Source organism: Eutrigla gurnardus, assembly GCF_963514095.1.
Source record: "Eutrigla gurnardus genome assembly, chromosome: 20".
In the NCBI taxonomy this organism is placed as follows: domain Eukaryota; kingdom Metazoa; phylum Chordata; class Actinopteri; order Perciformes; family Triglidae; genus Eutrigla; species Eutrigla gurnardus.
In genome coordinates, this window is record NC_139931.1 from 13,019,350 (window position 1) to 13,137,342 (window position 117,993).

Here is a 117,993-nt window from a genome sequence, read left to right on the forward strand (position 1 = left end):
TGCACTCACAAATCTTTGATAGACTGTTGGAGCTAACGGGACACTGCATGCAGAGTGAAGTCTATGTTTGCATGCTTACACATGTCGGAGGTGAATGTATCCATGAATAATCTGTGTCAACTGATTGGTGTGGAAAGAGCAGCAGCTCTGATCCTGTGACTGCTCCATGACGACCACTGACACGGCTGGGATCTGTCTCCCGCCGCATGGGACTCATTCGTTCCTCTCATCCTCCTATCGCTTCCCCCGTTTCTAAATCACAGAGAGATCAATGTGTTCCCTTTCCGGCTTTAATGCTCATTTTTAGCAGCAGTGTTCCAGCACCTGGGTTATCACATGGAGGATGAAAGGGTGGCTCAGAGGGAGACATTTAAATGTATGTGTGTGTGTCGGTGTGTGTGTGTGTGTCTCCTTGGGCAATTCTCTCAAATGTTCTGCATTTAAAACACAGACGGATCAGATCACAGCTCGCTACACACTGCCCCGCCAAGACATTGTGTTTCGATTTATTTTTGACAGCAAAGCCACAGCCACACACCAGACTTTTGACTTGGCTTTTGTTTGGTATTGTTTTTTTTTTGTAGTGTGTTCTTTTCAGCAGTCACTCTGCTGTCTGCTGTGGCTCTGAGAGAAGCAATAATTAATGGGATAACAGAGGCCCTCTCCTTTTGTCTTCATTCTGTCTCTTTTCTCCAGCACACCCACGCGCAAGGACGCTCTGATAAACTTTGATGTCAGGCTTAAGTAAAAATAATGCTCATGTGCAGATAGACAAAATCACTTCCACCATATTTAGAAGTCTTTTCCCTCCTGTCTCCTGTGAATCATGTAGGCTTGGAATTCACTTTAAAATACGACCTATTACACTAACTCTCCCTGTCATTTACCTTCATCAGGTTAATACAGAAATCAGTAGCTGTGACCACAATCCTATTGCTTCATTCTCTCTCATCTGATGTGTCCTCAAGTGGGCGACGGATAGGAATGCAACCCAGGAAATGATGTTGTGGAATCACAGGCGCCATTCCTCTGGCCTTATTATAGAGTGGCTTTGAACAAATCATGCCAACTGTGATGTGGCTTTGACTCTGCAGAGCATCACCTACACGGCAGCTTCTGTGCTTCCTAAGGCAGGTGGGAAATGACAGGAAATTCATGATAACAGAGTACAAGTGTGGCTGACTCACAGCTTCATAGGCTGCAGGAAGTTCTGCTAAAAATCATCCATTTCCGTCATTTTAACAATCCTCTGACAGTGATTCATAGTAATGACATACTTCATGTTGTTTTTCCGTGTGTGTGTGTGTGTGTGTGTGTGTGTGTGTGTGTGTGTGTGTGTGTGTGTGTGTGTGTGTGTGTGTACATGTGAGTTTTAAAGAAAATCCATTAATTGACCTGTTGGAACTACTTGCAATTGTGTAGTTTCACTTCCTTTTCATTAGGATTTTAAGGACACAAAGTAGAATCAATAAGAACACTTTACCGGAATCAAGGGAGAGGATAAAGGAGGAACATCGTTTCTTACGTTCATCATAAAGAGAAAATGACAATTTTGAGGTAGTCTATATTTGGGCTTAAAGTAAGCCCCCGCCCACCACCGTGAGCACTGATTCCGTCGACATGAATCCTGGCAGAGTTGTAAAAACGGACCCAATCACGCTCCTCGGACGCACGGGAAGGCGTGCCTCACATTGCGCTTAAATTTAAGTGTGTGTCCTGGTGAAGGGCACAGTTGGCTTTGGATTTACACCTATCCAGCGCCTTCCAGAGCACAAGCCGTGTTTGGATATACTAAGATATTTCCACATCGATGTGTTGCTGACTCGAACCGTTTTTTTCTTCTCTAAACTACGGGACGGAATTGTGCCACATTGGAGTTTTGCGATGCGCTTCAAGCAGCGCTACAATTTGACTAACCGTGCGCGAGCCTCAACCCGAATGCTTGTCCTCGCCCGGCACGAGCGAAATCTAAACAGCTGGCGTGTGTATGTTTAGAAACAGTTTAATCAACCTGCAGTTGGTGTGTGGCGCGCAAATGGCCATTAGGCGTCCACCTCGCAGCGCGCACGGATCCCTGTGATGTGGATCTGTCACACTTTACCAAGCGTGTGTATGAAAGCCCGATATTTCCTACGGACTAACAGTTTGTGAAGGTTTTTTCTTTTATTATTATTGTTTGTCTCTTGAACGACTCTTTCCATCACGGTGTCCATGATGACCGAGAACAATGAGATGGAGAGCGACTCTCAGCTCCAGCGCTCTCCAAACATGTCCATCCAACCGATGTCATCCAAGGCAAGTACCGAGAGCTTTGAGCTTTGTTGTGTAAATCAACTACACTCTTATGTCCAACAGTTGACACTATAATCTCCACAACTTGGCCGAACAGTTTCCTTCACACAATGAAGACCAACTGATTCCCGGCGGAATAAGATTATTATTTTACCTCTTGTCATGTGGAAGTTTTGTATTCCTCCTCATTATTATTCCACCGGTTTGTGTAATATTAATGTCAATTCTTCACAATTGCTGCTGCATCCATCACTCCTGCGTCACTGGGTGTAAGCATACACGTAGGGCGTGATGTCACTCTGTCTATGTCTGCCCTTTTCTCACTGCCTCTCTCCCCTTCCTGCACACACACACACACGCACGTGATGATGGTATATGCTTCGTATTAATTAATGATAAGACAATATTTATTACTGTGTATGATTTACGTAGAAGAATGAATGCATTTCAGATGTATTATTGTTAGATTTGCTTTTTGGTGATTTTGAGTGAGTCATGTTACTTTTCCTACACACACACACACACACGCTCACTATATGTCAAGTAACTTTTTCTTCTATGCTGCAAGAAAAGCTTATATTTCAATAAACATAAATGGCCACATTTATAAATATGTGCATTTTGTACCTAATATGCAGAACTAGATCTCTGTTACCGTACAGGGTGGGCCTGCGTGAACCTCAAGTGTCCTTCCAACGTGTCCTTATGATTCCATTCAATTTGTTGACTTCACTGTATAAACAAAGATTTCAAGGGCTGGCATCCAAGTACAGGAGCTGTGAAAGCTTTCTCAATGCCTGCTTCTTAATGGAAGGCTTTTAGGACACTTGATTCATTAGGCCCGAAGACTTGATTCAACTTTGTCTCTACCTTGTGCCTCCCCTCCTCGCCCACGCACAAGCACACAAACACGCACACATGCTGTGGACAAGCAAAGCGACATTCAGATGCTTCATCTAAATATTTGATGTCCTCTCTGAGAAGCATGAAAGGGCATTGTAGCGAGCTCCGCTCCAGTTCCCTCCTCACCAGCTGCTACAAAGGAATTTAGGTGAGATTCTGTGCCAAGTCGGACTGATTAGTATCCACATGATTCATTGGCCAACTACCACCACATCACAACCAGTTAATCAGGCTGCCATTCAATCACCATCTCCTTTCCTCATCCGTTCCTCTGGTCTCCCACGCGATCGAGGCTGCGCTGGTTGGATTCTAGGGAATAGATTTCACTTGAACCTTCAGCCCTCCTGCTCCTGGCACAGCTCATATATGTTTGAAGTGCAGGTGGAAGGTTAATTGTGACATTTTGTGAACTTCCTTCAAATGCTCAGCATTCAATAGCTCCCCGCCACTGGAGGATCAATGAGAATTTCCAACCATATAGGAGTCGATTAAGGAATCTCGTTGGAGCATATTGAAGTTAATGTCAGCTTGGCTCCCATGTGCAGGTGTGATCCCAGGAGATGGGAAATCCTTCACACCAATATTCCACTCAGATTTAAACACTTAAGTCAAGATAATTCACAAAATATTAATGATAATAAAATAAATGCCACAGGGTTTAATTTGTGAAGGAATGTAATCAGACACTTAGCCATGTGTCCATGATGTTTTTAATTAGATACGTATGATAGGGAGCTTGCTCTGATAACAGATGCTCCCTGAAATCCAACCATCCCACAAAGATGGATATCAGCATCGGGAACAGAGAAATACTGTGCCAGAGGATTAAGAGGAAAGGGAGCATGGACATTCTCCCTGGCTCCCAACAATGTCCTCCTGGTCTAATGCCAAGGCTGGCAGAAATGTGATTGGTGGAGCAGATGAGATGCCTTAACAGCAATCAGCAGCTTATAGCGACGCTCTCGAGAGAGAGCTGTTGGATCTCTCAGGGCTGTTGATGCTTTGGGAGCATTTTCTGTGATGGGAGTACACAGGTGAAGCGCTTTCTTTAAGATGAGCGCTCAGGATAAGTGATGTAAAGACTTGAGAGAATACCCTAGTGCTTTTGGAAGATTGGTCCATTTGTCTGCTTTCCCACTGTGCGACGAGAACATCACAATTCATCCACGTGTCCCTCTTAGGATTCAGCTTCTTCACTCAATGTGAGCACATAAGCACACAGACAGTTGAGTGATACATGGTGACTGGAATTGCCTACAGTGATGAAATGAGAACCTGACAAGTATAGCTTAGTCGTGAACTATACAGTTTGTGGCCATGTCTAGTTGTTTTCAATCATAAAAAAACATTTTTCATCAAATATCAAAGAGTTGACAGTGTAAGGGGAGGCATGGCGGAGATAGAGAGGGGAAGTTGCAATTATATGCTATTAGGGGCAATAATTCAACATCATCATTTACTGTCCAATTTCATAATTCAAAGCAAATTGTATGTTTTTATCAGTCTGAACAGTTTTGTCTGATATCATTTGTAGATGTCCATTGCAGAACAAGATCAAATGTTTGGGCCAATCCATCCATTAGATGTTCATATAGCTCAAATAAGTGAAACGTTTGACCTGCTGGTGGCGCTAGAGGCATAGACAGGAGATTACCAAAGTCAGTAGGATGCATTATGGCAATCTCATAATTGTTTTCAATATTTTGGATGGACAGATGCACATGCATTTCTATGCTGGTAGCTTGGCTAAAATTACAAAATAGAAGGGAAGAAAACTCATAGGTGCGTTTAATATGGATTTCTAGTGATCTCTAGGAAGTTAATGTCCTAAACTCTCATTGAAACCACTCACACTTTAAAAATTCACCTCACATTCTATTAATTATCAGTGACGCTGATCTAGAGTGACGCGAGCAAGGGAGTACGTCGCAAAGGGAGACTGGAGTGGGCCAAGGTCTCCATTGATTAATGTAACACCTTCACTGCTCTGATGTTTATTAATGTGACACTACAGGCAGAGCTGTTATACACTAGGGTTCCAGGTAGAGCTACAAAATACCGGCTGTATTTCCATTTGTGTGTCGCTGAGGAGGGGAAGGAGAGTATCTGTTGGGGAGATTTCTTTGTCGCCACCGGTGCTCGCTCAGAAATACCATCCTCCTCCCCTCGTTAGACACTGACAGCCTTTGTGTTGTGTTTTTGATGTTGTGTGTGAACTGAAAAATGGGTGGATGATGAATTACCAGGGCAAAGCTGCATGGCGGGGTTAGGAAAGAAGTTATAATCCGCGCTACTATTTCACACACAGTTTCGCCTTCATTAAACAGTCCTAGAGAGGGGGAGAAGTGTCGGTGTGAGCAAGCACGTGATTGGCTGACTGTGTCGTGTGTGCTTGTGTGTGTACATGCATGAGTGAGAGGCAGCCTGTGATTATACATCTCTCGTATCTCGTATTCAAAGCGAGAATCTGCCAGGATGCCGTGCTAAATGACAAACTTCAGTCAAGAAGTGAAACCTTGGGACGTGAAACTGGTCCACAATCCTTCCTTTAATAATGAAGCACGCTGTGCCCAAAGATTTTCTGATATGTGTAATTTTTTTGGTCTCTCCCTGTGATTTTTTTGCTATTGTTATAAATCCTTGAGGTTGTCATTAGCAAGGTATTCCTTTTTGAGACTGAATAGCACTTAAAACAAGGTCGGACACACATTTCTGTGTGACTAGCCTTAAAGGTGGACCATGGGTCTGGGGACGGTAGGAATATGAACTATGTTGAACACTAGCTTTGATAATGTGATTTTGAACTGCAGGGTGGAGGTGTATCTATTGCAGTGGTCGTTTTTTTAAACCCCTATTACTGCTGCACTTTGCTGCTGACTACACAGAGGTGATACCATTTTAATTTTGAAATGTTCTCTCCTGGGTGAATCATTTAGTCCACACTAAAACATGTTATGGCCACATGCTGTATTTACTGTCACATTCCCAGTGGGACTAAGCCTTTGTTGCTCTTTTTGACCTCTGGACAGGCTGGTGCATCCCAAATATATCTCAGCCTGGGCCCTGGCCCAATTCAGTTATGATTGAGAGAGGATATCGGATGATATTAAAGTTGTATCAGTGAATTATGTCCACTCAACCTGCCCTCTATGGAGCATTGATTTTGGACATTTATGTCGCATACATGCGATTGGGGCTGGGGATATGGATCGAAGATGTGAGAATTATGAGCGTCCGCTAAGACAGCTCATCAAAAATAGTCTGTAGCAGTGAGATGGTTGCAAGTGCTTTTTAATAACATTTTGTTTTTTGCATGCCATTGTGAGTCATTTATTTCACGTTTTTAACGTTTTATCACACTGGTTTTAACTTGGAAATATGACGCTCTCAGCTAATGTTGAAATAGAAGCTAACGAGGATGATTTTTAAGGCTTGCACACTGACAGATGATTAGATTAGCTGTAATTGAGACATGTGCTCTTGCCAGAGCTGTTATGCCAGCACTCATCTGCTGTGATTCGGAGAGCTCCGCTCAAGACTGTGACGCTGCACAAAATACATGGAGACGTGCGTCAAAACACTCCAACATAAACTAACATTGTCATTTTTTAATGTATATCACCTTCTACAGTAATACGTCATTATCCATAAAGAGTTTATAGGTTGTAATGGTTGTAATAATGGCAACTTTTGGGTCGCCAGGTTGTGAAATATCCTTTTGGCTAATGTATATCTTCCTCCAGCCCAACTTGCTCTTCAATTAATCTTGATTATTTCCTAGAGTGCAAAATCTCTGACTCTCCATTAAAGACTTACTAAAACCTCAAAATTGATGATGATGAGATTGAAGAACGGTCATGCGATCCATAGAGGATTATAACCACCCTATAAAGTAATTCATGTTCACAAAACAGATGTCACCACGCTGTCTATTTGTAGATTTCTGTAGCTTAACACAACCTTCATCCCCCACCCCGATTTTTTTTATAGCACCTTAAAAGGAAGGCGAGCTTATTTTACACATCAAAGTCTGTTTACAGGCCTTGGAGGGGGTAAACGAGTGTATAAAGCCTTTTGCTGCTGTGTGAAGTCTGATTAATCCCCACCAGTGATGTCACTTGAGTCAGCGTCAGTTTCTATCTGAGCAGGTAACAACACTATTGGGTATAAACGAATGCTGCTGGGTGTTTTTGGATGAGGAAATAATAACTGGAACACTCAAGGACATGAGTCAGACTGTCTCTGTTTGTATCATTAATGAAGCAAATAACAAATTATGAACCCTTCATCAGGCAAAATTGACAAAGAATATCACCATTCTGTGCCCTTACCACAGCTACAATAGCAAACTAATGTATCCCGCCAGTTACTCAGTCTTATCTTCATCAGTGTAATCTGATGGACGGACATTTCTAATAGAGATTTAATGAGGAATCATGTGCACTCAGTTACAGAGACCTTTGAGTCTCTTGCACTATGTCCATTTACCTCACAAACACACACACACACTCAAATAGACAAAGTGTTTTCATATCTTATTCCCAGACGCGCGGAGCTGTAAACAGCATGTCCCTGTAAAGTGATTATGTTTGGCGCTGAGCAGAGAGCACGCGCAGACAGGCAGAGCGTGTGCACACGGAGTGTCTGTGGCCTACTGATTATCTGTCTGTGTTGATCCATTCATCCCCTGCGACACGGCCACGCCCTCACACTGCTCCCCCGCTGCTCTCCTCGCTGCATGTCAAGGTAACAAATGGCTGCCTATTCCTCGGGAAAATAGCCTCATCATCTGTACACAGAGCTGGAGGGAAACATCAGGAAGCATGCGTTTATCTCCGGCCAATCAATGCCAGACGGCTGCAGAGAGCAGAGCTTACAGACTGTCGCTGCTAAACAAGATACAAGGTTGATTATGTCAATGCACATGAGAGAGGTTACATGCAATTTGATATTGTTTGGATGCTGTGGGCATGTGAGGAGGGATCCATCAGCCCTGCATGCATGCTTAGTGCAAGCCGGTGGCACAATCAATGGGTCCAATGAGCAGATTCTAAGAGATTAAGAGCCCCGAGGATAGGCTGCAGGTAGGTGATAACACTGTGTAAACTGTCTTGTTTCATTTCATCACAATAGCCCGCCTGCCGCCACCAAGGAAATGCCAATTACACGCAGCAGTCCTCAATGTATGGCCGTGGGTGTTCTCAATGAGACCTTGTTTAACAGTGGCAAAGCTGCTATGTTAAATGTTACTGTTGGAAGGATGTGCTTGGTCTACTACTAAAGGGAATAAACAGGTGTCTTAGCTAATGTGTCGTATCCATATGAGGTGATATCGCATTTCATGAGTCATCCTCTCTCCGCATAGTGTACAGAGTGTTGTGTTTATGGATGGCGCGATATTGCCTGTGCTGCCTTGAGGCTGCATTGGACATTTGTTATTGCTCCCAAATGTGGCGCTGCATTCCCGCTTATCTTGTGTTTATTCACAGTGAACCTTCTTTCTCTCCGTCTCTGTCAATGTGTGTGTGTGTGCAGCTCCAGCGACTAAAACGCTCGCTGTCCTTCAAGACCCTCATGCGCAGCAAAAGCGTGGAGAACTTCTTCCAAAGGTCCTACAGTGATGCTCGCCTGCCCCCAGATTTCATCACAGACCCACCGCCTCCTTCTCCCCCACTGATGCCCGGCTCTCCTCTCGTCGGCAACCGCTCGCCGTCCATTTCACCATCTCTCAGCCCCAACCCCTCCATCTGCTCCCACTCGCCCTCTCTCAGCCTTTCCCCGTCACTGCCCATCAAGCCTGCTCAACCTCAGATCACGCACTGTTTCCAGGACCATGTCTTTCGCAAGCCCACCAACTGCCAGCACTGCAAGCACATGATAGTGGGTAAGGTCCTCCTTCTTCTCCCTGGACTCTTTGCTGTTTTCAAGTCAATGCTTAGCTGCAGTCTTCACAGGATTTCTAGACACGCTGTTTTGATGTGGCATCTCAAGACTTAAATAAACTTGTTAGATACGGACAATGATTTCTCACCACAGTAGAATTTAGGAGACTACAACTCCTAAAAGCAAATCTATTTTTCTATGTTAGCAGTTATTTGCTTTCTGGCAGAGAGTTAGATGAGAAGGGCAGGAAGCAAATTTCCCAAAATGTCAAACTATTCCTTCAGGGTATGGAAGAAATTAAGATAATAGGGGCACTTGTTTCAAAATAAAATCCCCTGATACAGATGACTTTTTAAATCACCTCACTGGCTGAATTTAGTTTTTTAGCCAACAATATCCACCCAGGTGTAAATGGCATGGCAGAGACAGGCACCCAGGTATCTGTAGTCAACAACACTATTTGCCCCCGACCTGGGCACACCTTAGTTACTATGTTGTGTAGGCTGTTTATATATTTTTCTAAACCTAAACAATTAGTTTTTTTGCCGTAACCGAATCAAAATGTGACTGAAAACTGAAAATAATAATAATTAGAGATGTGTGTCGGGTGTGTCTGTATTGTGTGATTGAATGAATACCAGCTGGGGTCAGTTTAAGGAGTCGGCAGGCTGTGGTGGTATAAAACAGACAATAAAAGCTGTTTTAAAAGTGTGAATCAACGCAACCATGGTGTCCTTGAGCACGCAGTCATAATTGGGAACCTACAATATTATGACAGTTTGTTTCAGCAGAATGTAACATTGGTCATGGACAGACGTCCACAGTCAGTCACTCATTCACTGTTACTAATACTACAACTACTACTACTAATAATAATAATAATAATAATTATAACAACAACAACAATAATAATAATAACAATAATAACAATGATAATAACAATGATAATAATAATAATACTGATAGAAAATTAGCTTCAGACTTGGACTGTATATCTACAATGCAGCTCTTTGTGTTCATCTGTGAAGAAACCATTTCATCATTAAAAGGGATTTCTGTGGTTAAGATGAGTTTGTGCTTTCATCCCCAATTTGATGCTTGTCCTCTTTCTGCTAAATCTAGTTCCTGTCACTATGATTAATTACAGACTGCAACCTGCTTATGCACCTGTGTTTTTTTCTTCTTCTTGTTTTTGCATGCCTGCATTGTGGGTTTATTTATGTGATGCATCACTTCACTCTAGCTTTACTCCTCTGCAGCCCCCCAAAACAGTCTCTTTATCCTTGTTAGGCTGATTAAGTAAAATCCATGTTTTCTCCTTAAATTACAAGCAAATGTTTTTATCGAGCCATCCAATTTGTTTTATTGTTGTTTCTGCTCCATAATAGACCTCCCTTTGTCCAACATCCAGACATCTATTCATCTTTGGTTTGTAGACTCAAAAGTGACTCAACCACATCAACACATTTAACAACAGCAGATTTCTCATTGCCCAACAACATGAGGGGGAACCATCTCAATGCTCAGAGGCTCTTCTCACTGATGCACTCGTCAGATGAAAAAGCAAGATGACTCATGCCAAATCGATGATTGAAATATCTCCAGCTGGTTTCCAGTGTGTCCAGGTTGTTTTGGAAGAGGAGCTGTTGATTATGAAGCCGTTGGTGTCAGTGCCAGCTTGATAACATGAGAAATCTAAATTACACTCTCTACCTGAGCAGAGGGAAGCCTGCTCATGATCTAAAGGCTCTGCAGTTCTGCAGTCTGTGGCTGCTTCCATGTCTGTGTGTCATCTTGTCTCACTCTCTCGTCTCTATCCCTCTCTGTAGGAAACTCCAAACAGGCTCTGCGGTGTAAAACCTGCAAGATGGCTGCTCACCTGTGGTGCACCTCCGAACTATCGCAGCAGCTGTGTCATGGGAAGGTGCGAATGCATTTTTGATGATTTGATTTGATGACTTCAAATATAACACTGTTTTTTTTCTCAACCTAATCACCAGATGACTTGCTCAACGATTTATGTCTAAGCTGTTTTTTTTTAATTTGGCAACATCTTTGGTGCTAAGTTATCACTGCTGTGGTGTTCTTGTGACATAGGCCTCCCTCACTTCAGACAGTGTGGGTGATGATGTGATGGGTTTTTACTGTTTGTGTATGTGTATTACTGTCTCTGTCTGTGCAGGCATAGTGGCTAACCACTTCTTCCTCTGTTAATTTCCAAATAATATGGAAAAAAAACCCAATTATGATTAAAACATTATGATCTGAAATAAGTATCCAGCCTAACGCATCTCAGGCAAATATTCAGTTGTTCTCTATTTTACTAAAAAAGAAAGAAGAAATATCTTTAAAGGAATCATCCAGCAGCTGGTTAGTTTAGCACAAAGACTGGAAACAGAAGGAAACAGCTGGCTCCATGCAAAGGTAATAACACCTGCTCACTAATTACTAGGTCATTTTTTTGTTTGCCGTGACCCTGAATACAGGATAAAGCGGTAGAAAATGGATGGATGGATGGATTTTTTTGTTTGTTCAATCCATACAGGAAACCAAATATAAAATTCCCAATTTTAAGGGGATTATTTCTTGGCTAGGTCTTCACTGGTTGCCTGGCAACTGCTCCCTAGCCAAGAAATTGTGCAGCACATCCCAATAAAATGATACAATATTAAAATTATTCAGAGGACCAGCTATCAATGCATAATAACAGCAGCATAACTGTGTGTGTGTGTGTGTGTGTGTGTGTGTGTGTGTGTGTGTGTGTGTGTGTGTGTGTGTGTGTGTGTGTGTGTGTGTGTGTGTGTGTGTGTGTGTGTGTGCGCGCGCGCGCGCGCGCGCGTTTCCAGTGTTTTGTGCTAGGCTACGCTAACCTGCTGCAGGCAGTTTAGGAGTTGTCCATAATTTAGTTTTATAACTTTCATTCTTCCACAGCATGTTTTGAGTTCGTTTTCGATTGAAGTGTAACACTTTGGTCACCATAAATGTCTTATTTAGCATTCAATACCTTACCTCCACCATCTGTGTCACTTTTGGTTGCAAAAATTGAGGTGGCAATGGACAAAATGCTAAATTCGAGGCTTCAAAATCGCAGTCCACAAATGGGTGACATCACAGGGACTATGTCCACTTCTTCTATGCTGTATATGTCTGCAGGATATGTCCTTGATTAGCATGTTTATCTAACAACACAAGTTTCCCCATCTCGGTCCAGTCGAACCAGTTACAATAACCATTTCAATGGCAATACTTTTTTGTAATCAATTGTTTTTATTTCAAAAGTAAAACAATAGTCATAAAAAAACACGGACTAGAGAGTAACTACCCCCTCTTGGACCAAAATGGTCATCCACAACAGGTAAAATCTCATCAGACCAGAACCTGGGGATCTTTACAGGAACAAAGGTGTCACGGAGTGTTTCTCTCATCAGCATAATAACAAACAAACTGATATAACCTAAAACACTTACTGTGCTTGATTCCATTTGAAATTGCACCCATGCAGACACACACACACACACACACACACACAAACAGAATCACATCTATGCCGTGCACACTAGTAAGTGGCTGAGTGAATTTATTGTCCATAGCACCAAATAAAACTAACCACTGCTTCAGTTTGAATAATAACTTAATAGCAGAAATTGGCAGAAATGAACCAACATGTTTGTGCAGCATGTTCCCCAAGTGGTGCATCTTGATGTGTTTCTGACATTTCCAAATAACTCCATTAACGTCTTTAAGTCATCACATGAGCCAGTTTCCCACCAGCTCAGCCTATAAACAGGGAGTAAACTGAAAAAAAATCTATTATTTCTGTTCTCCTCCATTAGTCTGGAGCATTCAAGCGAAACTTCAGCTCACCATTGCTCGTCAATGACCAATTGTCTGTCGTCAAGGAAGTTCTGCCAAGCCAAGGTGAGCATACCCGAGTGTCTGTGTGGGTGAGTTTTCTGAGTGAGTGCACATGTGCATTGTTATGTATGCGTCCCATGTGCTTTTGTTTTGTGATGTTGCTGTTGTCTAGCCTTTTGGTTTATTTGTAGATTTTTGTGTGCTTTTGCATGCACTGTAATAAAACCAGAAGTGTCTTCATCTCACCTGACGGCCGAGGAGCGTGAAGTGGGAAAATATAAAGAGGAAGAACAAATTCAGCTTCTCTTGGAGGCTGATGGACGGTCTGCACCCTGAAAGTATGTGAATAAATACTATATATACTATAAGTTCTGATGTTCATGTTTTTATATTTCTGTTTCTGCGTTGTACTGTATATCCTTGGACTGATGAAGGGTATTACTGTACTGTCTGGCACTTCAGTTTGCACGTCTAAAGCTTCACCAACATTGAAATGCTGCTTATTTTCTGATTGATCCAACTAGCTCTCTGCAACACATACCTCTATTTCACCAAAGATTACATTTTGAATACATAGCACATTTCCACTTCATGGTGTACATTCATGGACGTGAACAAATCTGCCATTTCCTTGTTGTCTCTTTGTCGAGTCGACCTGCTGAATGCTAAAAGGCAACGCCACAGGAACACACAGTCGTGTGCTAAAAGTACCTGGATTTGTTCTTCCTTTCATCATCGTCTCTGGCTTGTTATTATTCTTTGTCATACCTTTGGATGAACATCTGTGTTGGTGATACAGTCCTTCATCTCACATACTGTACGCCTTGCTGAGTCAGGGTTAGCACCTCGTGCTGCCACTTCCTTGCACTATCCATGAATCAGGGAACAGTTGACCTACAGCTCTGTCATCACCTCGAGCTGAGCGCCATGATGCCGTCAGAGCCAACTGAGACCGCAACCTGCCAAACTCACAATCGCACATTGCAACGTGTCCTCGTAATTATGCTAACGAAAGGCTATGTGAGCTCATATTTACACACATATAATATTAGATGGCATTTTTTTATGAAAGGATTTACTTACAGACCCTGTAATTTCACAGTAACTGCCTTTTGGCAAAGAAGTTTATTGTATCACATTAAACCTCATTTATGAGGGTGAGAGTCTTATAGCTGCAGGAGTGAAGTACCTAACGGTTAACTCTCTAAGTTGAAATCTCTCCAGGACAATTAAAATCTGATTAGCTTCCAATTGAAATATAGACAAGGATTTATTTCTTTATTTAAACAAGGCCAACAGCGACGTTGGGTGCAAGTTAAGGTTAAGGATGGAGCTAACTGTGGTTATTGAATGTTTCAGCCTATAGTTTGGAAGAGCCTGAGGTTTACAAAGGTACATAATAAGATGCATAGCCATATCATATATATAGCTCTCCTTTCTCTACATATGAATACGCATATGAAGCCATATCATATATACAGCTCTCCTTTCTGCAATGAAAAGAAAGCTGAAGGTCAGACACTCTGTAAAAATAATTATTTGCAAAGGGAAGTATAGAGTCCCTTAGCACGACTTTATAATGTTTACTCTCCTCCCATACAATTAATTGCTCTTTGGAGAAATGCCTCCTTCAAAGAAGGATGCTACAATCAATTTAAAGCACCCCTGAATACTACTAATACATTTATATACGCTCTAAATATTATTACTGCAGAATTTCTGTTAGTGTTCTTTTTAATTTATCCCCTGACGAGAGCCTGGAGGCACTGATTCGATATGAAGTTGAAAACCATTATGACTTCATCCTGCAGGATATACACACACACACACACACACTTGCTGCACTTCTGGCCCTGTAAAGAAAAAAATATCCTGCCCTCCATTCCACTCATGATGAGCAGGATGGAAAAAGGAGGAAATTTAATCCCTTCCTTCAGAAATGCTGTGATAGCACCGAGCACTTCCTTCTTCATGACGTGTAGCAATGAAGTCTTTCTGAGGATTTCCATATTTTAGATTTCATCATTTATTCCTTTACTTCTCAACTACAGCTCCAGATATATTAGGTCTAGTAAAACTAAGACACATCTCCTGCCATTAAGTAAATGTATAATAAATCAAGTCGTGCAGAATTCTTGGAATAAATTGACGTCCCCTTAACTTTTGGCTGCTGTCCTCTGTCGACTCTAAAGTGGGTCACATTGGTCCAGGACTGTCTGTGTTACTACAGTTATATTTAGACCCTATGGTTCCTCTAGATTCACACAATAGTAATCATGTGCTGTGCGTGCGTAAAGCTGTGTCTTTGCATGAATAATGTATGTGTGTGTTTATAAATAAAGTGAAATTAAGTGTGTGCATGCATGAGTTTTATGAGTGTGTGTGTGTGTGTGTGTTGTGTGGGGTTTCAGAGGCTGCAAGGATGCGTGTGGATCCTGTGTATGCCGCCTTGCGCTACGGCACGTCCCTGGCACAGATGAGCCGCTCCAGTTTTGGCAGTTTGTCAGAGTCTCCAACACGCAGCCTGGTATGACATCATCGGCCTGTGTTTGGGGGTAGAGGGCCGTTGGATGAGTGTGATTAAGTCATGACCTTTTCGTGACATTGGTCCAGCGGTCAATTCGCTGGTGAAATATCAAGAACATAAATACAGCATGCAGTGATTTGTAGCTCCATAGTTTCTAGTTCTGCTATGTTTTCTTAAAGCTTTAAAAATTATCTATAATCTATCTATAATATCTATATATAGAAATTAAATATTAGCAAGGATTAAGTTGAAGGAAATAAATAGTTTAACATTTTGTGAGCAATTAGATGAGAAGATTCATACCATGGAAATCAATGTTATCATCGGTCGAATGAGAGTAATAAGTGAGCGAATGAGATAAAAACTATCAAAGTTTTGCTTGAAAATGTATTTCAAAGGTTTCTTCTCTTTTGAGGTCATGCTAGTCCCCCACTTCCTGTAAATCCAACCTGGCATATGGAAAGTGTTATAATTAAGCATTAGAGAATCATCTATATGGGGAGCTTAATGGATGACCCTGGACTCTATGTTCTTATTAAAAATGGAGTTGAACCCGTGTGCTCCTGGTGCTTACATCACATTTTTTCCTCTCTATTTCCTTCCTGGATAAGGGGGAGGGAGGTGAGGAGATGCAGCAGAGACAGTGCAGCATGGAGGAGGAGATAACTCAGGAGACAGGGGGTAAACACTGCTGTGTGTCTGTAGGTATATGTGCTGTATGTTCATGCCTATGTGTGTCTATGCATATGTTGTGTTCACCTGTGCACGTCTGTCTATGTGTGAGTGAGAGATTTACTTGCCTGATTGCATATGTGTGGGTGTATGCGTGGCTGGCTCCTTTTTTTTTTTAAGAAAAATTCTCACCCCCCTCAGACATCCCTGTCCCCGACGTCGAGATTGAGGAGGAAGATGAGAGCGTGAGCCGAGCTCAGACTCCTGCAGAAGCTCAGGCACCTTCAGAAGATCAGACTCCCGCAGAAGATCAGACTCCTGCAGAGGAGAGCAGTGTCATGGTACCACTCTGTTTCATCTCCATGTGCAGACTGCCACCGCTGGGGTGTATCTCTGTCTCACCACCTCTCCGTCCCCGTGTCTCTCTTTGTCCAGGTGCCTAAGCGCATTGAAGTTCACTCCATTCACACCTATGTAGCACTCTACAAGTTTCTGCCTCAGGAACAGAATGACCTGGAACTTCAGTGAGTAAAAAAGCCAACCAGACATTTCCATGCGTGTGCACGTGCAGGAGTGCTTATGGGGTATTGTCTTTTAGCTATTGTGTGTGTGTGTGTGTGTGTGTGTGTGTGTGTGTGTGTAGGTGCATTTGCTTTGTCTGTATTTTTGCCCCTGCTGTTTTTCCATGCAGGATTAAAATGTCCTCACCATCTGCAGAGGACAGTACCGGGGTGCCCTTAAGGACGACTAATTATAAACTCGAAGCCCATCACTGTCCCTTTACTGAGCTAGCGACTGAGCTGTGTTCCCGGCAGGGGAGAGGATAAAGACACTGAGCAACTGAGAGATGAAAGGGCGGACAGACATCAGGGAAGAAGGCATGAAGCTGAAGATTATCATAGGCATAGATTGAGAGAGGATGGGAGAGATTGGCAAAGCAATTTAAGTGAAAGCTTTACAAGACGAAGAAGAATGAGGGAAGAGAAGAAAGAAAGGGCAGGGTGGTAAAATGAGGGCAGGGTGTGTGTATGGATGGTTAGGGGACAACAAAGGCAGATTCATGGCACTGTTAACAGCCATCTGTGCTGCGGCTCTGTGTGACTGCACAATACATGTAAACTACTGAAAGCATAATGTGTCTCTGTGCTGTCAGGGTTTGATGGATTACAGGAGACAAAATATATACAACATTTTGGACAGAATCAAAAACAAAAGTTACATTATTTTCTTGCTAAAAAGTAAAAATGATCATTTTTAAAACAGGGCCTTGCTTATGATTAAGCCTGCAGTCTGAAGGTGAATTAAGATTGAAGGTGATAGGATCAAGTAGCAGCTTCTCAAAAGTAGGTTTAATACAGTACTCTTTCTTTTTAGTAAGCAGTTTTCATTTTCACTCAAAGAAAACCCAAACTGTCACTGGGTGCTTCTCGTTTCTGTCTCCCTAATTGTGGGTGCAACAGAAACAGGAAATAAAAATGCAACATTTTATATGTGTAAATGTTAACATTGTGACATCAAATATATGTAAGTTACAAAATGTTGGACCCTTCATCTATTATTGAAGGATTATTAAAGGTGCCCTTTTTCTGACACTGAGCTTCTCTTCCCAAAGACATCAGCTAAACTCTAACCAAACCCCCCTCTTCAACATAAAGGCCCTACCTTCACACTGCTCTCAAAAGAGGCTGCCCTAAAAACAGACCTCAAATGTTAACCAAATTTCAACTCTTTGTTTGTGGAAATGTGTTAGTTTGTTTGATGAATATAAAAACTAAACTATACATTTAGGTCCTAAGTAGCCTATCTGTGCACCTGGGAGCAGAATAATTGTTTCATTCTTAGTAAATGAGCAGTCTACGTTGAGATATATAGGTCTTACCCTAGTTGGTAAGTTTATGTAACAGGCAGTGAGAGCAGACACCCAGGAGACGCAACATACAGAAGTGCATTTGGGACAGCAGTTTCTCCCTTTTATCTAGGACAGTGTGTGTGTGTGTGTGTGTGTGTGTGTGTGTGTGTGTGTGTGTGTGTGTGTGTGTGTGTGTGTGTGTGTGTGTGTGTGTGTGTGTATGTGTGTGTATGTGTGTGTATGTGTGTGTATGTGTGTGTGTGTGTGTGTGTGTGTGCGTGTGTGTGTGTGTGTGTGTGTGTGTGTGTGTGTGTGTGTGCGTGTGTGTGTAGAAGTCATCAAAAACTGGTAGCATCATTAGCATGCAGGCCAAGTTGGCTGCAGACCTGGTCTAGCCTTCACCACTGCAGTAGACTATACAGAGGCATATTTCATGCAGACTACGTGACTTTGGTGTCGGCTGCTCTGTAACCTCCACAGAGGGACACAAACACTCATTTTAACCTCCAACGCTTTGTAACCGTGGGTAACCACTTTCTGTTTGCAGTTTCATAATGTCTTTTTTTTTGTCGTCCTCTCACTCAACTCCTTCCTTTGTTCTTTTCTTTTCTTGCTTGCGGCTCTCACACTCTCACCTCCCCTCATCTCCCCATCACGTATCCCACTCTCGTCTCCCTTTCCCTCTCCATCTTTTATTCTCCATCTCCCCTCCTGCCTTATCTCCTCCAGTCCCGGTGATCGTGTGCAGGTCACTGACGACTCTAACGAAGAGTGGTGGAAGGTGGGTAATAAATCATTTGCAACACACCTGCGTGTGTGTTTGTGTTCCTGTCGGAGCGTAACCGTGTTTTTGTGTGTGTGTGTTCATTTATTGTGTGCATGTTTAAAACAAGCATTTAATGCATAACACCTGCTCCAATTTCCCTGTCATAAATATGCAGGCAGCCACAGACAGAAATAGCACATCATTTCCTCCGAAAATGAGTTCAACATAATGAACTTGACTATTGTTGTAACCTCAAAGAGGTCTTTATTGAGTCTGTAATGAGCGTCACCCGCTCCTGATGGGAACAAATGGGCAACGTTGTGTGTCTGGGTTTTTCCGTCACAGAAAAGTGAAGATGCATGCAGAGTCTGTGTCTATCTGCCATCAGCGGACCGGTGTTTACTCGCATTTATGTAGCCTAAAATGACTCAGCAGTCATTAAAGACTTCAAATCAACACTGCATTCCGGGGAACCTCTAAATTATGTATGATTTGTGAATCATCTGCTCATCACTGATGTATGGTTTGTGAATCACTTCAGTGCACATGTCAACACCTGATGCAGAGCGTGATAAACTGTGAAATATTGCTGCATACTGAGGTTCACGCAAACATCATCTGCTTTCACCAGCAAGCAAAGCGTAGCGCCGTAATCTGCTTTTCCTATAAATACACGGAGAGTTAATGAGACATTACGGGGAAGCAATTTCTTGTCTGCCTTTTAAAAATAATGACATCCATTTAATTTATGTAATTTGATTGTTTGATGTTAAATTAATGCTACTCTTGTCTCTGCAGCCACAATAATTTAGCACTGCCCAGACAGAAATGTGCTGCTGTCTGTCTCACTTTGTTTTAATTTCCCATTACTATTCAGAATAGAGATACTCTTTGTTTCTCCTGACTTAACCGATGATGAACGCTCCGAAACATATCAATAAATTCAGAAACATTCAGCCGCTCCGAGCTTCCATGTCAGAGAGAAAAGCCATTCATCTGGATAATCATCAAAACACAGAAATTATTATATATGAATAAAGCTATCTGTAAAAGTAATTCCGACTTTTATTAACAGTATGAAATAGGTATCATGACACTACACAGTTCAAATGTACTGTTCTCTTGTGTTTTTCAGGGCAAGAGTGGCGACAAAGTCGGCTTCTTCCCTGCCAACTTTGTGCAGAGGGTCCGGCCAGGAGAGAGGGTGTGGCGGGTCGTCCAGGGCCTTCCCGGGAACCGAGAGAGAGGACACATGGCTGTTAGGGAATCCCAGGTACCCCCATATTATCAAACTGTTTCATGATTCTGCTGATTTCCTCCTCTCATTCATTTCTATACAACTCAAAGAACTACATTGACAGTTTGGGCCCATGATTAGTCACCTCACGTTTGTGAGGATCTACTTTTGGTACCCACTTTATCCTGTGCTTAGTCTGGGAGGTGGAGCCTATCACAGCACGTTTACCCAGGATTTGTGTTCCATTTAAGTCATTTCAAGTTAAGATATAGCCTACCAAGCATTAATTATGTTGAATAAGAGCAGGCAACTGACAGTAGCCTCCAGCTTGTTTATTCATTATGTTGGTACTGTTGAGTCAAATCCTAAGAAAGAGATACTGTATAATACTTTTGTTAGTATCTGTTACGTTATAGAAAATAGAACACCTGGGTTTCTGTCGATTCCTTTTAGATCTGTGTGGGGAAGCGGGAAGACGGCGACGCGTTTCTGAAGCTGAGCAGCGGGAAGAAGAGAGGTCTGGTCCCAGCTGACTCTATAGAGGAGATCTGAGCCTCTGTTCTCACATCAGCGTCCTTCCACTTCCACTTCCCCCTGGGAGGCACCCAAACCTTCAGACGATACGTCCATCATCGGCAAAACGACGGCCGCAGCCTCTCTAAAGTCTGACTTAAACCACAGACAAACTGGACGACACACTTCTGCAAAGAGCTGGAACCACAGCCCCCAATGAACACATGGTTTCCAGTTGAATTGATTTACTGGCTTTAACAGCGTGTACAGTTATGCAGTAGTCCTGCTTTTAGAAAGGACTGTTTCTCAGCAGTCTGGTTTTATCTTTATGATACAAAAATCAATGTTTCGTCAAAAACGCTTTAAATACGCTTGCCAGATGGCAGTCCACATAAGGTTTTTCCCCATCAAAAAGACGTCTATCAACGTGGGAGGAGGCTGAGTCCTGTTATGGGAACATGATGCCTCTGTCAGTGTCCTTTTCTTGTTTCTGCCCACTCCGTGTGTCTCATCCCTATCTGCTCATGTTAAGGTTTCTGGCCTGGGGACTGATATCACCTTCGTAATACCAACATGAGGCACTTGCCAAGGACAACTACTTCCAGCCAGACAAAGCTGCTGCCATTCAGAGAGAGGAGAATCAGATGACAAGTCTGCAGGATACGAAAATGATATCTGCACATGCCAACTTGAGAGTGGAGAAGTTTAGGAAATCCAAAGGCTCTGATGATCTTTTTCACAGGAAACTCAAAAAATATGGTACAAAAATGTGTCAGCATATTTTTAATTTCTGGTAAGAGTCAGCCAGAACCCATGCTCCATAGCATGATCAAATCAACACATTTTGCAAAACAAACATTCCCTTTTCAACTGTCGACGAGACAGGAACCGTTCTCTTTTTGATTAATGACATATCCATACAGGACTACATTTTGTTGAATATATCTTGTACTCAGAAACGACGATGAAGATGATGCAGGAGAAATCAAATGGAAAGGAGCTGAAAACGGGGAGGCTTGCCCTCCCACGTTTGGCTGATTGTTGTGGGCATTGAGCAAGACCTTCTAAGCATAACAGTGTCAGTTGCCGTTCCCCTGTTTTCACATAAAGGAGCTTGATGGGCATAAAACCCCGCCAGAGAGCTGCAGAGGGTGTTGCAAATGTTGCACAGCATTATTACATGACTTCACTCGAGCTGGAGCTGTGGGAAATAAACTGTCGCTGGTCTGCCAGAAAAACAACGCAGTGGGGATCTTCTGTCTGGTTTCACTGACAGGTTTGAGGATGACAACAGAGGGGGAGGAGGTGCAGTAAGACATCAGTCATGAACCATTGTGAGTCAGCGTGTGCATTCAGGTACTGTTGTACCCATGAGTGCACCGGTCATCATTGATTAAAATGTCAGCAATGTCATCTTTTGCTCTATTGATGCGACCGTTCAGTTATGGCACAAAAAAGTGAAGGCATTTTTTCCCCGTAATATATGGAGGTACACTTCTGATGGTTTAGATTCCTATTCACTCATTCGTCGGAAAGAAATTGAGATTTATTGAAAAGGACACCTTGAAGAAAATGTAGCTCTGAAGCACAGAATGCAACAGTAGAATGAAGAAATAATTTAACTGGTATGTCTTCTTTCAGAGAACAAAGATCTATCTAATATGATCCTTCTTTAGTCTACATATATGTGAAAGCCTTTAGAGACTGAGAAATAAATAAGTTTCTCTCATAATAACAAGACTAGCACTTTATTTTGTGTCATAAGTTTTCCTCTTTGTTGAGGTAGTGATTCACTTCACGTCACCATGGAGCTCTTTTCTTGAAGTGCTTATGGTTTGTCTTTGTGCGTCAGATGTTTCTAAAGTCACAAAATATCAGAGATGGAAAAGCAAAGAGAAATATACAGTTTAGCAGCATAATCCATTGGAGCAGAACTCGATTTTTGACTTTTACCCCGTAAGCACTTGTTGTTTTGCATTGTGTCTAGTTTTCTGTAGCATCACATGTTCACCTTTGAGAATTTAAGATGTTTAAGTATGTGTTTGGATGTATCCAGAGTCATTGGTTGGCCACATACCTCAATAAAATATCTTTACAAAACAGTCTCTGCTCTTTCCATGACATGATTTGCACACCGGCACGTTTGAGATCACATGTGAATGTTGTTGATCTCGCAGGTCTGCATGACAGCTTTTGGTGTTTTTCTGAATCTGTAATCATATTCAAGCCTAAAAGATAACAGGGATAACTAAGGCCCATTTATTGACATGTTATAGAGTCATCCATGCATAATGCAACATTTTCTATCCACAAACACACACTGCTGTGCACAGAGGAAGGCTAAAGTGCTGTTTTCAGCACCGCTGCTGGGGGGGGGGAGTAATTCAGACCCTTTTATTCCATCACCCGCAGCTACATAAACCAGAGGAAAAGTGATGTCATTTTTAGCAAACAACAAAAAGTCAAATGAAGGAAACCATCCGTGCTTCTTTTACTGATTCGGTTTTATTTGGACCAATGGAAATGGAGTCAATTCACTTAGTCAATGATGAAATTTGCTTATCAGCACAGCAACTGAGGTGGAGCTGTGTGTGTGTGTTAGCTGAGCTGCTGAACTGTCCATTATCAAGCGTGGATGCACCTCAAAGCCACACAATTTCCCTTGAGTTTAGAAATAATCATATTCCCAAGAGGAAATTATATATATGAATCAAATTCAAACAGGCCTGCATTAGCAGTGGTAATGTGAATGTGTGTTTTCAAGTGTTAGCTTCAGAGTATTCTGCTGAACAGATGTTGAGATCAGTGCTCTTTTTCTGGTCCTTTTTTGGAGTTCTGAAGAGATAGTCCACATTTTGACATGTAGCTAATGTTTGACATTACAGTGAATAAACATTGCAACATTTTAATTTTTGGCTGATATTTTTACTTGTTAGGCCAACTCTACTGGCGCATTACTTTTGATTTTGAGCTATAAATTTGGCGTTGTTTGACACCAGCTAAAACAATAGCGGTGCTGGTGTGAAGCGGCTCAGTTTCACCATTAACAGTGCTATACCTCTATTAACACTTGATGGCTCTTCCCATCTGCTGTGACTCAGAGCGCGCTGACTCGTCTGAAGCTTGATGAAACTTTGCCGGTGTGGAGGCGTGTTGGCGAACAGTTCCATCTTTCTCTCCCTCTCATTTTTCTGGTTCGATCTGCCCTCACTCAATCACTTCCTGCCTTCTTCTCTCTCTTCACAGCGAGGTTGATGCAGATCCTCAGACTCTCCTTGTCTTTCCCTATCTTACTTACCCTAATCGCATGGCTCTGTCTCTCTTTCTGTCACTCTGCTATCAGTTTCTGTCAGTCCCTTCATGCCATTGTCTCTCTTTCTTGCATCAGTGTGGCTCTGACTTACTCTTGAGAGAAGATAACAAAGGGAACACAGTCCTTTGTGCTTTTTTCCAGCCTTTGTTTTGACATTATTTATGATTAGAGTTATTGTCTCTCTGGTCCCGCCTCACCTGATTTCATTATGGAAAAATATCTGAGCAGAGGGCAAAGCTAGAGAAAGTGAAATTGCCTATTAATAATGCCTAATTTCTGCTGGCTGCTCCTGCTCAGCTTGGCCATAATGTCAACTTTCTCAATTAGTAAAGCGACAGGAGGGGGGACAATTAAGGTCTGGTGTAAATGTGGTTATTTCTGAAATCTGGCCCAGTGTCATATCTAGTCAACCGTGCTAAGAGCCCTGCAGGGATTTGCTTGTGCTGCCGTAAAATGAATGTCCAAAAACATTATTCAGAATGTCCCCTGCTGTTATTGTTACGTCTCATGACCTTTCACTGTGCCTCCAAGCAAGCGTCAGGACTAACAGCCTCTGTGCCGTCTGTCCCGGTCCAGGTGAAAAGAGAGCCATTACACCAATAGAGACCGACAGAAAGAGAGAGAGAGAAACCGAGAGAGCATCAGCTGTGGTTCTGAACATTGTGTTCCTCTTTTTATGTCTCATCCACGTGCTTCGCTTGAGTTCACATCGACGTGTTTGTGTCATATCTCCAGTTTGCTTTAGGTTTGGACCTGAATCCCAATGTGGGGAACAAGAGTTGTGCTTGACAGCTGTGAGTTAGTAGCTGACGGCTGAACATCTTCATCACCGATATCAGCACATTTTTATATTTCATCCTCCGTTACCTGTTTACAAAAAGGAATATCTTGCAATTTTCACACTTTCTGTTTGTTCAGGGACAAAGCGAGCTATTCTAGAAGCAAAGCAATCATGACAAAAGGAGCTGTCATGGGAATCCAACTGCAAAAATGGAGGTGATTAAATGAATAGTCCTTCTTAAAATAGAGGTAATCACAGGGTGCTTAAACACACACACACACACACACACACACGTAGACCTGTCATTGATACTGGTGGACAGAAACACAAATAATTATTTCTTCAGCTGCGAGTACAACATACCATTACCCTTTCCCCTTCCTACTTCCCCCACACAGGAAGAAATGTGTTCCAATAAGCTGTCTCTTGACATAAAGTTACCACACAGTCATAAATAAAAATAGATCATGGGCAGGCAAGGACAAAAGATACAAAAGCCATTTGTAATGCTGTCACATATATGCGGTTTACAGATGCCACAGGGGCGGGGTAGTTCCTTCTTGCTTTACAATGCTTTACACTGTTGACTGACTGCTGCTAACGATCTCAAAAAAAATTATAATATAAATTATATTTGTAATTTAGCAGGAACGTTAAAGGAGAGCATATTCCAGGTCTGTTACAGTATTTAATTCTCAGACAGTTCGGACTTGATGCTTGCATCATACATACATGACGGTATAAAACTAGGATTCATCATCTGAGAACCATGAATGTTTACATTTTGTGTGGCAACACATCAAGTAACGGTTGATCAATCCATGCCCCTAGCATGGCTAAAATGCTTAGCGCATGCTTTTATATTTGTATGGAGCACTAATATACTGAAAACTTGATTTCATCTTTTAATGAGCCTTGTTGTTTCTGGACAGACAGACAGACAAACAGACAGAGAGGGAGGGCAGTCCGTCCATGAATAGACAGCAGTCAGAGGTTATTATAGATATGATGATTGGAAGTGACTGACAGGCGAGGAGGAAGATAGGCAGGGCAGCTTCACCGTCCCTCTGCGTCAAACGATACCAGGAGACGTTGGTCCGTCTGTGATTCAGCGCTCCGTAATAATAATAATAATGACTGATGCTTGCAACAGGCTACTGACTCATCATTCTCCTTCACTGTCGGGCGTGCTCTGCCCCTGATCAACACTGATTAGAGGTAGACTAACATGGACGCCATGCTCCTCTGAATCAGTGATTGCCCTACATTTGTTTAACACATTCTCCCTCTAATTAAAGTCAACTGTGACCCTACATCCCCCTCGTGCACTCCCCCCCTCCCAACACACACACACACACAGACACACACACACACACACACACGATATGCCCTATTAATGAAACATAAGCTTAACCTGCCCCACTGAGCCCTCTCCCTCTCTCTCATTTTCTGCTCTCTCTCTCTCTCTCTCCCCAAGAGACTGCATCCAGATGCATTGCTAGTGGCACACACACACACACTCATACACACACACAGACACACACGCCATACTTCTCTCTACACGGCTGACCTTTACTTAAGACGACAGATAGAAGAAATGAAAGTGTGAGCACCTGATGATGAAGAGGAAAACGCAGCTCTCACCAGTGTTCTCATTCATTTTCAGTCAGTAAATATCCGTTTTTCTAAAGAAGAATCTCACTGAATGACTACAGAACTATTTCTCTAACATCTGCTAGTCGTGAATTGATTCTAAAGCCTTAACCTTTCCTTTCTCAAACCAATCACCGACTTGGACTCCTTAAAGTTCACCCACAGAGCCAACTGCATTGTGGATGATTCTGTTAACCTCAGCCTCCATCACATCCTTCAGCACTTCAACCTGAGCTCTGTTCGTGGACTTTATAAAAAGGACCGTTTTTTAGCCTTGGATCAGTGCAATGCACCAGAACTACAACAGTACTAAATGAATCGTTTGACTATTTCATTTACAGACATGACACTGGTATCCATCTTCTCAGCTAACCAACTAAGCATGAAAGCAAATGAGTATTTCACACAAAAAGTACAATCTGGGGATACTTTTGAGCAGTTCCTATCTTCTATTTCGTGTTTTCCTGCTAAACTTCCACTTTATTCGATCCCTGCTGAAGTACTGTTGCTACCATGAGTCTCAATTTCCCCAAAGGGATCAATTAAGTTTATTTCATGCAACGCTGCATATAAAGCAGGCTTCTCTCAGACTGCTGGTTAATGTTATTGTAACCCTTTCCTCCTCTCGTGCTGTTGAGTTCATGTAAATAATTATCCAGGATTACATGGCTGGTAATTGAACACTGGCCCACCCTGTGCGCTCTGTTACCATGATTAAACAGCAGTTTAAAATCAATCAGTGACTCTTTGCACGTCGCACACAGTCTCTCAGACACTCAAACTTCAGATAATGAAAAATGAATATAACCATGAGAAAGATATGGCGCTCATCAGGGTCCATTTAATCAGATTCTCACTATTTGGCAGCTTTGAAAAATTATTATAATGGCCAAAATTTTTGGCCAGGCATTTTAAGATGTTGTAGCAGCCACATTTCTTGATTGCTCCCTTGCAGCACTTTTAATTACTGGTGAGGCTTGACTGGAGCACAAGGCACTTATTGGAAGCCAGGCTTTGATTGATGAAGCCACAAACACAGTGAATGAGGAAATAAGGGATGTTGTGATTTCAACAAAAGGAAGTCCAATCAACCCTAAATTATGGTCTCTGGTAATCATGTCTCATCTCAGGCAACACAGATCAAATCTAATCTGATTAAAACGACTCTGATAGGCTGCCAAGGTAAATCATGTCAGTGACTCACTCTCAGAGACTCTTTTTAGCGTGCATGACTGTATTATGCAACGGCTTGTCAGAGAGAGGAACAATGCAGGTTTTCTGTACCATCACTCCTTTGGCAGCCCGTGGACATGGGACTTACTGCAATTCACTTTCACTTTAATCAGGAGCTGCAGAGCTACCTGCAGTACACTATATAATCTGCACCATACCAAGACAGAAAGCAATTTGTAATGCAAAAAAAGATATTCAACCAACGTCATTGTCTCTGCCTGTGACAGAGAAATGTGCTCATGTTATTATGCCCGCAAGGATTACAAATTCCAGATGCAAACAAAGCCGGCACTGTAACAATTGCAATATTATGCCATGAAAAATACCTCAGCAGAAGATAGAGAGACCACGGAGACAAAGAAGCAAAGGAGTGATTTCGTGTGAGAGGATTTAATGAAGAAGAAAAGATGATAAACAACCAACTACTAATGGTAGGTCACTGAGGGGCATTTACACTAATAGGATGAGAGGAAAAATGAGATCTCCCCTATCATGCCAATAAACAAAATGTACCAGACAAAGGAGTCAATTGGTGGTCCAGTTAAGGTTTTTTTTTTTCTGAATTCACAGCTCGTGGCACAATGTCAAAGGCATCTTACAGACGCTATCAATCTAGTCTTTTTGGATGACTTTCAGTGTCGTGGTCACAGCTGCGCCTGCTCCAGTGCTCCAGTTAAAGAACTGGGACCTCCTGCTTGCATATCCAGTTTTGTGAACTAGATACATTTGTGTAGAACAATTTTGCAAGCATAGATAAAGATGCCACTAAAGTTCTAATATTTGTGTCTGTCTGAAATCTCCCTCTGCTGCTTTTTGTTCAATAGCTCATTTGTATGTGTGTCATGAATTTACAGCATCATTAACTTTGACAGAAGGGCAGCATGGTGGAGGCCAAAACTGACCTTTTCAGACTGTTCAAACAATCACATAAAGTAAGAGCATAGTGGGTTAAGAGCCAATGGCATGATTGCTTGAGCACTCTTGGGCATTAAGTTTGCCCAAAGGTCAGTGTTGAAAACTGAGGCAAGAATAGGGTTCATTTGAAAGACTATTAGTCATGTTGGTCTCTTGGCAGACCGGAGCGGGTGACCTTATAAAATAATGCAACAGGTTGTATGTGTCTGGTGTTGATATTCATACAAATACAACTGGACCCCAGGTGTCTAATCTGTGTGTAACTTCAGTTTCAGAGGTTTAGCCGTCCAGCTTGGTCCACCACTTTGGTCCAAACTGAAATATCTCAATACGTGTTGGATAGATTATCATGAAATTTGGTGATCCTCTTCCAATTTGTCCAAATGCATTTGAAAATATGACATTCCCATCAGCCTCAGTTGTACTTTTATGAACAAATGTTACCACGTTAACAAGATAGTGATCATGGTAAACATCAGCATACCGTCATTGTGAGCATGTCAACGTTAGCATGTAGCTTTAAGCACTGCTGTTACAGCCTCACAGCTGCTAGCATAGCTGTCGACCAATAAAAACACAAGCGGTTCATTATTTTTAACCTTCATTTATCTTTTTTTTAAACCCATCATCTACCATTAGTCTTGGCACTAATCACCCGTCAGCTAAGACCAGGCGATTGAAAGCTCCATGATTTGTTTTCCGGTGGCAGCAGCCTTGCTTTGATCCAGGGTCATTAAACTGTTTTCAAGGTAATGACTCAAACCATTACCACATTTTAAAAAATCTATAATTTTTTTTTTTTAACCACCCACAGATAAATAGTCACACATCAGGGGTCCGTTTCACAAAGCAGGTTTAGTGAAAACCTTGAGTTAGTTAACCCTGAGATGAGGGAAACTCTGGATTTTCGGTTTCACAAAGCCAGTTCAGCATAAATCTGAGTCAGTTACCCGGGTAACATGCTCCGTGAAACTAACCTGCTCCCTAGCAGGTTTGCTTCAACAAACCCTGAGTTTCTCCCTACATGTCTCCGCCTTTTTCCGGAATCTGAACCAACTCTGAAAAATTGTGCCGTCCTTTCATCGTCAACCTAATCGATACGGAAATAAAAGTGATTCTAGCAGCTTTGCGTCGGGAGAGGATTTTGATTACCTTTCCTTTCAATCACATTAGATATTATCTAAACAATATTCTCCGACATTTTCAACATTTCATATCGCGGACATAATCCGCAACCAGATTCTTTGCGGAGGTAGTGTTTTTGCGAACGGGAGATTTATGAAATGTTTAAGTACATTCCTGTGTTGAAATACCTGCTTATATTTACTGTTTAATATGTAAAATATGATTAAAATCACATGCCTTAGTCAACGTATTTGCGCAATATTCTTATGCTTAATTTTCAAATGACGCCACTTTCTTTCTGTGCCTGGGGGGATTACACCCAATAAAAATAATAATTTATGTGTTGCGCTACTTTGAGATCTACGGGGATTGAACCACTGTCGCCAGCACTGTGGGCGGTGTTGCTAATCATTACACCACAGTGACGCTGTGCTGATCTGAAAATAAACACTTTTTACCTTTAGATCAATAGATTGTTTCATTCAGTTATACACATTAGATCGGGCAGTAATTGTCTGCCACGCCAACTATCGCTACTTTGCTGCAGTTACGTTGCTCCGCTTTCTAAGGATGAGCTCGTTTTCTACATAAACACTCAGTAATATCTAATGACGCTCTCCCCGTTGCCATGGTGAATCGTAGTATCGGAGCTCCATTGATGATGGCTTTGTAGAGTCGGCAGGCACGCGCGTAACTCAGAGTTTACATACTCAGAGTTGAGTGAACTAATTCAAAACCACTGTTCTGAAACCGAAAACTCAGAGTTTCCCATCTCAGAGTTGTTCAACTCAGAGTTCAGGGTTAGGTTCAGAGTTTGTTGAACCTGCTTTGTGAAACGGGCCCCAGGTCTGAACTTGAGATTTGAAACGTTTTTGGCACAGCAGTTCTTCAGCTTCCTAAAGGCTGCAGTGCCTCACACACTGATGCACGAAGAGGAGCTGAACCCGTTTGCACCTCTGCAGAAGACTACTTATCTTATGCTTATTTTGTTAATCCTGTCAGTTTAGCAGGCATAGTTGTGTTAGCTACAAAAAAAGGGCCATGGGAAAAGGGAGAAAGGGGAGGGGAGAAGAGGTTTAGGTCATCTATTCTGGAGGATGATGGCTAAATCTGGGCATGACGACTGTAAGGTTAACCTACTTTTATTTATCTACTTGTTTCTCAAGCGTTCACATTTTCTGTGATTTTTTTCCACCCAGTAAGTTCCGTGAATGACTCTGAAATGTGGGTTACTACTCAAATTAGAAAATTGTCCCGGGAATAAAGGATAAGACCTTATTAATAAAAAACAATAACACAGCAAACTTATCTGTTATATTAGCACCTAAAGGCTTCACAGATGTATTGATTCACTCCACTATTATATCAATATGTCCTCTAAGGTGTTTGTTTTGGAGGAATGCACTCATTTTATTTTATTTAACTCATGTGCACAAATGCATCGTAATCGATACCATGCCATGTTTTGTTAGTTTGTAGGTGGATCAGAACAATGAACCAGCAATTATAAAGTTTCCTGAGAGATCTAGAGGGAGCACTTGATCCTGCAGGTCAAGGCCATTTTAATTGAGAAGCAGTCGGGATAAAAATGATTCACAATCAAGATGGTTCAGATGTCTTATTTGTGCATTTTTGCCCTTGAGCGGACAAAACAAGCAGGGAAATGTATCTCTGCAATTAAAGCTGGAAATATAGGATTTATGTAAATAGGCTTTAGTTGTTGTTTTTTCAACCTGAGTCACAAAATGTGGATGATGCAGATCAGTGCCACATCTTCACAGAAACACTTTAAATGTCTTATTCAAGGTAGTATAGGGTGATGTGGAAATGACAGTAAAAATGATCACTAATTTATGCACAAATTCGGTCTCCTCATGATTTATATAAGGATTATTGATAAATGGGTCACAGTGGTTTACTTTTCAAAAAGTGGGTCCCCAGAAAAAAAAGGAAACACGTCACATCTGATTAGAAATGTGAAATTATTTTTTTCATCATACATGAGACTTATAAGTTACTTATATCAAGGTATAGTGTAGTATGGAAATAAAAAATACAGTGATTACAGAAGTGTAAAATGATGAACTAACACAATGTTAACCTCTCTCTCTCTCTCTCTCTCTCTCTGCCATGTACATGTATTAGTAAAACTATTAGATGTTTTCTTAGACCCAATCAAGCAATCGTGAATGTGGAATGAGTGTCCCACTCACCCATGCTGTGCTGGTATTGTTGTGACTTTTCCCGTGTGGTGTTCTGTTGCACACGTTAGAAAAATCAAGCTCGGCATGTCACACCAAAGGTCATGCTCACTATGTGGATAATTGGCATGGCCTTTCCAGAGAGTCAGAGGGTGATGGTGGAGTTTGAGGTTCACCGTATGCGACTCAGTTACGAGTCCAGTGCTTGGCCCCGTAGACACCAATCAGCGGCATCTCTCTTATGGGACTTTATGGCATTTTTGGAAAACAACTCTGTAGTCGACATCTAATCTCTTCAGTACTTTCCACACCTGCTGAACACCTGCAAACCCGGTCCTGTCCCATATATTCCAAAAGCCCCACTGACAAGACAAGATACAAAACAGATTTAAGAAAACTTAGTTGTGTTGCATCTCCATAAAAAGTACACTATCCTTTTGAAATTCCTGCTCAGCTTAAGGGTTGACTTTGAAAGCCAAACTGTTAACGAACATGGCTGAAGCTTGAAATTGGTTGGTTGAAAGGATCCATTTAACCAAAATCTTGAAACAAAAGGAACCTTTTACATTTGGAAACCCCTTTTAAACTGGAGGGGATTTTGACATTTTCTGGTTCATTTTTTTAACTGTAAGCAAACACGAGAACACATTATAAAATCAAATCTAATAATACCAAGGCTTCCATTTATATAGGCATATTTTTCATCCCTAATCGGACCTGGAGCAAAATGTGACAAGGTAGCCTTACTGTTACAAACATATTTCATGTTTAGTCCTGCCTGCAAAGCTGCAGGGATGAGTCAATTAACCAGTGGACAGAACATGAATAGAAAAACTATTTCGATAATTATTTAAATAATTTCTAAAGAAAAATCAAATATTAATCTGTACAGTTTGTGTTGCTTGCCTCCTTTGTGTCGCCATTTCGTTCTTGTACATCTTAACCTTGTACAGCTAGGCCTACTTTTTGTGCCCTTAAATTATCTTTTTATTTTACTGGCATTGTAACTGGGATCATTTTACTGCTATCTATTCTCCAATGGATGCCGTTTGACCTCAGCTCCTCTTGGTCCCTGGCTGCCATTAAATCGAAGGACGAAGAAGAGAGGTGTACGTTGCTATCATAGATATGGTTGCTATGGCTTTATATCCATGGTGTCGCTACTATCAAACTTCCTATACTGTAATATTGCCGTTATTCACTAATTTATGGATGTTGTCGCTACGCTAAAAAAGGTACGTAGTCACCTACGACGTTCCATGTTTAGACGTCAGTTAACGTCATCGCTACGTGCTGCAATTAACGGCTAAACGCCGCTGGTGTTTACGCTAGTTTACAAGTTGTAAGCTAATGTAGCTTCGTCTCCTTTGTAGAAGCTGCAGCGGCCAGTTGGATTTAAATTGGGATTATCCTCTACCATCGGTTTTATTTAAATCCCTGTGGAATTCGCCTGTGGGACAGAACCACCTGCCAATGAACCAACTAACGTTATATTTACTCACCCAACTACCGCAAAGCTAAGCCCGTTCGACTAGTTAAGTGGGTAAATGTACTCAAATTACACACAGGCACCATTTATTTCAGTTGAACACATTTGACAGCTGATGCTCTTCTATTGCGTTCAAAAGTCTCATCAACCCCCAACAGTGACATTCTTTCTGTGACTCAGCGCTTAGTCATGTGTAAGCCCTTTTGTCCATACTTAATATTCAGCAAATGTGAAGCCAAAAGTAAGCAAAATCATGATTCAGGACAACAGCTGCCAACAATTGCATGGTCCTCCATTCCCCAGTGACATGGATAGATAGATACCACTCCAGCAGCTACTACTGACCTCCAGCACAGTTTATCGAAACACAAGTGAAGGTGAAACAGATTAAAATGCCACTTGGATCAAAATGTAACTCATTTTATTGGGTCTACAAATGTCCTTTTACAACATAAGCCATTTCAATCAAGACCTGTGGTCTTAAATCTTTTAAATTCTCCCAAGCTTGACATCACCTAATCAATGTGTCAATTCACATTCAAATAATTACTTTGAAATTCAAAAAGGTTCAGTGTTTGTCAGCTACATAAAAATAACCAGAGACCCAATCACTATCAAAAAAACAAACTTTAAAGCCTCCAAATTTGATGGAGTTCAAACTTAATCAAAATGCACTTTTAGTCAAAAAGGGTTTGTATTCAACCTATGAGTGGTGCGACCTCAGGCTTCTCCTCTAAAGGGCGAGGCCGTTTGATACCAAACAGATTACGCAGGTTGACCTCGGGGTCGACATAATGAGGGATCTTCCGTTCATTGAAAAGGCCTGCGAGGTTGGTTTCCACTTTGGCACGTCGTGAGATCCGCATGCGCAGGGAGAAGAGGCCACGCAAGTTTTCCTCCACAAGGGGCAGATGGTGTCCATCCAAACGTTTCTGCCAGGACTTCTTAGGCCGCTGACGTCTCTGTTGGAGAGGTTTCGGAACAGTATTTACATTTTTGCAGTTGAATGCAACACTTAAAATAGAAATGTTGTATGCTTCGACCGAAAATCATGTATGCCAGACTCAAGCTTACAACAGGTTTGAAGAGAAATCCAAAAATCAATAGTCCGCTGGCCAGATAGCCTCAGAGCTTATTGCTGTGTGTGGTATTTTAGCCCACATCACACCGTTTGATACAGATATCAGACTTACCTTAAGGGTGGGGGCGCTGGGGTCATGGCGAAGCAGGTGTCTGGTCATACTCTCCTGTGTTATAGAACAAAGCCATCGTGTGAAACACTGATTCGGGAACATTATACAGATATGTTGCCCATCAATGTAATAAAATTAAGATCGATTTGGTATGTTCTTCACAAACATCATAAATGGCCCATTTTCTTTGCTAAACAGTCAGAATTTGAGTATTAATACAGTTCATAAAAATGTCAGCCCAAGTCTTTGAATGGAAAGAAAAACATTCTGATACATCTACCAAGACCAGTAATAAGACATGTTGCTTACCCGCATAGCAAACGTGCGTGGGCAGTCGGGGAAGGAGCATCTGTATTTGAGGAGTTTGAGGTGCACCTTGCGTATGTGGTGCTGCAGGTTAAAGGTCGTAGAGAAGTAGGCCTTGCAGTCATCTCGAGGGCAAACCAGGACAGGCTTGTGGGAAGCGTGGATCCGTTTGTGCTTCCTCAGAGCGTCCGCTTTCTTAAACACCTTCTTACATGCTTGGCATGTGAATATGGCTACAATGCAAAATGTGTAAACAGGAGTTAAAAAAACAACATTTCAGCTATTTGTACTATGACCACAAGGTGTTTACCTGGATGTTTGGCCATGTGCTTCCGCATCTTCCCCCAGGTGTGTTCCACCACCTGGCAGTCAGCATGAGGGCAGCGGTAACCTGCAGGGACCAAACAACCAGGCCAGTGAGTACCAGGAAATCAAAAGGATCCTCACCACTTGGCTGCCTTTTGAGGCCCTTTGAAGACCCGTATACCAAATATGTAATCTGTCCTGAAAGAAGTTGCATAAAAAGGTTACGTGCAAATGCATCCTTTAAAATCATTTAATAAAAAATGTGAAAGAATTGAATCTGACCAACCTGCATGTTTCTTCTCGTGGGCTTTGCGGGCGATATGGGAGATAAACGTTTCATTGCATCCCTTCTTCGAACACCTAAGTACCCCACCAGAGGTAAAAATACATTCAAGTCAACAGGGACCACACCCACTCAGCCTGTAACCACTCATTTATCTCAGTGAGGGCCATCTCCAGGCATCAAAGACCTGATTAATTAAAATGGCAAGTGCATAATATTAAACAGCTCATGGTTTCGGGCATTTCATCAACTTGGCTACACAGACTGCTTTTACACAAAGATTTCACACTACAGCAGAATATGCTCTTTTCTGAGTTTAAATGACGTACTTTGATCTGACGTGCACATTATGCTCCTTTAAGTGCAGTCTAAACACACTGCGTTTCTTGAAGGTCAGTGAACAGTTTGGCTGGTTACACTGTAGGAGGAAGAAAAGTCAAGTGGTTAGACACAAAAGACCAAACGTGACTTCGCCTTGCTTTTCAGCATCAAGAGCAGTGACTTTCAGAAGAGCCGGTTATAATGTGGCCGTTGGCGCCTCCTCGTGGAACATGCGTGTATCGAGACAAACCTTGAAATTGTTTTTCTCTCCGTGGACGTAGCACACGTGTCTTCTCAGCTTGTCTGCGTGGAAGAAACTCAGCGTGCAGCCTGCGTGTTTACACCTGCAGAAAAGCGGAGTTAAAACGTGGCCTCGTGTTGCGAGCAGCGCGAGCGTGACGCGGAACTTACTGGAACTGCTTGACCCCTCTGTGCTGACGCATGTGGCGGCTCAGGTGGGCTTTCCTGGTAAAGCGACGGTCGCAGCCGGCGATTGTGCAGATACACGGCCGCTGTGGACGTCAGGCAACAGTTAAACACAGTTCTACGACTTAAAAGTAGTTATCTGACGTAATGGCGCCTTTTATTTAAGGAATGTTGAAACGTGTATGCAGTAGCTGCTCTTCACCGCTCCGGTGTGCACCGTCTGGTGCTCCTGCAGCCTCCACTGTCTGGTGAAAGTCGCTCCGCAGTCGGCGTGCGAGCAGTTGAACAGCTGCAGCCGCGGGACACCGGCGGGTTTCTCACTGGGCACGGCGTTCATTTTCCTCGATGGGTGAACACTTCTCCAAAGAAAATACTCAAATGGGAAGGTCGCCGCTTGTGTCAGCCTGTCTTATAGCCTCTTGAAAGAACCTAATTGGTTGATTATGGACCACTGCAGACCTAAAAAAGTAAAGCTGAAACTAATGAGCCTAATTGCTCTGCTCAGCTCAGCCGTGTGCAAACAAACTACCAACTACTGAAGCCACACAGTTGTTGCATGTCAGCGTTAAATGGTAGCTATTTTTGTTTTATTGCAATGATACACTGTAAAGGCCCAGGAGACAAGAAGAAAACTAGTGAAAATGCTTCCAAAGAATGGGATTACACACACGATAGGCCTTTCTAACATATCACACTGGAAATACATAAAATTACAACTTTATGGAAGCCATTTTATCCGGTCTTTATAAATGTATACCAGACCTAAAGACTGTACAATGGGAAATCTATTTCCAAAAGTGATCAGACTTCAGATTTGCCCTTCCTCTGTCTGACTTTATTCTGTTGTATGACCATCGACCATATATGAAACACATTTTTTTGTGTTTTTCTGTGTGAAACAGCTATTCACCCAGCAGGGGGCACCATACTCCTGTCTCACAGGGCTCTGGCATTTAGGTTGACTGTATAAACAATTGTTTTTAATATACAGCAAATTTGTTGTGTTGCCTCTACAATAAAGACGTAACCTTATGTCAAACCTCTGTTATTAAAGGTTTTGTCCGTGGAACAGATTTCTGGGAAGACTTGACAGTAGCAGCCTTAAATTGGGAAAGTTAGTTGATTAAAGTAAACATTCTTATACATTTCTCAAGTTGTGAATTCCTTAGACCTCAGAAGAACCACTCATACTAATATATATTATGTGTCAGGTGAAGCACAGCATGCTACATCTCTCACAGTTGTCTTTGCAGTCTGTTACTCGTACCACTGCTGAATACTTAATTGACATCAGCACTGTGTGACATGGAAACCACTATAAGACAGTGGTGATGCTGATGTTTGAATTCAGATTAACTGTGAAGCCAGTCTCAACTGAAATGAGGCCTTTTTTTTAGTTTAAAAACTAAAACTCCTCATCGGCATTCATATTCCTTGGGAGGAGGGCCAGCACAGGCACATATTTGGCCCGTAGAGCTGCACTGCTCCTGCTGCTCTCCTCTCCATCTTCTCCACTATCTCTTGATTCCTGTAAGTCTCAAAGGGGGGTATGATGAAATATTCAGAAGGGGCTGTCAGTGCACAATGTGCTTCCATTACCAGGGTGTGTTACAGGATGGCTGCTGGAAGGACCCTGCAGGCCACGGGGCTGAAACAAAGATCCTTAAAATCTCTCCAAACGTCATTAAGTCACAGTTGTCATAATTATTACAATGTTGCTGTTATGACTCTCTTAAACAAATATCAACATTAGAATAATTTCGATATTGATTACATTTTGATTTGACAGAGGCAGTAGCTGCATGTCCAAAATCCTTTAATCAATTCCGAACAAACAAGCAGGGGTCACAAAACCAGGCAATGGCAGGTATCAAGACAGGCAGTCTGATTCCTTGCCTGTATGAATGAATGGTAGAAGAATGCTGGATGGAGAGCTGTCTGCCAGCCATTCATTCCTACGTGGAGAACACTTTGTGGCTTCTTTTCGGCCGCGCACCTCAGCATCCGCCGGGCTGTCGCATCCTCTCCCTGGCAACGGGAGGAGGAGGCTGCTCAGAGTGAGGGAGGGTACCACAGCCCCACGTGTCCTCCTCTCCGAAGACCCAACGCGTTTCTCTTCGCGTTATAGCCCTCCGTTTCCGCATACCTCATAGCCAATCTCGTGTCTCTTGACTCGCATCCACCTTTCCCTCACTTGCGTCTCTTCCTCGCGTCTTAGTCCCGCCCAACGGGGATACATGAGACGCAGGGCACGGAGGAAATGGATTTATTAGTATGAATGACTCTACTGTCTCTCTGACTAAAATTCTATACATAGCACATCATGACAAGAGGGGCTCTTTATAATGAAAAATCTATTTGTGGTCGTTTTGTTGTTCAGACCTTCACTTAAGATGTGTAGATTTTATTAAACAGTGATGCTTCAGATCAGTCCGATCAGCTGCAGCGTTCAATCAATAACTGATATTCATGGGGGGGGGGGTCTCTCCTCGATCAGTGCAGAAATAGTAGACCAGAACGACTTCCGGTTCAAGGAAGTTTGACGGACAGAGGGAGGGAGAGAGAGAGGGAGGGAGAGAGAGAGAGAGAGAACGCGCGTCATCAGATGTTTAACAGATTCACTTGAGCTCCTCGCCATCATTTCTGCCGTGCGTCTTTTGGGGGGTCTTTCACCTCCCGTCCGTCGGCCGGGTTCGTGACATTTTGCAGCTCCCGATGTTGTAGCTAATCCGGGGGAATATGTGAAGATCATGCTGGCGGTGTGGTGCTTCATGATCTTTGCTGCAGTGGGCGAGAGGCTTGCGGTCTCAGGTAAGAGAGAGAGAGAGAGAGGAGGAGGGTGGGGGGGTTGGATCGAGCGGGAGCACCCTTTTCGTTTCCTTTGCGTCCACATTTTTCCCCCTTGCACCAGCACTTTTCTAACCCCGGTGTGGACTGATTTTTATTGAAGCGGGAGCTCGGTGGCAGCCTGCCCGCTGGCCTGAAAGCAGTCTCCGACGCGGTAGATTTGCAGCATCAACACATTTTCATCGCAGCCATCCAACGTACCCGTAACCATTTCCAGCGGTGTTCAATCCAGTCAACATCGAAAAGCACTATAAGACTTGTCAATCACCAAGGCAACGCGCTGTACGTGACGATTTGAAGGCATATAGTCCCATATGTACCTATATGTAAATATGGGCGTCAGTCTACTATAGAGCACACATTACTACAGTCATTATTTTTCATCAAAACCTCCTCATGTCTCACTGGACTAAAGCAATAATGGATAAAACGTGATTAACTGGTCAGTGTGATGAATTAGGTCACTAAACTATTAGGTTGCAGGAGGAAAACCCACTGAATGCTCACACAGTGTGACTTATTAAAAATGTATCACTTTCAAATCAACAACTATTTGCTCACTACGCCACAAACAGGTCTAATTTAGACTGTGGCTCAGGTGTGCCCCTACATTGCCAAGCCCTCTGCACACCCATGAGCCCATGGTGAGAGAGTGTCTGTTGTGCTACCTGTAGGTGTGGACAGCAGCCCTGTGCAGGATGGAGGCATCTGGGACTGGTTGACCTCGGCAGGGCCGCCGGGCAGCGAGGACTCTACCACAAAGGTCACCTATCCAAAGCGGCTGGTGCAGCAGATCCAGTCGGAGGAGGAAATGGCTCATGACTACTTGGATACCAGGGTGAAGAACAGCACCAGGAACACCTTGGTATGTTTGTTTTTTTTCTTGTTTGCTGATTTCCCTCTCATATCCCAGGTTTATTTTCACAATGGATCACACTGTTCTCTGTGATTCTCAGCCCAGTGGTCTTAAATTGGGGTCAAAATGCACCCAGGGGTCCTTGACAAGCTTCCAGGAATCACCCAGCAAAATTAGGAATAGAACTATTTCACTGTTATTTGATTTTTAGAAAGTATCCTAATTAAACAATGTATGTTTTAAATCAGATGATTCATAATTAACTCAAATATTACAGGTATCACGTTCGTTCTGCACCAAAATCATGAATCAGGGCTTGCTTGAAACGTAGAAATCTAGTGTTCAGGATGCATTCTTACAAAGGAAGATTCTGTAGGTGTGTGTGGACATGTATTAGTGTGACAGTGGCAACACAGACGAATGTGTTATGAATTGTGATGTTAAAAATATTTGTAGTTGATAATTATCATTATCAGTAGAAACATAACATTTCACAAATGTAGTCACATTTATTGACTAGAGTTTGACATTTTTTATAAAAAATACATATATTCAGTTACTGTACTGTACAATGTTGAAGTACTTGTACTTGAATATTTTAGCATTGTTTACATGTGTACTCCATGGACCTCACGTATAACATTTCTGTAGATCTTCAAGCTTACATTTAAAATCATATTTCGGGGCTACACGTCTGCTTTGCTGCAGTACGTCAGGCCGGGTCCAGCTGGTCCAGCCCAAAGCTCTGTCCTCTCTTTGGCACTACACTGTGCTGGTCATATCTTCACCACACTGGTGTAATGCTGCTGTTGTTACAAATGACAGAAACCCTCTGAATGCAACACCTGTTAGAAAATAGTTGTTTCCATATAAGTTTTGTGGCGAGCTGGAGGCGGCAGGATAATTAAAGGAGGCTGCCGCCTAGTTATTCTCAATGCAGGAAAAACCCTGGAACCTAATTTTTCCTGAATCTGTATCCATGCAGCTCTCTGCTGCTCACGAAGCTCCTGCTACACAGGGATGACAGTACAGGGTGGTGTCTTGCAGCAGTCTCTGCTCTGCGTTATTTTGACCCAGTTAGTCACTGAAAATCCCTTCGAATGTCCACAGTGAAGTAAGGTCAGCTAGGATGAAACCAAGGCAGACAGATTGCTGTTTTGCAGCCATTTATTCTTGTCTAGACTAAAGCGGTGTGGAACAAGTTCTGAAGCTAAAACCTTCTGACCTGCTTTGTGTATGTGCAGGCATTGTGGTAAATGCACAGTGCATCATAGAGCTGTTTAAATGTTTGATAGCGTGTTTGTAGTGGCCCTCATCTCCACATGACAAAGCTTAGCCCGTCCCGAAATATTCAGTCATTATGTCCGATGATCTGGCTGCTGTGCTGAGCCTCCGACTTCCTCATTATTCAGAGATGTGTTGAAGTATGTCCCCATTAATTATAAAGCAGGCCTGTGTGAGAAGTGCTGCATGGCCCAAAAGGCTTAAGCACTCCCCATCCGTGCCCCCCCAAACCACCCCTATTTCTCTCTCTCTGCTGATTTCATTTAACTGTGATGGGAGAGCACATTAGGCTCCTTTCACACTCAGAGTGAAAGCTGTTAGCTTCACTAAAAGCTGTACCAGACCTGCTGTGTGTTGTTTTTTTAAGTATTTAAGATGCTTGGAATGAGGGACAGGATAAATTTAGAAGCAGCAGGGGACGAGTTGAACTTTTTCTTTATTTTCTGTCACATCATGCTGCCTTGAAAAATAGGTGAGGCAGCATGTCTGCCTCCATTTGTTTGTTTTTATCTTTAAAGATGGTGTTACGTTCAGTTGACACTGAAAGACAGATTATAAGATTTTTTTAATGAGTTTGCATAAATACTATATTTCAGGCTGAGGTTGATGTGCTGTACCAGGATATTTATATTATTGTTTGGTAGGTTAATATCTTCTCATGTCATTTTAAGGATGAATCGATAAAGAAAAACACTCATTGTGAGACATGAATGTAGGAGTTTGTTGTTTAATATAAAGAAGTCAGCCAAATCAATACTATGATTATGTAAAAATGCATATTGCTTTTATATTAAATAAGTCACTTGCATTTTAGTATTCATCTTGGCTAAAAAAAACAAAACTTTCTACATCTAGAGTCATTGCAACTAAATGAACCTTGTGGTGTAAATGGTTTGTCAAGTCCCACATAATGATCACAAATGCAATCAATATAAAACCGGACCAACATTACTGCACAGAGACAGAAGCCCTGATGGACAACATGTTTCAGCCTCTCCGCGACAGTAGTAAGAAATCTGTTGTCCATCACTACAGGGAATGATTCCTGGATAGTGATGCATTTTATAGTAAAAGCCCTGTGATTCACTGCAGCCTGGTTCCTCCAGACTGAGATCAAAGCCTCCCTGGCACAGTCAGAGCTGTTTAGTCTGCAGTAAATCTCCCTCCTCACCTCCTCAGCTCTGGCAGCTGTCCATTAGGGGCATTGGCTGAATATAGACAGTACCAGTGTGTTTCACCTCCTCCTCTTCCTCTCCTGCATCCTCCCTCCATCCCTCCCTCTCATCCATCTCTTTCATGAAATCCCTGCTTAGCTCACAAATAACCATAACTCTCTGCAGTCATGCCGGCCTGAATGCTGGCAGCCAGTGTCGATCAATGGAGACTTTATCAATCATAGTGTTTCAGCAGCCGAGTTGCTTTTAGAGCGTACACACTATTGATTCTGTTGAATTATTCATTGGACTATTTGACAATCACTCTGCGGAGCGACACTCTTAACCACAACTGTTTTGTTACACTTTGATTTATCAACTATGAAATCTGTCTTCGTCACTGTGGGTTTTTTTTTTCTTTTTTCTCTTTCAGCCCGTCCACTTGGCCCAAAGCTGTTTCCAAGTGCAAGCCTTTGGACACACCTTCACTCTGGACCTGGAGCTAAACCAGTTAGTACCACTGTTCAAATATCATCAGATCTGCCTTAATTCACTGCAGCTGTTCTCATTAGCATTTCCCAACACTTAGCGCCTCTATTGTGTTACATGACAAGATGGGGAATACTGCTGCGTGTCTATGAGGTTCCACTGATTGTATTAATATCTTAATATTTTCACTTATTCTTCGTGAAATACATTTTAGATGAGAGCAAGAGTTGAAAAATAACCCTGATGAAACCTATTTTGATTACATGGTGATATAGATCATGGTGTTTATGATGTTCATGGTGTCTCTCCTCTCTTTGCAGCCACCTCCTCTCTTCAGAATATGTGGAACGGCACTTTAACCAGTATGGCAGACCCTCACAGTCTGTGGTAAGACCATTTGCGTGGGCTTGGGATGTGTAATGACAAGATTTTAGAGAGTGAACTGTCACTTGGCATAAAAGAAGGCAGTATATTAATGAGATGACCAGAGTGGTAGTGCAGCATTCAGTTCTTTGGCTGCAGAAACTGAGACTTCAACACTGTTGCTGTTGCCAGTGAATCATAGAATTAATTGAAAGTTTTGTTTATCAGATGACATGCCTCACTAGAGCTCTTATACAACACAATTCTTACATCTCATTTATATCTTAAGGTCCTCTAACACTGATCTGTTTGTTTAAAGTCTCATTTTAGAAGATAAAAGACATTATTTGTGTTAGTTTTGAACTGTTTTTTGTGATTTTATGTGATGTTTTATTGAAGCGTTTGCTGTTTGATCTCACCTTCACGGTTTTTCTATTTATGGAAAGTGCATTGTGTGCTCTCTGCTTCAGAAGTAGGCTGCCATGTAACCGTTAACATTATGTATGTTACAGTGCTCTACATACGTGGGTTTTTCCTGTCAGCGATGTGCATGCATGCCTCTCAGCGGTGGCCTTTCTCAGACACAAAGGCAGCTGATGCCTCTGGTGTAAAACCACAAGCTCAGAGAATAGAGATAACAGGAAAATGATGAAAGCCTTGACATCAAATTTGATGTGAGTTTGTCAGGACAGACCACAGGAATGTCACTGCATTTTGCTAGCCAGTAGGGATGGATAACCCCCCCCCCCCCCCCTCAGCAGTCACCCACCCACCCACCAAAGCCATAATTCCATGTCCCCACCCACAATCATTCCAAACTCGCCATCCGTCCTCCTGACCAATCGCAAGCCTGTTTCCATAGCAACGAGTTAGCTCAGCAGTGTCATTAACTTCTTGGCAGCAAAGAGAATGAAAGAAGAGCGAGAGGGAGGGAAGAGCAGAGCCGGCGAGGAGAGGAGAGGAGGGAAAAATGAGGAGTAAAATGCCAGTTAATACAAAGACGGAGCTTTGGAATGGGAAGGAGTCGTTTTGGGGGCGTACGTGTGTTCATAGACAACCGGTTTGTTCCCAGAGTGGCGGGAGTGAGAGGAGGCTTACGGGGTTGGGGATGGAGACCTGTAGTCAGGCCAGATTGTGGCTCAGCTGGACAGAGGCCTCACGTGATGCCTCTGATGCTGCTGGACATGGCAAGCGTGATGCATTCTTGGCAGTATGTCACCTGACTGACCTCTGTCGTCAGAATGCTTTTGTTCCCACTCAAAGCACCAAGGAGTCTTGTTGTGGCAAAGCTGAAACACCCTGCTGAACTCAATTTCATCCAGGTGAACCAGTGTTTCTCACCCTTTTCCCCTTTTTAAGGCGGTTCATCTTTGCCGCTGTGACCTCGTGAAGCATTGCACAGCGGGAGACAAAAACGTGGCCTATCGTTTTAGTCAAGGTTGTTATGATGACAGGAAAAAGCAGAGCACATCACATTTAGTTTTTTTGCTGCACCTTCCCTACTGCACACCCCATGTCACGTTCTCAGATCAAACCGCGTAGGCAACCTTAGTGTTGATTTATTAAAGAGATCCTTGTCAATGGGTTTACCCCCGCCTCTATTGTCAGTGAAGCAGCATAGAATGAAGTAGAGTGCAGGACACAAGTAGGTCACTAACTGTTCCATGAATGCAATAAGAGGGGAAAGAGGGAGAGGCCGGTAGCAAATGCAGAGTTTGTGAGAGGTTTTCCCTCAGAGCTGACCTTTTCTAATACCCAATGAAGGATCAAAGAGAGCCCGTAAAGTGTCAGTAGAGATTGTTCCATGAACCGGTGGTGTGTCCACAGGGAGGGGAGCACTGCTACTACCAGGGAAGGTTAAGAGGTTTACCGGAGTCCTGGGCCGCTCTCTCCACTTGCCACGGCCTGTGGTGAGCCTGACAGTAAACCTTTACTTGAAATCACATTTGTTGTTTGATTGTTTCTGCACACATAATGACTGCATGCTGTTTAATGTTCAAGTGTTCTGTCTCCTGCTTTGCATCCAACTGTCTTTCTCTTGTCGTTGGTCTTCAGCGGCATGTTCTCTGATGGCTTCTACTCTTACGGGATTGAGCCCGTTCACAATGGGAGCAATCAGGTAAACAGGGGACGATATTTGTCGTGTTAATTACTGAATTATTGTGAGTGAATGCTGATTCTTCCGATTTTGTTGTTTTTAAGTTTGGATTTGTTTTATGTAATCTGGTATATTCTGTTACAGGATGATGGCGCTCACTTAATCCACAGGATGCCTGATATTAGACTTCCCCCCCGCTGCCCAGGTACATAAGTGCATTTGAAGCATAAACTGCTGACACTCGTATCAGAACAGAATAATACTGCCTTGAAGTATTTCTTATCTTTATATTTTAATATATCTTCCTTGCCTTCAGTTAGATAAATTACAAAACCTCTTGTCCGCTGCTGCAATCATTTCAAAAATAAATATTACTTAATATTCAAAAAGGTACTGATTATGTTACTAGTTACTAAACCTCCAACACGGCAAATCACTCATGTTCAAAACACTAAACTTCTTTTGTTTTGACACCAGTAAGCGAGGCAAATTTCGCTCAAACAAATGTGATAATTGAATGGGATGTAATTAGTTAATTCAGTCTGGGTGACGATTATAGCCGCAGCTTTTTGGATCGGGGACCCGTAATGTTGCAACTAAAATTGAGATAGGAAAGTTTGCGCTGCACCTTACAGCACAACAACAAATGAATATCACTCTAAGTGGCTGCAGCTCTGTTTCTCTGCGCGTCCAGACTGTACAGCGGCCGGTGAGTGGGATAGCAGAGGAGGTGATGGTGATGACGACAGACCGGACCAAATGAGGGAGCAGCAGGTGTCTGAGGGCCTGAGGAGATCCAAGAGATACGTTCGCAAGCCCTCCGTCCAGACTGAGACCAAATATATTGAGTTGATGGTGGTCAATGACAATGAAATGGTGAGTTAAAAGTACAACTTGCTGCTAATTATGTGGACGTCTGATATATAGAAATATTTCTATCCACTGACATCAGATTATGTCTCGGCATTCCTATAATCAGGATTCTTACAAGGATAGAACTAGAAATGTTTGTGTATCTGTGTGTACTAGAGAGTGAATGTGATCCATCTTAAATACCATCTGTGTATCTCTGTGTCTCCACAGTTTGTACAGCTGCGTCACTCCAGCAGCCAAACCAAGAACTTTGCCAAAGCAGTGGTCAACATGGCAGACGCGGTAAGAGCTTTGTTTGAAGGATTCTATCCTCCTACTCCTAGACTCTGCATACACACACCGCCACCTGGAAGAAAGTGTGCGCTTATTTCCACATTTGCAAATGATTTATCCCAGATAGCACGCCGAGTGCTCACAGCACAGGTGTCATGCTAACAAAGTGGTGAACTGATGGCTGTGTTTGATCACCAGATCTACAAGGAACAGTTGAACACAAGGATCGTGCTGGTTGCCATGGAGACCTGGACCTCTAAAAATATGATGCCAGTAGTTGAAGATCCATTGATAACGCTGCAGAACTTCATGAAATACAGGAAGGACAACATCAAAGATCAGAGTGACGTTGTCCATCTTTTCTCGTAAGAGGAATCTAGTATCTTGAGAATTAAGGCTTATTTGATGTTTGTGTGAATGTTGAATGTGTGTGATGTTTTTAATGATGGTATCTTTCCATTTCACCTCAGAGGGCGTACCTTTCACAGTAGCCGCAGTGGGACGGCCTACACAGGAGGAGTGTGCTCCCTAACAAGGGGAGGAGGCATCAACGAGGTGAGCAAAATCTAAAAAGGTTATATTTTCAGTCGCACCAACAGGGGTTCGTTTAAACTAATGGTTACAATTATGAAACCAGGTTGAAATGTCTTTGTTACACAATTTAAATGAAACTACTGCTTAATAAAATAGTTGAATTAATTGGTTGTAAAAGGACTAAACCAACATATGGAGCAAGGTATTAATCGTCTCATCTTGGCAAGAAAGGTAGCAAGCATATTTCCCAAAATGTAGAAATAAACCTGCTTTTAAGTACATCCTGGTTGGTGGAGCCAAGTTACTTTAAGGATTTTATGTTTATGGTCTCCTCTTCTCGCAAATTAAAGCTCTCCTCTGTGGATTCTGTGTGAATTTGTTGCAGTATGGGAATGTAGGAGCAATGGCCATCACTTTGTGCCAGAGTCTTGGCCAGAACATCGGCATGAGGTGGAACAACGTACGCAACTCTGCAGGTAAAAAATAAGCTGGATAATGCAGGAGGAAGGATGGAGAGATCTATAAACCAGGGGTGGAACTGAATACGAGAGCGAGATCAGTGTGGGAAGGATCGAGGCAGTAATTAGACTTCTCCATTAGGTGATTAGTTACCTGTGTCAAAGAAGGAAGGGTTTGTGGTTAGAGCATTGCTGCCACTGAACAATGGGCTCAGTGATTAATGTTGAATAGCCATCAGGTGATTATTCAATGCCAGGACAAGAACCCAGTGCACACACTTTCATACCTCGTCACTACTACTAAGTATCAGCTCTAACAAAAGCTTTGTGGATCATAAAACTGTTTCTCAAGATTTGCTGCAGCGTGTGAAGTGGTAGGAAATGCTGATCATCACATTGTTGTTGTCTTTTCCATAATAATGATTAAAGTTTCCTCCTCTCATCTGTGCTCGTCTTCCTCCTGGTCTTCTTCACAGGAGACTGCAGGTGCCCAGATGCCTGGCTGGGCTGCATCATGGAAGACACTGGGTAAAGATCCACATCAGCTCACACTGAAGTGAACAACAACAAAACACACAACACACCTCTCTGTTTGTTGACACCATCAAACAGCAGGACTGTTTTCTTGTCGTGCTCCCTCTAGGCTGAGATTTGTTCTGTTCATTTCACTCAATTAGACAATTAAACACCTGTAACAGAGGGATGCTTTGATTTTTTCCCCCCCGTCTTCATTGAATCCAAGCCTGTGATAATTCCAGCTTGAATTTGATGCATTCAGAAAATGTGTTGAAACATCAGTTATTAGTGTGCCAAATGCCTTGTTAGACTTACAAATCAAATTTAAAGTATATTACTATGATTGGGATTTGGATTTGGCTCTCCTTACCGGATGAAACAATACCAATTTAAATGATTAATTTGAGTCATATCCTACTACAGCTGTCACGTTAGATGGCAGATTGCAAAGTGATGGCAGAGACAACCACAGTAGATCTGGCATCCCTTACTGTCAGAAAAGCATTGTGCTATTTTATATATATATATATATATAAATTATTTATTTATTTATTTAAATGTTTTATTGTGTGTGTGTGTGTGTGTGTGTGTGTGTGTGTGTCCAGATACTATCTGCCCAGGAAGTTTTCTCGCTGCAGTATCGATGAGTACGTCCAGTTCCTGCTCCAGGGGGGTGGGAGCTGCCTCTTCAACAAGCCAAACAAGGTGAGGGCATGTGAGGATGTAGAATGAGGCGAGACGAGCATCTCATTTACAGACTAATTCATTATCAGGCATGCAAACATGTCGAAATGTGCCCATTTCAATAGGTTACTTAAGTGATTCCTGCAGATATGATGAGTTTTTAAAATTGGGAGGAGGTGGTTTCAGAAACAATTCACCCCTGATGACTTTGCATGCCCACATTGATCTTAGAGTCTAATTTCCATACTTACAGGGACATATATAATATACATATATATTTTTTTGCATATAAGTATCACTATGTTCCAGCCAACAATCCTCTATATTGCTGTCACATTTCATCTGTCGTCCATCTGTCTCCCATTTATATATATGTGCTCATATATGTCCATCTCTCTCTTCAGCTGTTGGACCCTCCAGAGTGTGGGAATGGCTTTGTGGAGCCGGGGGAAGAGTGTGATTGTGGATCCCAGGTGGTGAGTACCCAGTTGGACATCATGCAAGAGAGCCAGCTCTTAAGCTGTTTTCTGGAACAGAGCTGAAGGTGTGTTTTTATGTCTGTGGCTGCAGGAGTGCGCCCGTAGTGGAGGAGCCTGCTGTAAAAAGTGCACACTTACCCACGATGCCATGTGCAGTAACGGACTCTGCTGCAGCGGCTGCAAGGTGAGTCCACCCGAGAAAGAACTTCAAACAGTACCAGTAATAGTTTTTCTTCGTTTTAATGGCCGAATAACCCATTCGGCATCCAGCTTCTTCAAGAAATCATTAGATAAGAAATAATTTCTAGAAACATGGTGTGGCTTGAGAACAAACCTAGTAACTTCATCTTAGCGTCCAGGGATTCATGGTCTGCAATGGTCCCCATTATATAAGTATATGTATACAATACTTTTTCACAAATGTAGATCTTAAAAAAACATTTAAGAAAAGTTCAAACTGAATGCAATAAAATGCAAAAAAAGTTTCCTATCTGACTAACTATTATCTCTACAGTTTATATGAGTATTTACTGTATATCTGATCCTTTTTATGACCTAGTACGAACGGAGAGGCGTGGTATGTCGAGATGCTGTGAATGACTGTGATATCCCAGAGACCTGCACCGGAGACTCCAGCCAGGTAGACTCGACTGTAATGTAACGCTGGAAAAAAAAAACTACAAGATCAACCAGATCATCCAGAACATTTAAGCACTTTTCTTCTTTTGCAGTGTCCTCATAATGTGCACAAGCTGGATGGCTACATATGTGATTCTAGTCAGGTAAGGGCTGGTTTATGGCATGTTTTCTAGTCTGCGGTTCATGCTTATGGATACTTAATTGTCGTCTCGTTTCTTGTTCAGGGTCGCTGTTACGGTGGACGATGCAGGACTCGTGATGGACAGTGTAGGGGACTCTGGGGCTATAGTATGTATCGTACACGTGCCGCTCGCACCTGATAAGGGTGTGTTGTACATATGGCTTTGTAGTCTCATTCTCCCTCCGACAGTCTAATGAGTGTCTTTGTTTGTCCTCCCAGATTCAGCGGACAGGTTTTGTTATGAGAAACTGAATGCTGAGGGGACGGAGAAAGGCAACTGTGGTCCAAATCCTGAACGCCAGGGCTGGCTGCAGTGCAACAAGCCGTGAGTCACACCATCCTGATTCCTCTAGCTGGTATTCCCATAGAAGAATAAGAGTGTGATCAATATATTCAGCTTCAAAGCTACAAACAATCTCTTTTTCTATGAGTCAGTGCTGTGTAGCTTACTCCTGTGGGCCATAACATCTTCAGTGTACATTTTTATAAAGAAAATAAAAGAAGTGGCCATTCACTTTTTCCTGTTTAGGGATGTCTTATGTGGCTTCCTGTTCTGCGCCAACGTGACAGTGAAGCCGAAGTTTGGAGACCTGCAGGGTGAGGTGACCAGCTTCACCCTCTACCACCAGAACAAGTACCTGGACTGCAGGTAAGCAGGTCACAGCCATCTGATCTGCTCCAGCATATGAAAATTAGAATATCATGTCCCTAAATGTCTAGTTCCACCCCTCCTCTCCCACCATGTTTGGATGCTTCACTTCAGAGGCGGCCATGCTCTGCTGGAGGACGGCTCAGACCTGGGCTATGTGGAGGAGGGCACTCCTTGTGGTCCCAACATGATGTGTTTGGAGCGACGCTGCCTCCCTGTGGCCGCGTTCAACCTCAGCACCTGTTCAGGATCCAACTATGGGCGCATCTGTTCCGACCACGGGGTAAAACATTTCCTGAGCTCACAACATCACAATTCTTTAGACAAAGAAGTTACACGCACTCAGTGGCCACTTTATTAGATACACCTTCAATCTAATGCAAGCCTTGCCATAATATCTGTCTTTATGATGCTCATAATGCTATACAATTATTCTTTTATTACGAAGGTCATAGTTTAAGGTGATTTTATACTGGCCTACATTTATTATGAGTTGTTTCTAATCCATCTGATATTTAATATACATTTTATTCTTTGTTCTTCATAAAATATAGTATCGATAATTGAATTGAATTAAATATGCTCTTCAAGAGACAATATATCATGAGTCACATTTCCAAAAAACAATGCACATCAAATGTCAGTCAGTCTTACATTTATTTCTCTCGGCCTACCGTCTGTTCTACTCGGCCGTAAAAACTAAATCGAAATATATAGATTCCGGGGAGAAATATCGATTTCTACAATTGCGATGAATATGAGAATTTATTTTTTCCCCACCCCTATGAAATACTGTCACTGAAAGGTTGTGGAAACGATGTCTATATGTCAGGAAAATGAAATTCCAACCATCTCTCCCTCTCATGGTAGACCTGCAGTAACGAGGTGAAGTGCATCTGTGAGAGGGACTACACGGGGAAGGACTGCAGTGTCTTTGATCCCATCCCTGAGCCAACAGTCCCGACGGGCCCAGAGAAGAAAGGTCCATATCGTCTCTCAGACCTTCCCATGTCTCTCTCTCTGTCTGCCTCTCATATCCCGCTCATACTCTCTACTCATCACCGCTGTAGTTTCGCTATGAACTGAAGTGGATTACAGTATCTAGTCCTCAAACACAAAGAGTAGCTCACCTGATTATTGTGAGATATTTTAGAGCACACAGTGTTTTCCTTCCTGCTGAGTCTTGGTTTCAATGTCGGATGAGTGGGGTGCATGTACAGTGTGTGTGTGTGTGTGTGTGTGTGTGTGTGTGTGTGTGTGTGTGTGTGTGTGTGTGTGTGTGTGTGTGTGTGTGTGCGTGGTAGTACTGTATGTCTTGCAGTCACTGCCATCTTCAAGTGTCTTCCTTACTTTCTTGCAGTCTGCCAATGACACAGAGCAATTGAGCTGCTGCTCTCATAGGGCCAAAAAAAGCCACCCTGAGCAAGAGGGTGTCCAGCTGAAAGAGCAGGAGAGGGGGAATGAGAAACAAAGTAATAAAACTCTCTCTCCTTTGTTTTTGTTTTTTTGTTACTGTTGTCTCCCTGACCTCCCTCGCTCACCCGCCCGTTCTCCCACCTCCACCCCACGTGCTGGTATTACTTCTCCTACCCTCCATCTCTCTTTCTCTGTCTGCAGGTATCTTACCATCTGCCTATCTCTCTCTGTCTCTCTCTCTCTCTAGTTGTTGTTGTTGATGTACAGTGTCGATGCTGTCCTCTGACGTGTGTTTTTAGTGGTGTTGTTTTGTTTCTGCCCCTCCTCCTCCTCCTCCGCACCCTTCCTCCCCCCTCCTTCCTCTGCGCAGGTCCCAGTGGCACCAATATCATAATAGGGTCCATCGCAGGTGCTATTCTCCTGGCAGCTATAGTCCTAGGGGGAACAGGATGGGGATTTAAGTAAGAGTTCTGGCATGCCTTTGTGTACCTGTCTGCTTCTACCTAAAGGAACCCCCGCTCCTCCCACTTTCACCCCTCTCAATTAGTTTGCAACGCATCAGCCAACCCGGGGGGAGGGGTAATGAGGAGTCAAGTCTTAGCTCAACCGTGCAAATGCTTGCAAATCGGGATGACGCATCACACAGGTTGTTTTCTTTGTTAGAAGCATTCGTCAAACCTGAGCTCCATCCTGCACCTTTCTGTCCCTTTTGATTGAAATGATAGCAGGGCGCGACGGAGATGTTGAACTGCCAGGAAACGCTGCAGCATTTCTCTTATTAGATGTATTAGCGTTTTATGGATAATGTAATAAATACAGCGGATTACCTTAAACAATCCTTTTTAAATATGTTTTCCCTTTGGTGCTCTTTAAGCCTGCGTTATCCAGTTGTTACTGTTAATCCCAAATGCCCTCACTGATGTGCATCTTCTGCACTGTTCCACCTGTGCATGCTGGCTATTGTTCACTCCTTATACTCTGACCTAAAATGACTGCTCCTACTTTATTCACAGTTAGATTCACAAGATAACTGTGGCTGATGAAAAGTTGTTGAATGGAAATCCAAATGTTAGCTAGTAGTCAGTCCTTTCAGGGCCAGAGGTAAGTGTCTGCGCATGTGTGCATGAGCTGTAAGAGGTTTCCTCTCCGAGTCAGACCTCAGGCTTAGAGGTGTCTGGGGTCAGACTCCGGGGCCATGACTGCTGTAGACCTGCTGCATGTGATGTCATCACTATAACCTGGCAACAGACCATTCACAGAGAACTGGTGGATAAATACCGGATTGAATGGCTGACATTATGTGATTTATGTTGTTTTAAAATCTGAGAGTTTTGTGGTTCAATTTCAACCGAGAAAAATCACAAGATTGTATGTCCACATTTTACATTTCTGCTAGGTTTTAAGTAATGATCTTGCTGATTTGTTCAAATGCAACTCTTTAGCTTGTTCCTGTTGTCATTGATATGTTTATGTTATCATCTTTTCTCCTGATGCACTCATGGGATGCAGGAACATTCGGAGAGGAAGGTATAACTAATGACCATGTGACATTCTGTCGATGGAGCAGCATCACAACAAGCATTCATGATGCATCTTCATGTTTATTTTTTCTTTTGGTTAACTAGCTCTGTTTTCACATCTCTTTCAGATCTGGTGGAGGATAACATGTCTGTCTGCCTGTCTGTCTGTCTGTCTTTCCCTCTGTCCTGTCTACTCCTGTATTTGTTTCCACATCAGAGAATAGGGGAAACAAAAACAAAAAAAATGTCTTCCACTCCTGTCCCAAAATGTTTCCAAACTTCTTCAGATTATCTTTTAGTCCACGCCCCCGTCTGCTCCTATCGTCTGTCGTCCTGCCTGGCTCCGCCCTCCTCTGGGCCCGTGGACTTCCTCTCACCACACCAGCCAAATCATACTTGTGTGTCTGCTTCTAGCAGGCCGATGAGGACTGTGTCCGGGCCACGTCTAGAGTGAGCAGGTGGCTCTCCCTGTGGGAGACACCGGGGTCTTCCTCCAGCCCGGTGGCTCTGAGAATGTGATTCAGTGTCTGTGTACCTCCTTTACTCACATCTTGAACAGTCTGGTGAAGAACATATCAACGGTGGACCAATTTAATGTCTTTCCAATGCCTGCCTGCATACAAACTAAACTGGCAACCGAGTCCACAGTTAAATGTTGGACTAGCACACAGACCGGCCATCTAATAGAATGGAATAATCTAACAGGAGCGGAAGAGTTTCCTTTTTTCTTAAAGGAGAAGGCACCCTTTCTTCAAGGCCAGATCCCACGAGGACAATTATCTGATATGATCTACAGAGTCTGGCAACTTGGATGAAAATCACAAGAAACATTGGATTGTTGTTTGGATGCTTTCCAAAGAGAGTCTGAGAAAGGACTGATGATGGTAGAAATGATGAAGAACAGTCAGCCATAATCAGAGCTGATTACAGCATTTATAGTCATTGTTGCCTGTTGTTTTAACGTGAGGCATCCTACCTGCCCTCCCACACACACGTGTTCAGGTACAAGAAGGGAAGCTAGTCATGGTTTTGGGATCATTTTGAATCACTTTGAAGCAGCAGAGACCGTAACTTAGTGTTTTCATATACGGACTGACCGACATACATTCCACAGTATCTGTCTGTGGACGGCGTCCACTTTAAAGTTTGTACGTTTAGGAGGTTTAATCTGTATGTCTGCACACGGGTGAATGTATGGGTGAACAAGGTTTTTAAAGAGAAAAAAAAAAAGAATGTTTGCGTGTTTAGATTAGTGTTAGGGGCATTTGTGTCCATGTACACCTTTAACACAACTCCTATCACAGGTAGATTGGCGGGTTTTTACCTCTAGAGTACATCTCTTTCTACAAACTGTTGGGCACTGCAGCCATAGCACTATAAAGGCAGCACATTAATAAAGAATTCAACAGTTTTTAATTCATGCATCTACAGAAAATCACTAGCCAACCGTACGCACACCCTATTTGTAAATACGTGCAAGTTGTACTGAATGTTAAATACACTGTATGAAGGTTTATTTAAAAGATAGTAATGAGTTTTATCCGTTTCAAGCATTTAGCTGTCGGTCTCTTGACATCTGCAAATTTCTCCTGTAGTCAACGCTGTCCATGCATTTTTAAATGTGGCGTAACAGCGAAGCTAGCTGTCTCCGATCTCTCTCATCATTCCAGCGGTCACTTAAATGTCATGAATCTTTTGTACATTTGTTGATAGCCCTGAGCCCAGATGCTTTGTATTGATCCCCACTGTAAATGAGATTAAAGAGATCTAGTGTGGGCTCCAGGAGGCAGCTTGTCTGAAACTTTATGCGTGTATGAAGTCAGTTTGGTTCAGTTGAGCTTTGCACTATGGCAGATACATTATTGTTATTATTACAATATGTACAGAGTTAGTATCAAATACAATCTGTTTGTTTATGGGGAAAAAAGAGAAATTAAGATGCATCCCATATTTTTAGACACTATCTTTTTGAACTGAGACAAAAAGAGAGAAAAGAACGACGGCTTGTCATTGATTTGAAAATGGAAAATAAAATACAAAAAAATTAAATCACAACTTTTACTCATGCTCCCTTGCCGTTATATTTGTCCTGGTTTTAATAGGTGGTTTGGAGTTTTCTGCTCTGAAAGACTTTTTCAAATATAATCATATTTATTTTAAGTGGGTATAAATCACAATAATTAAATGCAAAACAGTGTTAAAGTCTTTATCAATAATTGTGTGCTTGAATTATGTAGCACAAAGATGTTCTTCAATCTGAGGCTGCAACTGTAGATTGTTTCTAATATCTGTGAATGTATCGGTTATTGTTCTCCTATTAGTGATTAAGTTCATAGAATCAAATGATAGAATTAAGAATCACCATTAGTTTTAAAACCTGGTATTCAATTCATTGTGTAAAGCAGAAACATAAAGCTGAAACCAGTGGCTTCTTGTTTTCCATCATCAATTAGTCTTCGATAATTAATCAACAATTTATCTGCATACTTTTGTTTCTTGTAACTCCTGCATCTTTGATGCTCTTATAGATTATTAAGTGATGACAATGAAAACAAAGTATATTAAAATTAAAACTTTAATCATAAGCAAATTATTACAACAACTACCCAATTGGTGGTTGAAACATGGTGTAGCATGAGAGAAGCTACATGTGACCTTCCTTATTCCTTATTCCATGGCACTGACGCATTCATCTTAAATAAAAACATAATAAAAAATAGTAGAAAAGTCTTTGACAAGTATTTGCTGATGATACAAATGAAAATTGTCCTTATGTTCCTCAGCTGGGTGAAAGTACACCGCTGATTGTGCTTTTTCTGCTAAATACTGTTGGGAGTGTCTTTGTGTGTATGGAGGTCAGCATTCTTTGGTATGTTGCCGTGAGAGGACGAGATGAGGACAGATGTCAGTCTGCGACGTCTCCGGCGTCCCACTTCGTTTTGGGTTCTTGCCACCACTCAGCCAGGAAGGACTCCTCGTAGTCTCCCAACCCCTCAAACTCAGCGTCGGGGTTCTCCGTGTGAGAGGAGGCCGTTTCTTCTGGACCTACCACGTCCTTTAAAGGTGATACAGAACAGCATTTACAGTTACTTCCATTCTATCTGGCAAATCTGTCACTTGTTTACACTGTAATTCAGCCTAAATCCTCTCCAAGTCCTTCCCCCCCCAACATCCAGGCCCAGGCAGTGGGACAGATGGGAGGGGCTGACCTGAGTTAAATAGATGTGGCACAGCCTCAGTGGCCAACACCTCCCAGCCACATACCACACACTGCTGGGGAAACCCAGCCCCCCTTCTACCTTCATCCCCTTTCCACAACCTCAACAGTCTGCTAGTTTACTCCTCCACAGTCAAAGTTCATATCCCCAAACATGTTTAACAATATTTGACACTTGGAGGAAACGGTGGAATTTGGTTCGTGTCGGTAAGTTAAGAGTCTGAGTTCACAAAAAACACATTGTCCTACTTCATTCACCTAGGCTTGTCTATAGTCGTGCAGACAGTTTGGGTTTTATCTGCTGAGATTTTGAGATGTCTCAATGATGGTAGGCAGACTTTTTTGTTCATGCAGTTAAAAAGAATCTCTGGGATTGATATCTGAAAACATCATCAGATAAAGTCAGCATAGCCAGATACCGTTCTACTTTTGGTGATACGGTCTCTTTATCTCTAGAATGTGACTTGTTTTTAACACATTATAGAAACAGTGATACTCTACATGTCTATGACCAGTTGTTTATGGTGGATCATGTTAGCTGAGGTTTGGATAAATATACAATATGTTGTAGCATTTAACATGATGTCATAATTGTGGCTACAGTAGCACAGTTTAGAAAAAGTGACATAGTTTCACAGTTTAATAATACAAAAAATATATGAAACCACTATTATATTCGACAGCAACAGTGCGACAACATACCTCGTCGTCGGTTTGTAGGTAGTTCAGTGCAAACTGCAGCATCTCTTTCTGCTTGGTTGTCTCGTTAAAGTACCTCAGAGCTTCCTGAAACACAAAAGTGACATCAGCTCCTGTGTTGACCCGAGTAGCCGCTGAGAACAAGCCCGTTTTAAAGCTTAGCAACAAATGTGGCCTGCCCTTTTGTTGACTGTTTTTTTTTCTCTCAGTGTGGAACCCTTTGACTATTTAAAGTGCTACCACATGTATTTCAAGCTGGGGCAGCATCAGAAAGCCAAACTGTTTACCAAACAGAGCTGGTACACTGCAGCAGCTGAAAACGCTGTCTTTATGAGAGCACGTGGCTTTCTAATTACCACTCTGAGATTGTGTTAATGATCATGCCAAGACCGCTTTATGTTAGACTTCTCCTGCTTTGGTTTAGTACAGCCAGTGTGAAATTTGCTCACACTCTGCTGCCTCCTGTTAAACCACCAAAGTCCAGTTAGAGAATAGTAACAAGGTCTTTGTTTCACTCACAGGCCGAGGCTGAAAGTCCTTTTCCTCGAGTCCCCACTGCTCCCTGTAGAAGCGATAGTACACTACGTTTTGCTGCATCACCTGGTCTTCCCGGTCAAACAGCATGTAACTGGCTGCACACGGAGCAGCGCTCTTCACGTCGTTCACTGTAGAGGAGCAACAAAATAATACACGTGAGAGCCGTCTCACACATGGTCAAAAGCCTGAATCCAGAGCCTTCGTCACAGTCCTTACGTTTATAATAGGAAAACTGGAGGTAGTGATACATGGTGGCAACAAACTTCTGCACAAAGAAGCCTCCGACGCTGGGTGTCAGATTCTCTTCACATTTGACCTTACATCTCAGCACGTCGGTGTAGAGATCTGAGGGAGCATCAAGCACAGTTTTTAATCTGAAACGCACTTAAACTGAAGCCCTTAAGTTGCTCTCTCCTTACCTGCCAGGGTGGGATAGAAGTCTTTGTACTCCAAGATCTCATATGAGCCCTCGCAGCTGGCCAGGCAGAGACTGTATATTTCAAAGTACTGCGTGATGGCCTGCTCCATGTTTCGGGCACTGCTGCTGAAGTCTCCGCTGTTGTAAAGCGTCACACTCTTCAGGAAAGGACTCTGGATAACAAAAAGATGCGTTTTCTAAACGTCGGAACAGCATGTGTTGGATTTACACACCGGATAAGAAAGGACGACTTTCATCTACGAACTTCATACGGCTGCTCCTCGTGGTCGATGAGATATTCTTCCACATCGAACAGCGTCTTGTAGTAGTTCATGTTCTTGGTCAGATAGGGATCCGCTGGGTTCCTCTTCAGGAAGGTGTGAGCGGCCGACACAGCCTTCTCCAAGTTATTGAGCTGAGGAGGAATGGATACATCATAGGATTTGAGGGGATTTAAAAGAAAATATATGAAACGCCATCTCTATCACTGACACAAAGGGAAACAGAAGCTCCGCTGTTCGTGACCTCTGACCCCTTTACTCCAGGCTACTGACAGATATAGGTCACTGATGTCAGAGTATAGTCAGTGAATAGAAAACTAATGTGGTGGGTAAAAAACATAATGCAATAAACACAGTCAACTATCCACTTCTCTCCCCAGAGAGGAGAGACAACTTTAGATGCTGATAATTATATATATTCATGGTCCAATGTCGGAAAACAAACTCAGTAAGTCAATTAAAAGCTTTAAGCCTGCTTAAAAGAATGGTTGTTTATATTTCTCAAATATCTGGGCAGCTATTTGATGACCACATTTAATTCAGCAGCCTGGTTGGACCAGACAGAACTACAGGCCCGAGTAATGGGATTCTGATGGTGCAGAGTGAATGTCGTCTCTAGGGTCTTTATGAATCCAGGGATGATTCAACATGAGGTCAGTGTGTTTGCCTGTATGTTTGTACAGAGTCCCCATCATGCCCGGCGGAGAAGAATACGCGGATTGTTTCAGGGGAACACTGGGAGAGACGTGGCACACGCTCAACCGCTGCGGTCTGCAGGAGGACGCAGCAACTACACAAATCCCTCAGACTAGGAATTTCCTCTCCGTGACTCAGATCGAGTCGAGAAGTTGCATGGCTGCGCCAGTTACGCACAGTTTACACGCACACAAAGCTAGTTTTAAAGGCCTGCTCTTATTCTCTCCTGTTTCTTTCACGCTTGGGCACACAACACTCGACCTTGCTCTCACCTGGTAGTGTGCATACTGTATGTACCGGTACGGCAGCCTTTTTTCGAACTTTTCCAGTAAGTCCCTGCGCGGATATGAGAGCTTAAACACCGGGAAATCCGCCTTGCACTTCTTAAGGCAAGCCGCTCTCAGTAGGATGTGGCGCACGACGCGGAGGCTGCTGTCGGCGAACAGGGTATCGTTGTCCCGGCTCGTCGAGCTGCAGTTGCGGCCACAGAAAGCCTCGCTGTCCCGCAGCAGCCGGTGGAGCCGCAGGCTGAGCTCCAGGAACTTGATGCTCTCTGTCCATTTCTCCGCCGCGTACTGCTCCAGCGCGTAGTTGTACGAGGAGTCCAGCGGCATGATGTCCTTCTGGGGGAAACTTTTAAAGCTGTACTTCTCATACTGAGCGTCCACCAGGGCCGGGAGGAGAAGGGCCAAACACAAGCTTTTCATGAGCATCGTCACCCCCGCCGGCTCCAAGCAGGACTGTTCTTGTTTTGAAAGGAAACTTCCTATCTCTTTACCAGGGAATGATCATGTCTATCTGCACGTAGGCTCGGAAAGCCGAGTCCAACAAGACGAACCGCTCGTCACAACTTTCAAAATAAAAGCACGCTGATTCCTGCGACGGTTCCTCTGCTAGTTTTTTAAATGTTGAACCCATTTCATTTGCTCCAAGTTTCACAGATTTTTTATTTAACCATCCAGCCAGCCAATTCATTAATGAAAAACCGTTGCATGCAAACATTAAAAACGTTAAACATTATTGCTATCATTTCTTGTTTATTAAAAAAAACATGTGGCAGGAGATAGGACTAATGCAGCTACAGCTTCTGGCAACTTAAAGCATTTTTCAAAAATATATGAGAAGATGAATTAACAAACCGTTCCCCACAGCCCTCCAGCTGATAGATACAACTCGTGGCAATTACTTTGAAGAAAGAAGTCCGTATTTCCGGTAAACGTGGTAACTCCGCCTCGCTTGACACTGGTCAAAGAGTTTGGACTTGAAGAAAGGCAAGAGGGTCCGGTTTGCAAGAGTCATAATACCCAACAGACCCATTAAAGAGGATGCAACATATGAACTGGGTATTTTATATTTTATAAATACATTTAATAATGTTCTATTTATAAAGCATCTTGACTGAATGGCTGTCTGACAAGCTCAGTATTTCCAGCTGGGCTTCCTGCATTCCGAGCAAACTAACAAGCCGAAACTTGGGTTGGTGAGCTAAAAAGATATGCATTTGCATAGTTGAAATATCACTTATGGGCCAATGCAATCTCTATGTCTGCAATATCTGTAGGCTATTATTTCACATGCATAATGTTAGCAGACATGTTTTGATAGAATATTTATAAGAACTAGTAACCGTTAAGTTATTGTGAGGAGGCATTTCTGCTCATCTCACCCCGTGAGTGAAACCAAGGGGCCAGGCTTCGAGGCCAGGCATTACACGTTTGCAGAATTCCATTAAAAAATGGGTGGGACCCGGGGCCACTCCTCCTGCTGCTCTCTGGGGTACACGAGCCGAAAGACGTGTAAAGCAACACCGAGAGCGACGGATAAGACCGGAAGTTGAGTCGAATTCCCATCCAGAATTAAAGCACAAATGCTCACTCTTTTAAATGACATTGTATTGCACAAGTTCATTACATCTGATTGATTTTTCGAAGCAAAGGCAGCTCTATGATGTTCACTTTTCTCAAGGTGAAACATGCTGGTGGTTTATTGTGATAGGCGATGTAGTTTCTTTAGCTCTAGATAATGTGGGGGTCCAGTGTGTAGTAAGTATACCTGGAGACTGTTGGTTCATGTAACCTTTGTGTCAGATATAGGCCAATTGTATTTTTAAAGCAAACCGCTTCACAAAACCACATGCCTAAATATTGATCATGTGTCCATATGTCTACTCTCATTAAAAATCGAAAAAGTCATAAAAAGTGTGTGTGTATGTGTGTGTGTGTGTGTGTGTGTGTGTGTGTGTGTGTGTGTGTGTGTGTGTGTGTGTGTATTCAATCAAATTTAAATAAAAAGCGTCTTATTAAGAAAAGTCATAGTATAAATATGTTGCAAAAAGTCATAAATAGTGTATGAACATATTCTGCAAAATGTAATCAAAAAGGCATAGCAGCCTATAGCATCTAATTAAATAAGTCATAGTACGTTGGAAAAAAGCATAGATGAAAAAGTCATAATATAGTATGTAAAACAAGTGATTCAAATGTCATTGTAGAGAATGCTGAAAAAAAGTAATAAAAAGCATTGTATACTGTGTCGAAAAAAGTGATAAAGTTATAATGCTATTCTATGTATATTTCCTGTAAAAATTTCAGCAAAACAATAGTATATTATCTCATTACATAAGTCATAAATAGTATGACTATGTAAAAAACAAATACACTAGTATATACTAAAAGTCATAGTATAGCATGTCGAAAAAAATGGAAAAGGTCATAGTATATAGCATGTCGAAAAAAGTGCCATATAGTATGTCAATGTATGTAAAAAAAAATCCTAAAAAATGCAATTGTACAGTATGCCATGACATGTAATTGATGTGATATTATATCATTATAAAACAGTATAGTATGCCATTAAATTGTCAAAACTATGTCATAGTAGTCTATAGTATTTCATAAATGTAATTAAAAATCCAGAAAAAATATCACTAGAGTTAAAAAAAAAAAAACACATAAAAGGTAAGTAGGCCTACAGTACACAAAAATGCCATACTCATAATATAGCGTTGTATTATGTTAATAAACGTCCTAATAATAATAATGTCAGAAAAAAACACAATATAGAATTTAAAAAATGTATTTAAAATAAGTACAATAACATATTTAAGTTACTCAAATTGACGAGGGACTATCCAAAATGTACTAATGTAATTGTCTCAGCATTTATTTTGTAATCGTAACCGGAAGCAGTCTCTGATATTCCAGCAGCTTGACGCAGCGTCTCCGTGGACGACACTCGCGTCTCTCGGAAACATCTCTTCACTTCTCCAAGCTCAACAGCCCTCAACTACACCAGACGGGCTCTCTCTGCCCCGCGAGCTTCCGCACTTATTGTCCCAACTCCCCGGATGGATCTCATCATTTCATCGCTTTTATGTTGCCTTCACGTGTCCACTGTGATTTCCAGCCCGGGGCCGTTAGTGGACGTTGTCGTCGATCGCTACGGGACACCTAAACTTTGTCCTCGAGAAGTGCAAATGGGAGATTTCATCCGTTATCATTTTAACGGTTCCCTCTATGCGGACGGGAAGAAGTTTGACTCCAGGTGAAGTGACAGCGACGTTCACCGTTTAATGCCAATTAACTTAGACTGCGTTTATTCACAGCGTTGCGCTATTTGGCTCGTATCTCTACACGATTGTAAGCTTTGGTGTTTAACGTGAAGCAACAATTGCATGTGACATTATTTGTCACATCAATTCTGCGGAAATGTTGTTTCCAGTTGTTAACATAACGCAAGATGCAGCGAGGGTGTCTCTATTCAGTAACGTCAAGACACTATACAGGAATCCTGCAACCATTTCCCTGATTCACAGAGAATTCCCTGCAGCTGAGATAACAACTGCAGACGTGTCACACACACCGAGCATCACCTCATTGTTTCTATAAAGCATATTTTGCAGTGATTTAGTGAAAGGTAGGCAGAGAAGAAAGGTGATGGTTATGGTGGATATGTGTTGCCATGCGTCCAGCAGCCAATAGTGTTTGCTATTTAAATGTAACACAGAACTTGGCTGATCACAATGAAGCCAAGATGGACATGATGTCCTTTTGAATAATACTGCTGATGTGGATGGAATATTAAATGCTGAAATTATAGCACCATAAACTTCTCATGACACGAGCCTCTTTTATTTTCCTTATTTTACCTCCTGTTTTGACGCTTCTACCTTTCTTGAATGCCTTTCAAGGATTGACCTTTCCCTTCATTCCCATAGTCATGACCGAGCCAAAGCCTTCATCAGCCAGGTGGGCCTGGGCAGACTAATCACAGGGATGGACCGCGGCCTCCAAGGCATGTGTGTCAACGAGCAGAGGAGGATCATGATCCCGCCACACCTGGCCTACGGGAGCATCGGGCATGGTACGGATACGTGACCTTCATGGCACTTTGTTGGGTTCCATGTCCGTGCAGGTTGATGCCAATCTGTGTCGTTCGTCTGACAGGTGGTGTGATTCCTCCCGACGCCGTGTTGGTGTACGACGTTCTCCTGCTGGACATATGGAACACCGAGGACAAGATCGAGATCCGCACACTCAGTAAACCTGCAAGCTGCAACCGCACCACGGTGGCGTCGGATTTCATCCGTTACCGCTACAACGGCACCCTGCTGTCTGGTGAGGCCTTCGACTCCAGGTGAGGTGAGCTTTGGTTTTGGATGTTTAAGGTGTCTCTTGTCTGTTGCTGTGATTCTCAAGAACTGTTTTGGTTCAGTTACTCGAGGAATGCAACCTATGACACCTACTTGGGACAGGGCGACATCATCAAAGGCATGGACGAGGGTCTCTTGGGCATGTGCGTCGGGGAGAGGAGGATCGTCATCGTCCCACCCTTCCTGGCGTACGGAGAAAGCGGCCACGGTACTAACTGATAATGTTCAAGATGGCATCTGTGTAATAGTCTGAAAGGGACCGACTATTTAAATATACTTTTATTGTCAAGTTATATTCTTGTTACCTGAAGGTGCCACATATGAGAGCAAAGACTATTTAAAAGGACTGTCGATGTAAGTCAAAAGTTCCATACCAGACCGATATGAGCAGAAAACAAGGTGCCTACAAAGCGGAAAATCTCAATGTTTAGTATGCTTTGAAACATGTTCTACATTAAGGAAAGGCCTATTTGACTGGTATGGACATGAGACTGTGAGTTTTTTTTTTTTCCTAACAGGAACTCGGGTCCCTCCTCAGGCTACGCTTATGTTTGAGGTGCTGCTGGTCGATGTGTTCAACCCTAAGGATGATCTGATAGTGGAGGTGAAGGAGTTGCCTGAAGGCTGCACCCGCAGGACGGTGACCGGAGATTACATCCGCTACCACTACAACGGTACCTTCCAGGACAGCACGGCCTTCGACTCGAGGTAAGACTTCATTTCTTTCTGAGAATGGAGAAATCTCAATGTGTGAGCACAATTAACTGCATTTAACGAATTCCCTCGACAGCTACAAGCGAAACAGCACCTATAACACTTATATCGGTAAGGGATATGTGATCCGAGGGATGGACAAAGCCCTGCATGGGCTGTGCATAGGAGAGAAGAGAAGGATTATCATCCCTCCTCACATGGCGTATGGCGGAACAGGAGTTGGTGAGTTTGACAAATGCATTTAGGAAGATCCGAGAATCACTTCAAATGGACCAACAAACCTCTTAGTCTTGTTTATGTTGGTAACGCTGCCCTGTGTGCTTTTGTCTCTGGCTGTAGGAGACCTCATTCCTGGCTCTGCTGTGCTGGTCTTTGACATACACGTCATTGATTTCCACAACCCCAACGACCCAGTCGATATTAAAGTCATCCACAAGCCACAAGACTGCAAAGAGACCAGCGAAGCAGACGACTGGATTCAGTATCGTTATAACTGCTCCTTGATGGACGGCACCCTGCTGTACTCCTCGTGAGTGCTGCATCCCCCTCCTCCGGCCTCACGCATGTAAACATTGCTGGCTACTTGTAGACATCATACCATTTTACGTCTCCGTGACAACAGCACATATGCCTGCATGGCTCGAGGTTTGATGAGTGGGAAAGCTTCAGTCAGCTTTTGCGTCGGCCTCCACTGTTACGAGTGTGTCCGTTTCTAGGGACCAGATCGAGTCGCCTTCCGTCACGACTCTCGGCGCAAGCAAGGTGATCCCGGGACTGGAGGAAGGTCTGAGTGGCATGTGTGTGGGCGAGAAGAGGGAGGTGGTCGTTCCGCCACACTGGGGACATGGTGAAAATGGAGGTCAGTCATGGGAACCGCTCAGATTTCACTCTGACCGCACTTTTTTTTTGCCCCGAGTCACGTTTCCTCTCTTCTTCGGCGTCTCCAGCTGGAGAAGTTCCCAGCAGTGCAGTGCTCTTCTTCGAGTTGGAGTTAACGGAGCTGAAGAAGGGTGTGCCTGAAGGCTTCATGTTCGTGTGGCTGGGAGACGGCCCAGATCCCCTTTTTCCCGCCATGGACCTCAATGGTGACAAAGAGGTCCCTCTAGAGGAGGTGAGCCGACAAGCTAGGTCCAGATCAACTAGCTTCCCTGCTAAATGTAGCAGCAGGGTAGAAGCAGTGAACATGCTTTTAACAGTGCAACCCTATCTCCTATTTTCTCCAGTTTTCTGCCTTCATCATGCTCCAAGTTGAAGAGGGCAACGGTCGTCTTCGGCCAGGTGTCGATGCCCACAGCATCGTCGAAGACATGTTCAATAACCAGGACCATAATAAAGATGGGAAGATTGTAGAAGATGAACTGAACGTTACGGTGGATGACGACCCCGAACAAGCGATACGAGACGAGCTGTAAGAGGGGACACGTCCTTTATTGGAAAGGAACAGGCAGGCAGTGGCTAAGGTTATACTGTCATTTTAGCAGTTTGACAAATGTTTCAGAGATTCAAACATTGTCGAGCCTTTATTTAAGGCAGTCAGGCGGTCTGCTTTGCTAGATGCTGTTAAAATGTTATGGAAACGGGTGTTTGAAAAATGTGAAAAGAAAAGTGTCGGAGGAAAAATGCACATTTGGCACAAAGATTTACATTGAACTACCAAAGACAGCATTTGGGCAGGGCCCTTCTTCCAGAATGTTACTTAATAAAATGAGTAGTCAATGCCTCCATATTAAATGATGAAAAACCACTTGTTGTACAATATTAGAAAATCTATTCTAGAAAATGATATTACAAAGTGTGTTGTGTAACATAAAATAAACTTTTATAATAAAATAAAGACAATGCCTACTTTATTTATTCCACACTGTCACCATTTGGTCACTTCATTATTTCATCCTATTAAGACATTTGTGTGAAATTGTAATTAAAAGCACCTTTGACCACATAATTGGCAGATGTTTGTGCTAAATGTGGAGAAACTCCCTCAAGGCGTTCCTGAGATAAAATGTTGTCTTCCTAAAAGCAGAATTAATGAAACATGACGATCAGAAACTGATGGAACCACATTTTATTTCAGACAAGTTGGGACATATAAAGAGGTAATGAGTTTGGACAGAAGAAGACAAATCACTGACTGTACGTGGCACATTGTCCACAAAATGACTTATGACGTATTATGAAACTGTCGTTTGTAGAGAGTAGAGAAAGTAACAGACCTTTCTTTTTCAAAACAGTTAAACTGACTGAAATCATGGTAAATATAAAAATCCTGCGTTTGTATTACTGTAACACTTCTGAGGTAGCAGTTAGTTCTTACAAGAAACTTCCCCCCCTCAATGACCTCTACCATACTTAAAAATGGCTATGCCATTTTGTATTTCCGCTACCGTTTGTTCTACTCTTAAAGTCAAGTGTAGTTCGTCAGTTCACTTCTTGGAGTGTACTCCTATATGAGAAAAACAATTGTTTTCATAAAAAAATACAACCTGTCCTGTACTGTATGCTTGACAACATGGGCAAAAACTGGAAGACATGACACTGTAAGAAACCATTAAACCTTTTCGAAACCGTGAGGTTTCAGTTTAAAATTAGCTGGAAATTAGCTTAAGGCTGGAAATTGGTTTCAAACCAAGTCAAGTGCTGCCATTTAAGTTGTGCGTTTTTCTTTCCCTTCATCATTACATCCTATATGAAGACCAAAACTGTCTGTCAAGACCATCATTATCCCCCCCCCCCCCCCCCCCCCCCCACCCCACCCCACCCCACCCCACCACCACTTAACCAAAGATACTCTTTAAATGTTGCACAGTAGGTAGACGGTGAAAATCTGGCTTCCATCACAAAGTATGGTCCAAATACAGTTAAACCATGAACATGAGGGCCGATGGACCGCAATATAAAAGGAAGAGGTGGAGTACGTAAGGTATGGCTGTCAACTGGTCTTGGAAAAGAAAAATAATCATGAAATATTCTTGTAGATCGTAAATGAGCCTTGAACTGGCACTTACTGAACAGGGCCCTCTCAGCTGATGGCATCAGTGTTCAATACAAAATGGTGAGGGGTATTCTCAGTTCACTTATTGCCAGTAAGGTGGAGCAGTATAGCGTTAGGGACTTCCAAGGTCTCATCTTTTACCAACACAATGTCATACGAGTCCAAGTAAGACTGCTTCCTCTCCTCCACCTGAGGAAACAAACAAACAAATGAAGTGTATAAAAATATCAGAATGCCTATTTACATGCTAACTTTTGTTTCAACCTAGACCTATTTTCCCCATGTTTGTATGTCTAAGTGACTAATGGCGACAACTATTTTTGAAAGTGTAACTGGCAGCCGCAAAACAAGATGCAAGTGCAATAGTGCAGCGTCACTTTTAACATTATGTTCACTAAAAGTGCTTGTTTTTGCTGCTGACGGGCTTAGATTGTTATTACAAAGTGTCTGACAACACTATGGAACGACTGACAGTTACATTTTTTTTCCTTATCTTTGGCTAAGTCTGTTTATTTCTATGTCCAAATCCTGCTTAAGGACTTTCTGAAATCTAAATATCAGCGACGGGTCCGACCCTTTACAGCGCTATTCTTCTGTGGGCATATGTCCTTGTGGCTAGCATCACAGCAGCCACAGGGACATCACCAATCTCCCAAGCTTAGCAGCCATGCAGCATCTCTGCGCTTTATGTACGCCACATCACTTGCAAGATTTATGTATGGAGTCATTTTGATGACAGAAATGTGAGGTTTTATTTACCTTGTCATTGAGGAACCCGATCTTGAGAATGTTTTCCATATCCTGCACCCCATCAGCCATGGTCAGATCTCCCAGAGAGTCTCCCAGCAGCAGCACGTTAGGCCTTGTCCGCAGCTCCTGGAAATGGCCGGTGTTGAGCAGCGCGCCTTCCCTTTTATTGTAAATGTGGATCAGCTCTCCCTTGAAAGCCCTCAACACTCCCTGTACCAGCAGATCAAGAGTCAAATACATCATCATTCTGATCTGTGGGGACAAATCATAGTTTGTGGTGTGGCTACTCACAGACTCATCAAAGTCCATGTAGTTGGAGAAGACTTTGACATTGGGGTGGAAGACTCCGGCCTGGCGAATAACCTCTTCTAGGATGTCTCCTATTCCAGCAGAGAAGATGAGGAGAGGGATGCTGTGCTCATACAGGTGGTCAAAGAGGAGCTGGTAGCCCTCCCTGTGAAAACATCAACTCCTTACTCAAGTGAAAGTACCCATATTACCAAATGTTTTCAGCCCTTCAACTATCAAATAGAGATTCTGGTTTTCTGCAGGAGAAGGTTTTCTTACCTCAGCATGGCATCAGACTCCCGCACCACCAAAGCCAGCAGGTCTTTCCTAATCTTCTGCTCTACCAGAATTTCATGAGCTTTAGTCCACCTGTGAGATATAAGTGCAGTGCAGTTTTATGAATACATTTAAGTACACAAAATCGTATTTCTTTATACCAAATTGTATTAGATACTCACCACTCCACCATAAGGGGCAGCTTTTCTTCTATTGACCGTGAAGAGTCGATCTCTATTGGGTAGTATGTGTTGAGCAGCTGCTTCAGCTGAGAGAGGCAGGACAATATTCAGAAAACTGTAAATCGCTTGTAGACATTGACCCAACTCAATTTGGAAATATCTTCAGTTTTCTTCTTTTTTTGTCAGATTATAATTGGATTCAGGAATAATGTGTTTCAGCCTATGGTTACAATGGCTACATGTGTAATATTTTTCCTGAATAATAATTACGCAACAAATTGTCTTATTGTGGAAAACAACACATTCTAGATCTGAAAATCTACTGAGGAAAAGAAGGTTAAACAGCAGGAATACTTAAACAAGGACCCTTCAAATTTCTGCATTGGCTGCGTGTTTTAATTATTCCTATTGCCCACTAGAGGGCAGACAGAAATCATATGATTGACGAAATTAATTAATTAAATTAGTTAAATGCGTTTGCCGAAAAGATACATTTGGATGTCATCCCTTTGAAATTGCCAGCATTTTCCTTAGTAACTGAAATGTAGTAACTTTTTCCCCCTCAGTAACCGATTGCAATTACTCTCTGTTACATGTAACTAGTTACTGCCTAACACTGTTCACTTATAAGTTTTAACAAGTTGAACATGGATTGTATATATGTCACTGCTTCATATATCGGAAGTTTACTAAATGGCAAGAGTCCTACCAATGGAAAACCTGCTGTTTGCACTACAGCCTCATTACTACAGTACCTCTTCTTTGCAGTCATTGGAGATGAGTTTGCTGTTGTCAAGGATATCTGCAAATAAAATATACACAGACAAAATGACAGCATCATTTAGCCAAAACCAAAGTTTAAATACATGAAAATATCAAACTACAGCATACTTGTCATTTGACTTACTGTGACACGTAGGACACCTTTTGCCATTGTATGCAAATCTCGTCAGGGTCATGTCAAAATCTGAGATCACCTGATGAAATAAAACACACACACACACACACACACACACACACACACACACACACACACACACACACACACACACACACAGCTTAGTGTATATTTATACATATTTAGAGACACTGAAACGTGTCGGATATCTGTATGTCGCATACCTGCACGGTGTTGGAGCCAGCCTTCACCATGGACTGTAGGATCTCCTGTACCCTTTTAGGGTCCTTCATACACACCGAGGGATTGGACAACTCTGGAATCTTATAATTGAAAATATGTGCGAGTGAGTGCAATGACATTTAGAAAGAACGCGGAGACGCAATATCTTCAAAACAAGCATCAAACGGTAACTTCGTTCTGCTGGATGACAGTTACCGTTAGCTTACCCGTCAGATGCTAGCACCAAGTTGAACAACATACCTTTACGCGAAATTACTCCCTATCAACACATTTGCTAGTACCAAACACCGAGGCCATAGTCACAATAACACTCTATTTGCTTTACTGTGAACTTACGGAGACGGTACAGCTAACAAAGACGAATAGCTAGCGTTTACGTGAAGAGCTAGGCTCTGTCCGTTTAGCTAAAATAGCTAGCTAGCGTGCAAGTTTGTTGTTGTAAGTTGGTGTGCTCTCGTGCTTGGCATTTCCCTAAAATATTTAACTAAAAACATACTAATACCATTTTCTTGGAGTGGGTTGCTGCTCAGTTCAAGTTGACAAAAGGAGTATCATCAGTTGTCGCCGTTCATATGTAACGTTAACGCTGCTGCGGCGACAGAATCATCTGTCTGTGTGCAGCTAGGACGGTGATGCTGCCTTCAGGTACTGTCGAGAAAATAGGGATTTCTTAAAAAGTAACAAAAAAAGTGGTAGAAATTCACTTATAATTATTTTTTCACAGTGACTGAGGTGTAGCGTCTACTAGAAAGCATGGAGGGAAACAGTCAACACAAATTATGGTAAGGTGAAGATGCCTTGCATTCTCTGAGACCAAACATTTATTTTCATCCGATATTATCGCTAGCATGAGCCTACACGTAAACGCAGCACCACTACACTTGTGTAAGTTGAGGTGGGACGGGGGGACATGGGGTGCAGTCGAATAGTCAAAAAATAAGGTCCTAATTCCTATTCCTAACTCCTATTCCTTGACCTCTGGGGAAAACGTCACGGGGTTAAGGAAAGGCGATAGGAGAACACAAAAGGACTTAGGAAAAGTCGACCGCGGTGCTCAGAGAATCCGACCGGACTTTCACTAAGCTGCGTCATTATAACGCGACCGCTGATGATTGACAGCTGATGATCGGCACCGGCGATTGACGTGCGTCAGCGCTGGAGAAACTACAATAATGGACTACAAACAACGCGTCGTCCACTTCTCCCCATGTTTATAAACAGCTGGTAAACGGCTTCAGTTCCAGCAGCTCCTCCTTTCTGTTTGACCGTTTGCTGTATTTACATTTCATTTGTGGTTTTAATTTCGTTTCTGTCAAACATTTGTAAAATGATTGAAATAAATAAAAGTATCATTAAATTATTATCACTGTCCACACACCTTTATCAACATAATTCCAAATACTATATGTCTGCATGAAAGTCATTGTTAAATATGTAAATGCACATATCGTTTGTTTCCATGAACGGCCTACGTGTGCGGCACTTTAAATAGGCTTGTTCAGGATGGTCTTGGCTTGACTTGACTTGACTTATCACGCCGACGAGAGCTGCAGGTGTCTGAGGGGGCGGGCTCTAAAAGAGACCGTAGCCAAACGCCGTCAAGTCGGAACAAAGTCAACACTATGGTGCTCGATAGAACGATAGAACACAGCAGCAAACCAAAGAGGATATGTTATATATATAAAGTGTATGTATGTATGTATGTATGTATGTATGTATGTATGTATGTATATACATACAATTTCTGGTAAGCAAAAGGCACCCTGGAGAAAAGCTGCTGTTGTGACAGCCCAAAGAAGAGAGTGCAGGAAGGCTGAACGAATCTGGCGGAGTACTAAACTTCATATTCACCATGACATCTATAAAGAGAGCCTCCGGGCCTACAATTTAGTCTTAAAAAGTGCGAGAGAAACATTCTTCTCCAATATCATAAACAACAACACTAATAAGGCGAAAACCCTATTTGCAACTGTTGACAGACTGACCAACCCCCCAACACATATACCAGCTAAACTCCATTTCATGCAGAAATGCAATAAGTTTGCATTCTTTTATACTAATAAAATTGAAGGCATCAGACGCGCCATTAATATCTCAAACAAAAAAGTTGGATCACCTCCCTGTTCAGGCAAAAGTAACACAGCAATGATGGCAAGCTTTAATGCCATAGACTCTAAAACTCTAGTGGAAACGGTGACAAATCTAAAATCATCCACCTGCTGCCTTGATGCTTTACCTACCAACTTTTTAAAGAATGTTTTTGACTGCCTATCAATAGACGTATTGCAAATAGTTAATAAGTCCAATCAATCAGGCAGTGTGACACGTAGGACACCTTTTGCCATTGTATGCAAATCAAAGCTCTTTCTCCCTGGAGTTTGTTGTGGAGCTCAAGAGTCTGGCACTGAAGAGTCTCATTTGCTTGCCTCTGGGCTTCGTTCTCCGAATTCAGGGTGTTGCTTTTGTCCAGGAAAGTCTTTTTGTCGGAGAGCTTTTACTGCAGCTTTTTGATGCAGGAAAAACCGGAGCACCCGGAGTAAACCTTGTCAAAATATTAGTTAATTAAAGTTTTAAGAGAGAATGGCCGAATTAATAAAGTTTTTTGATGGAGGGAAAAACCGGAGCACCCGGAGTAAACCTGCGTGCGTGTGTGTGTGTGGGGGATGGGGGGGGGGGGGGGGGGGGGGTTCCAAAGCTCTCTAGGGCGTGATTTGTTGTCTGAGGGCGTCCTGCTCTCTGCAGATGGCATCTTTGTCTGCCCTCATCGCAGTGCACTTCCCCTCCAGAGCTTTTTCTTTGTCTATTTTTTTGGAGAGATTCTGAAGTTCCTTATGAAGCCTCTTGTTCTCCCGTTTCACGATGTTCTTCTACGCTTTCAGGGAGTTGTAGATGGCGGTCAAAGCTCTTTCTCCCTGGAGTTTGTTGTGGAGCTCAAGAGCCTGGCACTGAAGAGTCTCATTTACAGGAAAGTCTTTTCGTCGGAGAGCTTTTTCTGCAGCTTTTTGATGCAGGAAAAAACCGGAGCACCCGGAGTAAACCTTGTCAAAATATTAGGTAATTAAAGGCAGTGCCTTTGATCAAAGACAGTGACATCATCGAGGTGCTCAGTTCATTGTTGCCATGGCAACTGTGCTACTGAGTTGCACTATATGCAAATAGCATTGTTTTACAACAACATTGACAATATTAAACGGTTAAAGAGACAGTGTGTTGGAACTACTGTCATCTAGTGGTGAAATTGTATTTCGCATTCAGAAGAATAGTGCTCTTTAGCGCCTCGCTGTGTGTGTGTGTGTGTGTGTGTGTGTATATACACTCAACAAAAATATAAACGCAACACTTTTGTTTTTGCTCCCATTTTTCATGAGATGGACTTAAAGATATAAAATTCATTCCAGATACACAATATTACCATTTCTCTCACACATTGTTCACAAATCTGTCTAAATGTGTGATAGTGAGCACTTCTGCTTTGCTGAGATAATCCATCCCACCTCACAGGTGTGCCACATCAAGATGCTGATCTGACATCATGATTAGTGCACAGGTGTACCTTATACTGCCCACAATAAAAGGCCACTCTGAAATGTGCAGTTTTGTCTCACAGCAAAATGCCACAGATGCCACAAGCATTGAGGGAGCGTGCAATTGGCATGCTGACAGCAGGAATGTCAACCAGATCTGTTGCTCGTGCATTGAATGTTCATTTCTCCACCATAAGCCGTCTCCAAAGGCGTTTCAGAGAATATGGCAGTACATCCAACCGGCCTCACAACCGCAGACCACGTGTAACCACACCAGCCCAGGACCTCCACATCCAGCAGGTTCGCCTCCAAGATCGTCTGAGACCAGCCACTCAGACAGCTGCTGAAACAATTGGTTACTGAAACAATTTCTGCACAAACTGTCAGAAACCGTCTCAGGGAAGCTCAACTCCAGCTCGTCGCCGTAACAGACTTGAGTGGGCAAATGCTCACATTCGATGGCGTCTGGCACGTTGGAGAGGTGTTCTCTTCACGGATGAATCTCGGTTTACATTGTTCAGGGCAGATGGCAGACAGCGTGTGTGGCGTCGTGTGGGTGAGCGCTTTGCTGATGTCAATGTTGTGGATCGAGTGGCCCATGGTGGTGGTGGGGTTATGGTATGGGCAGGCATCTGTTATGGACGAAGAACACAGGTGCATTTTATTGATGGCATTTTGAATGCACAGAGATACCGTGATGAGATCCTGAGGCCCATTGTTGTGCCATACATCCATGAACATCACCTCATGTTTCAGCAAGATAATGCACGGCCCCATGTTGCAAGGATCTGTACACAATTCTTGGAAGCTGAAAATGTCCCAGTTCTTGCATGGCCAGCATACTCACCGGACATGTCACCCATTGAGCATGTTTGGGATGTGCTTGACTGGCGTATACGACAGCGTGTACCAGTTCCCACTAATATCCAGCAACTTCGCACAGCCATTGAAGAGGAGTGGACCAACATTCCACAGGCCACAATTGACAATCTGATAAACTCTATGCGAAGAAGATGTGTTGCACTGCATGAGGCAAATGGTGGTCACACCAGATACTGACTGGTTCTGAGTCCCAAGACCCCCATAAAGCAAAAAAATTCACATTTCAGGGTGGCCTTTTATTGTGGACAGTCTTAGGCACACCTGTGCACTAATCATGATGTCAGATCAGCATCTTGATGTGGCACACCTGTGAGGTGGGATGGATTATCTCAGCAAAGCAGAAGTGCTCACTATCACACATTTAGACTGATTTGTGAACAATGTTTGAGAGAAATGGTAATATTGTGTATCTGGAATGAATTTTAGATCTTTAAGTCCATCTCATGAAAAAAAGGAGCAAAAACAAAAGTGTTGCGTTTATATTTTTGTTGAGTGTATATTTATATATATTTTTTTTTTCCTTTTTTTTTCTAAAACCAGATGATTTATGTTGTTCTATCGGAGCATAGTGTCGGGTTCTGTGAATATGATCAAAAAAATGTTGCCGACTGGGACTTTAAATTTTAGATTCACATTGAAAAGCCAATTTTATACTACCTGAACCTAAACTGTATTATAATTATTTTTCTTTGTGTGAAAAGGGAAATGTAATTTAAAATACTGTCAAAATGACAATCAGGTGTTTTTGCTTGCATTTTGAATGATGGTGAACCTTGGAGTTAAATCGGATTCAATGAGGCAACTTTAATACTTGGATGACGTAATGGGAAATGTGTCGCACATCATTAAATTTTGTTTTTAATGGTGGTTATGCTTACAGTGATGTTAGACTCTTTAGTTTGCGCTGTTTAAGATGAAATATTTACCTCAAGTCAATATTTGTGACATTTTCGATGACTATTTGCCCAGAGGCCTTCTTCACTTCCCAGTTTAAATATCCTGGAATCCTTTCGTGAGGGTCAAGGAGGTGAGTGTGCTCTCTGTCTCTGACTTGTTACCTGGAGTGACAGGTGTCTCATCAGAAAACAACACAGTAGGTATTGGGATCGCCAGCCAACACCATCATGGTCAGTCTGCTTCAAACGCAGTGCGTTTCATCTCTGAGGAACTCCAGAATTACTTTAAGAGCCGCTGCTCTGGGCTTCAGTAAGAGAAACTACAGCAGCGATAGGACGCCTTCAACAGAGTATCTGCACCGAAGTGTTGTACCATCGATGCATTACCAGAAGAGTCTACCCAAGTAAGGAGCCACAAACACATTTTCACATTACAGTTGACTGACACATGTAAATGAGTAAATGAGTAATTTACCATCTGTAATAAGTTTAATACATGCTCATAGGACATCTAATGATCTGTAGATGTAAAGTGTGAATTTGGGTTATTCGGGATGGGAAAGGGACATTTGTTCAACATCTTCTCATCAACTATGTTTCTAAGATGATCCAATAGGAATCGAGACACGTATGAAACTGTCTTATTTCAGCTTCTCCATTTAACTACATCTTTCAAAAGTAATTACACAGATGTCTGAATTCATATTGGATCACCGAAGAAAGATTCATGTAGTCGTTGAAAAGTTGACCGAACATCCATTTCCAACCCCGAATAACCCTGAAAGGTGTGGTGCAGCTCAGGTATGGACTATTAACAGTAATGATGTGCACTTTAACAAACACGTCATTGTGTTACAGCTTATACAACTAGTACTTCTATATTATTATTATTATATTTGAAAATATGAAAAAAGCTAAGAGTATAGACATAGATTCCATGACTAATTCAGAGCATCTATTTACCCTTGCATGTGTGACCTAGTGAATGGTGTGGTTGGTGCAGATCCTGACTCGAGGGGAACTCGACAAGACTACCTGGGGATTTTCACTCTGACATATGTCCACTTTAAACCCTCAAGCTTATACTGAGACATGAGGGCTCTCACATACACAGGAGCCTCTGGAACACCTCATGTAGATGCTGCACATGAGAGGAGAAGTCAGATGAGTAAATTATAATATTGTCCAAGTATACTAGCAGCGACAGAATGTTCCGCCTCTTAGACGGCAACAGAGGTCGTCACAGAGCCGCATCATTTGCCCCTTGCTTCAGTCTCCGAGCCCCAATTGGTGGAAAACCTTGCATGTCATGGGGGAAAAGCCTGGGACAGGTGCAGATTATCAGGTGGTTATTAGTAACAGTGACTGGGAGCACATGTACAAGGCGGTTAATATAAAAGCATGCAGTATAAAACCAAACAATTCATCCAAATCCATGCAGTAAAAACACAGCAATCCATCAATAGTGTCAAATATAAAAACAAATCATCAGTTCTGCCCTGTGACATTAAGGCTACCCATACCGAAGCTGGCGGATACTCTCAGGAGGTATTTAGCTGCCCAGAAGCCTCTGTTGGATGATGAACAGTTCAGGTACGTTTTTTTTTTAAAGACAATCAACGATTTCATATTTGAAACTTGCTTATCCATTCTCACTTAAATCTTATTTGGAACAATCTTGATTGTGTATCCTTAGAACAACAGAGAAACTTGCACTGGATTTCCAGAACGGTGTGGGGAAGCAGCTGCAGGAGGATCTGGTAGCTCAAGACAAAAACAATAAGCACACAAGCTACAGCTCAGGTTAATCTGCCATTCTGATAACTACCCTGAATTTGAATGCATCTCATATTTGTACAATCACTAATGAATGTGGTTAAATAACTCTTTTTCTTTCAGTATCATGGTCTGACAGGTACCTTTGTACTCGTGTCCCTTTGGTGTTGAACATCAACCCTGCTGGGATGTTTAAGCCCGACCCAAAAACGGAGTACAATGACCAGCTTGTGCGGGCAACTAATGTGGTGTGTTCAGCAGTCCGCTTCATGAAAACACTACGAGCTGGATTTCTGGAGCCAGAGGTTGTCCACCGCAACCCAGCAAAGAGTGACACAGATGGTTTCAAAAGGTTAATCCGCTGGGTCCCGTCCTCTCTGTCTTGGTATGGAGCTTACATGGTGAATGCTTCCCCCCTGGACATGTCTCAGTACTTTCGCCTCTTCAACACAACTCGGATCCCTAAGATTGGGAGAGATGAGCTCTTCACAGAGGAGACAGCGCGACATCTCCTCGTGATGAGGAAAGGCAACATGTATGTGTTTGACGTTGTAGAAAGAGACGGGAATCTAGTGAAGCCTGCAGAGATTCAGTCCCATTTGAAGTACATTTTGTCCGACCCAACGCCAGCAGCTGCTTTTCCTCTCGGGGTCCTGACCAGTGAGGACAGGGATGTGTGGGCCGGGCTGAGAGACAAACTGATAGCGGCTGGAAACGCAGACGTTTTACGGATTGTTGACAGCGCTCTCTTCTGTCTCTGTCTGGACGATGAAAGCATGAGGGACGTTAACCACCTCTACCACAACACGCTGCATGGCGACGGCTGCAACCGGTGGTACGACAAGTCCTTCAATCTCATTCTGACCAAAGACGGACAGGCAGCCATTAATATGGAGCACTCCTGGGGCGACGGGATAACTATGCTTCGATTTCAGAATGAGCTCTTCAAAGATATGACGGAGCGGCCGCAGGTCCACCCGGGCTCGGCTGCTGCTGCTGTGGATTCAGCGTCTGCTGTGCACAGACTGCAGTTCAACCTGGACAGCGAGCTGGAGAGTGGCATCAAAAAAGCCAAGGACAACTTTGACTCAACTGTATCAAAACTCAGCATTGATAACCTGAGGTTCGAGAAAGGCAAGGCACAGTTAAAGAAGAGGAAGTTGACTCCAGACGCTATGGTCCAGCTGGCTTTTCAAATGGCTTTCCTGAGGCAGTATGGGCAGACGGTTACCTCGCATGAGGCCTGTAGCACTGCAGCGTTCAGACATGGCCGCACAGACACCATCCACACAGCCACCATTCACACACAACGATGTTCACACGCCTTTGTTCGCCAGCCAGGCAAACACAGCGTGGAACAACTACAGGCCATGCTGACCGAGTGCTCTAAATATCATCGGCAGCTCGTCAAGGAAGCTTCTATGGGTGTGTATATGACATGTTTACTTGCTTTTGAAGGATTACGATTGTGATATTTGTGAACTATTCAAAGTATTGTCCCGTCGACACATTTCTGAAAACATGCCCTGAAGGATTTTCATTACACTTTCACTCTAAGATATTCCTCCCGTTAGTAATGTTATAAGGTGCTTAGGAAATAATGTTTCCAGTTAATATCTTCCAATATGTTCTACTAAGATAACGACTTTGGAATTGGGGGATTTCGGAATTGGTCTCACAGCACACAGACACCCTTTGGTCTTGCTGAACTCACCATTGCTTTTGTTTCTCACTAGGTCAAGGTTTTGAGTTTCACCTGTTTGCCCTGGAACACCTGGCCAATTCAAAGAACCAGGCTCTGCACAGCTTTTACACAGATCCAGCGTACACTGCCATAGCTGACATCCCCATCATATACACCAGCACCCTCACTGGTCCTGCAATAATGTCTGTTTGCTTTGCCCCGGAGGTGCCTGATGGTTTTGGTATTGCCTACGGTGTCCATGAAGACTGGATTGGCTGCACTGTGTCAAGCTACACGGATCGCAATGTCCATGAATTCCTGCAGTGTGTTCACAAGTCCTTACAGGACATTTTCACTGTTGTGGAAGGAAAGGCACTCAGTTAAGAAACAAGTGTTTGTCATCAAAATGTTTGATTTAAGGAGCAGTGGTGAGTGCAATCATCACTATCATCTCTGAAATTGTTGATTCACTTCTGGTAATCATGAAGACAGTCATATTAATATGAATATTTAAACCACCAAAACAGTTAAAACAATGAGATTTATAATGCTTAACTATTATTATTATTATTATTATTATCATTATTATTATTAGATGATTGAGACTTGGGGCCCATTGCACAAAACTAGGATAAGGGATTAAGCCGGGATATCTTGGTTATCCTGGTTCAACTTATCCGTGATCCGGTTGCACAAAAGCAGGATAGGGGGCAGTAGGATATGTTATGGTGCAAGTTACCATGGAGATTTATTCTGTGGAGTTAGCCTGCTCCAGACCAGGCTAAATTCCAGGATATATTTAATCTCATCCCTTATCTCAGTCAGCAGTCACCACAAACGGAAACCAATAGTTATTCCACTGCCCACTACACATTGTTATCACATATTACTAGACCCACTGTCATTATTTAAACATTTGTGATCATTAATTTCAATCATTTTGGATAAATTACGATTGTAGATGATGTTGCTATCATTAGGTAATTTACAGTTTCCCATAGACTGGCTTTATATAAAATGACAGAAGATTAGAGCCACAGAGAAAAAATAAAAATTCACAGACTTCGAGAATAAGGTCATACATTTATGAGAATAAAGTCATAATATTGTAACCCGTTGTTTTAGAGGGGGAGAGTATTAAAGTATGTTTTATAAATAATAATAATAATACATTTTATTTTTAAAAGCGCTTTTCCAAAAGCTCAAAGACACTTTACATACAGTAAATGCAGTTAAGAACACAAGACATTCAATTAAAAGCAGCAAGACAGTATAAAACATAGAAAGCAATATAGAACACACACAGAAATTATGTATTAAAAGCTGATTTAAAAAGGTGTGTTTTTAACATGGTCTTGAATGTTGGGAGGTGAGTGCAGGTGCGGATGGGTTTGGGGAGTGAGTTCCAGAGGGAGGGGGCAGTGATGGAGAAGGCTCTGTCCCCCCAGGTTCGGTGCTTGGTCCGTGTGGGTGGTGACAGGATGTTTCCTTGGGATGAGCGGAGGTCGCGGGAGGGGGTGTGGTGATGGAGCAGGTCTGTGAGGTAGGGGGGGGCCAGGTTATTAAGTGCTTTGTGTGTGAGGAGGATGATTTTGAACTGTATGCGGTGAGTGATGGGCAGCCAGTGCAGGTCACGGAGGACGGGGGTGATGTGATCTCTGGAGCGGGTGTGGGTGAGCAGGCGTGTGGCTGAGTTCTGGATGTATTGCAGTTTATTGAGGAGTTTGGATGGTGAACCATAGAGGATGCTGTTGCAATAGTCCAGTCTGGATGTGATGAATGCATGGATGAGGGTTTCTGCAGCAGAGAAAGTGAGTGTGGGGCGGAGACGGGCGATGTTCTTGAGGTGGAAGAAGGCGGTCCTGGTGATGTGGTTGATGTGGAGGTCAAACCTTAGCTTGCTGTCGAAGATGATTCCTAGGTTGCGGGTGTGGGATGAGGGGGACAAAGTGCAGTTATCAAAGGTGAGGGAGAAGTTGTGGTTGGCTTTAGTGCGGGATGTGGGGTCAATGATGATTATGTCCGATTTGTCACTGTTCAGTTGAAGATAGTTTGTTTGCATCCAAGATTTAATTTCTGTGAGACAGTTGCTGAGGGTGGAGTGGGTGTTGTTGGTGATGGCTTTGGTGGAGATGTACAGTTGGATATCGTCGGCGTAACAGTGAAAATGGAGTCCATGTTGACGGATGATCTGGCCAAGGGGGAGGATGTAGAGGATGAAGAGGAGGGGACCAAGCACTGACCCCTGGGGGACACCTTGTGACAGGGGAGCGGTGGTGGAGGTGCAGTTGTTGATGCTGATGAACTGTTGTCGGTTGGTGAGGTAGGAGTGAAACCAGGAGAGTGCTGTGCCAGTGATGTGGAGAGAGGATTCCAGACGGGAGAGCAGGATGGAGTGGTTGATGGTGTCGAAAGCTGCTGTGAGGTCAAGGAGGATGAGGATGGTGAGGTGTCCGGAGTCTGAGGAGAGGAGGAGGTCGTTGGTGACTTTCAGGAGGGCTGTCTCGGTGCTGTGTTTTGTGCGGAAACCAGATTGGAATGATTCAAACAGGTTATTGCAGGTGAGGTGGGTTGTGAGTTGTGAGGCGACAGCACGTTCCAGGATTTTTGACAGGAAGGGGAGATTGGAGATGGGGCGGAAGTTATTTGGGTTGTCAGGGTCCAGACCGGGTTTTTTGATGATGGGAGTGATGGCAGCCAGTTTGAGGGTTTGGGGGACAGAACCAGAGCAGAGGGAGGCGTTAATGAAGTCAATGATGAGTGGGGAGATGACAGGGAGGCAGTCCTTGATGAGTTTGGAGGGTATGGGGTCCAGGTTGCAGGTGGAGGTTTTTATTCCGGTCATGATGGTTGTGAGTTGTGCTGGTGATACTGGAGAGAAGTGGGTCAGGTACTGGATAGTGGTGGGTGGGGAGGGAGGGAGGGAGGCAGGCGGGGAGATGGGAGGGATCCTGGAGGTGTTGAGGTTACTGTAAATGGTGCTGATTTTTGTTTGGAAGAATGATAGGAATGATTGGCACTTTTCAGTAGTAAATGATGAGGAGGTGTTGTCGTGAGGTTTGAGAAGGGAGTTGATGGTGGAGAACAGAGCCTTGGGGTTGTTGGAGCCAGAGTGGATGAGGTGGGAGTAGTGGGTGGTCCGGGCAGCGTTGAGTGCTTCTTTGTACTGTTGTAGGTGGTCGGTGTAGGCGAGAAGGTGAACTGTTAATCCGATTTTCTTGCAGAGTCTTTCAAGTTGTCTTTTCCGGGTCTTCATTTGGCGGAGTGTGGGGGTGAACCAGGGGGCAGAGTGAGTGAAGGAAACTGTTTTTGTTTTAGCGGGGGCAAGCTGATTCAAGCAGGAGGAGAGTGTGCAGTTGTAGTAGTTAACCAGGTCAGTGGGGTCATCAGATGGTGGGCGGGGTGAAGCAGACAGACAATGGATGAGTGAGGTTGAGAGAGCAGAGGGAGAGATGGATTTAAGATTTCTGAAGGTTATGGTCCGGTTTTGTTTTGTGGTGGGGATGGGGATGTCTATGTCCATGGTGATAGCCAGGTGGTCAGAGATATGCAGGTTGTGGCTGGTTAACTGTTGGATGTTGAGATTGGTGGAGCAGACCAAGTCCAGAATGAGACCACGGCTGTGTGTTGGGAAGTTGATATGTTGGGTGAAGTTGAGACAATTTAGCAGTTCCAGGAATTCTGTGGCCGGTTTATTGTCTGTGCTGTCAATATGTAGATTAAAATCACCTAGGAGGAGAACAGATGGCGAGATGGCAGATAGCTGGGTTAGAAGGTCAGCAAGATCAGAAAGGAAGGAGGGATGTGGTTTGGGGGGGCGATATATGATGGCTGTGACCAGAGGACAGGGACCAGAGAGTTTGTAGGTGAGGTGTTCAAATGCTGGGGCAGGAGGAATGGAGATGGTGGTTGTCTTGATGTTGTTTCTGTAGATGGCAGCAATGCCAACTCCCCGGCCCTCTGTGCGGGGTTTGTCCATGTAGGTGTATCCTGTGGGCGTGGCTTGGTTTAATGAAAAATAGTCCAGGGGTTTTTGCCAGGTTTCAGTGAGACAGAGAAAATCCAGGTTATTGTCTGTTATGTATTCACTGAGGATGAGGCTTTTGTTGTTGAGGGAGCGGGTGTTAAATAAGGCTACTTTGAGGTGATGTTGCATTGTGAGGGGCTGTGAGGACCGGGGAAGTGGACGCAGGTTGACCAGATCAGGATGTCTTGTGCTCGGTGGGCGGGGGTGCCTGCATGTGATGATGGTCTGAATGTGAAAAGTTACAGGTTGTGGGTGTAATGACTGATGTGACCAGGGGGGGGTGCTAGTGGTCATGAGTGAGCTGTGAGCTGCCAGTGAAGCTTTGGGCGGAGAAGAAGAGTGAGCGGAGTGAGTGGGGGGGGTGTGGCAGGTAAACAGTCATGCATGTGCGGTGGTATGGATGGCGTGCTGCAGGTTAGCCGCTAGCATGTTTTGATGACATTCCTAGCAAAAAAAGGGGAAAAGTATGCCGCTCTATTTGCCATGGTGAATCAGCGAATCTGTGATCGGCGGCGGGGTCTATTTGAGGGAGCCGTGAGCGCGCACCTATCCAGGTTTGGTTTCACCTGGCTTGATGAATCTGTGTCTGCTCATCCTGGCTTGGTCTTTGTGCAACCAATTAAGCCTGTACGCTCTTGTTTTGGATCGATTGAGCTCAGCTCAGTCACTTATCCTGGATGTCTTAATCCTAGTTTTGTGCAACGGGCCCCTGAAATGTGTTCTTTGAAGGGTTTAGCTCGTTTATCAAAATTCATGTGCTTGTTGAAAAACAAAGTTTATATAGCCAGCCATTGAATGAATGTCATGACATTTAATATAAAAAACTTGAAAGAATATTATTGGTATATAATCTCTCAAATCAGCAGTGTACTGTAGCCTGATGTTAGGTGCTTTATGTTTATTAAAGGGTCATTCCGTGTCATTTCATCAAATGCCTCCCACCTGACCATCTCAGAATGTCCTGAAAAAATTCAAGTACAAAGACACACTTGTTACTAGGACAAATCCAAAATATTAGGTCTCTACTGTCAACAGTTTTCTCATGAAACATCATTGAATGAAGGGTAGTTTAGACGGTTTTTGGCATCATGCTCTGAAAAGCCATTTTTAAACAGCAATATCTGGAAAACTATCTCATCTGTGGCCTTCAAAATTTCTACAGAGTATATCTGTTACTAATAGCCTCCAGACATGAAATATCAGGGGTGTAGCTCAATGATGAGCTAGTATGGTAGGTACTTAAAATGTGGCTTGTTGAAATAAAGTAGTACATTTGAAGAGTGGCTGAGCTACCATTTTTGCAGATAAAAGACTTCTAACACTTCTGCCTCTATCTCTGGTATTAGCTCAAACATTCTACAAAATATGGTCTCTCTCAGATGATTAGTTTCACAGATATTAAGGCTCAAAAATGGAAGTTAACACATCTTTGCCCAACTTCAGAGCCATATTCCAAAAAACTGACAACAAGTATCAGGTCCAAACTTACTTTTTTTTAAAGATCATATTCTTGTTAAAATCATATTAAAACACCGGGAGGGTGTTTTGCCTCAATTTGTCGCAGTGATTTTTTAAAATCCTGATATTGGTGGGGTTTTTGTGGCCGATCTTGGTACTGCATGTCCTAACAGCCTACTAGTAAACATCACAGGAGGGCAATTCAATTGTGTTTTTTACCATTTACCAAAGACTTACATGTGACTAAATGCTACTGATAAATTTAGCCTTTTAAAAATGGCTTTTCAGAGTATGATGCCAAAAACCTACTAAACTACCCATCATTCAATGATGTTTCATAAGAAAACTGTTGACAGTAGAGACCATATATTTTGGATTTGTCCTATTAACAACTGTTTCTTCGTACTTGAATTTTTTCAGGACATTCTGAGATGGTCAGGTGGGAAGATTTTCAGAAATTTGATGAAATGACACGGAATGACCCTAAATACAGTGACATACAAATCATGTCTGAGCTCTACCATGAAGCATCTCCTCCTTCAGGATGTCAATAAAAAAGAATCAAATATGATTGTAATCAGATCACTCATATTTTTGTCATCTACCAGTATCTATATTCTCCTCCCTACTTGTCTCACAGTTTTCTGACATATTCACTTTGTTTAATGACATTCCTCCCTCTGCAGGAAGTTTAAGACATTGCACTCAGCAGCTCAACATAGTGTCCTTAATGCAGCTTTAATGACGGTTAAACAGTGAGTATACAGAGACCTCTAGACTCGGGTGTAATAAATAATAAATAACAGAGTCAGTCAGAAAGTCAGCCGACATTTAACTGTGTTTGAATCACAGTTAAAGAGCGATTTAATGTTTACGCTCAGATTACCTATCATTTCTAGTCACATTGTGTCTGTTTGTAGTTGGAGAGCGATGCAACCTCCTTGTGTGTGTTTACCTGCTACAATGCTGTTATTTGCGGTCATTACTTTTATCAATTACCTGTTTTTTGGCAGGATTGTTTGTTGGTTAGCAACGTTATTCTCCCAATTAAAACAAACTCCCTCGTAAATGATGAATAATATAGTCTCTGTCACTCATTCCTGTTGTGCAGCATCCAAAGCATTACACAGTAGTAATGAATCAGCCGACTTTCAGCTTTACAGAAACTTCAATGCACATTCCAGTTCCAGCCCTCCGGCCTCCAACACTATAAAGCTTCTAGTCATTCTATTCTCTCTGATCTTTCTAGTCTCTCTATTTTACTAGTCTTTCTAGTCTCTCTAGTCTCTCTAATTTCTCTAATCTTACTAGTCTCTCTAGTCTCTCTAATTTCTCTAATCTTACTAGTCTTTCTAGTCTCTCTAGTCTTTCTAGTCTCTCTAATTTCTCTAATCTTACTAGTCTTTCTAGTCTCTCTATCTTACTAGTCTTTCTAGTCTCTCTAGTCTCTCTAATTTCTCTAATCTTACTAGTCTTTCTAGTCTCTCTAGTCTCTCTAATTTCTCTAATCTTACTAGTCTGTCTCTCTAATTTCTCTAATCTTACTAGTCTTTCTAGTCTCTCTAGTCTTTCTAGTCTCTCTAATCTTTCTAGTCATTCTAGTCTCTAATCTTTCTAGTCTCTCTCTAGTCTTTCCAGTGTTGGGGTTGTAGCAGGAGCAGATTTGGTTATCAACAGTTAATTATTAATATCAATATGATTATCGGTATTAATAATTATATTTAATATATTATCATGATATAATCATGAATAAACGGGGCACCACCCTGGGATCAGGGAAAAGATAACCTTAAACTGTATTCAGTCTCAATATAAAGGTCTTATATTCACATGCCAATCATCGTGATCATTGGCATGGAAGCATAAAAACAATCTAACAATTAAGAAGGGCGTGAAATTCAAGCACTAGCCTTCACAACCTGCTGTTATCCAGTGACATATACACAACAAGCACAAGGGACCGCTAGTTATAATATAATAAGATTTATTAAAATCAGTAATAATGATCACAATCAATAACACTGCAATTAACAAAGCCTTATTACCTAACTACCTAACACACAAAACTAAGCTAAACAGAAGGAGAGACACACGTGGAGTGTGCGTGCGTGCGCATGTGCGTGTGTGTGCGTGTGTGTGTGTCGAGAGAGAGCGAGAGAGAGAGAGAGAGAGAGGGATGGCTATGTGCGGCCGCCAGATGGAGCTATTCCTCGCAGCGTTCAGCGGCGGAGCCACTGACGTCCGATGGAGTAGCGAGAGAGAGAGAGAGAGAGAGAGAGAGAGAGAGAGAGAGAGAGAGAGAGATGGCCTTATGCAGCCACCAGATGTAGCTATGTCCCTAGCGTCCGCCGGGAACAGCTGGCTTAGGACTCGTGTGTGCGGCGTATATGTGTGTGTGTGTGTGTTAGCGGGACACAAACAAAGAGAGGGAGAATGCGCGAGCGATATTCTGAGGCTCAGAAGGCGTGCTGCTATCACACGGGCGCGCGTGAATGAACTGGCGTTTATTCCACGAGACCGGTCTTTTAACTGATAGTAGAGGCTTTCTGAGCTCGCGAATATGGCGGAGGTTAGTCAAAAACACTGTTACAGAAATCAACCCAGCGGCGTGGGTACACGATCAGCATTCAAATACAGCAGCACATGACCGCGATCAGAACTTAAAACACATTAACAAGAATTACAAGCACGTCCTACACTATCGAATCTCTGCTTCTGCCCAGACAAATAGCCTCTTACTTTTGTCGATGTGAGATGCGTCGATGTGAGGGTTTCGTCCCGTGCGGTGATGGCGTTCCTTGACGCCGGCAACGGACGGTAGTTCGTGGGCGCTCGTTCAGCGCCGGATCCAATTGGTTGAAGAAAACCGTTAGTTATTCTTCCTTCTGCAGGGAACGAGGAACAATCGCGGGGCTCGGCGATTTAGTCAGCTGATTTCAGACAAAGACGGGTCGAGTTATCCGTTCTGCTGGCAGCTGGGACGAAGAAAGTTTTTCTTCTTACCGCGGGGAACGGGAGAGTCGCGCTGTCGCGGTGGTCTCCTCGGGATCCAAAATGATAAACAAAAGAAAAATAAAACGAGTAGAGGAAAAGAGGGGTAAAACAACTGTTGCTCGTCCAGCGAGTTTGGGGGAAAGACTGCGGCGTAGGACAAAGGAAAACGCTGCAGACGTAATGTTCACCTCCTGGTGTAACGTGAGTTACGATGGAAAGAGAGCGTTCCTCCGGCGGCGCCGGATTATATAGCTTAGGCCGCTCCAGGGGACCCCCCAGGGTTCCCTGAAGATTGTCAGCCAATAGGGCACCAGTTGTGTGTCGTCACATTTCTCACCTGGGTGAGATGTGAAACTAAAATGGCGGTGTAGTTTTTAATCCCCTTTGTCCCTTTGTCCTGGCCGCATGTGTAGGCTTTGTAGGCCGCATTGTGTAGTCCTAACGGTTAGGTCCCTAACACCAGTCGTTCTAGACTCTTTAGTCTTTCTAGTCTCTCTAGTCTTTCTTTGTAAAATCCAAACGCTTCAACACGTCAACATTCAGATTCATTCACATAAAGCTTCCCCAAAGATTTTTGATACATTTCTGATCAATTTCAGAATTAAAATAATTATTGACGTTGTCGTGACTCCTTAATTGTAGTTAACCATATCTATCTTGTTTTCTGATGATTTGTTTTCTATTTCAAACTGAACTGTCCTCCTTGAATAATTCAAATCATCTCAAACTTGTTTAAAAAACAAGGTCCGCTGCACCGGGATCAGTTTTAAGGACCCTATTCAAAAACACTTTTTGAATAGGGTTACTAATAGTCACTATTTCGTTCCAAAGCAACACTATGGTTCACCATCATTAGAACAGAGTCAAGTGAGCATAACAGGAAGTCAAATATACGTTAACAGACATACTAACAGATTTCTATAAAAAAGAGGTTGACTTACATTCGGCTTGCTTCTGGGTTTTCTATTTCAGGCCCCTCCTATCCTCTGAGACAAACAGCAGACAATAAGGATGAGCACAGCAGAGGTCACACATACCAACAAACACTCTTAATATTAATATTATTATTTGTTCGGACCCCGCGAAAACATTGCGCATACTTTCATATTAGTACATTATTAGCATTTCCCAACCATTTTACCTCGATGTTTCTTATGTATTATATATATTTGGGTATTTCAATGGCATGTGCAGACTCATGTCATTTTCACATGGACTGGTGCAAATACACATTTCACCCCATCTCTCCACCGCAGGGGGTTCCCTCCGAGGAATAACGGAACATAAAAAATAAAAAAAACATATTTGTTTGTTAGTAGTACTCTGTTTGTTACAAGTAAACCGGAGACTAAGCAGTTAATATCTGGGTAGTAATTCATTTTACTAGTTTCTTTTAAAGCAATAATACAATTTATGCAACGATTTAACTTACAAAACAACTTTAATTGCAGGTCATGACATTAGCATTTCTTACATCCAATACAAGGAGGACACAATGTCAAGCTATCACATGCAAATGCAAATTACATAGCTTATTCCACTTAATATTTGTAGTGCTATTTATGTAGGTCATACAGTGGAAATGAATATAATTTATACGCTCTGTAACCTCTATGCTGGAATAGGCGCTGCAAGGACTGCAGGTATTTCTGAATGTCAGTCACAACACATTCATATAACACTCCCATTAGTTTTGCCGATAAGTCTAATTCTTTTTCATCTCATTCCTAAGTCTCTTAGGAGGGTTAGTGGAGATCACAGAACACAGCAGATCTGTAATATACACCCAGCTGGAAGTGAAGTAAAATAACAAAAGGTTTGGCGAGACATTTCATTTTGGAAACAAGTCCACGGATATGATGATAACATATTTTTTCAATGAAGATCGAAACTCGCTGACTTGGCTAAAACAAAGCAAATACAATCACCCTGTCAGATATGAAACAAATGAATCAAGCAAAAGTTAAAGTGCTGTGGTAACTTAAATCCCTATGCTTCTATAAGACTTTACAAACAATTAGATGTCAAAAAGTGCAGTTGTAGAGAAGCTCACACTGCGCTCATACACATACATTTTCAATGTATATTTCTTGAATGAATAGGACTATACACTGAGCAATAGACTGCCAAAGTGCAAAAGAAAGGAATGATTGAGCCATTGCCAGTGATTGCTGCTTAATGCAGCGGCCAAATAGAAAGCTTCAATGTTAAGATAACTGAAACAAATACTTTATTATTTTATCAAAGATTAGCTGTGACTGGGATTTTAACCCCCACCCTCCAAATCTAAGTCTGTATCATTACCCACTGAGCTATCCAGGAGAACATGCAGAGCATGGACTCCTCTGACTCGCCACACTCACTCACACAGCCAGGTTGACAGCTCCTTCATGTCAGTGGTCAGACAGAGGGAGCTGATCATGTGTCTGTTTAGCTCTGTCTGTACAAACTGCGACTTCTGCTTTTAGGTCACAGTATCAATTCCCATGTTGAGAGATATCATACCTTGCTGATTTCACTTCCAGACAATTAGCTCAGTTGGCTAGGAGCTGGTTCTTGGTGCCAGACGATGTGGTTTCAAGCCCCAGCAAGCGTGATAATGGTGATACATCAAAATACCTTGTAGTCTTTGTGAAACAAATGTACAAAATTTTAGAGTCAGGGTAGATGATGTTTGACAAAAACATATCAGAATTTTACCTCAGACACTGATTTTTGACTGTGAATGGCTTAGTCAATTTGTGAAGCCACAGTTGAGTTGCCACTAGCTCAGTGCGATAGACAATGGTCTTTGGTTCCAGAAATTGTGGATTTCAGCCTCAACTGGTGCAAAATGTGCAACATTACAATGTCAACTGTCTTGCCTTCCTATTCTCCTGTTTGTTGCTCAGAATTGCCTAAAGTTGCCAAAAATAGTCTGGACCCGACGCAGCTATAATTGTGTTTATTTTTTAAAAGTTTAGTTACACTACTCCCTTCTTCAGGAGGAAATGACACAAAGCAAAGAAGCAGCGAGGGGAATTTAACCCAGGGTCCCTGCAGCAAGGATATAACCCCTCTTTCTGGGGCATTTAAGTGAGCTATACTATTCACTGGACAAAGGCTTTTGAAAGTTTGTTACAAGTCACATGATCTAGAGATACAATTTGAGGTTGTGAGTTCAAGGCCTGGTTGATGCAGTCAGACAGAGTGACCATGTTAATGCCTACTGAGGTGATGTGTGGATTAGTGACAGACAATTTGAAAAATATTAAACACTTATTTTACAGACAATTTTACTCATGTATTTGTCTCCTCCTCATACTTTTCCATGATTGGCCTCATCCCATGGCTGCTCTACCCTGCTGACTGGCTTAGTCAAGTTGTGAAGCTGCACATAAGTTCAGTGATAAAGGAAGGTCTTTGATGTCAGAGGCCAAGCCTTAACTGATGTTAAAAAAAAAATCATATTGTAATGCTGACTTTGTGGCTACTGCATCAGGGTTTGTTGATGCCAGGAATTGAACCTTGATCTCCCCGGGGAAAGGGAGAGGTTTGGTGTGTTGGGCCTGGGAGCTGGCCCAATGGTGGCTGTCATGTGTGAGTTAAGAGCTGGTTGCCCCATGGATTGCACCTATGGTCTAGTCTTCCCCCTCTACAAACCAGGTGTGACATACCAATAGTGATTACTGTGAACAGAACAGAACAAAGAAGAACAGAAGAGAGAGAGAACAGAAGAAACTTCAGAGAATCAAGGTGAGCTAAATATAATATCTTATTTCAGCATGCTTGACCCTAGCTGAGGACTTTTATGGTGAAAGGTGGACTAAGCATTTGTTTCTTGTTATGTTTTGTTCGTTTGCTTGCTTGTTTGTTTTCTTGTAGAAATGACTTACACAGCTTGGACGAAAAGCCGAAGTGTGCCATTGGCTTGAAAAAGAGGGTTTTGCTGAGATTTCCATTATTGTTATAATACGTAACATTTTGAGTACTTGTTACATAACACTGAAAAGTATTTTAACATTATTTAAATCAATGTGAAAACTTTGTGGGGTTCCCTCACTTTCTCATGATTCTGTTCCACTGTCACGATTACTACGTACAGTATGTACTCTGATTCCTTTCATTGGACCATGCATTATTTTATTGTTTGTAGATAGCTTACAATAAGGCGAAGTAAGTGCACCTTGGATTGATGGAACTAAAACTCTTTTTTGTCTCCACTTTCTGCCATGTCACCATTGCTGGAGATTACACAAATCCACGACTGAGGACAGCATGATATGTCTGGCCTGTCATGTTGCTGATTCCACTGTGCTGACTTTTGACCTGTTCTCCCCTGGGACCTACACAGTCTGTTCTGTTGGACTATCTTTAAATAAATGTTTTTCTCATTAAAATGTTTTGAATGTTTGTTCAATGTCAACATGATAAATGACCACAATATAATATGAACTAAACTGATATGTAGAATACAATATGGTTCTTTATAGAACCCTCAGAGGACAAGACAGTTATTTGTGAAAACCTTTGAAAAGGGATGTTTTTAGAACCACCTGTGTGAGGTCTAGATGAAACCCTTGAAACATGAAAGGGTTCTTGGTGGAACTCCTTTTGTAGGTTCTAGATGAAACCCTTGAAAAACGAAAGGGTTCTTAGTGGAACTCCCTGTGTGGGTTCTAGATGAAACCCTTGAAATACGAAAGGGTTCTTAGTGGAACTCCCTGTGTGGGTTCTAGATAAAACCCTTGAAAAATAAAAGGGTTCTTAGTGGAACTCCCTGTGTGGGTTCTAGACGTAATCTTTGAAAAATGAAAGGGTTCTTAGTGGAACTCCCTGTGTGGGTTCTAGATGAAACCATTGAAATATGAAAGGGTTCTTAGTGGAACTCCCTGTGTGGATTCTAGATGTAACCCTTGAAAAATGAAAGGGTTCTTAGTGGAACTCCCTGTGCAGGTTCTAGATGAAACCCTTGAAATATGAAAGGGTTCTTAGTGGAACTCCCTTCGTGGGTTCTTTGTAGAACCTCTCATGGGGGGTTCTGGGTGGAACTTTACGCACACAGTTCTAGGTATAACCCTTTATTTGGGGTTCTCGGTAGAACCTTCCAAAAGGGTTCCAGGTGGAACCTTTATAAAAGGTTCTACCTGGAGCCAAAAAGGGTTCTCCTATGAGGACAAGCCGAAGAACCTTATATGGTTCTACTTAGCACTTTTATTTCTAAGAGTGTACCGTACTAGGTTATCATTCATCAGCTACCCTCCCGGTTTTTTAATATGATTTTAACAAGATTATGATCTTTCAAAAAAAGTAAGTTTGGACCTAATACTTGTTGTCAGTTTTTTGGAATATGACTCTGAAGTTGGGCAAATATGTGTTTACTTCCATTTTTGAGCCTTAATATCTGTAAAACTAATCATCTGAGAGAGACCATATTTTGTAGAATGCTTAAGCTAACACCAGAGATAGAGGCGGAAGTGATAGAAGTCTTTTATCTGCAAAAATGGGAGCTCAGCCACTCTTCAAATGTACTACTTTATTTCAACAAGCCAGATTTTAAGTACCTACCATACTAGGTTATCATTGAGCTACACCCCCGATATTCCACGTCTGGAGGCTATTAGTAACAGATATACACTGTAGAAATGTTGAAGGCCACAGGTGAGATAGTTTTCCAGATATTGCTGTTTAAAAATGGCTTTTCAGAGCATGATGCCAAAACTACCCTTCATTCAATGATGTTTCATGAGAAAACTGTTTACAGTAGAGACCTAATATTTTGGATTTCTCCTATTAACAAGTGTCTTTGTACTTGAATTTGTTCAGAACATTCTGAGATGGTCAGGTGGGAGGCATTTGATGAAATGACACGGAATGACCCATATACGGAGAACAACCGCTCAAGGGAAACTGCAATCTAAAAGTTAACTAGTCTATGGGACTTTAAGCTTAAAAGCCTGTCTGCATTAATTCCTATTTAGGTGTTGAGGCTGCACAGTAACAAGCAGAGCCGATCTAGAGCAATAATAATAATATAAGTTAGAGTTAAGACATTACATGAATTCCTGCAGTGTGTTCACAAGTCCTTACAGGACATTTTCACTGTTGTGGAAGGAAAGGCACTCAGCTAAGAAACAAGTGTTTGTCATCACAATGTTTGATTTAAGGAGCAGTGGTGAGTGCAGTCATCATTCTCATCTCTGAAATTGTTGATTCACTTCTGGTAATCATGAAGACGGTCATATTAATATGAATATTTCAATCACCAAAACAGTTAAAACAATGAGATTTACAGTGCTTAATTATTTAGATGATTGAGAATTGAAATGTGTTCTTTGAAGGGTTTAGCTTGTTTATCAAAATTCATGTGCTTTTTGAAAAACAAAGTATATATAGCCAACCATTGAATGAATGTCATGACATTTAATATAAAAAACCGGAAAGAATATTATTGGTATATAATCTCTCAAGTCAGAAGTGTACTGTATTTATTTTCATTGGGACACAGATTCCAGAGGAGCAGTCGTTGGATCTGTTCGGATTCCTCAATTTTTTTACTTTCCCCACTAAGATCCCTGTTACCTTTTATTATCGTACTATGGGGAGCTTTGCTCCGTTCTATTTACTTTAACGTTCTATTTACTTTAACACTGTTTATATATATATATATATATATATATATATATATATGTGTATGTATGTACTGTATGTCCAACTCCTTCACCTGTTCTCTCTACATAATGGCTTGTCCTTTTTTGGAGGATGTACTGGATGAGGAAGCCCTAATCCTCAGACAAGCATTTAGGCAGGAAAGAGTCTTCCGGGACAGGTCAGACCCATTGGCCTTTGGAGAGGACTATCTCATTGAGAGATACAGATTCTCAGGTGATGGACTGAGATATTTATGGAGGCTGCTGAGTCCAAAAATACAGCACCAGACAGCACGAAGCCATGCTCTCACTGTACCACAGATGGTCTGTGTTACATTGAGATTTCTTGCAAGTGGGAGCTTCCTTTATTCTGTTGGGGATGCAGAGAACCTCAATAAAGGAACCATTTGCCACACAATAAGACGTGTTTGTCTGGCGCTGAAGTCATTCACCTGCATATTTATCACCTTCCCTGCATCCACAGAAGACCTATCTACATCAAGGAGGAGTTTTACAAGATTACGGGCAACCTCAATTTCAACGTGCAACCATTAGTTTCTACTTTGATCAGTCACAATTGAATACTGACTATTTTTTGTTACAGCTTTCCCCAACATCATTGGTGCAGTGGATTGCACACACATTAGGATCAAACGCCCCCCCCCCCCCCCCCCCCCAGTTTTTTAGCCCATCCTTTCTCGCAATCTTTCTTTTTTTCCTTCTTTTCTTTTCCTTGGTTGTTTTAGACATTCTCGTTTTGGTTTTTAACCGAGGAATTAGAAGCTTGTTCCTACTTCCCTACGCCTCCCCCCTGTGATAGTGGTATGACCCGAAGGAAGAAGGGCTCTGTGTGCACGAACACAGCCCTGTGTGCTGATTGGACAGGATGACCCCGGGCTTTGTTGATATTTTACAAAACAAACAACAGGCTCTATGTGCACGTAGAGGCGCGCTTTTTTTCTAAAAACCGGATGATTTATGTTGTTTTATCGGAGCGTAGTGTCGACTTCGGTGAATATGATCAAAAAAATGTTGCCGACTGGGACTTTAAATTTTAGATTCACATTGAAAAGCCTATTTGATACTACCTGAACCTAAACTGTATTATAATTATTTTTCTTTGTGTGAAAAGGGAAATGTAATTTAAAATACTGTCAAAATGACAATCAGGTGTTTTTGCTTGCATTTTGAATGATGGTGAACCTTGGAGTTAAATGGGATTCAATGAGGCAACTTTTATACTTGGATGACGTACTGGGAAATGTGTCACGCATCATTAAACGTTTTTTTTGTTAATGGTGGTTATGCTTACACTGATTTTAGACTCTTCAGTTTGCGCTGTTTAAGATGAAGGGCCCTAGTTTCGTAGACCAGGCGCAGTCAGCTTTCAGCGCACCTGCGCCGCGCCGACGGGGTGTGTCCGCCTGGACTTTGCATATTTCGTGCACCGCGCAGGCTCGCGCAGGCACACCTCCCGTCTCGCCCACCGGCGCAAGTGGGAAAGAGGGAGGAGAAGAAGGCGTGAGTGGGAGACGAGGAGGAGACGAGGCGTGGACTGGGATTAATACAGCCGATTCAGATCTTCACCAATCAAATGAGCTCCTCTCCTCTCCTTTAATGCGTTAGGGGAGGTTCAGTGCAAGTTCCGTCACTTGACAACCCGATGACAGAAGCAGCGCCGCCGCTCCTACCACGCGCATCACGCGCTGTGCGCGCGTATCATAATAATAACAATGCCCATATTATAAAAAACAGGAGAGAGAGAGGGAGATGTTTTGGTCCGAGAGGCTGAGTTTCCGCTACGCGTGCCATCCGCCTTTGATCTGACGTCAGATGTGACGGGACAATCTATATAGATATAAATTCACGTGTTGATTCAATTACTTGCATTAAATAGTGTTTGTTGTGATTATGTATTGCATTTAAATGGGCCTGGAACTGTGGAAACCTGCCTGTGAGGTCTCGGTGACGTGTGCGCACTGCGCGCCGTCAGACAAACTTCCACTCCGCCAGCTGTGATTCGCATTGAATGAATGGACTTTATTTACGCCTTGCGCCGAAAGTAGACCAGGTTGGAGCTGGCGAGCTTTCAGCGCAGTCTCGGCGAGGCTTTTTGCCACGAAACTTCCGCTACGCCAAGCTGAATCTGTGACGCCTCCCACTGCTGCGCCGCCACACCCATCTTGGCGCAGGCGATCCACCAAACTGCCAAACTGACGGTGCGCAAGGCTGCGCGGGTCGAAACTTGCATTGCGCCGGCTCCGCCACCCTGCGCTGCGCCACGAAACTAGGGCCCGTAATATTTACCTCAAGTCAATATTTGAGACTTCATCTGCATTCTCGATGACTGTTTGCCCAGAGGCCTTCTTCACTTCCCAGTTTAGACATCCTGGAATCCTTTCGTGAGGGTCGAGGAGGTGAGTGTGCTCTCTGTCTCTGACTTGTTACCTGGAGTGACAGGTGTCTCATCAGAAAACAACACAGTAGGTATTGGGATCTCCAGCCAACGCCATCATGATCAGTCTGCTTCAAACGCAGTGCGTTTCATCTCTGAGGAACTCCAGAATGACTTTAAGAGCCGCTGCTCTGGGCTTCAGTAAGAGAAACTACAGCAGCGACAGGACGCCTTCAACAGAGTATCTGCACCGAAGTGTTGTACCATCGATGCATTACCAGAAGAGTCTACCCAAGTAAGGAGCCACAAACACATTTTCACATTACAGTTGACTGACACATGTAAACGAGTAACTGAGTAATTTACCACCTGTAATAAGTTTAATTATTAATCGGGTTATTCGGGATTGGAAAGGGACATTTGTTCAACATCTTCTCATCAACTACATGAATGTTTCTAAGATGATCCAATAGGAATCGAGACACGTATGAAACTGTCTTATTTCAGCTTCTCCATTTAACTACATCTTTCAAAAGTAATTACACAGATGTCTGAATTCATATTGGATCACCGAAGAAAGATTCATGTAGTCGTTGAAAAGTTGACCGAACATCCATTTCCAACCCCGAATAACCCTGAAAGGTGTGGTGCAGCTCAGGTATGGAGTATTAACAGTAATGATGTGCACTTTAACAAACACGTCATTGTGTTACAGCTTATACAACTAGTACTTCTATATTATTATTATTATATTTGAAAATATGAAAAAAGCTAAGAGTATAGACATAGATTCCATGACTAATTCAGAGCATCTATTTACCCTTGCATGTGTGACCTAGTGAATGGTGTGGTTGGTGCAGATCCTGACTCGAGGGGAACTCGACAAGACTACCTGGGGATTTTCACTCTGACATATGTCCACTTTAAACCCTCAAGCTTATACTGAGACATGAGGGCTCTCACATACACAGGAGCCTCTGGAACACCTCATGTAGATGCTGCACATGAGAGGAGAAGTCAGATGAGTAAATTATAATATTGTCCAAGTATACTAGCAGCGACAGAATGTTCCGCCTCTTAGACGGCAACAGAGGTCGTCACAGAGCCGCATCATTTGCCCCTTGCTTCAGTCTCCGAGCCCCAATTGGTGGAAAACCTTGCATGTCATGGGGGAAAAGCCTGGGACAGGTGCAGATTATCAGGTGGTTATTAGTAACAGTGACTGGGAGCACATGTACAAGGCGGTTAATATAAAAGCATGCAGTATAAAACCAAACAATTCATCCAAATCCATGCAGTAAAAACACAGCAATCCATCAATAGTGTCAAATATAAAAACAAATCATCAGTTCTGCCCTGTGACATTAAGGCTACCCATACCGAAGCTGGCGGATACTCTCAGAAGGTATTTAGCTGCCCAGAAGCCTCTGTTGGATGATGAACAGTTCAGGTAAGTTTTTTTGAAAGACAATCAACGATTTCATATTTGAAACTTGCTTATCCATTCTCACTTAAATCTTATTTGGAACGATCTTGATTGTGTATCCTTAGAACAACAGAGAAACTTGCACTGGATTTCCAGAACGGTGTGGGGAAGCAGCTGCAGGAGGATCTGGTAGCTCAGGACAAAAACAATAAGCACACAAGCTACAGCTCAGGTTAATCTGCCATTCTGATAACTACCCTGAATTTGAATGCATCTCATATTTGTACAATCACTATTGAATGTGGTTAAATAACTCCTTTTCTTTCAGTACCATGGTTTGACAGGTACCTTTGTACTCGTGTCCCTTTGGTGTTGAACATCAACCCTGCTGTGATGTTTAAGCCCGATCCGAAAACGGAGTACAATGACCAGCTTGTGCGGGCAACTAATGTGGTGTGTTCAGCAGTCCGCTTCATGAAAACACTACGAGCTGGATTTCTGGAGCCAGAGGTTGTCCACCGCAACCCAGCAAAGAGTGACACAGATGGTTTCAAAAGGTTAATCCGCTGGGTCCCGTCCTCTCTGTCTTGGTATGGAGCTTACATGGTGAATGCTTCCCCCCTGGACATGTCTCAGTACTTTCGCCTCTTCAACACAACTCGGATCCCTAAGATTGGGAGAGATGAGCTCTTCACAGAGGAGACAGCGCGACATCTCCTCGTGATGAGGAAAGGCAACATGTATGTGTTTGACGTTGTAGAAAGAGACGGGAATCTAGTGAAGCCTGCAGAGATTCAGTCCCATTTGAAGTACATTTTGTCCGACCCAACGCCAGCAGCTGCTTTTCCTCTCGGGGTCCTGACCAGTGAGGACAGGGATGTGTGGGCCGGGCTGAGAGACAAACTGATAGCGGCTGGAAACGCAGAGGTTTTACGGATTGTTGACAGCGCTCTCTTCTGTCTCTGTCTGGACGATGAAAGCATGAGGGACGTTAACCACCTCTACCACAACACGCTGCATGGCGACGGCTGCAACCGGTGGTACGACAAGTCCTTCAATCTCATTCTGACCAAAGACGGACAGGCAGCCATTAATATGGAGCACTCCTGGGGCGACGGGAAAACTATGCTTCGATTTCAGAATGAGATCTTCAAAGATATGACGGAGCGGCCGCAGGTCCACCCGGGCTCGGCTGCTGCTGCTGTGGATTCAGCGTCTGCTGTGCACAGACTGCAGTTCAACCTGGACAGCGAGCTGGAGAGTGGCATCAAAAAAGCCAAGGACAACTTTGACTCAACTGTATCAAAACTCAGCATTGATAACCTCAGGTTCGAGAAAGGCAAGGCACAGTTAAAGAAGAACAAGTTGACTCCAGACGCTATGGTCCAGCTGGCTTTTCAAATGGCTTTCCTGAGGCAGTATGGGCAGACGGTTACCTCGCATGAGGTAACCGTCGGTCCAGCTGGCTTTTCAAATGGCTTTCCTGAGGCAGTATGGGCAGACGGTTACCTCGCATGAGGCCTGTAGCACTGCAGCGTTCAGACATGGCCGCACAGACAGCATCCACACAGCCACCATTCACACACAACGATGTTCACACGCCTTTGTTCACCAGCCAGGCAAACACAGCGTGGAACAACTACAGGCCATGCTGACCGAGTGCTCTAAATATCATCGGCAGCTCGTTAAGGAAGCTTCTATGGGTGTGTATATGACATGTTTACTTGCTTTTGAAGGATTACGATTGTGATATTTGTGAACTATTCAAAGTATTGTCCCGTCGACACATTTCTGAAAACATGCCCTGAAGGATTTTCATTACACTTTCACTGTAAGATATTCCTCCCGTTAGTAATGTTATAAGGTGCTTAGGAAATAATGTTTCCAGTTAATATCTTCCAATATTTTTTACTAAGATAACGACTTCAGAATTGGGGGATTTCGGAATTGGTCTCACAACACACAGACACCCTTTGGTCTTGCTGAACTCACCATTGCTTTTGTTTCTCACTAGGTCAAGGTTTTGAGTTTCACCTGTTTGCCCTGGAACACCTGGCCAATTCAAAGAACCAGGCTCTGCACAGCTTTTACACAGATCCAGCGTACATTGCCATAACTAACATCCCCACCATGTACACCAGCACCCTCACTAGTCCTGCAACGATTTCTAGTTGCCTTGGCCCGGAGGTGCCTGATGGTTTTGGTATTTTCTACAGTGTCCATGAAGACTGGATTGGCTGCACTGTGTCAAGCTACACGGATCGCAATGTCCATGAATTCCTGCAGTGTGTTCACAAGTCCTTACAGGACATTTTCACTGTTGTGGAAGGAAAGGCACTCAGCTAAGAAACAAGTGTTTGTCATCAAAATGTTTGATTTAAGGAGCAGTGGTGAGTGCAATCATCACTATCATCTCTGAAATTGTTGATTCACTTCTGGTAATCATGAAGACAGTCATATTAATATGAATATTTAAACCACCAAAACAGTTAAAACAATGAGATTTACAATGCTTAACTATTATTATTATTATTATTATCATTATTATTATTAGATGATTGAGGCTTGAAATGTGTTCTTTGAAGGGTTTAGCTTGTTTATAAAAATTCATGTGCTTTTTGAAAAGCAAAGTTTATATGAATGAATGAATGAATGAATGTCATGACATTTAATATAAAAAACTGGAAAGAATATTATTGGTATATAATCTCTCAAGTCAGCAGTGTACTGTAGCCTGATGTTAGGTGCTTTATGTTTATTAAATACAGTGACATAAAAATCATGTCTGAGCTCTACCATGAAGCATCTCCTCCTTCAGGATATCAATAAAAAAGAATCAAATATGATTGTAATCAGATCACTCATATTTTTGTCATCTACCAGTATCTATATTCTCCTCCCTACTTCTTTTCTGACATATTCACTTTGTTTAATGACATTCCTCCCTCTGCAGGAAGTTTAAGACATTGCACTCAGCAGCTCAACATAGTGTCCTTAATGCAGCTTTAATGACGGTTAAACAGTGAGTATACAGAGACCTCTAGACTCAGGTGTAATAAATAATAAATAACAGAGTCAGTCAGAAAGTCAGCCGACATTTAACTGTGTTTGAATCACAGTTAAAGAGTGATTTAATGTTTACGCGCAGATTACCTATCATTTCTAGTCACATTGTGTCTGTTTGTAGTTGGAGAGCGATGCAACCTCCTTGTGTGTGTTTACCTGCTACAATGCTGTTATTTGCGGTCATTACTTTTATCAATGAGAATATTGATTTTACCTGTTTTTTGGCAGGATTGTTTGTTGGTTAGCAACGTTATTCTCCCAATTAAAACAAACTCCCTCGTAAATGATGAATAATAAAGTCTCTGTCACTCATTCCTGTTGTGCAGCATCCAAAGCATTACACAGTAGTAATGAATCAGCCGACTTTCAGCTTTACAGGAACTTCAATGTGAAAATTCCAGTTCCAGCCCTCCGGCCTCCAACACTATAAAGCTTCTAGTCATTCTAGTCTTTCTAATCTTTCTAGTCTCTCTAATTTCTCTAATTTTACTAGTCTCTCTAATCTTTCTAGTCATTCTAGTCTCTCTAATTTCTCTAATCTTTCTAGTCTCTCTAGTCTCTCTAATCTTTCTAGTCTCTCTAAATTCTCTAATCTTACTAGTCTCTCAGGTCTTTCTAGTCATTCTAGTCTCTCCAATTTCTCTAATATTTCTAGTCTTACTAGTCATTCTAGTCTCTAATCTTTCTAGTCTCTCTCGTCTCTCTGGTCTTTCCAAGTTTTCTAGACTCTCTATTCTTTCTAGTCTCTCTCGTCTCTCTAGTCTTTCCAAGTTTTCTAGACTCTCTATTCTTTCTAGTCTCTCTAATCTTTCTAGTCATTCTAGTCTTTCCAGTCTTTCTAGACTCTTTAGTCTTTCTAGTCTCTCTAGTCTTTCTAGACTTTGTCAAATCCAAACGCTTCAACACGTCAACATTCAGATTCATTCACATAAAGCTTCCCCAAAGATTTTTGATACATTTCTGATCAATTTCAGAACTAAATTAATTATTGACGTTGTCGTGACTCCTCAATTGTAGTTAACCATATCTATCTTGATTTCTGACGATTTGTTTTCTATTTCAAACTGAACTAAATAATTCAAATCATCTCAAAATTGTTTAAAAAACAAGGTCCGCTGCACCGGGATCAGTTTTAAGGACCCTATTCAAAAACACTTTTTGATCAGGTCCACCATACTAGTCTATCAGCTTACACCTTCTGATCAGACATACAAATAATGGCAGTCCTATCACTGACATGTTCTGTTACCAATTTATTTTCACAACCATTAATTATAAGAAAGCAAGACCTTCATCAGATAAAACTTGTTGATCTAGGCAAAGATTAGCTGTGACTGGGATTTTAACCCCCACCCTCCAAATCTAAGTCTGTACCATTACCAGGGACTCCTCTGACTCGCCACACTCACTCACACAGCCAGGTTGACAGCTCCTTCATGTCAGTGGTCAGACAGAGGGAGCTGATCATGTGTCTGTTTAGCTCTGTCTGTACAAACTGTGACTTCTGCTTTTAGGTCACAGTATCAATTCCCATGTTGAGAGATATCATACCTTGCTGATTTCACTTCCAGACAATTAGCTCATTGGCTAGGAGCTGGTTCTTGGTGCCAGACGATGTGGGTTCAAGCCCCAGCAAGGGTGATAATGGTGATACATCAAAATACCTTGTAGTCTTTGTGAAACAAATGTACAAAATTTTAGAGTCAGGGTAGATGATGTTTGACAAAAACATATCAGAATTTTACCTCAAACACTGATTTTTGACTGTGAATGGCTTAGTCAATTTGTGAAGCCACAGTTGAGTTGCCACTAGCTCAGTGCGATAGACAATGGTCTTTGGTTCCAGAAATTGTGGATTTCAGCCTCAACTGGTGCAAAATGTGCAACATTACAATGTCAACTGTCTTGCCTTCCTATTCTCCTGTTTGTTGCTCAGAATTGCCTAAAGTTGCCAAAAATAGTCTGGACCCGACGCAGCTATAATTGTGTTTATTTTTTAAAAGTTTAGTTACACTACTCCCTTCTTCAGGAGGAAATGACACAAAGCAAAGAAGCAGCGAGGGGAATTTAACCCAGGGTCCCTGCAGCAAGGATATAACCCCTCTTTCTGGGGCATTTAAGTGAGCTATACTATTCACTGGACAAAGGCTTTTGAAAGTTTGTTACAAGTCACATGATCTAGAGATACAATTTGAGGTTGTGAGTTCAAGGCCTGGTTGATGCTGAGTGACCATGTTAATGCCTACTGAGGTGATGTGTGGATTAGTGACAGACAATTTGAAAAATATTAAACACTTATTTTACAGACAATTTTACTCATGTATTTGTCTCCTCCTCATACTTTTCCATGATTGGCCTCATCCCATGGCTGCTGTACCCTGCTGACTGGCTTAGTCAAGTTGTGAAGCTGCACATAAGTTCAGTGATAAAGGAAGGTCTTTGATGTCAGAGGCCAAGCCTTAACTGATGTTAAAAAAAGAAAATCATATTGTAATGCTGACTTTGGGGCTACTGCATCAGGGTTTGTTGATGCCAGGAATTGAACCTTGATCTCCCAGGGGAAAGGGAGAGGTTTGGTGTGTTGGGCCTGGGAGCTGGCCCAATGGTGGCTGTCATGTGTGAGTTAAGAGCTGGTTGCCCCATGGATTGCACCTATGGTCTAGTCTTCCCCCTCTACAAACCAGGTGTGACATACCAATAGTGATTACTGTGAACAGAACAGAACAAAGAAGAACAGAAGAGAGAGAGAACAGAAGAAACTTCAGAGAATCATGGTGAGCTAAATATAATATCTTATTTCAGCATGCTTGACCCTAGCTGAGGACTTTTATGGTGAAAGGTGGACTAAGCATTTGTTTCTTGTTATGTTTTGTTCGTTTGCTTGCTTGTTTGTTTTCTTGTAGAAATGACTTACACAGCTTGGACGAAAAGCCGAAGTGTGCCATTGGCTTGAAAAAGAGGGCTTTGCTGAGATTTCCATTATTGTTATAATATGTAACATTTTGAGTACTTGTTACATAACACTGAAAAGTATTTTAACATTATTTAAATCAATGTGAAAACTTTGTGGGGTTCCCTCACTTTCTCATGATTCTGTTCCACTGTCACGATTACTACGTACAGTATGTACTCTGATTCCTTTCATTGGACCATGCATTATTTTATTGTTTGTAGATAGCTTACAATAAGGCAAAGTAAGTGCACCTTGGATTGATGGAACTAAAACTCTTTTTTGTCTCCACTTTCTGCCATGTCACCGTTGCTGGAGATTACACAAATCCACGACTGAGGACAGCATGATGTGTCTGGCCTGTCATGTTGCTGACTTTTGACCTGTTCTCCCCTGGGACCTACACAGCCTGTTCTGTTGGAGGTGAGGTCTAGATGAAACCCTTGAAACATGAAAGGGTTCTTGGTGGAACTCCTTTTGTAGGTTCTAGATGAAACCCTTGAAAAACGAAAGGGTTCTTAGTGGAACTCCCTGTGTGGGTTCTAGATAAAACCCTTGAAAAATAAAAGGGTTCTTAGTGGAACTCCCTGTGTGGGTTCTAGACGTAATCCTTGAAAAATGAAAGGGTTCTTAGTGGAACTCCCTGTGTGGGTTCTAGATGAAACCCTTGAAATATGAAAGGGTTCTTAGTGGAACTCCCTGTGTGGGTTCTAGACGTAACCCTTGAAAAATGAAAGGGTTCTTAGTGGAACTCCCTGTGCAGGTTCTAGATGAAACCCTTGAAATATGAAAGGGTTCTTAGTGGAACTCCCTGCGTGGGTTCTTTGTAGAACCTCTCATGGGGGGTTCTGGGTGGAACCTTACGCACACAGTTCTAGGTATAACCCTTTATTTGGGGTTCTCGGTAGAACCTTCCAAAAGGGTTCCAGGTGGAACCTTTATAAAAGGTTCTACCTGGAGCCAAAAAGGGTTCTCCTATGAGGACAAGCCGAAGAACCTTATATGGTTCTACTTAGCACTTTTATTTCTAAGAGTGTACCGTACTAGGTTATCATTGAGCTACACCCCCGATATTCCATGTGTGGAGGCTATTAGTAACAGATATACACTGTAGAAATGTTGAAGGCCACAGGTGAGATAGTTTTCCAGATATTGCTGTTTAAAAATGGCTTTTCAGAGCATGATGCCAAAAACCGTCTAAACTACCCTTCATTCAATGATGTTTCATGAGAAAACTGTTTACAGTAGAGACCTAATATTTTGGATTTCTCCTATTAACAAGTGTCTTTGTACTTGAATTTGTTCAGAACATTCTGAGATGGTCAGGTGGGAGGCATTTGATGAAATGACACGGAATGACCCATATACGGAGAACAACCGCTCAAGGGAAACTGCAATCTAAAAGTTAACTAGTCTATGGGACTTTAAGCTTAAAAGCCTGTCTGCATTAATTCCTATTTAGGTGTTGAGGCTGCACAGTAACAAGCAGAGCCGATCTAGAGTAGGGTGACCACCTGTCCCGTTTTAGGCTATTTTGTCCCGCTATTTCAGTGTTTGTCCCGCGTCACGCATATCAAGACAATGTCCCGCTTTCCATTCATTGGCAAAAAAAAAAAAAAATGTTAATATTAAAATTAACCAGCCCAGAGCAATAGAGAAAGACTATCACCCTCTATAGCTCTGATCTGCGCTACTGGGGAGCATTTCATTTCGACCAATGGTTGCAGGAGACAACGATGACGTCCGTCCAATAGGCTGCGTTTAATGATACGTCCTACGTCAAATGTATACGCCCCAAACATACACACGAGAGAGTCCGAGAGTAGTACGTCTGTCATTACTGTACTGTACGAGTGAAGATGCAAATGACAGGATGAGTGCACCGCAGTCAAGCAAAAAGAGAAAGTGTTCTTTTAAAAAGGAATGGACGACTTCACACAGCCGGGTAAGACCAACTGACGAGCCCGACAAAGCATTCTGTTACCTATGCAACAGCAGTTTCTCCGTTGCTCACGGTGGAGAAAATGATGTCAAACGACATGCTGGGCGAGAATCTCATCACAAAAAGGTCCGACAGCAAGAGACATCTAAATCAATGCAGTCGTTTCTATTGAGTCCAAAGCATGACAGTTTATCTGATAAGGTAACAGCAGCTGAAGTTACCAGTGTGTATCACTCAGTGAAGCATGCACACTCATACACAGATTGCAGCAATAAGCTAGCCCCTGTCATTTACCCGGACTCGGACATAGCCAAAAAAATTTCATGTGGCCGCACGAAGAGTGCTTGCATCATAACAAATGCCCTCACCCCTTTGTCAGTTGAAAGAAGTTTGAGTGAATTGACTTCCCCCATTAACAAACAGTCAGATGACAAGCCCCAGCTCACACCATTTTTCTCGGTGGCCTCAGATGCCTCAAATCACGGCAGTGCCAAGCTTTTCCCACTGGCAGTAAGATATTGGACGCCAGAGCTGGGTCTACAAAACAAAGTTCTTGATTTTTATGAGGATAGCGAGGAGGCATCTGCATCCATTCATAAGCAAATAACAAATAAACTAAGAGAGAATGGCCTCCAACTTGATATGATCTCTGCATACACAGCTGATAATGCTAGTGTTAACTATGGCAAGTACAATTCTGTTTATCAGAAGTTGAAAGCAGATAATGCCAAGATTGTCAAGGCCAACTGCATGGCTCACATAGTGCATAACTGTGCAAAGTATGCTGGAGACAGATTGGACATCGACATTGAAAGTGTGGTGAACAAGATTTTCAGTCATTTTTCTTCATCATCCAAGCGCACTGAGGAGCTGAAAAAAATCTTTGCATTTGTTGAAGAGGAATACCATGTCTTACTGAATCATGTCTCAGTATATGGCCAGCTGTCACAAGACTGCATACCTGCTGGCCTGTTGTGAAGGCATACTTCTTATCTCTTGGAGGAGAGCAATGCCCAAAGGTGCTGTGGAAGCTGTTTAAGAAGGATCAAGACGGTGAGGGGCAACCACTTGAGTTACAGGCATTATCTGTCCTTCCTCCACAATGCACTGAAGATATTCCATGACGTTACCATGCAGCTGGAAAGTGATGACAGGACAGTCTGTGAGCTCTTTGACATCATGTCCACACTTCAGAGAAAGCTCCAGCAGAGACAAGTGGACTCCTTCTTCGGAACAGAGACCAATGCACTTCTCCAGCAGTTTCCAGACAGTAAAGCAGCAGCAATCAAGGAGGATTTTTGCTCCTTCTATGATGCTGCACAGAGCTACCTACAAAGATGGTATGACTTCTCAGACAGCAATTTTCACAAGCATGTGGCAGTCTTGGAGCTGAAGAGGGAGTTCACATTTTCCCACCTCTGTGATGCAGTGAATGCCCTTCAAATACAAGACAAACTTGACATGGATGAACTGTACGAGGAGTACTGTGTAACACTGCCACGCCAGCAGGACATTGCAAAAGGAACAGTCCCTGTTGTGGAGAAATGGTCACTATTGCTCAAGGACACAAAGACACCAAATCTGACTGCACTTGGATCCTTTCTCTTCAGCATCCCTGTCACCAATGCATTTGTGGAAAGAGTGTTCTCCTTGATGACTGCAGCATGGACTGACCAAAGGAACCGGTGCTCTGTGGAGCTCATCAAGAGCGAAATTCAAGTAAAGAGCAACTTTGCCTATAGTTGCACAGAATTCTACAGCTATGCAGTGAAAGAGAGGACCTTACTGGAGGCTGTACGGTCAAACAAAAAGTATAAATTCAAGAATAACTAAGGTGAGAGTCATAAATGTATTTATTTAAATGGCCAAATACACAATTTTTTAAAATTTTGTATGTATCTAATAATGCTAATATTTGTATGCTGTTGTTCCTTCTGTGTTTCAGAAATGGCTCGAAGGACCAATTTTGTTGTGGAGGTTCAGACTGGAGCCACACAAACCACCAGGTCCACAGAGCAACGCAAAATGGCTGAATCAGCTGAATCAGCCATTTTGCGTTGCTCTGTGGACATGTGGAGTGTGGCTCAGTCTCCGGCTCGAAGGACCAATTTTGTTGTGGAGGACTGTAGGTAGATCAAAGCAGGTATCCTTAGGTCGCTGGTTCAACTCCGGCTCGAAGGACCAATTTTGTTGTGGAGGTTCAGACTGGAGCCACACAAACCACCAGGATACAGAAGTTGCTTTGCACTTAATCTCTGTTTATTTGGTTTAACGTTTGAATTGAGGGGGTGGTGTCACCGAGTGCCATGGTTCTAAAACAAAGAAAAGAAAGAAAGGAAACAAGTAATTCATGCCTGATAAATATAACGAAATACCATTAAATTAGAATACAATCAATCCTTTAAGTTCATTATCCATAAACACATCAAACCAAATGATTCTCGTTAAACTTAGGCATGTTAAAATACTTGAAACTTAAACATTGACCTTAACCTTAATGCGTTCAAATAAGTTTAGATTTACTTACAATGAGATGAAGTCAAACACGCATGGCAAACTCAGGTGAGCACCACCAGCACACACACAGAGTCTGGAGACAAAGGAAAAGGGGGAAGGCCTCAACTGGGCCTCTATTTGTGAAGTGGGAGGAACGGTGGGAGGTGCTCACATCTCCATCTTGGAGTTTTCTCTTTGGAGATCTCAGCCTTGGAGTTTGTGACAGCCGCCCCCGGATTTGTGCAGCAAATACGTACATTTTCTTCAATCTGTGATCCCAGGAAGTGGGATTAATCTGGCAACAGGTCGTACGTATTCTCTTCCCTGAATACTGATCTTGGCACTGCGAACCTTTCCATCCTTTCCAAAGTACACTTCAGTTATTCTTCCAATGGGCCATGATGCCCGAGGTTACTGGGGGTCAACAATCATTACAACCTGACCTGAATCCACGCTCTCCTTGTCAGATTTCCATTTTTGCCTGGTCTGTAGAGTAGGGAGATAATAGTGAATGAATGTTGTCCAGAAACGATCTGCCAAGATCTGGCTGTGACGCCATGTCCTTCGGCCAAGGAGTTCACTTGAGCAGTAGATTGCCTGAGGAAGAGAGGAGTCAAGCCGCCCCATGAGCAACATATTTGGTGTTACTGGATCTGGATCGGCAAGGTCAGAGGAGACGTATCCAAGGGGCTTTGACTTAAGGATGCCTTCAACTTCAACCAGTACTGTGTGCAGGACTGTGTCTGTTGTTGTTTGCTTCCCCAATGCAACATAGAGGGCTGTTTTAACTGATCTTATTTCACGTTCCCAGCTCCCACCAAAATGTGGGGCAGATGGAGGATTGAATTGGAATCTCACCTGTGTGTGGGCTAATTTCTGCTTCAAATTCGACGCCATAGCCTGGAAAGCATTTCTTAGCTCTGTCTCTCCTGCTCTGAAATTTGTTCCACAATCAGAGAGGAGTTCAAAAGGTTTTCCCCTGCGTGAAACAAATCTTCTGAAGGCCATCAGAAATGTATCTGCATCCATACTGTTAAGTAGCTCAAGATGTACACAGCGTGTTGTTAAACATTTAAAGAGTATGCCCCACCTTTTTTCTGTGCGGCGGCCAATTTTCACTGTGAAAGGCCCGAAACAGTCCATGCCTGTGGACCAGAATGGGGGCTTTGACAATCGAAGGCGGGCTGGAGGAAGATCGGCCATTTTGGGAATAACTGGTTTGGCTCTCCATTTCTGACAGTCTTGACATTGATGTTGATGCTGGCGAATGGCTTGACGACCACGCAGAATCCAGTACCTCCGTCTCATTTCTCCCAGGACGCACTCAGGGCCTGGGTGCAGTAGTTTTTCATCATAATGCTTAATAATGAGTCTTGTGACATAATGTCTGGGATCTAAGACAATTGGGTGAATGGTGTCGTGGTCAAGGGTCTCTGCTCTTCGGAGTCGGCCTCCCACTCGGATTAGGCCGAGTTTGCGGTCATATTCAGGAGACAGGGAGAGTAGTTTGCTATTCCTTGGAATAGATTTCTCACCTTTAAGGGCCTTTATCTCCTCGGGGAAACACTCTGATTGAGCTCTTTGCAGAAGGTGCTTCTCTGAGTCGATGTAACATTGGGCTATGTTTGAACTGTGATCCGCCGCCCCATAAAGCATAGTCCTTGTTTCCTCTATTAAGTCATCCCAGCTGCCGTACTTCTTAAAATCAGGAAGGTTTATGCCAGTTGACATCATTGTTCCACAGAACATTGATTTCCTTATTTCCTCAACTGGTTCTGGTTCAGCTGGTACAAGTGGACTGGTTGGCCAGCAGTCAGTATTTAAGAGGAGGAATGGTGGGCCTTGACTCCATCTGTGTTGCTGAGAGAGCTCCAGGAGGGTTTTACCCCTTGTTACATCATCAGCTGGGTTATTCTTTGAGTCAACATATCTCCAGCTCCTGGTGTCAGTCAGGGTCTGAATCTCAGCTATTCTGGTTCCAACGAACGCCTTGTAATGGCAGGAGTCAGAGGTCAACCAGGACAAGACTGTTGTTGAATCAGTCCAGAGTGTCACAGACTGTTGGGGAATAGTGAGCTCAGCACTGAGGAGATGAGCCAGCTGGGCACCTGCTAGAGCTGCACACAGTTCAAGACGAGGGATAGAAAGCTGGCGTTTAGGGGCTATGCGAGACCTGGCCATGATGAAGCTGACATGAATGTTCTCAACATTGTCCTCGACATTGTCCTCAACCCGAAGGTAGGCGACTGCACCATAGACGCGCTCTGAAGCGTCGCAGAACACATGCATTTGGGAATCTGATGTGGCCGAGTTGATGCAGGTGGGTAGATAACAGCGGGGGAAGTGAATGTCAGGGAGATTATTCAGTTCCAGCTCCCATGCTTGCCATCGCTTCAACAGGCTTTCTGTTTTGATGATGTTATCCCATCCTCTTTCCTGTTTCCATAGGTCTTGAACCAGGATCTTTGCTCGAGTTATGAAGGGAGTCAGATAGCCCAGAGGATCATATTGACTTGCCAGCACTCTGTATATATTCCTCATTGTAGGTTGATGGTAGGTGATTGATTTAGTTTTGTAACTCAGCATGTCTGTCAGGCAGTTCCATTGGAGACCTAATGTCAGTTCTTTGGGGTCTCCATTTCCTGAGAGCCACAACTCGCTTGTTTCGGACTTTGCATCTGGTGGAAGATGGTGTATGACAGCTGGATCGTTACTAGCCCATTGTCTGATGTCAAAGCCACCAGTTGCCAGCAGAGGGCGCATCTTTTCGATGAGCGACTTGGCTTGGTGAGAGGATGGGAAACTTTGGAGGCAGTTATCAACATAAAAACATCGTTGGACAGAGTGGAGAACCTCCTCATTTCCATTACAGTGATCTTGGACATGTCTGTTGACAGCATAGATGGCGCAGCATGGACTACAGGTTGTTCCAAAGGGCAACACTTGCCATTCATACACACTTGGCTCCTGATCCAGCTGCATCCCTCTCCATATGAAACGCAATAAAGACTTGTCTTCATTCAAAAGGCGCACCTGGTGGAACATACCTTTAATATCTTCACAGATTGCGATGGGATGTAGGCGAAATCTGAGGAGAACTCCCAGCAGAGAGGGGCCGAGTGTTGGACCAGGCAGAAGACATCTGTTCAAAGTTTGTCCCATATACTCAAAGGAGCAGTCAAATACAACCCTGTGCTTGTTGTTGTGTTCAACAATATGATGTGGGAAATACCAGATCTCTTTAGGTTGGTCTATCTGTTCACTGGGGATTTGACAAACGTTAGCCAGACTGCACCAGCTTATCCAGTTCCTCCTGGTATTTCTCAGACAGTTTGGGATCCTTGGATAGGCGTCTTTCTGTAGCGCAGAGACGGGGCAGGACAGCTTCCTTTGGAGCTCTAAGGACAGGCATAGTAGGGGCTCTAAGCAATGGAGTGGCATAGCGCATTACACCATCTATGTTTACTCTCACCGTCTTAGAATTGAGAAGATCAAGGGCCCATTTATCTTGTTTTGATCTTGTGGCTGTCTTCTCATTCACATAGGGCAAGGTGTCAATCTGCCACAACCTTTCCACATTCCTGAGTAGTTCACTTTTGAAGCAGGTAAGAGCAAAGGAAACATTTGGCTGGGTATGTATCACATTAGCTGGCCCTTGGAGAGCCCATCCAAGCCGGGTGTGCACTGCCAGTGGACCACCAGGGGGCCCCATCCGTATCTCCTCTGTGGCCGTGATTAGATGGGCATAGTCTGAGCCGATGAGAACCAGGGGGCATGCATGGTCAATGGGCTGTAATGGGATACCATTGAGATGGTGATATTGCTCTTGTAGCTGCTTCAGGGGGTAGGTGTGTTGAGACAGCCCAAGGTTCTCTGCCGTGAAAGCTTGATTAATAACATGTCTTTCGTTCGGCTGGTTAAGAGGGGAAATTTCAAAGGACACAGATGCCCCATCCAGTTGCACTATATCATGTCTTACTGTGCATAGGGAGAGGGTTTCAGGCTGAGTGGCGAGGCCCAAATGTTGGACAGCTTTGGGGAGCAGAATGGACCTATCTGCACCATCATCAAGAACTGCATGCGCTTTAAGGGTTTTATCCCCGTTGTGTATGAGTACATTCACAACCTTCAGCATTACTTTACGAGAGCGATTAGGTTGGTCAACATAGAGGAGCTCAGAGGGGGAAGATGCAAACATCACTGTGGCCGATTTAGATATATGGAGATCATGGAGAATGGTTAAGTGAATCTCTTTACATACGTTACATGGCCTCTTCAAGGTGCAGTTATCCATTTTGTGTGTTCTCCCACATTTAGTGCATCTCCCTTTCTCACTGATCCATTTCTCAATGTCGGTCATTGTGAGTTTCTTAAACTCTGCACATGAGCCAAGGAAGTGGTCTCGAATGTTACAGTAGGGACAGTAAGGTTTAGGTTTAATAGTAGAATTGGCATTTACCTTCTCCTTGGAGTGTGCTCTCGATGCGCCATTCTCATCAGATGTTGACAACAAGTAGACAGAGGAGACTGGTCTGGAGGGCTGGCGTTTTCCAGTCTGCTGTTTTTCTTGTTTGTGAAACTCCACAGCTCTCTCTGATATGCGTTTGGCCCTTGATTTCAACTGTAGCCAGGTTGAGAGGTCAAGGAGGGAATAAGTTCTGGTTGCCTGTCCAGTGAGAATGCCTCGGTTAATACAGTGCTCAATGAATCCATCTCTGTACTGTACAGGGAGTTTACTGAGGAGTTTATCCACATGGGAGCCACATCTTAATTCAGATCCTGTAGGGCCCTCCAGTGTCAGCAACATTCCCACCAGAGCATGGATAGAGAGAGAGAAATCATCAAAGGCCTCAACATCACCAATACGAATAACAGGAGAATTCAATATTGAACCAATCTCACTCTGAACTAACAGCCTTGGTTGACCATACCTCTCCTGCAGCGCTTGAAGGGCAGTAGAATATGGTCTCATATCATGCATGCAAGATTTGGCCAATTTGTGGGCTCCTGGGTGTTGAAGATGTTCTAAGAGGACCTGGTATTTGAATTGCTCAGTAAGATGGGTGTGGTTGTCAAGGAGGTTATCTAAGGCCATTTTTAACAGAGCAAAATCACTTTCTCTACCACTCTTGAACACAGGGAGTGAGGGCTTTGGTATCCCATAGGCTGAGGCCAGGACCAGATCCATAACATTGGGGGGTTGCGAGTGCACAGAACGTGGAGGCAGAGATGATATCTGCATAGGTGGTAAACTCCCAGCAAAGGTGGACTGCACAGGGCCAAGCATGGATGCAGATTGATTGGGGGCTTGGACTGAGCTTAAAGCTACAGGTGCATGCTTAGATGGGTTTTGAATAGGGGCTTGAGCTAGAGTTACAGGTACATGGTGGGTAGAGAGAGACGGTAGTATGGCGTCAGCAGGCAGAGAGGGGATATATGACTGGACAGTAGAGGTGGGAACCTGGACAGGGGGTAGGATTTGCTGCGAGGGCTGAAGCATAGGATGAATCTGAGGGGCAATGGGATAGCCAATTTGTGATAGTGGGGGTGTTGAACCATCTTGAGACTCGGCATATCTCATGTTTACAGGGGCAGGAGTAAATATTCTGGAGGGGGGGAGATCGTAAAAGGAAGTGGACGCTACATGGTCTTGAAGAGATGATGATGTTGGTGCAGAAGCTGCAGCAGGGTGATCATCTAAGAGGTTTTCTCTAATAAAACTTGAAACAAGCTGGGCTGCCTCAAGCTCTTGCTCCTTAGTGCGGATGCGTCGATTTGTTGCAACCTTTCTGATAATTTTCTCTCTCTTCTGTTGTGCTTCCTGTTGTCTTTGCTGAGCATCTCTGGCTTCCTTGTCTATCAATGCACATTCTGTATCAAGCTCCTCATCCTCCCTTTGTTGTCTTTTCAACTCCTCCAGCTCATCTCTCCTCTTCTTTTCCTCAAGGAGACTGGCTTGGAGATCACTTAAGACTGAAGTACTACTGCCTCTGGAAATCCTACTAATTCGAGAGGCTGAGGGGAGACTGGAAACTGACTTGGAGCCAGTCTTACTATAAGCACCGCTGCGTGGGCTATGGGACTTTATAGATGTTTGTTGTGGCAGTACATGGACTTCGTAATAGTCAGGGGGGCGTCTATGCCTCCTGCGTCTCTCTTGTGTGAGTGGGTTCTCAGGGATTGTGTAGGATACTGATGGCAAAGGTGGAATTGATGGTTCAGGTGGAAGGGCAGGCTCTATGTGTTGAGTGGATGAGGATGGCCGAGGTGATGTTTGAGACATTACAGGTGAAGCCTTATCTATGTTAGGCTGGGTTATGTCTTGTCCACCTTGGTGTTCATCCGTGAATTCAGGAGAAGCCTGCGCTTCATCAGTGATCAGCCCATCAACCGGGTTAATGCCAACAGCCTTTGAATCAGCTGAATCAGCCATTTTGCGTTGCTCTGTGGACATGTGGAGTGTGGCTCAGTCTCCGGCTCGAAGGACCAATTTTGTTGTGGAGGTTCAGACTGGAGCCACACAAACCACCAGGATACAGAAGTTGCTTTGCACTTAATCTCTGTTTATTTGGTTTAACGTTTGAATTGAGGGGGTGGTGTCACCGAGTGCCATGTTAATGAGATGAAGTCAAACACGCATGGCAAACTCAGGTGAGCACCACCAGCACACACACACAGAGTCTGGAGACAAAGGAAAAAGGGGGAAGGCCTCAACTGGGCCTCTATTTGTAAAGTGGGAGGAACGGTGGGAGGTGCTCACATCTCCATCTTGGAGTTTTCTCTTTGGAGATCTCAGCCTTGGAGTTTGTGACATGCCCTCTAGCCTATCCATGGTGCTGGAAGAAGCTGACCTATAAAGAGAAAAGACAGACTTTTTCTTCTACCTCTCATAGTTAAACATGGCTATACCCAAGTATGAGATTCTTTTGCACTGGCATTTTATTTAAGCCAAGATTTTATTTAAGATTTTCACACAGTGCCCTAAGTTGAATTCTGTAAGTATGGGGTATGTTGGAAGGTTATTGACCTGTGCACTTTAAAGGCTGGAGTTAGGCTACTGTTTTTTATGTTAGGCCTTTTGAGTGCTTGAGATGTCTCAATAAATGTTTTACTTAAGTAAGTAAAACAATTGTGTTACTTAATTCTTTGTTGTGTTTCCTGAAAATATATAGGCTATATATTAAATATTTTGTTTTAAAGACCTTGTGGTCTGAATTGTGAAGTGTATGGTCAGGGTTTACAGATGGTCACGTCCGTCCCGCCGTGTCCCTCCAAAACATGCCTGCTGTCCCACTTTTTGTCTTTTTGGAGGTGGTCACCCTAATCTAGAGCAATGATAATAATATAAGTTAGAGTTAAGACATTACATGAATTCCTGCAGTGTGTTCACAAGTCCTTACAGGACATTTTCACTGTTGTGGAAGGAAAGGCACTCAGCTAAGAAACAAGTGTTTGTCATCAAAATGTTTGATTTAAGGAGCAGTGGTGAGTGCAGTCATCATTCTCATCTCTGAAATTGTTGATTCACTTCTGGTAATCATGAAGACGGTCATTTTAATATGAATATTTCAATCACCAAAACAGTTAAAACAATGAGATTTACAGTGCTTAATTATAATAATAATAATCATAATAATTATTATTATTATTATTATTAGATGATTGAGAATTGAAATGTGTTCTTTGAAGGGTTTAGCTTGTTTATCAAAATTCATGTGCTTTTTGAAAAACAAAGTATATATAGCCAACCATTGAATGAATGTTATGACATTTAATATAAAAAAACGGAAAGAATATTATTGGTATATAATCTCTCAAGTCAGAAGTGTACTGTATTTATTTTCATTGGGACACAGATTCCAGAGGAGCAGTCGTTGGATCTGTTCGGATTCCTCAATTTTTTACTTTCCCCACTAAGATCCCTGTTACATTTTATTATCGTACTATGGGGAGCTTTAGTCCGTTCTAATTACTTTAACGTTCTATTTACTTTAACACTGTTTATATATATGTATGTATGTACTGTATGTCCAACTCCTTCACCTGTTCTCTCTACATAATGGCTTGTCCTTTTTTGGAGGATGTACTGGATGAGGAAGCCCTAATCCTCAGACAAGCATTTAGGCAGGAAAGAGTCTTCCGGGACAGGTCAGACCCATTGGCCTTTGGAGAGGACTATCTCATTGAGAGATACAGATTCTCAGGTGATGGACTGAGATATTTATGGAGGCTGCTGAGTCCAAAAATACAGCACCAGACAGCACAAAGCCATGCTCTCACTGTACCACAGATGGTCTGTGTTACATTGAGATTTCTTGCAAGTGGGAGCTTCCTTTATTCTGTTAGGGATGCAGAGAACCTCAATAAAGGAACCATTTGCCACACAATAAGACGTGTTTGTCTGGCGCTGAAGTCATTCACCTGCATATTTATCACCTTCCCTGCATCCACAGAAGACCTATCTACATCAAGGAGGAGTTTTACAAGATTACGGGCAACCTCAATTTCAACGTGCAACCATTAGTTTCTACTTTGATCAGTCACAATTGAATACTCACTATTTTTTGTTACAGCTTTCCCCAACATCATTGGTGCAGTGGATTGCACACACATTAGGATCAAACGCCCCTCAGGAGAACATGAGGGAGATTACATCAACAGGAAATCCTTCCACAGCTTCAATGTTCAGGTAAGAGTGATTTGTGGTTACTACGACTTACATAAATTTATCCTGTGCATTAAATTACCTTAATAGGTTACAACTTAACATTTCAGATGATCTGTGACGCCGACTGCCTTGTCAGCAATTTAGAGGCCAAGTGGCCTGGCTCAGTGCATGACTCCAGAATCTCTCCCTGCACCACCTGAGGGTTTCCCAGGACACGGCCTTTGATGTAATTTCTGCATGCGCAGTACTGCACAACATTGCAGGCCTACGAAAGGAGAGCCCCCCCCCCCCCCCCCCCCCCCCCCAAGTTTTTTCACTTGATTTTTGGATTTAGCCCATTCTTTCTTGCAATCTTTCTTTTTTTCCTTCTTTTCTTTTCCTTGGTTGTTTTAGACATTCTCGTTTTGGTTTTTAACCGAGGAAATAGAAGCTTGTTCCTACTTCCCTCCGCCTCCCCCCTGTGATAGTGGTATGACCCGAAGGAAGAAGGGCTCTGTGTGCACGAACACAGCCCTGTGTGCTGATTGGACAGGATGACCCCGGGCTTTGTTGATATTTTGCAAAACAAATAACAGGCTCTATGTGCACGTAGAGGCGCACTTTTTTTCTAAAACCGGATGATTTATGTTGTTCTATCGGAGCATGGTGTCGCGTTCGGTGAATATGATCAAAAAAATGTTGCCGACTGGGACTTTAAATTTGAGATTCACATTGAAAAGCCTATTTTATACTACCTGAACCTAAACTGTATTATAATTATTTTTCTTTGTGTGAAAAGGGAAATGTAATTTAAAATACTGTCAAAATGACAATCAGGTGTTTTTGCTTGCATTTTGAATGACGGTGAACTTTGGAGTTAAATCGGATTCAATGAGGCAACTTTAATACTTGGATGACGTACTGGGAAATGTGTCGCACATCATTCAATTTTGTTTTTAATGGTGGTTATGCTTACAGTGATGTTAGACTCTTTAGTTTGCGCT

General features: G+C 42.8%; 8 protein-coding genes across 12 annotated transcripts; 5 read left to right on the forward strand and 3 right to left on the reverse strand.

The window, feature by feature from the left end:
- Positions 1–1,730: 1,730 nt before the first annotated feature.
- Positions 1,731–22,578, forward strand: LOC311031362 (SH3 and cysteine-rich domain-containing protein 2-like). 2 transcript variants are annotated; one of them, XM_084037641.1, is made up of 11 exons: positions 1,731–2,295; positions 8,731–9,079; positions 10,908–11,002; positions 12,912–12,996; positions 15,345–15,460; positions 16,072–16,141; positions 16,334–16,473; positions 16,568–16,656; positions 18,711–18,762; positions 19,883–20,020; positions 20,438–22,578. In XM_084037641.1, exons 1-11 carry the CDS (start codon positions 2,212–2,214, stop codon positions 20,534–20,536), a joined length of 1,317 nt encoding a protein of 438 aa, XP_083893767.1. In that variant the 5' UTR covers positions 1,731–2,211; the 3' UTR covers positions 20,537–22,578. The 2 variants fall into 2 exon arrangements, with proteins under 2 accessions (XP_083893767.1, XP_083893768.1); XM_084037642.1 differs by lacking the exons at positions 15,345–15,460; positions 16,072–16,141 and having other exon boundaries at positions 1,732–2,295.
- A 10,789-nt stretch (positions 22,579–33,367) lies between these two features.
- Positions 33,368–36,379, reverse strand: 42sp43 (P43 5S RNA-binding protein; the record flags this gene model as incomplete). Its single annotated transcript, XM_084037772.1, has 9 exons — positions 33,368–34,169; positions 34,401–34,454; positions 34,710–34,939; positions 35,017–35,097; positions 35,299–35,372; positions 35,625–35,713; positions 35,867–35,960; positions 36,028–36,128; positions 36,245–36,379. The coding sequence occupies 9 exons, from the start codon at positions 36,377–36,379 to the stop codon at positions 33,906–33,908; spliced, it is 1,122 nt and encodes a 373-aa protein (XP_083893898.1). The 3' UTR covers positions 33,368–33,905.
- Positions 36,380–38,681: 2,302 nt separating this feature from the next.
- On the forward strand, positions 38,682–55,401 carry LOC311031360 (disintegrin and metalloproteinase domain-containing protein 11-like). Of its 4 annotated transcripts, XM_084037638.1 has the most exons (26): positions 38,684–38,853; positions 39,564–39,754; positions 42,617–42,693; positions 42,993–43,059; positions 44,863–44,945; positions 45,091–45,154; positions 45,278–45,338; positions 45,828–46,009; positions 46,217–46,288; positions 46,478–46,644; positions 46,750–46,834; positions 47,199–47,289; positions 47,748–47,799; positions 48,393–48,492; positions 48,876–48,947; positions 49,042–49,134; positions 49,510–49,590; positions 49,682–49,732; positions 49,814–49,877; positions 49,990–50,095; positions 50,300–50,419; positions 50,534–50,702; positions 51,290–51,401; positions 52,206–52,296; positions 53,345–53,362; positions 53,484–53,633. In XM_084037638.1, the coding sequence occupies exons 1-26, from the start codon at positions 38,793–38,795 to the stop codon at positions 53,497–53,499; spliced, it is 2,346 nt and encodes a 781-aa protein (XP_083893764.1). In that variant the 5' UTR covers positions 38,684–38,792; the 3' UTR covers positions 53,500–53,633. The 4 variants fall into 4 exon arrangements, 3 of the variants coding, with proteins under 3 accessions (XP_083893763.1, XP_083893764.1, XP_083893765.1); XM_084037639.1 differs by lacking the exon at positions 53,345–53,362 and having other exon boundaries at positions 53,484–53,625; XR_014599073.1 differs by lacking the exons at positions 53,345–53,362; positions 53,484–53,633 and adding an exon at positions 51,780–51,891 and having other exon boundaries at positions 38,685–38,853; positions 52,206–52,244.
- A 515-nt stretch (positions 55,402–55,916) lies between these two features.
- On the reverse strand, positions 55,917–60,006 carry p3h4 (prolyl 3-hydroxylase family member 4 (inactive)). The gene is made up of 7 exons (XM_084037644.1): positions 59,476–60,006; positions 58,492–58,641; positions 58,228–58,399; positions 58,025–58,153; positions 57,791–57,936; positions 57,275–57,358; positions 55,917–56,410 (listed from the first exon to the last, which is right to left on the reverse strand). Exons 1-7 carry the CDS (start codon positions 59,914–59,916, stop codon positions 56,261–56,263), a joined length of 1,272 nt encoding a protein of 423 aa, XP_083893770.1. The 5' UTR covers positions 59,917–60,006; the 3' UTR covers positions 55,917–56,260.
- Positions 60,007–62,449: 2,443 nt separating this feature from the next.
- On the forward strand, positions 62,450–66,401 carry LOC311031361 (peptidyl-prolyl cis-trans isomerase FKBP10-like). Its single transcript, XM_084037640.1, has 10 exons — positions 62,450–62,746; positions 63,420–63,565; positions 63,649–63,838; positions 63,917–64,062; positions 64,373–64,562; positions 64,645–64,790; positions 64,908–65,097; positions 65,285–65,427; positions 65,516–65,679; positions 65,792–66,401. Exons 1-10 carry the CDS (start codon positions 62,550–62,552, stop codon positions 65,978–65,980), a joined length of 1,701 nt encoding a protein of 566 aa, XP_083893766.1. The 5' UTR covers positions 62,450–62,549; the 3' UTR covers positions 65,981–66,401.
- Positions 66,402–67,333: 932 nt separating this feature from the next.
- LOC311030885 (cytosolic 5'-nucleotidase 3-like) lies at positions 67,334–70,848 on the reverse strand. Its single transcript, XM_084036915.1, has 9 exons — positions 70,700–70,848; positions 70,179–70,277; positions 69,964–70,033; positions 69,812–69,858; positions 69,057–69,142; positions 68,878–68,967; positions 68,602–68,764; positions 68,320–68,520; positions 67,334–67,749 (listed from the first exon to the last, which is right to left on the reverse strand). The coding sequence occupies exons 1-9, from the start codon at positions 70,700–70,702 to the stop codon at positions 67,639–67,641; spliced, it is 870 nt and encodes a 289-aa protein (XP_083893041.1). The 5' UTR covers positions 70,703–70,848; the 3' UTR covers positions 67,334–67,638.
- Positions 70,849–75,727: 4,879 nt separating this feature from the next.
- On the forward strand, positions 75,728–79,343 carry LOC311031468 (carnitine O-palmitoyltransferase 2, mitochondrial-like; the record flags this gene model as incomplete). Its single annotated transcript, XM_084037773.1, has 5 exons — positions 75,728–75,903; positions 77,012–77,092; positions 77,196–77,302; positions 77,399–78,700; positions 79,012–79,343. The coding sequence occupies 5 exons, from the start codon at positions 75,728–75,730 to the stop codon at positions 79,341–79,343; spliced, it is 1,998 nt and encodes a 665-aa protein (XP_083893899.1).
- Positions 79,344–96,581: 17,238 nt separating this feature from the next.
- On the forward strand, positions 96,582–100,234 carry LOC311031469 (carnitine O-palmitoyltransferase 2, mitochondrial-like; the record flags this gene model as incomplete). Its single annotated transcript, XM_084037774.1, has 6 exons — positions 96,582–96,757; positions 97,832–97,912; positions 98,014–98,120; positions 98,217–99,334; positions 99,408–99,591; positions 99,903–100,234. 6 exons carry the CDS (start codon positions 96,582–96,584, stop codon positions 100,232–100,234), a joined length of 1,998 nt encoding a protein of 665 aa, XP_083893900.1.
- Between the last annotated feature and the right edge of the window lie 17,759 nt (positions 100,235–117,993).

What these genes read in the sequence shown, in the direction of transcription:
- LOC311031362 (XM_084037641.1), top strand. Translation starts at nt 2,212, where the DNA reads ATGATGACCGAGAACAATGAGATGGAGAGCGACTCTCAGCTCCAGCGC. An exon ending in CAGAATGACCTGGAACTTCA is followed by an intron (nt 16,657 to 18,710) that starts GTGAGTAAAAAA and finishes TATCTCCTCCAG; the next exon opens with TCCCGGTGATCGTGTGCAGG. An exon ending in CTAACGAAGAGTGGTGGAAG is followed by an intron (nt 18,763 to 19,882) that starts GTGGGTAATAAA and finishes TGTGTTTTTCAG; the next exon opens with GGCAAGAGTGGCGACAAAGT.
- LOC311031360 (XM_084037637.1), top strand. Translation starts at nt 38,793, where the DNA reads ATGCTGGCGGTGTGGTGCTTCATGATCTTTGCTGCAGTGGGCGAGAGG. An exon ending in GACGTTGTCCATCTTTTCTC is followed by an intron (nt 46,645 to 46,749) that starts GTAAGAGGAATC and finishes ATTTCACCTCAG; the next exon opens with AGGGCGTACCTTTCACAGTA. An exon ending in GGGGAGGAGGCATCAACGAG is followed by an intron (nt 46,835 to 47,198) that starts GTGAGCAAAATC and finishes AATTTGTTGCAG; the next exon opens with TATGGGAATGTAGGAGCAAT.
- p3h4 (XM_084037644.1), bottom strand. Translation starts at nt 59,916, where the DNA reads ATGCTCATGAAAAGCTTGTGTTTGGCCCTTCTCCTCCCGGCCCTGGTG. An exon ending in ACGAGGAGCAGCCGTATGAA is followed by an intron (nt 58,400 to 58,491) that starts GTTCGTAGATGA and finishes TTTGTTATCCAG; the next exon opens with AGTCCTTTCCTGAAGAGTGT. An exon ending in ACCTACAAACCGACGACGAG is followed by an intron (nt 56,411 to 57,274) that starts GTATGTTGTCGC and finishes TCACCTTTAAAG; the next exon opens with GACGTGGTAGGTCCAGAAGA.
- LOC311031361 (XM_084037640.1), top strand. Translation starts at nt 62,550, where the DNA reads ATGGATCTCATCATTTCATCGCTTTTATGTTGCCTTCACGTGTCCACT. An exon ending in GTACGGAGAAAGCGGCCACG is followed by an intron (nt 64,063 to 64,372) that starts GTACTAACTGAT and finishes TTTTCCTAACAG; the next exon opens with GAACTCGGGTCCCTCCTCAG. An exon ending in AAGAGGTCCCTCTAGAGGAG is followed by an intron (nt 65,680 to 65,791) that starts GTGAGCCGACAA and finishes TATTTTCTCCAG; the next exon opens with TTTTCTGCCTTCATCATGCT.
- LOC311030885 (XM_084036915.1), bottom strand. An exon ending in CCAATGACTGCAAAGAAGAG is followed by an intron (nt 69,143 to 69,811) that starts GTACTGTAGTAA and finishes TGCCTCTCTCAG; the next exon opens with CTGAAGCAGCTGCTCAACAC. An exon ending in TCGGGTTCCTCAATGACAAG is followed by an intron (nt 67,750 to 68,319) that starts GTAAATAAAACC and finishes TTGTTTCCTCAG; the next exon opens with GTGGAGGAGAGGAAGCAGTC.